At 39.2% G+C, this 144,179-nt stretch overlaps 8 protein-coding genes across 15 annotated transcripts; all 8 read right to left on the bottom strand.

The window, feature by feature from the left end:
- Positions 1-52,332: 52,332 nt before the first annotated feature.
- Positions 52,333-58,827, bottom strand: LOC147631828 (uncharacterized). 5 transcript variants are annotated; one of them, XM_086807891.1, is made up of 7 exons: positions 56,475-58,827; positions 54,644-56,390; positions 54,181-54,569; positions 54,010-54,092; positions 53,227-53,921; positions 52,789-53,144; positions 52,333-52,694 (listed from the first exon to the last, which is right to left on the bottom strand). In XM_086807891.1, exons 1-2 carry the CDS (start codon positions 56,658-56,660, stop codon positions 56,019-56,021), a joined length of 558 nt encoding a protein of 185 aa, XP_086664017.1. In that variant the 5' UTR covers positions 56,661-58,827; the 3' UTR covers positions 52,333-52,694; positions 52,789-53,144; positions 53,227-53,921; positions 54,010-54,092; positions 54,181-54,569; positions 54,644-56,018. The 5 variants fall into 5 exon arrangements, with proteins under 5 accessions (XP_086664017.1, XP_086664014.1, XP_086664016.1 ...); XM_086807888.1 differs by having other exon boundaries at positions 54,010-54,569; XM_086807890.1 differs by having other exon boundaries at positions 53,227-54,569; positions 54,644-54,877; positions 54,964-56,390.
- Positions 58,828-60,282: 1,455 nt separating this feature from the next.
- On the bottom strand, positions 60,283-62,558 carry LOC147631827 (uncharacterized). Its single transcript, XM_086808370.1, has 5 exons — positions 62,361-62,558; positions 62,033-62,200; positions 61,782-61,911; positions 61,442-61,501; positions 60,283-61,209 (listed from the first exon to the last, which is right to left on the bottom strand). Exons 1-5 carry the CDS (start codon positions 62,471-62,473, stop codon positions 60,610-60,612), a joined length of 1,071 nt encoding a protein of 356 aa, XP_086664496.1. The 5' UTR covers positions 62,474-62,558; the 3' UTR covers positions 60,283-60,609.
- A 12,284-nt stretch (positions 62,559-74,842) lies between these two features.
- LOC147631826 (uncharacterized) lies at positions 74,843-78,660 on the bottom strand. Of its 2 annotated transcripts, none has more exons than XM_086808369.1 (7): positions 78,378-78,660; positions 78,060-78,227; positions 77,809-77,938; positions 77,477-77,536; positions 76,425-77,267; positions 75,376-75,843; positions 74,843-75,289 (listed from the first exon to the last, which is right to left on the bottom strand). In XM_086808369.1, exons 1-7 carry the CDS (start codon positions 78,536-78,538, stop codon positions 75,212-75,214), a joined length of 1,908 nt encoding a protein of 635 aa, XP_086664495.1. In that variant the 5' UTR covers positions 78,539-78,660; the 3' UTR covers positions 74,843-75,211. The 2 variants fall into 2 exon arrangements, with proteins under 2 accessions (XP_086664495.1, XP_086664494.1); XM_086808368.1 differs by having other exon boundaries at positions 75,376-75,846; positions 78,378-78,659.
- A 9,965-nt stretch (positions 78,661-88,625) lies between these two features.
- LOC147631825 (putative eukaryotic translation initiation factor 5-1) lies at positions 88,626-89,069 on the bottom strand. Its single transcript, XM_086807964.1, has one exon. The coding sequence runs from the start codon at positions 89,067-89,069 to the stop codon at positions 88,626-88,628; it is 444 nt and encodes a 147-aa protein (XP_086664090.1).
- Positions 89,070-89,230: 161 nt separating this feature from the next.
- LOC147631824 (protein TOPLESS-like) lies at positions 89,231-94,509 on the bottom strand. The gene is made up of 13 exons (XM_086807963.1): positions 94,379-94,509; positions 94,185-94,295; positions 93,943-94,101; positions 93,675-93,849; positions 93,450-93,579; positions 93,222-93,343; positions 92,906-93,056; positions 92,703-92,812; positions 92,499-92,568; positions 91,806-91,879; positions 91,392-91,487; positions 90,567-90,696; positions 89,231-89,313 (listed from the first exon to the last, which is right to left on the bottom strand). Exons 1-13 carry the CDS (start codon positions 94,507-94,509, stop codon positions 89,231-89,233), a joined length of 1,542 nt encoding a protein of 513 aa, XP_086664089.1.
- Positions 94,510-104,325: 9,816 nt separating this feature from the next.
- On the bottom strand, positions 104,326-109,330 carry LOC147631823 (uncharacterized). Of its 2 annotated transcripts, XM_086808366.1 has the most exons (6): positions 109,133-109,330; positions 108,805-108,972; positions 108,554-108,683; positions 108,214-108,273; positions 107,129-107,981; positions 105,551-106,541 (listed from the first exon to the last, which is right to left on the bottom strand). In XM_086808366.1, the coding sequence occupies exons 1-5, from the start codon at positions 109,243-109,245 to the stop codon at positions 107,505-107,507; spliced, it is 948 nt and encodes a 315-aa protein (XP_086664492.1). In that variant the 5' UTR covers positions 109,246-109,330; the 3' UTR covers positions 105,551-106,541; positions 107,129-107,504. The 2 variants fall into 2 exon arrangements, with proteins under 2 accessions (XP_086664493.1, XP_086664492.1); XM_086808367.1 differs by lacking the exons at positions 105,551-106,541; positions 108,214-108,273; positions 108,554-108,683; positions 108,805-108,972; positions 109,133-109,330 and adding an exon at positions 104,326-104,912 and having other exon boundaries at positions 107,129-107,491.
- Positions 109,331-121,599: 12,269 nt separating this feature from the next.
- On the bottom strand, positions 121,600-125,407 carry LOC147631822 (uncharacterized). 2 transcript variants are annotated; one of them, XM_086808365.1, is made up of 7 exons: positions 125,125-125,407; positions 124,807-124,974; positions 124,556-124,685; positions 124,224-124,283; positions 123,172-124,014; positions 122,123-122,590; positions 121,600-122,036 (listed from the first exon to the last, which is right to left on the bottom strand). In XM_086808365.1, exons 1-7 carry the CDS (start codon positions 125,283-125,285, stop codon positions 121,959-121,961), a joined length of 1,908 nt encoding a protein of 635 aa, XP_086664491.1. In that variant the 5' UTR covers positions 125,286-125,407; the 3' UTR covers positions 121,600-121,958. The 2 variants fall into 2 exon arrangements, with proteins under 2 accessions (XP_086664491.1, XP_086664490.1); XM_086808364.1 differs by having other exon boundaries at positions 122,123-122,593; positions 125,125-125,406.
- A 9,963-nt stretch (positions 125,408-135,370) lies between these two features.
- LOC147631821 (protein TOPLESS-like) lies at positions 135,371-141,264 on the bottom strand. Its single transcript, XM_086807962.1, has 14 exons — positions 141,134-141,264; positions 140,940-141,050; positions 140,698-140,856; positions 140,430-140,604; positions 140,205-140,334; positions 139,977-140,098; positions 139,661-139,811; positions 139,458-139,567; positions 139,244-139,313; positions 138,551-138,624; positions 138,137-138,232; positions 137,312-137,441; positions 136,048-136,058; positions 135,371-135,802 (listed from the first exon to the last, which is right to left on the bottom strand). The coding sequence occupies exons 1-14, from the start codon at positions 141,262-141,264 to the stop codon at positions 135,371-135,373; spliced, it is 1,902 nt and encodes a 633-aa protein (XP_086664088.1).
- Positions 141,265-144,179: the final 2,915 nt, after the last annotated feature.

The raw sequence follows: 144,179 nt of genomic DNA, 5'->3' as shown, positions 1-144,179 counted from the left end.
GCTTCTTTCTTTCTCTTGTGTATGCTGCATGCTTAGTGTGTGTGTGTGTGTAGTCTCCATTGATGCAAGCTCTTGCCCACTTCATTGGCAATGAGTTATTCATGGATAGACTCTCTCTATGAGCTTGTGGGTTTGTGAATGTTACATTCTATGCTTGCTTAAGCTTGTGGGTTAGTAGATGCACGCTTATGGATTTGCTGGTATTAGGGAAAGCTAAGATTTAATCAATGTTTAAATGGGATTAAGAGATTGCCATGCATTGCTTGTTCTCTTGATTAGTATAGTGGGTTTAAGGGATTGAGAGATTGATTGAGGTGTTGAATGGTTGAATCATCAAGTGGTGGTTTGATTGAGGTGTTGAATGGTTGAATCATTAAGTGGTGGTTTGTGTATGTGAGCTCTCCCTCATGGGATAAGCCTTCATGCTCTAATCGGGTCGAGTCCTCGGATTGACATTGTGTTTCTTAACACATTTGTTGATCGGTAGTACTCTATGAGCACTATATTGCATGGTAGAGAGAACCGCTCTACAATGGCGCCACTGCCGGGGAGCGAGTGCCTACATTAGTTGAGCACCATACACACACTACCACTCCTTGTTAAGCTCCAATCGGTTGCAAAACTGTTGGATAGGAGAGCAGGATTTGGGACCGCAAAAATTTGGGAGGTTATCTAACTTTTCGAGAGAAGTTAGAAAACACCCATCGTCAAAATTTCGGTCCCGGAACCATTTTCCCATAGTGTCAGTATGGGAAACTAGTAAATTTTAGGCAATTTTTGATCCGAAAAAATGCGCTATTTTTTTGGCCTAATGTGTTCGAGGGGGTTCAAAATGGGTTCTGGAAAAGTTTGAGCCAACTTGAAAATTTGGATTTTTTTTGAAAAAAAAAAACCTTAAAATTTGACCTTATGCACTGGCAGTCGGGACGTCCTATAGACACTGCGGTCTAGGGCACCTTCTAGAGTACCTATGCAACGCAAGAAAGTGGGACCCAATCGGTAGGAAATTTGGCAGATATTGCTGAAACCTTTTCTGAATCCCAATCTGATACCCTTTTCAGGAGGACAACTAGCTCTTTGTCTATGGTGGACAATCTAGGGCCGTCAAATAGTCATTCCTTAGCCCCAAATAGGACACCCACAAGATCTTTTAATCCATTTGAAGCTGACATCATGGGGTTACTACTCAATGTGAGACTTCAATATGTCTACACGAATGCTCAAGGAGCTGAGATCTTTAGGGATCCATAACAACAGTACCTCGTTAAGATCGCAGACTTTTTCTCAGAGCTTGATAGAGCACCTCTAGTCAATGACCAGGGTAACATGTACAGAGGTGGAGATGGTGTTTGCTACGAAGTCACCTATCATCTAGAGAATGTAGACAAATTAGGGGAGATCTCTAAAACTGAGCTCTTAGACTTATCAAAGCCTTCCAGAGCAAGGGAGTCTAGAGATGATTGGCTCATTGAGCCGGACATGCTATCCATAGATGATTTTCTTTTTGTAGATCTAATTTTTTTGTAGATTGGCTCATTGAGCCGGACATGCCTGGACCATCCAATGCCCAGTCCTTAAAGCCATCCATAGATGATTAACTTTTTGTAGATCTAAATTTGGAAAGGGAGAGGAAAGGCAAGAGCAAAATGGATCAGGGGGATGAGAACCAATGGGAGTTTGTACGACAAATTCTAGTGATAAAGGTCTTAAAGTTTCAGGATGACCCACTTCAACAGGTCTATAAGGACTCTTTAGAAGGATATTATGCCACAACTAGATTGCCAGAGCTAGATCTTCCTCTAGCACTTGTGGTGGTAGAGTCGAGAAGCTTGCAAGATACAAGTCTTAGAACCGAATCGTTGATAAATGGACCAATGAATACCGAACCTTAGATTGGAAGGAAATTCGTGAGCTCACGTGGAGAGGACAACCATTATTCATGAAAGTGTTCTCAACTAATATAGCTAAACCAGGAGAGACAGCCTTTCTGGAGAAGCTGTTGCTCCTCCCCTACGAGAATTCACTAGAGAGGGACCCTTGACATCAAAGTGGACCACTGCAAGTAGCCCAACTCTAGCACCAAGATATTATCCTACACCAAAAGTGCGACCACAGATCACACCACAACAACGTTTCTCTCACTATGACAATCGGAGGGTAGGGGAGTCAACTTTGCCTCCCATGAATGCACCTCCTGAAATGCGGGTAACAAGATCTTTGGAGGGGGTTGGTGAGGCAGGTAATAGGGGACCCACACCAATTTGGGATGCATGTGGACCATCTTACCAAAGAGAGGAACAATTCCCACACTGAGAGTGAGAGGCCGTAGGCCCGATGATGAGTATTCAAGACAAGTAAGGCCATCAACTCTTCAGAAACTGGTAAAGAAGTACGAAGGGTCGGGAGATCCATATGACCATGTAGCAGCATTTAGGCAAGCAGTTCAAGCTAAGCAAGTGACTGACAAGCATACGCAAATTGAAGAGTTTGGGCTCAATCTTGAGGGAAAGGCCCTTGCTTGGTTTCAGGCACTAGAGGCTTCAGACAAATCTTCTTTACCAGTTTTGGAAGAGAGATTCATTGCTGCTTTGTCCTTGATGGGGATTCAGCAGCATGACACAGTAGCAAACATCTACTCTTTCAAGCAAGGTGAGACTCAGAGTGTTAGAGACTATGTAAATAGGATGAAGAAGTACATTAATCGTTGCCCAGAAGATGAGAAGCCCACCCAGAGTAGATTAATTTCTCTCTTCTTAAAAGGACTTAAAAATTCAACACTACACACACATCTCTATGCAAAGAAGCATACAAATTTCAATGAGTGTTGCCATGATGCTATGGATTTCACAAATAACTTCAAATTCCGAGATGGTACTGGCCCTGAGTTGCAACCTAGAGATCAGTGGGGTGATGACCAAAGTTCACGGTCTAGCGCACTAGTAAATCCAGAACCACATAGCTAACCTAGTACTAAGGAGATTGGGACAAACCTATCGCCCACCCATGCAGCCATAACAACAGCAGCAACAACGAATGAGGAGTGTACTACCTACAGGTCCTCATCTTTGTGGAGCATGTGGTGGTAACCATAAAACCGAAGAATGTAATACCTTTCTCCGCGCTAGTCACAAACCAACCCACAAAGAAATGGTGCCAGGCCTGTGCTTGGAATTATACCCACACCACACAGAAATGTACTCGCATTGCAAGAATGAGACAGGAGCGTGAGCAGCAAAGGGATGCAGTGGCTACACAAATGCATCAATAGTATACTAATTTTGAACGTAAGCCACCGATGGCACAAGAGCAAGCACGACCTGTACTTGGACCTCAACCTCCTGCTCCTGGGACTACTCTTGTGAGGTTTGTTGACTACGACAATTCAAATATGTGTAGAGACTTGGTAAACCCAAGCTATGTGGAGGAGGAATATGCATCATATTCATCCAAGGAAAATCTCTTTGAAAGTCCCGTATATCCAAGCCAAGCACTGGAGCCCGGGGAACAAAATTCTTTGATATTGCTAGGCGGCTACCAACCTAAGACTCCAGGCCCCTCAGGTCAATGGCAACAAAGGAAAGTAGAAGCCAAACTAATGGGCCCCTGTGCGGAGAACCCCATTGGGCTCGTGATTGTCCACATCGCCCAAGGCAAGCAGCTCGATCCAATACAACAATACCATAGTTTTCACCAATTGAAAGATATTGTCTAGGGTGTTGTGTAGAACACTTTCCAAAAGATTGTTTGCTGAAACCACATGAGGAAGGCACCTCTCAACCAAAGGTCTCCCTCTTTGTAGAGGTAGTTCCATCGCCACCTTCATGAGAGAATGAGGATGTCGTGCCACACTTAGAATCATGACTAGATCACAGAAACAAAATGCTGAAATGCAAACTGATGAGACACCTCAAACTAGGGATGCAAAGGCAAATCTAGTGGACAAGACCCTACATTCCAATAGAAAAAGGACCACTAGAAGGAAAAAGAACCACAACAAGAAAACTAAGAGTGCATCCACTAGAAGGAAAAAGAACCACAACAAGAAAACTAAGAGTGCATCCACTAGTTCTCAAGAAGTCTCTAAACAAAACATGAAGGATCAAGCTTTTACATCCCAAAAAGTGCATGAGGAGCATCAACCTCAACCTGGGCCTAGTGCTAAACAAGATGAGGCTAGTACAACCGAGGATAGTTTTGGGGGTTCTATTTTTGTGGATAAGGTGAATGAGACTCTAGATGCCATCATTGATGCTCATAGAAGTCGCATTGCAACTATATCTGAGCTACCCAAGAAGCTTCAAGAATACCCAAACCTTCGTGAGGAGAAGATCAATCTAGCTGTACATCAGCAACTCATTAGGGAAGCTCAATCAATACTTGAGGGCCCACCTCCACCTATCCCTCGGGGCCCAACCTCTCTTAAGCCAACATTAGAAACCATACTAGAAGTATCATCAAGTTGGGAAATGAAAAGTGAGCTGATCTCACAAGCTCATAGCGAGAAGTCTGCACCAATTGACACCCCATTGAAAGAAGGCATTATTTTGCCACCTAGTCTTGACTTCCCATGTAATGATGAATGTGAGATCCCTGTCCCCACTGTGCAATGGATTCGAGGTGCTAGCAGCGGAAGTAGCACATCATGCGTGGGGCAGGGGTCCCACACTCGAGACCTCGCCCAACGGATATCCGGACAAGAGACTAATCCGTCGGTTTTTCCAAAACCAAACCCGGAAAAACTTTCTTCACCCGGAAAGCACGAGCGATTCCACCAGGATAACTCTTTACTCTAACATAGTCAAGACCATTACTGATCTAGCTGATCCGACAGCACCTATAAAGATACTCGGTCAGATCAAGGAAGAAACTTGTACTTGGATCATTGAGATCAACGCCTTTTTTCCCATCAAGAGACACAATCGTTGATTCCTATCCATAGAATTACTAGTCGGGATTTACTTTATCTATCGTAATAGCAGAATTTGAGTCTCGATTTATGAATCCATCAGTCCAGTCCCCATCCACAGTCCCATGGGTTAGCCAACTACTGTAGTGATGGGATCTAATTAGAAATTTGGTTAGGTTTTGTCTCGGGTACCAGGGAAAAGAATTCCCAGGTCCCCTAGCCGGAAGTTCATGCAAACATAAAATTAGTCACACCACTTACACACCCAATATGAAATTGCCTTTTTCTCAGCATCAGCTAACTTTAAAACAATCCTTTAACGAAACCATTATGTCACTGATGACAATCCTCAAAATCTCTAGTTGAATCCTTATTTCCAATCATTCATTCATCGGTGTACTTATGGCATCATTGGCAACCAGAACGCTCACCACCTGCTCACTCAGGGGCCTTTTCAATAGTTCCTAGCTCATAGTACCCGACAATATTTTCACATATAAAAATCAAGATGGAATCCTTGTTGAAAATCAGCAAGATCAATCAACAGATCCATATAAGAGAGCCATGGACTCATCCGTTGAGGACCAGCAAGGTCAGTCAACCAGATCCATGCTCGGTTTCAGAAAACAACTCTTACTTCTTGTTCCAATATCTTCCACGACGCACGTGTGGGTATCTTTGGTGGTGACCCAGAGCCCGAGCACTGTATGGTCAGCACCCTCTAGGATCCTTCGCACATGACCTCGCGCTTCACTCATAGGCTGCTTCCTTTGTCCCTCATCCACCGTACCGGAAGCTCACCATTTAAATCGAGCCGAGGCTGGTCAAGACCTCGTGCTTCACTCATAGGCTGCTTCCTTTGTCCCTCATCCACCGTACCGGAAGCTCACCATTTAAATCAAACCGAGGCTGGTCAAGACCTCGGTCGACCTTGCTACGCGAGACGTCCTCCATTGACTCTCCGTCAGTAGTTGCAACTTTATCAGTTAGGTCTTCATGACCTTAATCCACAAGACGGTCAAAATGCTTCCCCAGCATTCTTGACATAAAACAGTCATTTATAAACAGTCACAAAATACAATTTCTATATCGAACATTCTTGACATAAAACAGTCACAAAATACAATTTCTATATCGAACATTCTTGACATAAAACAGTCACAAAATGCAATTTCTATATCGAACTCTCATCTTACCACATTATCCCTCCTCAGTCTGTATTACTTATTCCACATTCCATTCAATGTGTACTCATTCTCGTCCATTTACCCATATCGAGACGACACATTATTTCACATACACATTCACATTCATTATTCTACATACATATCCGTGTTCATACATCCACATCATACATCCAATCTCATATCCGCATTCATACATACACATCCATATCCACATCCATACATTCTCATCCATCTCCACATTCATACATACACATCCATATCCACATCCATACATTCTCATCCATCTCCACATTCACATCCATACATCCACATTTACATGCATATATCCATTTTTACATCCTCGTTCATACATCCACATTCACATACATACATCCACATCTGTATCTACATCCATACATCCATATCCACATCCACATCCACATTCATACATCCACATCCGTATCTACATCCATACATCCACATCCACATCCACATTCACATTCACATCTATATATCTACATCTACATGCATACATCCATTATCACGTCCTCATTCATACATCCACATCCACATTCCCATTCACATCTATACATCCACATCTACATCCACATACATACATACATCCACATCCACATCCACATTCCACATTCACATCTACATCCACATACATACATACATACATCCACATCCACATTCCCATTCACATCTATACATGTACATCTATATCCACATCCACATTCCCATTCACATCTATACATCCACATACATACATCCACATCCACATTCCCATTCACATCTATACATCCACATCTATATCCACATTCACATCTATGCATGTACATCTTCATGCATACATCCATTTTCACATTCATACATCCACACTCCCATCTCCACATCCACACATCCACATACATATATCCATTTCCACATTCCCATTCATATAACCCCATATGCCTTCACATCTAATCTTTTACATGACATCCATTCTCGCCCTATCACAACCCATATACATCTTGTCCTATCACATACACTTCTTACCTCATCCCATACACATCTTATCACATCTTAATTCATCTTATCACCTCCTAACTTATTTCATAAGCATCTTATCACCACTTATCACATCCTATCACATCTCATATCTATTTATAGAATACAAGAGAATTCTTATATTTGATATAATATTTCTTTACACATTTATTTATGCATAAATTCCATTTAAGGAGATTAATACTTTCGAAGTAAAAATCAATATTTTATGCATCTTCCTATGCATAAATTCATTTTAAATGAAAATGACACTTTTGAATTAAAATTCAATCTTTTATGCATCTTCCTATGCATAAATTCAATTTAGATGAGAATCACACTTTTGAATTAAGAATCAATCTTTTATGCATCTTCCTATGCATAAATTCAATTTAGATGAGAATGACACTTTTGAATTAAGAATCAATCTTTTATGCATCTTCCTATGCATAAATTCAATTTAGATGAGAATGACACTGTTGAATTAAAAATCAATCTTTTATGCATCTTCTTATGCATAAAATCAATTTGGTAGGAATTATATTTTTAGAATAAAAGAATTTCTCTTATGTATCTAAGTTATGCATAAAATCCATTTATGATGAAAATCACACTTTAGTATAAAAAGAATATCTTTTATGCATACCTCTATGCATGAAATCCAAATATGATAAAAGTCACACTTTTATAATAAAATAATCAAATTTTATGTATACTTCTATGCATGAAATTCAATTGTGACAAAAGTAACACTTTTATAATAAAATAATAATCTTTTATGCATAACTCTATGCATGAAATTCAAATATGATAAAATTAACACGGTTATAATAAAATAATCATCTTTTATGCATACCTCTATGCATGAAATTCAAATATGATAAAAGTAACACTTTTATTAAAAAAAATCATCTTTTATGCATACCTCTATGCATGAAATTCAAATATGATAAAAGTAACACTTTTATAATAAAATAATCAACTTTTATGCATACCTCTATGCATGAATTTCAAATATGATAAAAGTAACACTTTTATAATAAAATAATCAACTTTTATGCATACCTCTATGCATGAAATTCAAATATGATAAAAGTAACACTTTTATAATAAAATAATCATCTTTTATGCACCTCGAATGAAGACCATATCTGCTTCTTTGAATTTTCTGACTGTCCTCTTCTTATCTGCTTACTGCTTCTGTCAATCTTGGGCAGCTTTTATATCTTTATGAATTGCCTGCATCTGTTGCTCTATGTCGTCAAGCATTTGTCTCTGGACATCTTGACCCTAATCAATGGGTTAGACCTAGTTAATGGAGTTAAGCAATCTTGTCCGAGAGACGGACCCTGATTAGATTGGAATGAAGGAATTGGTCTCTGAATTTGGGTTCTTGACTTCCCTATGCCCTTGTCATGGCAGGAGTCGGGCAGTCTTTTAACTGATGAGACCAAAACCTTGGCATCCAAAACACCGATTCTCACTTCTGAACTCATCGTTCTGAATCCTTAAAATAGGTGGGCTCCTGATAAGGTATTTTGGGGAAAGTGTCTTCCCTATTTAAACAAAATCTTTCTTTTATTTTAGAGAGGGAATAATTTTAAGATCAGAAAGGGAGATTCTTACTCCTGTATACCTCGAAGACTGGGGAGGAATCTTACATTCTACCCCACTTAAAAAGTGCGAGATGTCCTCATCTCGCAAAGTAGAGGACAACTCTTTTTCTTAAGATCCAATTTATTCTGGGGTTCCTTATATTCTGGTCAACCCAACAGAATACGGGGATAAATATCCCTTATATAGAACTCATCATTAAATAACAATTCATTCAGATCATATCATTCATATCTTTAATACGATAATGGTCCATTAGACCGAAAAAATTCCTTCTGAACATTCCTCCACGGGAATTTCAGTTAAGTAAGTTCTCAATTTGATATCCCTTAACTTGATCTACCATGTTAAGTATTAATAGTAGCAATATGACAGCATAATCTACTAATCTCATAGTGATTTACTGAAATCATTATCATCATCCTAGTTAAGAACATCATCACAGGGACTCGTCCTAGTTAAGAACATCATCACAGGGACTCATCCCATTCATCACACAGGGACTCGTCCCATTCATCCTCATTGATTTTGCTCAAGTTATTATATTTCAACTAAATTTCAAAAATCATCATTTTTCAATCAGAATCCAATTCAATTCATCAGTTCTCAAACAGAATTAAAAATCATATCAACCACATTTGAATTCAATTCATCAGTTCTCAAACATAATTAAAAATCAGAATCCAATTCAATTCATCAGTTCTCAAACAGAATTAAAAATCATATCAACCACATTTGAATTCATTTATTGGATAGCATTAATGCTTATAATTTCAAGTCTTAGATTTACTCGTATATACTGCCGGTAAAGAGCTGCAGTTATATCCTTGGTATATACGATTAGTCTCATGATACTTGGAACTATAAGATAGATACCATCATGTCTAGGCGTCAAGCAAGTCAGGGTTCCATACAATTGCAGTACTTCCATCTGAAAACCCAATTACGAAATTACAAATTTTTGAGTTTGAATATCAAATTGTATGAATTATATCACACAATTACAACCTTTTTTGTGTTTCTTGATAAATTTTTGACATATTTGGCTTCTCAGTTGATCTTTATTAACCCATTTGCTCTGATACCAACTGTGAGACCCTATCCCCACTACGCAACAGATTCAGGGTGCTAGCAGCAGAAGTAGCATATCATGCACGGGGCAGGGGTCCCACACTCGCCTCGCCCACGGATATCCGGACAAGAGACTAATTCGTCGATTTTTCCAAAACCGAACCCGAAAAAACTTTCTTCACCCGGAAAGCACGGGCGATTCCACCAGGATAACTCTTTATTATAACGTAGTCAAGACCATTACTGATCCAGCTGATCCGACTGCACCTATAAAGATACTCGGTCAGATCAAGGAAGAAACTTGTACTTGGATCATTGGGATCAACGCTTTTTTTCCCATTAAGAGGCACAGCCATTGATTCCTATCCATAGAACAATTACTATCCGAGATTTACTTTATCTATCGTAATAGCAAAATTTGAGTCTCGATTTACGACTTCATCAGTCCAGTCTAACCCCATCCAGTCCCATGGGTTAGCCAACCTCCCAGTAGTGATGGGATCCAATTAGGAATTTGGTTAGGTATTGTCCCGGGTACCAGGGAAAAGAGTTCCCAGGCCCCCTAGCCGGAAGTTCATGCAAACATAAAATTAGTCACACCACTTACACACCCAATATGAAATTGCCTTTTTCTCAGCATTAGCTAACTTTAAAACAATCCTTTAACGAAACCATTATGTCACTGATGACAATTCTCAAAATCTCTAGTTGAATCCTTATTTCCAATCATTCATTCATCGGTGTACTTATGGCATCATTGGCAACCAGAACGCTCATCACCTGTTCACTCGGGGGTCTTTTCAATAGTTCCTAGCTCATAGTACCCGCCGACAATATTTTCACATATAAAAATCAAGATGGAATCCTCGTTGAAGATCAGCAAGATCAATCAAACAGATCCATATAAGAGAGCCATGGACTCATCCATTGAGGACCAACAAGGTCAGTCAACCAGATCCATGCCCGGTTTCAGAAAACAACTCTTACTCCTTGTTCCAATATCTTCCACGACGATGGCACGAGAGCGGTAAAGCTGTTTACACCTTTATAGGGTGCCACACTTCCACACATGTATACAAACACACCAGAACACCAGACCCAAGAGCATGAACAAGACCTATATTTCAAAACACATCCTCATCTTTATAGAATTGGATATCCCCCCAAACACTAGCCACAGATCCTCATCTTTACAGAATTGGATATCCCCCCAAACACTAGCCACAGCTAATCAACAGAAAGCAACACCCTTGGCCTGAAACTCCAGGAGGTAGTAATCCACAAAACACACACACACACACTCTCTCTCTGAATACTCAGTCAGCTCTGCAAAGCTAAACACAGCAAATCTCCTTGTCACATTTCTCATGTTCACATAAGAACAGCAGCCTGATGTCTTTCTCTCCTCATCTCCACGATGGCAGTAGCATGGTTCTTCGATAGTAGAGCAATATTGAGATATTCCCTGTGCTTTGTTATCTTCCCAGCCTTCACAGTCCACACATGCAGTCTACACTTGCTGCTATCAACAGTCACGGTTTCCTTCACTGCTAACTCTCCTCGTAGTAGCAAAGCAGCATGCACTCCACATTCTTTCATGACCTGCCTCCCCTAGCCTCTGCTTGCAGTCTTCAGGCTCCCTTGTACAGTCTCGATGCTCTCTCCTCTTCCCGCAGACTCTATCCAATTCAAGCTTAAAGATTTCATGAGCTCCACTGCTTCATGAACCTCCCTCTTTAAAGAATCCCCCTATTTACGAACAATAGCAGCTTTTCTTCTAGGATGCATACTCTCAATCTCTGGCATCTTCACAAACCTCTTCGGCTCTTCCTGTATTCCCATCTGCCTCCTCAGACGCTTCACCTTCCACTCCTTCTCTCGAGCTACTCTGACAGCCTCCTCAAAGCTATCCAGATTCTTCAGCTCCACTTTCAGACGGAGGGTTGGCTCCAGACTAGCCACAAATCGGTCTCTCTTTATCATCTGCGGGGGTACTTCAGGAATCAAAGCCTCACACCATAGACTCCATAGTCTACCAAACTCAATCAAATACTGATCCACATCCTGACTATCCTTCTGCTGAATGTTACACAACTCCTTCCACACATCATTCGGACTCCTTACACGAGCAAACTGTGCCAAAAATGCAGCTCTGGCTACACTACTCAGGATCCTGTTGATGAACATTCCTGTGTGTAGTCACAAACATTTGTAGCCATGTTTTTGCATCACCCTGCAAGCAATAAGTCAAAATCTGTGAAAGGATCTCCGGAGTTGCCCTGTCCTTCATTAAGGCTGTAAACTCCATCTTTTCCAAAAACCTGATTGCACTCTCCTGTGGCAATCCCTAATACTCCGGAAAATCCTGAGCCATTTCCAAATCTTTCTTCACACAACCTGTCTTCTCTCACAAACCAAAGGAAATTTCTTCCTCTGTGGAGGCACCAAAAAGTCATGACACGGAAGTGGTAAAGCTGTCTATGCCTTTATAGAGTGTCACACTTCCACACACACATACAAACACACCCAGAACACCAGACCCAAGAGCATGAACAAGACTTATATTTCAGAACAGACCTTCCTCTCTACAGAGTTGGATATCCAAGATATTCTCAGAACCATCTTCATCAAGCATCCACTCGCAATCAGCCCACTCTAGCTCCTGGTCGCTCCCAATCCCTTCACTCTTTTGCTTCTCTGGAGAGCAGCCATCCCCTTCGTTCTCCGCACTGTACCTCAATTGAAGACCACTCTCTCCTACACCACTAGCACACTGCGAGTTCTCTAGCCAAACACCTTCTTCCTTGCTCCCCCAGGCGGCTCTCTCAGAAGTCAGCACCACACCTTGCCACAGTAGACATCTTCGGCGGCCAGAAACAAACCAAGGCCCCACTCCCAAACTCTCCCTCTTTTACCTTCGTGCCCCCATGCCAGAGCAGGCACCATAGGCGGCCTTCTTAGTTGACGTATCCAGTCACCAGTCGCTAGCATGTTGACATCCTAGGCGGCTCTCTCAGCAGTGGACGTTTACTTCCTTCACTCCTTCGCTGCTCTCTTCCTTCGCTACCAGCCGAGGTGCTTCACAGCAACACCTCCTCACCTTTTTTGCCTATCAGAGGCGGCTCTTCTCTCTTACCACAACCAAAGGCGGCCCCCCTCTCTCTTCGCTTGCGCTACCACCGACCCAAAAACCTGTCTCTCCAGCCTATCGACGTCCTCCACTTGTCTTCAGCAGAGCAGTAGCTGCTGCAGCCAACACCTTTACGTCCTTGCCTAATGCTCCGCGCACCCAGCCATTATAGCAGCACCTCTTAGGTCCCTCTGTATATCCTCGGCCTGCTGTCGACGTTGTCGTGACGTGAGCGGTGTCGTTGGGAAAGTGCGAGACTTCTGGCTGTGAGAGTAGCTTTCAAATCCAGCAAAGAAACCAAACAGATAGCTCTTCAAGGAGCATCACCAACAGAAGCTGGTACCATCAAAGATCGAGTATCCAACTATACATGTGCATCCTCAAAGCCAATATTAGACACATGATACATATAAAAAACTGACATTAACATGGCTTGTCTCATCTCATATGGCTTTGCACTCCAGAAAATCACCTCATGGTATTCACATGGAAGATACACATGGCTATCATGGAGCATCAGAGGCTCAACATCCAACAAACTATAAAATCAAAGCCAACATAGACACCTCATATACATGACCAAACCAACCTTCTTATGGTTCCAAAGCCCAAGAAAAACCATAACATTGTGACCTCATGATCAGCAGCAAAGAAAAACACACACTCACTTTGGCATCACCAACCTGTGTTCCTCTTTTGTAGATAGCTCTTTAAGCTGAACGAACCCAGAAGCAAAACCAATCAATGCACAAGGTGGCACTAACACAGCTTCCCCCCCAGAAAGCCACCCGCCAAGTAAGAAACTTCCAACCATTCCTCCGTATACATAACCCAAAGCCATCCCAACTGGTATACACATGTAGAAATATAATAGCCAACTTGCTTTCTTGCCATGTGGAGCATTGTCAACAATGAATGGAGACGCCAAACTGTTGAAGGATGTTTCTCCCACACCTATCAACCTTTCTGTTCCAGCTTCTCAAGCTGCGCCCAGCGTTTCTTTGCTCCCTCTCTCATCTTCTCTATCTGCCACTGCCAGCAACCAGAAAACCGAGAGCAACTCCTTTACTTTATCGCCAGCAGCTTTACAAACACGTGCTTGCGTGGCTCCACTAAACTCTTTCACTTGCTTCAGCCACCACTGCTCCACAAACTCTGCTCTGTGGTGGCAGCCCGCTTCTCTACCTTTTTTCCTCAACACCGCCACCTAGGCGTCTTCCACACACCAGCCCTTGCTTTAACACCTGTAGCTGCGCCAGTATCTGCTATCCATCCTCTCCCAGTAGTATCACTAGCTGCGCTTGTCTTCAGAAGTCTCCAGCCAGCTCACATCAGCTCCCAACTCGCTAGTCTCTGTTTCCTTATACACACGACGGCTGCCTTCCCTATCCAGAGCAGCCTCCACACATCAACGTTGCGCCAGCTTGCTTCTCTTGGCTTGGTCTTGCACCTGCGCCTCAGAGCCAAACCAACAGGGTGGCTACTCCACGAAAGACTCTTCTCTCCTATACAGCCTACAATCGGCCTTCTTTTTCTCCTTCGCTGCACTTCCTTCGCTGCACTTTGCAGTTCCCGGCCTCCTCTCCTCTGACGCATGCGCTCTCAATCCCTCTACTCCTGCAGTGGATGTTTATTTCCTTCGCTGCTCTCCTCCTTCGTTACCAGCCGAGGTGCTTCACAGCAACACCTCCTCACCTTTTTCGCCTATCAGATGCAGCTCTTCTCTCTTATGACAAGCAGAGGCGACCCCCCTAGACCCTGTAGGTGGTAGGATTCCCCCACGACTACTGCTCCAGAGGTGGACCTCCCCTTAAACTCTGCTTGCAGCCCTCTTCCCTTCTCAGTCTACGCTCTCTCTCTTTACCCCAGAAGCATCGCCCCTTCTACAAGGCGATCACTCCCTCTGTGTTCCCGCTCTCCTCTCTCACCCGAGAGGTTTCTCCTCTACACGCAGCTCCCTCCCATGTTCAGCAGCCCATCGCTGCTCTTCTCTGCAGCCCTCACACCAGAACACACGGGGCTCTCTTCCCGTCGGCTCCCCGCCGTCTCCCACACACTGCCATGAGGCCGTCTCCTTTTTCCTCTCCTCACCGACTTCGCCAGCTTCTGGAAGAGCTTCGCTGGCGGCCATTCCAATTTCGACGTAGCTGGCCACCAGCTGGCTACGTTTTTTTCTTATTTTATTTATTAAGTTTTGAAGATGGCCACTATAATATCTCCTTTCACACTAATGCCCATATCTCCATACCTTTTTCTGCCCATGCCCGCATACCTCAAATGCAACCTTGAGGGCCCACTCATTTGGACACGCATACAACTCAAGTGGCCGAACAGTTGAGACCATCTCCAGCTACGTTCCGGACAAGCTTGCTTCCAGAATTTCAACTTTGTCCCCCCGCAGATACACTCCCATCAAAACCAAAAGCCTGACTGTCGCATCCACGACGCCCACACTGAGTCAATGGGTGCTCCCATGACTTTACCACAACATGAACAACACTCATGTACACATGTACACTTAATCTCATGCATCTGGATTTGCATTTAATGGCCTCACATGCATGGTTTCACACCATAGATGCGCCATAGCATGACATCCACCCCCTCTAAACCTGCACATCCTCTGGTATGTGCCACACTGGTCCTGAAATTCAGTGTCCATGCATTATTTGCACACCAACATTGGTATATGTACAAGCATCCAACTAGGCATCTTAAACCCTATCAAATCTGACCCAGTTGGTATCACCCTAGTAAACATGAAACAGTAGAAGAATATACATAGTGCCACTCACAAGGGGTTATCCTTTGTTGAAACATAGCATGACATCTTAACCTACCCCCCCTAGCCTGCAAGATATTTATATCTTAGCAATCACATCTGAATGGTTCTGCTTTCCCACCTAGATCAAATACCAATCGCTTTTGGCATATGTGCCATATCCTTTGCTCATATGAAGCCCTATCCTCACTTAGATTCCCTGCATATACATAATTACCCTCATCATTCAAAGTGGGATGCTCTTCAAAATAATTTGCTTCAAAATTTTCCTCAGGCCATGTTTGAAGCCTTTGCACCACATATTGTATGGCCACACCAAATAACAACTGCATTAACAGCATGGAACACACATTTGGTAACATCCCATCCAAATCTACCTTGCCTGGATCCAGCTCTGATAAACATTCATTCTTCTCATCCAAAGACGAAAAAGCATCAACACATACAAAGTCCAACAAGGCATCATCGAGAATAGCCTCCAGATCTGAATCAATCTCATCACAATCATTTGGCTTACATAACACCTGCACATCCTCACTTGCAACCGACAGTTGACTAGCATCAAGCATAGAAGAGCCCAAAGCTGATGGGGATCTATTATATACCATGAAATCATCCAATGCATCATCTAAGATAGCATCCAATCCAGGATCAAGCACATTGAAGCCATTATCATCTTGCAATCCCACATGTTGATTATCATGAACATTCATACCCCCATAGCTATATCCATTTAGTTGCTCATATGCAGCCTCTTGAGGCTCTGTGACCACACTTTGCATATCTTGCATGTTATCTCCCAGTATTTCTTGATACCTGTCTCCAGATGGGCTTAGATTTATGGGTCCCTCACCCGAGTACCCTTGAATCTGTATGTCATTGAACCCTGTATGATCCAAAAAGACAGATTCAATTTCCCTCTCCAAATCATCATCATAAACAGGCTTCCAAGCTCGAGATTGTTGCTCACAAATGTGGTTGCAAGGTAACCCTGACACTGATGACATAGCATCACCCTGTTTATTGTTGGAACACCCTGTTAGCATTCCAGAATAACCCAAATCCAAAGAACCTTGGCAACGAGCTTCAGAAGCAACATCACTGTTGGAATCACCCATATCACTCACCCCCTCTAAATCAATCACACATACTTGTGGCCTGTCTGCATATTCATGTACATCATCCTGCTTATAAGCATCATAACCAGATAAGAATGCAGTAATGATAGCATCTTCTTCTTGTCTTAGATCTTCAAACTCTGCAATCATGCTTTCAGCAAGAAGCATTGGTTCCTGCTGTTCTTCACACATATGAAACGACACCTGAGGAATACCCTTCAAATGAGCACTTTCGTCATGAGAATCCTCAAGTTTACACATCTTCCATGCTTCACAGCCCAAGAGGAAACTATTAGCGATGTCCTCTTCCTCGTGTATTGAGTCTTGAGCACCTGTCCTGAAGCTCTCTGAATCAAGTGTCTCCTCAAGCATAGGCATACACACATCATTTGGTATGATCATAGGACCCTGTATGTCTGCACCCTCAAACAAGGAAGACAGATTATACTTGCAGAGTTCACCCATTGCATCTTTATGAGGCTGTAGCAAAGCATCCCTTTTTGCACTGTGAAGGCCTTGTTGCTCACTAATGGCTTTTTGCAGTCCCAATTTAGCATAAACAGCCTCCACAATCTCTGTATCAGCCTTGAATAGCAATTGATTGTCTTCCATAAGACATGCATCGACAACTGCTTCTAAATTGGCTCGGATTGTTGCTGGAACACTATCACAGCTCACATTATACCTGGAACTCGCATAAATAAGTGCATCTGCAAAATCACTCCATCGTTTGGAGTGATACTCTGCTAGTTCCAGCACTTCATCTTTTAAATCAGGACTTGCAAGGTATGCAAAAGATGCAATCATCATGTTTTCTGGAACCCCTTGATTCTTCATCTCTGTCTCGTAACACCTTAGATAGCTTTCTGGATCGTAACCATCAAATATATTGACCCTGTCATATACCAATTGCACCGCAATTTCCATCGCTTCCTGATTTCGCTTTTCTTCTTCAATCTTCCTGAACCGCTCTTCAAGCTCTTTCATCTCTGCATATAAATGCTCCATTTTGCTAGCCATCTCTACGTACTCTCACCCCAGCGGTTTCACGTCGGGTTCACCAAAAAGATGTCGTGACGTGGCGTGTCGCTGGGAAAGCGCGAGGCTTCTGGCTGTGAGAGTATGTGGTTGAACTTCAAAGGGCATCACATTTATATAAACATCATCACAATAAAAACCATGAGCAAAGAGAGCTCATAATCCCATAAACACCTTAAACCATAGCCAAGAGGCCCACAGAAACCTGTCACCTTTACTACTCACAAGCTTCCTAAAAAGACATAGATGATCATGGTCTTCCTCAGCAACATACACACAGATGACGTGAAAAGATAAGGACAATTGACACTGTGTAAGCCACCCTTAGAACACAACCAATCTTTCTCTACTAAAATTTGTCCATGATTACTTCCAGCTCCCTGGACTACTCCACCTGCAGATTTAAGTGGAAAGCTGCTGCTGCTGCTAGTAACAGAATGCACATAAGGGATTCATCCACGCTCATCATGGCCCCAACATTGTTAAACTCGCTACAATAATTTGGTGCAGAAAAGAAGGTCACCAGATGCCTCTCTGCAAAGAACTCATAGCCTTCCTCTACAACCTGATGTGCCCGGCAAATGAGATGCAGGTCATGCTTCTGTAGGAACTCATTTACTCTATCAGTCCCAAAAGTGTAAGAGACCCCTCTGTCATTCTCACCTTCATCCTCCGCATCTTTCTTCTGATGATGCTCGTGGAAAGCATAACCCCCTGATCCGACGGCTGCCACTACAGCTATCTCCTCCTCCAGCTTGTGCCTGCCTACATGTTCCGGATCCTTCTTGGCTTCGTGTCACTCATACAAAGCATATGCACCAGCAGCAACGGATCCCAATTCTCCCATATGCTCCTTGTGCTTGGAGGCCTTCACCTCTTTTCTTGCCTTCTCCTCACCATCTTCGCCATAGGTGGTCTCACTAGCATAGGCCTCAGTAGTCTGGACAGTGGTATCATCTCCATAGCCGAACTTAGACTTAGCCTTGGGAGCACCATAGTCATCAGTGTTACCATAATCAGAACCAGGGTTGTCGCCACCATAGCCATAGTTTGATGAAGGCTTGTCGGCACCATAGCCATAATCAGACTGTGGAGGAGGGGCATCATCAGAGCAATCCTCCTCTGATTTGTGGCCGTGGTGGTGGCGGCCAAAAAAGCCTCAACAGATCAGAGTATTGTCCATGAATGTCACCACAATCTTGATCGGGGCTTCGAGCTCTAGCAGGTTGGGCTGTTGCATGAAGATGGTCTTGGAGGTAGAGCAGAGCTGCCCCCCTTGCCGGGGCGGGAGCTTCCCCCCCTCCCCTTCTTTCTCTACCCGGCGGTTTTTCCTCTGGGCCGCCACCTTTTGGATTTTTCGCCAGCTTCTAGGCTACGTGCTGGCAGCCACCATATCTTCCACGTGGTCCACAAGTTGGCCACATTATATTGTACATTTTTCATTTATTTTCTTTTTTAAAGCTTCATAATGGCCACAAAATACAATGGCTCCTCCTCTTCCTTGTATTTTTCCTGGACAAACTGCCGCCCATGCTTCCAGTACAAGAGCTGCCCATGCTTCCATACCACTTCAAACACAGCATACGAGTGCCCACTCCATACACCTTCATTCAGCTTCCAATGCCACTGTATCTGAGTGAATACCTTCCATATCTGTCCTTGCTGCTCAAGGCCCAGATTCCACATAAGTTGTTCCATGAACATGCTTTCACTACATAGACATGCCACAGCACGACAACGTGTTCCCTCATGGCTTCACTGCCAGCGTTTCGCCAGCTCTCTGTCTTCCCACTGCACTTGGCGCCACCACCTGCGCACACACAGAGGCCACTCCCTCTTTATTCCCCGGTGGCTGTTGACGTCCCCCAGCTGCCGTCACCACCTGCCTCACGGCTTCCTAGCACAGTCGGCCTCCTTCTTTTGTTTTACCCCCGAGCGACTCCCCTTCCAGCCGTTAATCACCAGCCACCGCAGCAACACCCAACGCAACATCTCCCGTGCGCATCCAGGCCCTCGCGCCAGCAGCTCCAAAGGCGGCCCTTCTCCTTCCTGTCGCCTGCGGCGATCTCCTCTACGTCCCCCTTTCCTGGCAGCCAAAAAAAATCCACGAGCCAAGGCTACCTTCCTTCGCCAGCTATCCCCCCTGCCAGCTGTCTGCCAGCACACGTAACCACCTTGGATGTTTTCTGGAAGAGCCCACCCACCTGCCTTCTCTTTTCTTGCTATTTTTTCGAATTCTCCCTGCACCACCTTTCCCAACCATGCACACGTACATCACCTTCCATATCTGGACCTTAAAGATTAGCTTATACACACATTTTATTTGGCATCCCGACCATCAATTGCCCACATGCTTTCATACTTCTTTCAAATGCAGCCTGTGTCCATTTCCATTTTTTTGGGACGCGTACACAAACAAAGCGACCGAACAGCTGATACCACCTCCAGTAGACCACACTTTGGACAAGCCAATGCTTCCAGGATTTCATCATTTTCCCAGCGTATACACTTCCATCAAAACCTTAAGCCTGCATCCACGACGCCTACACTAAGTCAATGGGTGCTCCCATGACTTTATCACAACACGAATATCACTCATGTACACATGTACAAGTTGAGTTTGAGATTCTCCAAAAACTTCACACAACGCACGTGTGGTATCTTCGTGACCCCCCAGAGCTCGAGCACCGTATGGTCAGCACCCTCTAGGATCCTTCGCAGGTGACCTAGCGCTTCACTCATAGGCCGCTTCCTTGGTCCCTCATCCACCATACCGGAAACTCACCATTTAAATCGAACCGAGGCTGGTCAAGACCTCGGCGACCTTGCTACGTGAGACGTCCTCCATTGACTCTCCATCAGCAGTTGCAACTTTATCAGCTAGGTCTTCATGACCTTAATCCACAAGACGGTCAAAATGCTTTCCCAGCATTCTTGACATAAAACAGTCATTTACAAACAATCACAAAATACAATTTCTATATCGAACTCTCATCTTACCACATTATCCCTCCTCAATCCATATTACTTATTCCACATTCCATTCAATGTGTACTCATTCTCATCCATTTACCCATATCGAGACGACACATTATTTCACATACACATTCACATTCATTATTCTACATACATATCCGTGTTCATACATCCAATCCCATATCCGCATTCATACATCCACATCCATACATTCACATCCATCTCTACATTCACATCCATAAATCCACATCTACATGCATATATCCATTTTCACATCCTCGTTCATACATCCACATTCACATACATACATCCACATCTGTATCTACATCCGTATATCCATATCCACATCCACATTCACATTCATACATCCACATCCATATCTACATCCATACATCCACATCCACATCCACATTCACATTCACAACCATATATCCACATCTACATGCACACATCCATTATCACGTCCTCATTCATACATCCACATCCACATACATACATACATCCACATCCACATTCCCATTCACATCTATACATCCACATCTACATCCACATACATACATACATCCACATACATACATCCACATCTATACATCCACGTCCACATTCCCATTCACATCTATACATCCACATCTACATCCCCATTCACATCTATACATCCACATCCACATTCCCATTCACATCTATACATTCACATCTACATCCACATTCACATCCATGCATGTACATCTTCATGCATACATCCATTTTCACATTCATACATCCACACTCCCATCTCCACATCCACACATCCACATACATACATCCACTTCCACATTTCCATTCATATAACCCCATATGCATTCACATCTAATCTTTTATATCACATCCATTCTCGCCTTATCACAACCCATATACATCTTGTCCTATCACATACACTTCTTACCTCATCCCGTACACATCTTATCACCTCCTAATTTATCTTTTACATCACATCCATTCTCGCCCTATCACAACCCATATACATCTTATCCTATCACATACACTTCTTATCTCATCCCATACACATCTTATCACATCTTAATTCATCTTATCACCTCCTAACTTATTTCATAAGCATCTTATCACCTCTTATCACATCCTATCACATCTCATACACCTCTTATCACATCTTATACACCTCTTATCACATCCTATCACATATCTATTTATAGAATACAAGAGAATTCCTGTATTTGATATAAGATTTCTTTACTTATTTATTTACGCATAAATTCCATTTAAGGAGATTAATACTTTCGAAGTAAAAATCAATCTTTTATGCATCTTCCTATGCATAAATTCATTCTAAATGAAAATGACACTTTTGAATTCAAATTCAATCTTTTATGCATCTTCCTATGCATAAATTCAATTTAGATGAGAATGACACTTTTGAATTAAAAATCAGTCTTTTATGCATCTTCCTATGCATAAATTCAATTTAGATGAGAATGACACTTTTGAATTAAAAATCAATCTTTTATACATCTTCCTATGCAATAAATTCAATTTAGATGAGAATGACACTTTTGAATTAAAAATCAATCTTTTATGCATCTTCTTATGCATAAATTCAATTTAGATGAGAATGACACTTTTGAATTAAAAATCAATCTTTTATGCATCTTCTTATGCATAAATTCAATTTGGTAAGAATTACACTTTTAGAATAAAAGAATTTCTCTTATGCATCTAAGTTATGCATAAAATCCATTTATGATGAAAATCACACTTTAGTATAAAAAGAATATCTTTTATGTATACCTCTATGCATGAAATCCAAATATGATAAAAGTAACACTTTTATAATAAAATAATCAACTTTTATGCATACTTCTATGCATGAAATTCAATTGTGACAAAAGTAACACTTTTATAATAAAATAGTCAACTTTTATGCATACCTCTATGCATGAAATTCAATTATGATAAAAGTAACACTTTTATAATAAAATAATCATCTTTCATGCATATCTCTATGCATGAAATTCAAATATGATAAAAGTAACACTTTTATAATAAAATAATAAACTTTTATGCATACCTCTATGCATGAAATTCAAATATGATAAAAGTAACACTTTTATAATAAAATAATCAACTTTTATGCATACTTCTATGCATGAAATTCAATTGTGACAAAAGTAACACTTTTAAAATAAAATAATCAACTTTTATGCATACCTCTATGCATGAAATTCAAATATGATAAAAGTAACACTTTTATAATAAAATAATCATCTTTTATGCATACTTCTATGCATGAAATTCAAATATGATAAAAGTAACACTTTTATAATAAAATAATAAACTTTTATGCATACCTCTATGCATGAAATTCAAATATGATAAAAGTAATACTTTTATAATAAAATAATCAACTTTTATGCATACCTCAATGCATGAAATTCAAATATGATAAAAGTAACACTTTTATAATAAAATAATCATCTTTTATGCATACCTCTATGCATGAAATTCAAATATGATAAAAGTAACACTTTTATAATAAAATAATCAACTTTTATGCATACCTCTATGCATGAAATTCAAATATGATAAAAGTAACACTTTTATAATAAAATAATCATCTTTTATGCATACCTCTATGCATGAAATTCAAATATGATAAAAGTAACACTTTTATAATAAAATAATCAACTTTTATGCATACCTCTATGCATGAAATTCAAATATGATAAAAGTAACACTTTTATAATAAAATAATCATCTTTTATGCATACCTCTATGCATGAAATTCAAATATGATAAAAGTAACACTTTTATAATAAAATAATCATTATATAAAAAAACTCAATATTAATCAATTAACCATTCACCTAGGATAGAGAATGGTTGGTTTTGTTAGAGAAAAGAGGGGAATGCCTTTTGTAATGAGACCTAACATTATAGAGAAGACATAAAGCATAAAAATCATTTGAAACCATAAACATCCATAGAATAAGTGCAAGAAAAGAAGAATCACCAACTTACTAATGACTTTGATAGCTTTCCTTTGGCTTGATGGTTTGAGGGTTCAACTTTTGTTTGAACAAGAGTGACCACCAATCTTTGGAAGAGGGAAATGTCAAAAACTAATGAGTTATTAATAAATTCATAGTTCTTGGCTTGGGTGGAGTAGAGTAACAATGCATTAAATATTGTTGAGTTTCAACAAAGGGAAAGGCCTCTATTTATAGGAAAAAGTGAGCTCCTAACCAAACAAACTCATTCTAGAATTTTCCAACTCAGTTTGGTCAATTTTTGACCATTTTTAGGTCAGTTGAGCTAACTTTTTGCAACTAGACTTGAATTAGGAGAGAGGAGAGATGAAATATCTCAATTTTTATGAGTTTAAAACTCATTCAAGCATGTGAAATATGCACCTCCTTTAATGGACTCCCCTTCCTTACATATGTGTCAAAATGGAATCATTATACCCAAAATATCTCATATTTTTAATATTGCTTATAGTTTTTTACTAATAAACCTTGTACATTTTCAACTCTTCATCTTATGCGAGCATTTACTCATTTTTGGATACCCAAAATATCTCATATTTTTAATATTGCTCATAGTTTTTTACTAATAAACCTTGTACATTTTCAACTCTTCATCTTATGTGAGCATTTACTTCTTTTATGCATACCTCTATGCATGAAATTCAAATATGATAAAAGTAACACTTTTATAATAAAATAATCAACTTTCATGCATACCTCTATGCATGAAATTCAAATATGATAAAAGTAACACTTTTATAATAAAATAATCATCTTTTATGCATACCTCTATGCATGAAATTTAAATATGATAAAAGTAACACTTTTATAATAAAATAATCATTATATAAAAAAAACTCAATATTAATCAATTAACCATTCACCTAGGCTAGAGAATGGTTGGTTTTGTTAGAGAAAAGAGGGGAATGCCTTTTGTAATGAGACCTAACATTATAGAGAAGACATAAAGCATAAAAATCATTTGAAACCATAAACATCCATAGAATAAGTGCAAAAAAAGAAGAATCACCAACTTACTAATGACTTTGATAGCTTTCCTTTGGCTTGATGGTTTGAGGGTTCAACTTTTGTTTGAACAAGAGTGGCCACCAATCTTTGGAAGAGGGAAATGTCAAAAACTAATGAGTTATTAATAAATTCATAGTTCTTGGCTTGGGTGGAGTAGAGTAATAATGCATTAAATATTGTTGAGTTTCAACAAAGGGAAAGGCCTCTATTTATAGGAAAAAGTGAGCTCCTAACCAAACAAACTCATTCTAGAATTTTCCAACTCAGTTTGGTCAATTTTTGACCATTTTTAGGTCAGTTGAGCTAACTTTTTGCAACTAGACTTGAATTAGGAGAGAGGAGAGATGAAATATCTCAATTTTTATGAGTTTAAAACTCATTCAAGCATGTGAAATATGCACCTCCTTTAATGGACTCCCCTTCCTTACATATGTGTCAAAATGGAATCATTATACCCAAAATATCTCATATTTTTAATATTGCTCATAGTTTTTTACTAATAAACCTTGTACATTTTCAACTCTTCATCTTATGCGAGCATTTACTCATTTTTGGATACCCAAAATATCTCATATTTTTAATATTGCTCATAGTTTTTTACTAATAAACCTTGTACATTTTCAACTCTTCATCTTATGTGAGCATTTACTCATTTTTGGATACCTAAAATATCTCATATTTTTAATATTGCTCATAGTTTACTGCTAATAAACCTTGTACATTTTCAACTCTTCATCTTATGTGAGCATTTACTCATTTTTGGATACCCAAAATATCTCATATTTTTGATATTACTCAGTTTCTTACTAATAAACCTTGTACATAGTCAACTCTTCATCTTGTGTGAGCATTTACTCATTTTTGGGTATCTTCTTTTACAAATTAGATTTATCTTCTCCCTACACATGGATTGATGCTATTGGTCCATAGGAACCTTAATTGGACCATAATCCAAAAATTTCTTAAAATCTAGACCCTTAGGCTAAGGTCCTTTATACCCATTTCCAATAAATTCCAATTGCACATTGAAAAGTTCTTTTTGAGTTTTTGTTGTAGGGGAATTCATTTTAATAATATGAAAAATTTTTCTATCTAAAAATATTCAAAATTTGAATATTCTCTCTCTAGAATATTTTCTCTCTCTATGTCAAAATAGACAGAGACAAGATCTTTTATATTTTTGAAGAGGGGATTGATTACAGGGGAAGATGTTGGACATCTTGAGAGGCTGGGGAGGAATCTTACAATAAAGTTATTGATGTTAACGAGGACATGACATATGAGATGTGGGCAGCAGTTCATGACATATGAGATGTGGGCAGCAGTTCATGAGAAAGTTAATGAGAATATATCCTCTATTATTTCACCTCGATTCTCTGAGGTGGATTTTACCAGGGGCACAGAAAACAACTTTAGATGCCCAAGCATCCAGGAGGAAGTTCAAATAATTGTTTCTCCTAGAAGTAAGCATACAATGAAAACCTTGCCATCTTATTTGGAAGAATATGAGAACTGTTCTCAAACCTTGAGGATACCCTCCATGCATAGAAGGTTGACAAAGGAGATGGATATGGGTATCGTGCAAGCTATTTTGTCAGCATCAATGGCTTGTACCTTACCTTTGCTTGACTTGATAAAGCTTCGACCTGAGTTGTGGAATGATATTGCCACATGTTTGTCAGAGTAGGTATTGCTACAAAAGGGTCACCATCATTGTACTATACACCCTGAGACAAAGCATGTTATGCCAGTTCCTATCAACAAAGTAGGAAAATTTTATGAGGACGATCAGGGAAATGCTACCCTCTCATTAGAAGTGCAAAAAGTAGCTTCAACTACAATACTTGATAGTGGTGCAGGAGTGGGCATTGTGACAAGGTCCATTTGGGAAAAGTGGGGCAAACTAGCTATTAGGAGTACGAGGATGTGCTTGCAGAGCAGCTAGCCGATGGAAGCTTAGAACATCCCATTGGGCTACTAGAGAACATATTGTTCATCACCACATGTGGGATCGAATATGAGCACACATTTGCAGTCGTGGATTTTGGAAAGCATCCAAACTATGAAGTGATATTGGGTAGACCATTCATGTGACAATTTCAAATGATTCAAGATTGGGAATACAATTATTTGTATCTCCGACATGATTCTATCATCACAAGGGTCAACCTAAAGAATCACTCATATTGTGATGTAACAAGGTTTCCAATAGATGAGTTTGATTCTACTTCATGTGAGGGCTCAAGAGTTACATTGTCAGATCGGCGAGAAGATCTGTGGATGTGTGGAGCCTCATGTAAGGATTTCAACACTGAGAGACTTAAGGGTAATCGAAGTGTATCAGATGAGGCATACATTCCACAACCCTTCCCTAAGCACTTAATTGATCCCCTAGAATGAAGTCACGTCCTTGCAACATTATCGACATGTGCTTTACCTAAGTCAATTCAATTTTGTGACTCAGATGGATATGACATTATTCCTATACAAATGGTACAACCATGTGATCTTCTAGATGATTTGTACTATGGGGATCCACAACAGCACTACATGTGTAGAGGAAGTCTTAGTGGAGGATTTAACACTCGAATCTGCTAATGATGCTGATAAGGAAGATGGATGGGACTCTGATTTTGATGATGATGTGATAATCCCTGAGGAAGAGTTAGGAAAGGCACGCCTACTCTTGAGAGGAAGGGAGGTTCAAGTAGAGATCCCTCGAAGCCGACCTAAATGTAAATGCTGACAAGATGAGAGGGAACGATGTGAGAGAATACAAAAAGAAGACGAGGAGTTTAAGAATGAACACTCTCCACCACCACCTCACTTCTCAAGAAAGAATGGATATCTATACTATGTTCAAGCACAAGATAGTATCAAAGACCAAGTAAAATGATCAAATGGATTCCAACCAGGAGAAAAGCTAAAAACTGTTAGCAAAAATCGTTAAAAAAACGAAGAAACCAAAACAAAAACTCAAGTCTCAAACTGATTCAAAAGAGAGTGTCGGAAGTGCAAAGATAATGGTTGAACAAAAAACTCTGATGCAAGATTGCAAAAGAGAGCTCAAAACCGCATGGTCTTCAATTAGTGATGACTCAAGTGGACAAGAACAAGGTCTCAATGTTCCCCCCAACTTCACACAATACACTCTTCAAGATCGGAATATTGTTCTTCAACAGCCCATGCAACAAAAGCCAAGCATGCTAGGGGTTTCATATGATGGTCCAAAAGATGCAAAAAAAATTGACATCTCTAAGCCAGGAGAAGAGCCTCGCTATGTGTGGATTGCCACAGACTTGTCCTTAGATGAGGAGAAGTTATTAATTCAAATAATAAAGGAGTATCGCGATGTTTTTGCTTGGAGTTATAAAGACCTCAAAGGAGTTGATCCAAGCATATGTTAGCATACAATTTCATTTTGCGAGAGGATGCAAAGCCTTCCAAGCAACGTCCTTATAATTTTGCACGAAAGATAAAAGAAGAAATAGACAAGCTCTTAGAGGTAAAATTTATCTATGAGATTGAACACACTGAATGGGTGTCCCCTATTGTAGTGGTGCCCAAGAAAAATGGAAAACTTCGAGAATGTGTAAACCTCAAGAAGGTAAATGCAGCTACTGTACGTGATCATTACCCACTTTCAATCATGGATCATGTTTTGGAACGAGTTGCAGGGAAAAAGGCATATAGTTTCTTGGATAGATTCTCCGGTTACAATCAAGTGTCAACAAATTGATCCAAAGGATCAACACAAGACAGCCTTTGCTACTGAAGATGGCATCTTTGCATATCGTGTTATGCCATTTGGTCTAACAAATGCACCAGCAACCTTCCAGCGGGGTTAATGAGTCATGTATTCAAGGAGTACCTTAGGCTATTTCTTGAGATCTTCATGGATGATTTATATGTTCACTCACAAGAGTGTGATGATCATATAGAACACCTCAGACTTGTGTTTCAAAAGTGTCAAGTTTATCATATATGCTTGAATCCTGACAAGTGCAAATTCATGGTAAGACAAGGGAAAATTTTGGGCCATATTATTTCTCGCAATGGGATTTCAACAGAATTGGATAAAATTGATGTCATTGTCTCATTACCTTGGCCTATCAACCCTAAAGAGGTACAAATATTCATGGGACATTGTGGCTATTATCGTCAATTCATCTACATGTACGCTGTCCTAGCCAGACCATTATATGCTCTTCTTGTAAAGTTTAATTGGACTGACGAGTCAAGCAAGCATTAGTGTCTGCACACATCTTACGGGCACCAGATTGGAACCAAATCTTTCATGTCCATATTGATGCTTCAAACTTTGCAATTGGATGTATTTTGGCTCAATCTCGGGAGAACATAATAAGGATTTCCCAATTTCATATGCTAGTAGACAGTTGAACAATGCTGAGAAGAATTATACCACAATAGAAAGAGAAGGTTTGTTCATGATATATGCAGTGAACAAGTTTCGCCATTACCTTTTGGCAAACAAATTTATATTTTTTGTGGACCATCAAGCATTGCTATATTTGGTGAATAAGCCTTGTGCAATAGGAAGGATTGTGAGGTGGTTTGTTATCCTTCTTGAGTTTGATTTTGAAGTGGCAATCCGAAAAGAAACAACTCATCTTAGGGCAGATCATTTGTCTTGAATCACCTCTGGAGAAGCTCCTGTGGGTGTGGATGATGATATGTTAGATTCAACACTTTTCCTTGTAGAGATAGCTCCTAAATGGTCTGAACCCATCTTAGAAATTTTGACAAGTGGGCAGATACAACTAGCGGGTCCTAATGTGGACCTATGGCGACCATTCAAGTTAATCTCACGGAGATTATATCGTCAGGGTAATGATGGAGTGTTGCGGCTTATACCTAACCCTGACCAATATGAGGAGATCTTGGAATGGGCACATGAGGGTATTGGTGGAGTCCATGCATCAACTACTACTTGTGTGCGATGTATAACTCAGGATGGGCAATGTATAACTCAGGATGGGCAATGGTGGCCTACCATGCATGCGGATGCTGAAAAATTTGTTCGTACTAACTGTGCTTCATGTCAAATTCAACAACCAATTCATAGTGTCACATTATTCCAAATTTCAACTACACCAAGTTTGAGTAAGTATATTGTGGACTATCTTCAGCATGGTCATATATTGATTGGACAATTCCTAAACATCGAAAGCGTTCTATTGAAGTTGAAGCAGCCAAATATATGCTGATAGAGGGCCAAATCTACAAGAGGGGCAAGGATGGCAACTTGCGCATGTGTGTATGTGAAGCTGACTACTTGAAAATCTTGACTCATGCACATGCAGGTGTTGGGGTGGACACTTTTTGGGCAATACCACAGCTAAGTTGATTAGGTGGTCTGGGCTCTGGTGGCCAACCTTACAAATGGATGCCGAAGAATATGTAAAACATTGTGACGATTGTCAAAGGGCCAAACCTCCCATCATCACAAAGGACAATATGTTATTGCGGCCTATGTTAGCACACATGCTTTTGCCAAATGGGGGATTGATTTTGTCGGTCCCATTAAACCTCCAGCTCATCACATGCATGCCAAATATATTATAGTCGCAACAACTGACTATTTGACCAAATGGGTAGAAGCAAAGGCTATAGTAAAAAATGATGCCAGAACCACAACCAAGTTCTTTATGAGTACGTGTTTACATGCTATGGCTTACCTATTGAAATCGTTTTAGTGATCAAGGTGTGCACTTTGTGAATGAGGTCATAGAGTTTTTACTTCAAGAATTTTTGGTAATTCACAAGCGTTCTGCACCCTATCATCCCCAGACTAATGGTCAAGCTGAGAGTACTAACAAGATTCTCTGCACAGCACTCACAAAGATTGTTGAGGGACATAGGACTGATTGGGAGCAAAATTTGGGCATATAGAACAGCCTATAAAACATCTGTGGGGGCACAACCCCATTTGAGCTTGCTTTTGGGCTAGATGCAATTCTTCCCATTGAATTTCTTGTACCTACTCTTCGAGTTGCTAAACAATTGGACTGGACTGGTATGAGCTTTCTCAATGCATTGATGAATTGAAAAATCTTGATGAGACCCGCTTATTGGCGCGGTAATGGGGATGTATGCCGAGAAGAGGAGACAAAAGCAATGGTATGATCGAAATGTAACAACTGGCCGATTCAAAAAGGGGGACCTTGTGCTCTTGTACACACTTAAGAAGCATAAGCAAAAGCCCAAGAAACGTGGCCTAGGACCGTTTGTGATTAATGAGCTTACTCCTAGTAGTGCAGTGCGTTTAGAGACACTAGAAGGTGATCAAATGCCTAACTTCATTAATGGAAGTCATCTCAAGAAATACAATGAACCACTAAACTGAAGAAATGCTTCAACAAATGCATGCTGCCAACACACGAAAAGAAGCACATGACCTACTTAAACGTCAGGCTCAAGAAAAAGCTAAAGCTAGAGTTGCAAAAGCCAAGAAGCATTGCAAGGCTTCTGTGTTGACCTTACAACTACTGATGGAACAATATGTCGATCCTTTCAATATTCACGTGTGTCTTCATCTTCATGAGACTACCTACTTTGTCTCTGCCCCTTAATTGACTCTGGTGCAGATTATAATGTTCTCTCATTTGACACATGGGTAGCTTTGGGACAACCAACACGTGCACATTCCTATTGACTTACGAAGCTTCTCAGTGAAGATAACCCTATAGAGGGAAAATGTGTCATTATGATGTCCATTCAGGATCACCAAATGTCAGTTCCCTTTTATGTGGCTAGTAAGTTCTTGGCAGTGGTAGAGGTTGTTCTTGGTCGATCATGGTTAAGTGCTATCAATTGTTCACATTAGATTGAAAGAATAGACAATACAAATTGCAAATAGATTCTGATTACATCTTGGGATCTGCTGCTCCATGAGTTTTATCATGTCAAAAGGGTGGTAGTTCTACCTTACACAATCCACTTTCAACATCTGCTCTTCAAGCTCCAAGACAAATGATGTGGATAATCGATGAGTCCTCATGTGAGGGCCATGGCTGGCATGTTCCAACTACTCTAGTCACTGCTCAAAGAAGGCCAGGCAAGAAGGAATTGTCAATTTGGCTACCCAAAGATGCGTACCAACTTGTACCATCTAGTCTAATTGCTAAACCTCCTAAAAAGAATATCTTTTCCAAGCCTAAGCCTCAGATTGTTACTCATTGGGTCCCAAAGTATGTTCTTAAAGAACAAGGCTATTATGAGGGTGCAACAGCACTTTGGCTTCCTAGATGCCATGGTTTGCTAGAGCCAGAAGAGTGTATCAATAAGATTCCAAAAGCCACTCTTGGTTTTTCATATCAGTGGGTACAAAGGAAATCAACACAACCTCTTCAAGATAGGATAGGTAGTTGTAATAGCACCTACAAATCTACTTGTGTTGACCTTCTCCAAACATGTATTGAATCACCAGTTGTCCTAATTTCTCCTTGTTACACAATTCCACCATCAACTTGTCGAGAAACAATATGGCCCAAAATCTTCCCTTGTCTTACCATGAATTTGCACTTGTTAGGATTCAAGCATATACGATAAACTTGACACTTTTGAAACACAAGTCTGAGGTGTTCTATATGATCATCATGCTCTTGTGAGTGAACACATAAATCATCCATGAAGATCTCAAGAAATAGCCTAAGGTACTCCTTGAATACATGACTCATTAACCGCGGGTTGCAGGTGCATTTGTTAGACCAAATGGCATAACACGATAGGCAAAGATGCCATCTTCAGTTGCAAAGGCTATCTTGTGTTGATCCTTTGGATCAATTGACACTTGATTGTAACTGAAGAATCCATCCAAGAAACTATATGCATTTTTCTCTGCAACACGTTCCAAAACATGATCTGTGATTTGAAGTGGGTAATGATCACGTACAGTAGCTGCATTTACCTTCTTGAGGTTTACACACACTCGAAGTTTTCCATTTTTCTTGGGCACCACTACAATAGGGGAGACCCATCAGTGTGTTCAATCTCATAGATAAATTTTACCTCTAAGAGCTTGTCTATTTCTTCTTTTATCTTTCGTGCAAAATTCTCATTGTAAGTATAAGGATGTTGCTTGGAAGGCTTTGCATCCTCTCGCAATGGAATTGTATGCTGACATATGCTTGGATCAACTCCTTTGAGGTCTTAAGCAAAAACATCGCGATACTCCTTTATTGTAAGTATAAGGATGTTGCTTGGAAGGCTTTGCATCCTCTCGCGATGGAATTGTATGCTGACATATGCTTGGATCAACTCCTTTGAGGTCTTTATAACTCCAAGCAAAAACATCGCGATACTCCTTTCTTGTTTGAATTAATAACTTCTCCTCATCTAAGGACAAGTCTGTGGCAATCCATACATAGTGAGGCTCTTCTCCTAGCTTAGCGATATCAATTTTTTTTGCATCTTCTGGACCATCATATGAAACCCCTGGCATGCTTGGCTTTTGTCACATGGACTGTTGAAGAACAATCTTTCGATCTTAAAGAGTGTACTGTGTGAAGTTGGGGGGAACATTGAGACCTTGTTCTTGTCCACTTGAGTCATCACTAATTGAAGACCATGTGGTTTTGAGCTCTCTTTTGCAATCTTGCATCAGAGTTTTTTGTTCAACCGTTATCTTTGCACTTCTGACACTCTCTTTTGAATCGGTTTGAGACTTGAGTTTTTGTTTTGGTCTCTTTGTTTTTTTACGATTTTTGCTAACAGTTTTTAGCTTTTCTCCTGATCATTTTACTTGGTCTTTGATACTATCTTGTGCTTGGACATAGTATAGATATCCATTCTTTCCTGAGAAGTGAGGTTGGAATCCATTTGATCGTTTTACTTGGTCTTTGATACTATCTTGTGCTTGGACATAGTATAGATATCCATTCTTGTGCTTGGACATAGTATAGATATCCATTCTTTCCTAAGAAGTGAGGTGGTGGTCAAGCGTGTTCATTCTTAAACTCCTCGTCTTTTTTTTGTATTCTCTCACGTCGTTCCCTCTCATCTTGTTTACGGATTCTCTTATGGCTCTTATAGCATTTACGTTTCGGTCGGCTTCGAGGGATCTCTATTTGAACCTCCCTTCCTCTCAAGAGTAGGCGTGCCTTTCCTAACTCTTCCTCGGGGATTATCACATCATCATCAAAATCAGAGTCCCATCCGTCTTCCTTATCAGCATCATTAGCCGATTTGAGTGTTAAATCCTCCACTGAGACTTCCTCTACATGCAGTGTTGTGGATGCAACCCCATAGTACAAATCATCTAGAAGGTCACGTGGTTGTAACATTCATATAGGAATAATGTCATATCCATCTGAGTCACAAAATAGAATTGGATTAGGTAAAGCACATGTCGATAATATTGCAAGGACATGACTCCATTGTAGGGGATCAATTAAGTGCTCAGGGAAGGATTGTGGAATGTATGCCTCATTTGATACACTTCCATTACCCTTAAGTCTTTCAGTGTTGAAATCCTTACATGAGGCTCCACACATCCACAGATCTTCTCGCCCATCTGACAATTGTTGAAATTTGAGCATAATGATGAGCTATGGTGGATCAAACACTAGAATCAATATTATTAACAAAGTGATTAACAAATAATTAAGATGTAATTAGTATATAATTAACAAATAGATTAATGTAGGCATGGATACTCAAAAACTAGCAAATTCTCATTAGGACTATGCCTCAATTTATAGAGTTTACATCAAGCATCAAATCCCATTGATTTCTCCATGATTCACTCCCAGAATAACTCCACACTCCTAAATTCTCTCATGCTACCCTTTATTATCTCCCAATAGATTCTTCTCACCTTTTCACAAGTTCTTTCACAATTACATCTCCTCTTTTACAGCCTTTAACCAAGGGCTTGTTGCCACACACACCCTGTTCACTTCTATATTTCAACACCTCCCCTCAAGTGAATAATCCTAGCACACCTGGACCCTGTATCAAGTTTTCCTCTTACTTGATAGCCCATGGCCAGTGTCTCAAGTCCCTAAACTCCATAGTCCTTGACACTCTCTCTCCATGTGTCCAAGGCTACTATAAGTGCCCGCGACCTTGACTAAAGTGCTCACACATACATCTACCACTTGGCCTACATCATCGGTGGCTCAGAAATGGTTGGGCATGTTACATTGGGTTGTGGGGTCTCTCTCTCTCTCTCTCTTAGAAAAGATGATCCGACTCCACTTTCTTTGGAGCCTCCATGAAGTTTGCCGATGTTGTTCCTTCTTCACTGGGTTTGCTGTAGCAGTCTCTCACCATGTGTCCTAGCTTTCCAAGTGAAGGTCCTTCCTCCTACTCTGCCTCTTCCTCGTCCTCGTCCTCGTCCTCGAGAGAATCCTCCTTGGGTGAAGAATGCTTTTTCTTCTCCTTCTGTTGAGTCGAGCCCTTTCTTCTCTTTGCCTCTGCTCTCTTGCTCTAATAGAGCTGCTTCTATCTCGTGTAGCTTCAATTCAGGTACATTCTTTAGTGTTGCTACAATAATTTCATAATCTCCTTTGTCCACACTCTTCAGAAGTACAGCTAATGCTTCATCATCTTCTACCTTTTTGCCACCACTGTTGCTGAATGCTTTTATATTTGTTCAAGTGTGTGATTAAAGGTTCACTTTCCTTCATGTCCAATTTCTAGAATTGCATTAACAGATTTATCTTTGAATTTTTTGCTTGTGTACCAAATAATCTATTGAGTTCATCCCATACATCTTTTGCCCATTGTATCCCTATGATGTGATGAATGATTTCATCATTTAAACTGAGTGCAATAAGTCCCAATGCTTTTTTTATTCCTACTCTTCCACTCATTTTTCCCTCTCTCTGGGCATTCATCTCTCCCTTCAACTAATCCCCACAGATTTTTCCTCATCAGCAAATACATGGTTTTTGTCTGCCATCATGTATAAAACTGTTCCCCATTAAATTAGGCTATTTCCTGTGCTGAACTCTGGTGATGTGAAGGGGGTCTTACCTCTTGATCCAATTTCAAGATTCAAGGGCAGTGTCTACCCTTTTACAACTCAATCTGGTGTTGAATAGATGATTACAATAATTTTATCAGCATAAAATCACCAGAAATTACATTAAATTAAGGGTAACCAATTTGTATGGGATGGTTGGAGTATCAATCCAACTCTGATTTGAAATCTGAAGCTATAGAGATCTGTATCAGATACTAATGGTTAATTGGAACCCTCAATTGCACCAAAATATAGTGATTAGCATTGATTAACACTGATTAGCAAATTAATGCTCTGTTTTGTATGCAAAAAACAGAGTATGTGAGGAGCCCAGATCTGGTGCCTTACACTTTAAATGAGCTCAAATGCTTTCAAAGGCATCAATAGCAATGAGTCTAGTAGAGGATTAAGCCAAGAAACAGAAGATTTGACCAAATATTGAAAGCTTAATCTCTGTTTTACCAAAGTCACCTGTTTGATGAAGAGCTTGGATCTCATTGTAGACTTGATGAAATGGAATTCTGTCTTCACCAGCTTTTAGAGCATGCTTGAATACACCTTGGGCTAAGAGGAATTAGAGATCTTTGATCTGTGGAAGTAGAAATCAGCAAATTGCCACGTAGAAGCACAGATTTTCACAGATTGAAGGGCACCGTTTTTCTACAGTTGGCTAGCTTGTGTTAGAAACACACGACCTAATTTAGAGTGTACAAGCTGAATGGAGTCCTTTTCAAACGGAACATCCAGCTTTTTGGTAGAGGATTGATCTATGCATTATCCCATTATTTGGAGCAAGGTATCACAAGCTATTCTTTGAGCTGCTCTCTATGTGACCTTTACATTCAACACTTTCTTATAATGGTGTAGGAAAAAACCTTGAACATTACATACCATATTAAGGTCCCCTGTAATAATGTCAAGTTTTAACTACAACGAGAGTAACCATTCCCAAAACACAAAATTTGGTTTACTACTATTAAAACCATAAACATTGCCAATGCATATAGGACCAAAATCAAAATGGATCTTAACAAAAAGGCATCTCCTAGAACGTGGTTATGAGTAACCATAGGAGACAGAGTAGACTTCACAATAGTAAAGGTGCCTGAGTAATCATTTGGAAGACCCCCGAAGAACATGGAATATCCTTTATAATGCTTTATGGTAGTAGATTTAGCATGCATTTTATGCTTTTTTTTACATAGAAAATATCAAAATCATCTACATAATCCATTGCCATAAGTGAATATAGTTGTTTGGGAAATTAAGACCCTTGACATTAAATGAGGATATTTTCATTAATTAAGAGGTGTATTGGGTACAACCTCATTATCAGCACCTTCTTTAACCTCTACATCATTCAAAATAATCTATAAGGGAATTCCATCTTCTAAGGCCTTAGCATGTCCATCCTGGGTGTATTTTTTTGCGAGTGTTTTTTATTTTTCTCTTTCTCTCTTCCTCTTTACTCAATTCATTCCAAATTCGTAGCATGCGTTTTTAAAAAGACACCATAAAAAGATGAAACTTCCCATATATTCCAATATATTCCAACACCTTTGCATATCATGACCACCACCTATACGAGAAGTTAAGCACAAGAAACAATACAAGAAAACATTTGAGACCTTGTAAAATTATTGGGACTCAACTATTATCTTTCTCTATCTATCTTCTCTCAATTTACTATAATTTCATTACTACAGCCTTTATACATAGACATCATATAAAGATGAAACTTTCATTACATTCCAAAGCAGCATTACAAGACTACAATATATTATGATGACAAACACCAACAAGATGTTGAACACAAGAAACAATACATGAAAGCATGTGAGACCTCCACTATCATCTTTGACTACTCCAACTACCCTAAATTTACAATGAAGGTGGTAACTTCTCCTTGACGAGTAGCCTCTTTTTTCTCTTCAGTGATGCCAAAGGCTCTCCACATCCCTATGTATGTTTTGGTTTCTCCTCTCGCATGTTCTTGTCTACAAGGTCTACCACTTTCTCTATTGTGAGCTTCTTGTAGAGATCCTGCACCCCACCCACTCCTTATAAAAACATTGCAAGGGAACATGAAAATCTCTATTCTATTTATAGGGTCTCAAAAATATAATATGAAAATAAATTTAGAAATCATATAAAAATATCGAATGTATATACATGTGACTTGTGGCATACAAAGACAACAATGGAGTCTCCCTCTCACTCAAACTTTATCTCTTTCACTCTCACATCGTGTGCATATAATGCCCAAGCATTCATCCATTCTCAAGCCAGCTGTCTTTTCAAGGTCATGAAGAAATAAGTATTCTTCACCTTCCACCACAATGGTGCTCAAGAGATTGATCTCAAGCTCTGGCAGCACCTTGCTCTCCTCGTGTGGGGAAGATGGCCCTGCATCTTCTACTATAGTGGGCTGTTCAGCTGCAGATTGTGCACCCTCTGGAAAATGGTGTGATGCAAGCTGCTCTTCTACACCAGCACTCGTTTTCCTACTACCTTCACTTCCTTGTCATCCCTCAAATACCTTGCCAACTGCAATGCAGGCATCTCTACCTCCTCATCCGAATCCTCATCTTGCTGATGAGGAACGCAAAAGTGGGGAGCCACGAGAGGAACCTAGTTCCTAAATTTCCCTTCCCCAACCTCTTCACCTCCTACTTATTAAAGGTACAGTAAGCTCCTGCGGGGATGTAGATGTCGATGAAGCGTTCAAGGCACTGGATATGTAGGGACGGGCATATTGTTGAATGTACTTAAGTAGCTCAACAGGCACCCATCGATCATTGGGACAATGGGGAAAGGAGATGGAGTGGGGAGCCAAGTATTACTCCATGTATGCAATCTGTATCTCATAATGTAGGGATGCAAGGGCGAGCGACTTTTCAAAGTCGACTTCGCGCGAGAGAACATGACAAAGAGCTCGCTCTTGTGCCCACCCACGGGGTGGTGGAGAGGAACTCACAAAAGTTGTCAAAGTGGGTAGCCATGTGAATGCAAAGAGAGTGTATGAGCTCGTTCTTGGTTTCTATCGTGTGAAAATGAGAAAGAAGGCATCTTTGGCTATTTATAGTTAAAATTTAAAGTTTAGCCATTTCACACTTGACCACTAGACTAAAAAATTACAGTTTGTAAAAATATTAAGATTTTAATTAAATAAAGATTGGTTAAAAAAGAGCCTGCTACAAAATTACAAGCATGTCATCTAATCTAAAATTGTTATAATGTCTTCATTTTTTGCCCCTCTTGTGACATTTACTTCATGTTGATCTCCATCTCCTTGTTGACTTGAAAGTTTGTCATTGCCTTTACCGCATGCCTTTCCAGCAAGAATGGCCATTGAGGCAATGAAAACAGCAAGAAAAAGGTTCCCCCATTCTCAAGGAAGCTAAGAGAGAAAATATTATAAAGGCTCAACGATGGGATAGTACTAGAGATAAGTGTGGGATAGTACTTGAGATGTGTGATTATATAGGAAAAATAGGTTATTCACTTCAAATCTCATTGGATTTCCTATCTAAGATTGATTGGATAATTAAGATAAACATAAAGATAAACTATTATCCACTAAAAAATCAATATTATTAATAATATTTATTAACAAGTCTAAATATTTATCATTACTAGATATATAAATATATCTTTAAATTTATCTTTTATTTTATAATTATATAACTGCTTTTTTTTAATAAAGTATTTTTTTAAATTTTATTCAAAGGTTTATTCTACATAAATTTTTTTCAAGAAATATTAAATTAAAAATTTTATTTTTTTTAAATTAAATAATATGAACTTTAATAATAATATTATTGATCTAATTCTAAAATATAATCCTTTAAAATTAGTGATTTTAAATTCTTTTATTTAATAAGTTATATATATTTTATTATTTAAAATTCTATATTCTTTTCCTCTAAATTACTAAATTAACTTTTTCAAAAATATATTTTTGAAAAAAAAAGAGAGATGGGAAGGAGGTGCCACGTGTCACATGCGTGCATGACACGTGGCATTCTCTTGACATGTGGCACTATTATGGTTGATGTGGCATTCCATGATGTGGCATGCCATGTCACCAACCAAGTGCGAGGTGACATGCAAAGGTGGCAAGAAGATGTGGCATTAATGATGACTAGGATGATGAGGTGGGGAGTCAACTAGGTTGACCATGTTGACATGGAGGGTGGAGGTGGCAAGCTGAGGTGGCAAGCTGCTTATGTGGATCCTCTCGAAGCTCATGTGGACATAAAGTGGCATGCATATATAAGATTTGTGCCTACCCAAGCCTCACACATGGAATGAAACCTAAGCTTTGAAGTTTAGCAAGCCTAGATTTCCAAACCTAACTAGGATTGGTTTTAGACTTGAAAAGGGGAGAGTGGACACAATATGGAAATTTTCACTTGGGAGGATTGAAAATGGACCTTCCCATACTCAAATTAAGCTATTTTTTTTTATAAATTCATGGCAACAAGAGTATTGATCCCTAGAGTTTTTAGATTGAAAGATTCAATATTTAATTTTCTAGAATTAAATTACAATTGATTTAATGAGCCTCTAACAATCATAACAAATTTTCTAAAGTAAATCTACAAAAATCCAACCGTTAGATTTGTAATTTTATCTTATACCACATTATACTAATCTTTTCCAATTTAATCATCACTAGATCCATACAATTTGAGCATTTTAAATGGTAGATGTGGTGGGAGGATGAAATAGTATGTTTTTTAACAATTCTAATACCTTTTAAATAATATAGAAAAAAGTAGAACACATCAAAAATTACTCGATAAATCAAGTTAAGCTCTATGTTATTTGTATTTATGATATACAAAGTGGAAACATCATATGAGTAATAATGTAAAAGTTATAGGCAATTTACTCACATTCACTGTACCTGTCTCAGGGCATGTATACAAACTTGGTTCCCAAAGAAAAGGGGATTTGCAATTATTGGATATTCGATCAGATTATAGTTTTAGGTGCCCAACTTTGCATATGATGTTTCATTAGAAGACCTTGAAGTGAAACTCCTTGGCTAACTAGGAGAGATTGGCTATTCTTCTTGAAAAAATGCCTGTTTTACAGCTAAAGCCAAGGGCTCCCACTACATGAAACTAGATAACCTCATCTTGCAACCACCCTCATACTCCTCCTTTGCTGGGTCACGTGCAACAATCTCCCTCTACAAAAAACAGTTAAGAAAATATATAATTATTTCAAGAAAATAATATAGTACAAAATGAAATGAAAGAAGAGAAGAAATGATTACGAAACAAACAAGAAAGGTGCTTTCTCCCCGAGCCGAAGTGCGAAGCCCCTCGCTTCCATAGTCGGGAAGCACTCGCCCCGTCGCTTGTTGAAAAGCGCCTGGGTGCTTTCTCATGAAGCTGCATGCGTGCCTCCACTCCTCCAAGTTATTCTTTGTTGGTCTCTTGATATTTTCTCCATACGTGCCTCCATACGCTAGGATTCTCCAAGTTATTCTTTGTTGCTCTCTTGGTATTTTCTCTCCTTTTAGAGAGCAAAATCTTGATCCCCCTCTTCATCCACTCCTTGGAGAAGAAAATATCCGCATGTGGCATAGGGAACTCCGACTTAAACACATCGATAAGGTATTGCTTAGAAAGTTCATCTTGTGCTTTCCACTTTTTCACAAAGTTCACGAACTCTAGGTTTGGAAGTACATGCATACAGTTCATGAATTGCTTTTCTCGTGCATTCATCATCTCACGAGGGCACCATATGCATCCATGTTGTATGGTAGGAGAGGCATGGATCGAATGGTGGAATGGGTCTACTGGGCGCTGGCTCATAGTGTGTAGATGAAGAGTCCCCCCTGTTGGGAAGACACATCAGGAGACCTAGTGCTGCTTTTATAAAAGCAAAAGCAGCTTGCTCCCCCCCCACGCTATCACATCTACTCTCCTCGAGACTCCCTACTACTTGTTGTCATGGTGAAGGCGCACTTGAGGGAGAGGGGGTGAGTCTAGTAGAGGAAGGTGGTGTAGGCTCATCACAATCATATCATTATGGGCCTGCACCACTCGGCCCTATGCCTATCAAAGGTGTGGTGTACCTCGAATGAGCAAGTGGGATAGATTGCCCCCATAGCATCGACTGGCCAAGTTGAGTAGTCTGCCTCCATGGTGTCGATTGACCCGATTGTAATCCTGCTTGCATATAACATTAAAATATAAGACTTACAGAATTCATAAAAGATTAACTTTGTGTATGTGAAAAGGTTTTATAGAATCATACCTGTGTCTAAGTAAACTGAGACCAAGCTTGCTACCCATATCGTTCATTTATAATGGATAGCAGATTTGCCACATCAGGGTCTTATTAACGGGTTGATCGAGATTGCTACTACATACATGCATGAGGCAACAAAACACGATTGCTCTAACCCAAGACATACTTAAAGATTAGACAAATAATACAACATGTGATATTAGAACATTGTTAAGACCTCCTACAATAGTACTCAAACAAGTAGGGTGGATAGTGCCCCTTTTGGATGATAGCTTCTGAGGACTTTCCACACGCTGCCGACTATTAAAGCCAAAGGCAACTCCTCTTTTACAAGAGAAGGATAGCGATAAGATCGAGGGCTCCCCCTCCACTATAGCCACCTACTCATCGCAAATAACCACTCCTAACCTGACACAAGCAGCATTCTAACTGGCATATAACAATGCCCCATATCTCTATGCATAAGTCCATTTCCCAAACCCGGCACCCCCAAGGGTGCAATTAAACATGAGGTTGAATGAATAAGACGCTTACCTCGACAATGTCAAGCCAACCAAGAGAAAACAATACCACAAGCTTAGATAAAAAATACAATATGTGGTATTAGGACATTGTTAAGACGACCTGCTATAATATAGCTTAGACAAGAAGGGTAGACATTGCCCCTTTCGGATGATAGCTTCTGATGAGGACTTTCCACATGCTCCCCACTATGCATAGCCCTATGCATAATTCATAAGCACTATGCATAGCCTTGTGCATAAGCCTAATGCATAAGGCCTATGCATAAGCCCTATGCATAGCCCTATGCATAATGTATACATAATGTATGCATACCCTATGCATACGGTATGCATACCCTGTGCATACCCTATGCATACGGTATGCATACCCTATGCATAGCGTAGTATAGCCTATGCATAGGCTATGCATAGCCTATCCATAATGTATGCATAGCCTATGCATACCCTATGCATACCCTGTGCATACCCTATGCATACGGTATGCATACCCTATGCATAGCGTAGTATAGCCTATGCATAGGCTATGCATAGCCTATCCATAATGTATGCATAGCCTATGCATAGGAGCCATAGGCTCTTGACCTAAACCTAATCCCCGGAACCCAAGGGAAGGGTGTAAAAACATAAAGGGAAGAAGCATAAACAAAAAGGGCTTACCTCTACTAGCCGAATCCGATATGAACCGCTACGTGGTTGAAACCCTTGGTGGTTGTTGTTCACTTGAATAGACCTACAAAACATTATCATAATAAATCAAAACATTAGTTCATTAGCTCATTAGTTCATAGCCTATGCATAAGGCCTGTGCATATCCCTATTGCATAAGGCCTATGCATAGCCCTATGCATAAGGCCTATTGTATAAGGCCTATTCATAAGCCCTATTGTATAGCCTATATACATAAGGCTATTGCAATAAGCCTATGCGTAAGTCTAGGCATAAGTCCTATTGCTGCATAAGGACTATACATAGCCTTATTGTGCAATAGCTATGCATAGGGCTATGCATAGGCTATGCATAGCCTTATTGCAATAGCTATGTATAGCCCTATGTATAGCCTATGCATAAGGCTATGCAAAAGCCCTATTACATAAGGCCTATGCATAAGGCTATGCATAAACCTATTGCATAGGACTTATGCATGAGCCTTATTGCAATAGGCCTATGCATAGCATATGCATAAGGCTATGCATAAATCTTATTGCCTATTGGTGTAACCCTAATCCCCGGCACCCAAGAGTGCAAAAACACAAAGATAAAAAGCATAAGAAAAAATGAAGAAAGAGGGCTTACCGTATGAGAGGCTATGCCCAAAACCTTGCTCACTTGAAAAAATCTATAAAAAATAAACATAATAAATAAAAAGTTAGTCCTCTAGTAAACAAGAAGAACAAGAGAAAAAAGAGGTGAGTACCCTAAACCCTACTCTTAATGCATAGAATCAAAAAATTAGTTTATATTAAGCCTAAACCTAGCTCTTAATGCATAAGTGAATGAAAAAATTAGTTTATATTAAGCCTAAACCTAGCTCTATGCATAGAATGCTTAATAGAGAGCTTTGATGATGGAGAGCTCTCCATCAAAGCTCTCTATTAGAGCTCTATGCATGAGGCTAGGGTTAGGGTAATGAAGAGGAAGTAGAGGAAAAGGGAGAGAGGGAAAGGGAGAAAAGCTCACATAAAGCTATGTCCAAGCCTTCCATAAAAGCTTGGAAGAAGACAAAGATTGAACAAAATCATGAAAGTTTGAAGAAAGTAATAAAGGGCCGACCTTGGAGAGGGACTTGATTGATACAAAACCCTTGAGAGAAGAGGTGTAGTGGGAGGAATACTTGGGTTGCAGGTGTAGGCTGTGCATGTGTAGGATAGAGGAAGTAGGTAGGTATTGACCCGTTGGTAGCGATTTAGGTGGGAGTCACAGTTCGCAAGTCACTACTCAATAGTAAACTTTTGCTGCTAGATTCGTTGAAACCCTAGGTAACTTTCTGTTTGTTGTACTCGATATTGCTGTGTGTTTCGTATGAACCCTAAATAAGTCTTGGCTAGGTTAAAGTTGTCAGACAATGATCATCAAGGGCCAGAAGTTGGTTCCGAGGCATGGTTGAGAGAAACAAATCGATGTGTGTGTGTGATCGATGCAAGAGCCAGTATATACGACAACGTCGTATAACAATTGAGCATGTTTGGATATATGGTCCTCATGAGGCAATGGCGCGACCAAGTGCGGATGATGACATGGAGGAGAACCATACGAGAGTTCTAGGTTGTAACATGCCACACCATTCGGTGACATCGAGTAGAGTGCGGAAGGTGACAAGGCTTATATGGAACGCATGGCTAAGACTTATCTTCCCCAACTAATGAATGAGGTGCCTCCACCATTTGCCACATGAGGAGAAAGATAATCTCATCATGGATGACATGGTGAATGACTTCTTTGGATGGGAGGTCATAGCTGATAGTGAGCAAGCTCCAATGTCACAAGAGGTGGAAACCTTGCAAAGAGAGGCAAGCACCCCTGTGTATGAGGGATGTTCATACTCCACACTGCGAGCAGACTTGAAGCTATTGGACTTGCAAACAACTTATGGATGGAGTGATGCAAGTGTCACAAGTCTTCTTCGATAAGACCGCCTCATTCTATTCTTTGAAATAGAAAATATCTCATGTTCTATATACTCTCCTTGCTAATATTTTGACATATGATTTCTTATGTTATGTTGTAGGATTCTCAAGAATATTCTTCCCCCTCAAAATCTATTACCAAACTCACAATATGGGTGTCGTAAAATGCTCTCTATGCTAGGTATGAATTACACAAAAATACATGCATGTCCGACCAATGATTGTTTGCTATTTAGAGGGGTTAAAAAAGATGCAACACAGTGTCCACAATGTGGGGAGAGCCACTATAGGGATAATTTGCAAGGAGATAAATTTTCCCAAAAGGTTTTGAGACACTTCCCTATCATTCCTCACATCCAACACATGTTTAAATGTAAGGGGATTGCAAAACTCAAGCAATTGTGAAGAAATATCCAAATGGGTTCTTTGCAATTGTGAAGAAATATCCAAATGGGTTCTTTCAAATTGTGAAGAAATATCCAAATGGGTTCTTTCAAATTGATTCCACCGAGTTTTGGAATGATGAGAAAGATATCTTTGTACTACCTCAACATTGTTAATAGGTTAGAAACCGAACCAATCCCAAATTAAATCTTGATGTAGTATAATAAAAGTGTAACCCCTTTGCTTTGTGATGTTAGGTTGCGTTTCACGCCGATCGAATTGATCCAAAGTAGTGGTATATTATATAATTTTTCCTCATTCACAACAACACAAAGCAACCATAGACGCACTTGATAGACGCAAAAAATAGCGAGCGCGTCTATAGGCATTGCTTGAATAGAGAAATTATGGGCGCATCTAATAGCGCGTGTATTGACACGTCTATTAGGGCGTCTACATTGAGAATCTAACACTACGTCTAACAGCGCGTCCATTTACACGTTGTCGTGACGTGGGCGGTGTCGCTGGGAACACACTGGGTGTCTGGCTGTGAGAGTTGCATCCAGAATCCCGCAAGGAAACAAAACAGTTAGCTCTTCAAGGAACATCACCTCATGGTATTCACATGAAAGATACACATGGCCATCATGGAGCATCAGAGGCTCAACATCAAACAAACTATAAAATCAAAGCCAACATAGACACCTCATATACATGACCAAACCAACCATCATATGGTTCCAAAATCCAAGAAAAATCAAAACCCACAAGATGCAAATGGATCCAAAACTGCAGCAGCTCCCTTCAACATTTCATCTCTTTCAAAGAGTCAGCAAAGTAGAGAAAGGTAGGATCAGTTGCCCCATCCTTGTAGTAGGCGAGAACCAAAGACGCATCATCCTTCATTATTGAAAGACGGTTGTTCTTGGAGCCCTGAAAGTATCAACAATGTCCACCACCTTAATGGCTTCGTCACTCAGCTTTTTCAGGATAAAAGTTGCTGTTGAGAGGTGGCAAAGAGCCTGTTTTCTTCTCCGATCACTGCACTTCTGTACATTATGGGCTCATTTCCCCTAGCTTGTCCCCATCCTCTTTTGCTTGCAGGAGTATTGTGTTCTTATTTTTGACACACAACCAGATTTTCTGTATTCCTCTTCATTTTGCAGTTGTTCTGTGGCGGCTTCTCTCTCGGCTTCTCTCCCTGGCGACTCCACCTTTTCTCTGCGGGGCAGCTGTATATCCTTTGCGCCTCTGGTTATCAACTTCACCTACTCCCAGCTACGCTTGTGGCTGCAGCTAATCACAGCAACACACACGGGCCCCTCTCTAGGCGGCATCTGCTCAGGCTCCCGTCTTTCACACACACTCTTGACTACCCCCCCTTTTCTGTCACAAGGCTCCCGCCTCTGCAGCAAACGGTCCCCTCCACTGTCTTCTACCCGGCGCTCACCTTCTTTTTTCTGCAGCTGCGAACCCCCACACTCTCCTTTCACAAGGCTCCCCACCTCTTCTGTCACAAGGCTCTTTGTCTACAGCTGCGCCCCAGCCTGTCCTTTGGCTTTTTGTCTACAGCTGCGCCTCAGGCTATCAGCGTCTTCCAAGCTCAGCAGCCTGTCGCGCTGCTCCAGTCATACCCGAGAGCCTGCAGCTACCCCTCGCCACAAGTCGCCCCCACTTTTCTCTGGTTTCCTGCAGCGTCCCTCCTCCCTGGTTTTTTTTGCAGAGCCCCCTTAGATAAGCGCCGCCTGCCACTTCCTCTCTTTCCCCGCGAGGACGTCGGCCCATACCACCTTTTGCAGCTATAATCAAGCTTTTTCCATTTTTAATTTTTCCACTGCGCCTATCATCCCACACATTTTACATTTCAAGTAATAACCATATTAAAAAAAATCAACCTTTATCCTTGCTAAGGTTTCCCACACCACATCAAAAGGCTTCATTCGGTATCCTTACTGCATATACAACCTTGCCATCTAAAGCATACGATCAAGACCGCAACCATTATGTACCATAAAATCCTCTGTCTCAGTGTTAATATCAACTCAACCATAATAGGCACAGCTTATGAGCAATTCATCATCTCATGGAATCAATAAAGCAGTCGAACCACAAGCATAATCCAGTCCTATCAAGGCACAAGGTGTCTGCTAGCCCCAAAGTTCTCCATAAGCATAAAAAAAATCCTCCACAATTCACACCACACTGTCAGAAGCTTTGAGACCTGGCTGAGCCTCAGCTCATCTTATTGAATCTCATATACAATATAAACATATATACTCAGGCATCATATAATGACTCGTCATGGCACTTAACTCATGCATCTGGATTTGTATTTGATGGCCTCACATGCATGGTTTCACACCATAGACGTGCCGTGGCACGACATCCACCCCCTCTAAACCTGCACATCCTCTGGTATGTGCCACACTGGTCCTGGAACTCACTGCCCAGGCATTATTTGCACACCAACATTGGTATATGTACAAGCATCAGCAATCACATCTGAATGGTTCTGCTTTCCCACCTGGATCAAATACCAATCGCTTTTGGCATATGTGGCATATTCTTTGCTCATATGAAGCCCTATCCTCACTTAGATTCTCTGCATATGCATAATTATCCTCATCATTCAAAGTGGGATGCTCTTCAAAATGATTTGCTTCAAAATTTTCCTCAGGCCATGTTTGAAGCCTTTGCACCACATATTGTATGGCTACACCAAGTAACAACTGCATTAATAGCTACACCAAGTAACAACTGCATTAATAGCATGGAACACACACTTTGTAACATCCCATCCAAATCTACCTTGCCTGGATCCAGCTCACCCACTGACAAACATTCATTCTTCTCATCCAAAGACGGAAAAGCATCAACACATACAAAATCCAACAAGGCATCATCGAGAATAGCCTCCAGATCTGAATCAATCTCATCACAATCATTTGGCTCACATAACACCTGCTCATCCTCACTTGCAACCAACAGTTGACTAGCATCAAGCATAGAAGAGCCCAAAGCTGATGGGGATCTATTATATACCATGAAATCATCCAATGCATCATCTAAGATAGCATCCAATCCAGGATCAATCACATTGAAGCCATTATCATCTTACAATCCCACATGTTGATTATCATGAACATTCATACCCCCATAGCTATATCCATTTGGTTGCTCATATGCAGCCTCATGAGGCTCTGTGACCACACTTTGCATATCATGCATGTTATCTCCCAGTATTTCTTGATACATGTCTGCAGATGGGCTTAGAACTATGGGTCCCTCACCCAAGTACCCTTGAATCTGTATATCATTGAACCCTGCATGATCCAAAAAGACAGATTCAATTTCCCTCTCCAAATCATCATCATAAACAGGCTTCCAAGCTCGAGATTGTTGCTCACAAATGTGGTTGCAAGGTAACCCTGACACTGATGACATAGCATCACCCTGTTTATTGTTGGAACACCCTGTTAGCATTCCAGAATAACCCAAATCCAAAGAACCTTGGCAACCAGCCTCAGAAACAACATCACTGTTGGAATCACCCATATCACTCACCCCCTCTAAATCAATCACACATACTTGTGGCCCGTCTGCATATTCATGTACATCATCCTGCTTATAAGCATCATAACCAGATAAGAATGCAGTAATGATAGCATCTTCTTCTTGTCTTAGATCTTCAAACTCTGCAATCATGCTTTCAGCAAGAAGCATTGGTTCCTGCTCTTCTTCACACATATGATACGACACCTGAGGAATACCCTTCGAAACACCTGTCCTGAAGCTCTCTGAATCAAGTGTTTCCTCAAGCATAGGCATACATACATCATGTGGTATGATCATAGGACCCTGTATGTCTGCACCCTCAAACAAGGAAGACAGATTATACTTGCAGAGTTCACCCATTGCATCTTTATGAGGCTGTAGCAAAGCATCCCTTTTTGCACTGTGAAGGCCTTGTTGCTCACTAATGGCTTTTTGCAGTCCCAATTTAGCATAAACAGCCTCCACAATCTCTGTATCAGCCTTGAATAGCAGTTGCTTGTCCTCCATAAGACATGCATTGACAACCGCTTCTAAATTGACTCGGATTGTTGCTGGAACACTATCACAGCTCACATTATACCTGGAACTCGCATAAATAAGTGCATCTGCAAAATCACTCCATCGTTTGGAGTGATACTCTGCTAGTTCCAGCACTTCATCTTTTAAATCAGGACTTACAAGGTATGCAAAAGATGCAATCATCATACTCTCTGGAACCCCTTGATTCTTCATCTCTGTCTCGTAACACCTTAGATAGCTTTCTGGATCGTAACCATCAAATATATTGACCCTGTCATATACCAATTGCACTGCAATTTCCACTGCTTCCTGGATTCCCTTTTCTTCTTCAATCTTCCTGAACCGCTCTTCAAGCTCTTTCATCTCTGCATATAAATGCTCCATTTTGTACTCTCACCCCAGCGGTTTCACGTCGGGTTCACCAAAGCTGTCGTGACGTGGGCGGTGTCGCTGGGAACACACTGGGTGTCTGGCTGTGAGAGTTGCATCCAGAATCCCGCAAGGAAACAAAATAGTTAGCTCTTCAAGGAACATCACCTCATGGTATTCACATGAAAGATACACATGGCCATCATGGAGCATCAGAGGCTCAACATCAAACAAACTATAAAATCAAAGCCAACATAGACACCTCATATACATGACCAAACCAACCATCATATGGTTCCAAAATCCAAGAAAAATCAAAACCCACAAGATGCAAATGGATCCAAAACTGCAGCAGCTCCCTTCAACATTTCATCTCTTTCAAAGAGTCAGCAAAGTAGAGAAAGGTAGGATCAGTTGCCCCATCCTTGTAGTAGGCGAGAACCAAAGACGCATCATCCTTCATTATTGAAAGACGGTTGTTCTTGGAGCCCTGAAAGTATCAACAATGTCCACCACCTTAATGGCTTCGTCACTCAGCTTTTTCAGGATAAAAGTTGCTGTTGAGAGGTGGCAAAGAGCCTGTTTTCTTCTCCGATCACTGCACTTCTGTACATTATGGGCTCATTTCCCCTAGCTTGTCCCCATCCTCTTTTGCTTGCAGGAGTATTGTGTTCTTATTTTTGACACACAACCAGATTTTCTGTATTCCTCTTCATTTTGCAGTTGTTCTGTGGCGGCTTCTCTCTCGGCTTCTCTCCCTGGCGACTCCACCTTTTCTCTGCGGGGCAGCTGTATATCCTTTGCGCCTCTGGTTATCAACTTCACCTACTCCCAGCTACGCTTGTGGCTGCAGCTAATCACAGCAACACACACGGGCCCCTCTCTAGGCGGCATCTGCTCAGGCTCCCGTCTTTCACACACACTCTTGACTACCCCCCCTTTTCTGTCACAAGGCTCCCGCCTCTGCAGCAAACGGTCCCCTCCACTGTCTTCTACCCGGCGCTCACCTTCTTTTTTCTGCAGAGCTGCGAACCCCCACACTCTCCTTTCACAAGGCTCCCCACCTCTTCTGTCACAAGGCTCTTTGTCTACAGCTGCGCCCCAGCCTGTCCTTTGGCTTTTTGTCTACAGCTGCGCCTCAGGCTGTCAGCGTCCTCCAAGCTCAGCAGCCCGTCGCTGGTCCAGTCATACCCGAGAGCCTGCAGCTACCCCTCGCCACAAGTCGCCCCCACTTTTCTCTGGTTTCCTGCAGCGTCCCTCCTCCCTGGTTTTTTTTGCAGAGCCCCCTTAGATAAGCGCCGCCTGCCACTTCCTCTCTTTCCCCACGAGGACGTCGGCCCATACCACCTTTTGCAGCTATAATCAAGCTTTTTCCATTTTTAATTTTTCCACTGCGCCGATCATCCCACACATTTTACATTTCAAGTAATAACCATATTAAAAAAAATCAACCTTTATCCTTGCTAAGGTTTCCCACACCACATCAAAAGGCTTCATTCGGTATCCTTACTGCATATACAACCATGCCATCTAAAGCATACGATCAAGACCGCAACCATTATGTACCATAAAATCCTCTGTCTCAGTGTTAATATCAACTCAACCATAATAGGCACAGCTTATGAGCAATTCATCATCTCATGGAATCAATAAAGCAGTCGAACCACAAGCATAATCCAGTCCTATCAAGGCACAAGGTGTCTGCTAGCCCCAAAGTTCTCCATAAGCATAAAAAAAATCCTCCACAATTCACACCACACTGTCAGAAGCTTTGAGACCTGGCTGAGCCTCAGCTCATCTTATTGAATCTCATATACAATATAAACATATATACTCAGGCATCATATAATGACTCGTCATGGCACTTAACTCATGCATCTGGATTTGTATTTGATGGCCTCACATGCATGGTTTCACACCATAGACGTGCCGTGGCACGACAACATGTATTAGTGCGTCTATTTATGCGTGTATTAGGGCGCCTATTAGTGCATCTACACTGAGAATTAGACGCATATTTAGACGCAAAACAAAGAGTATAAAAAGTGAGATTTTGGTGTAGGCTGGTAAATGCACATCACTGCTTTCCAAAAATTACCCATGATTACCAAAGCACATAATTTTAACAAAAACATCAATGCTTTTTTGCAAACCCACAGATACAAAAAATAAGTGAGGTGAGGAGAATGAGACAATATGTAAAATAGTTTAGCCAATATCAATGATGGGCTACGGTTCATCAACCCTTGCCAAACTATCTACTTCAAAATCCAAACAAGTGTTTAGATCTACAAATACATTTAACCCACTACTACTTGTGCTACTCATGTGCTCATCGAAATCAGCATCACCAATAGTAGGCTCGTCTCCTCACGGCGGGTAATGGCCTCAATATCTGTATCTCCTATCTCATGATCATCCTCCTCTCTTGTATCACGGTCATCATCACCTCCATGGCCATGATCATCCTCCATACGCTCCATATTCGTAGATGTAAGTACTATACATCACTTTGGAACGTGGCATAATAGGTATGGCATGCCACCATCTGTTATTATCCACCATTGGTTGATAGACAATCTAATTCAAACACAAATACAATCATGTTATTTTCCTTGCATATCGAAGGTATCAAATATTTAAAAGTGAGTACTTTTATATGTGTGTACAGTACCTGTTCACATTGTTGCGGTAGTACTAGTGTGTCCTTACTTTGCCAAAACTTTGTGGAGTCAATAGTTACAAAGCCACTTGCATGGCGTTTGATTGTTGCATTAGGGCCTCTTTCCACCACGTCCTTAAACCACTTTACATCCAAAACATACACAAAGAAGCATTGAAAGTCAAGCTTAATAATATCTTGGATTATGCCACAATAATATCTTGGATTATGCCACAATAATCATCCATGGCTCCATTGGCTCCCTCAAAGCTAGCAATGACGCTGCAATCTTGTGTGTTCCTCTTATCATCAATCCGTTGTGTTCAAAAATGCTTGCCCTGACACCATATAGCATTGAACATAGTGCACTACACCAAGACAAAATCAATTAAATAAGCAATCTAAATCATTGAAAGCTCCTAACTTATGCATAACATTCTATATACCAACCTTGCTCATGCATCCCCTAGCATACTCCCATTCTTCCATTGTGATATGCATCCCCTCGTCTTTCTCTGCTTTTTCCATTTCCTCAAGTAGCCAATCCACATGAATATCCTTTGGAAGTGCTCTTAGATACTAAGGGTATGGCACACGAGATCCGTGGTGTGTACGAAAGAGGGCCCTTTCTTCTTGTCTTCTTGCCTTCGCATCCTCGTATCTTGTCACCCATCTTTTCATCACATCACTATTAAGCACGCAATAGAGGTTGATATTATTAAGAAACTCCGTGTCTATTACTTTGTTGCGTCCTTTTCCTTGAGGCACAATAGAGGTCATCCTTAGGTCTTCATCATCTCTCCATAGTCATGGGAGAGAGCTATCCACATCAACAGGAAACTCAGAAATATATACAAGTGACTATTGTATCAACCAACCCTCGGCAACCCTCGGCCATGCTACCTTTGGGTCTTGCATTTTGTCCATGAAACCCTTCAAGGTCTTCATGAAGCGCTCGAGGAAGAACAACCATCGTGCATGCATAGTACTGCATATAGCAATCTCCTCCACCAAATGCACTATGAGATGTAGTTGGCTTGTGAATAGAACGTGGAAATGTCTCCTCCACTAAACAAACCACCTCCACTGACATAACTCGAGCATTCTCAAGTGTGGTGGGATCTATTTCCTTTGAGCTCACATACCTAGAAATGAAAAAGTATACCATATTAGCAATATGAACACCTTGCATGGAGCATTGATACGCATCACATTTTGTATCATGTAAAGTACCTCACAAGCTCACCCATCTTGTAAATACAATCTTTCATGTCCTTCGATGCACTACTACGAGAAATGCTAGTAGGTAGTATGAACTAAACACACGAGAAATGGTTAATTAGTTGCTTCTAATTCACTCACAAATTTGAAAGGAAAAAGATATTATGTACATAAAATACTTACTTGAAGCATCTTGTGCCAATCATGAGATTTCAAGCCATATAATTACACCTCTTTTCTTTCTCTTTGTAAAGGCCCCCTTCAAACACCTCATGCACCCACTGGGAGTACGAATTGTAGTAATAGCACGCTTCACTGCCGCGACCATCTCTAGCTTTGATAACCTCCATGGTGCACGAGATAAAAAAACATGCCCATTTGGTCTCTCTTGTGGCAAAGCTTCACGCATCCTCCCTGTGGTACGTAGATCCTCCCTTATGCCTGCGGAATCTCGTGTCCCATTCAAATGTTCCCAAATGGTAGATGCCACATTCTTGAAGATATGCATGGGATCAAGCAGGTGATTGATCTTGAGGTGGGACCAATACGGTAAACGATAAAAGATGGAGTATCTAAACAAAAGCTGGTGTTAGCGGGCAATCTTTATTTCTTGCCAATATACCACACAATAGTTACAAACCCTTACCGGCTCATGCCAAGTGGTGGAGGAGTCGTGGAACCGTCCCAAATTCTCATCCAATCTCCCGCTATGAGTGATTGTGGGAGGACTTCATTCCAAGGGGCAACATATCTAGGATGATCAGGTGTGGGAGAAATCGATGGTGATTCTCATAGATGACATTATTCAATGCGTCTGCCCGTGAGGAAACAAGCGAAGGACCACAAACAGGACATGCATGGTAACCCGATGTAGTGAGACCTGAACAATAGATGCAATTAAGAGTTGAAGGTGGGTTTAGGGTGCCACATCCTTTGCCTGCTCATAGTTAGAAGTGCAATGCTTACCTGAACACTCGCCATAGCCTGCGAAGTCATGCATCATCCACATCAAGATTGCTTTGCACATTGAAGTCTCGTGTGACGAGGGAAGCCAGCTCACATCATGCACCTCGATACCTCTCCAAAGTATCTCTAGCAAGTCAATCAAAGGCTCCAAATAAACATCAGGAGTTGGGTTTAGGGTGCCACATCCTTTGCCTGCTCATAATTAGAAGTGCAATGCTTACCTGAACACTCGCCATAGCCTGGGAAGTCATGCATTATCCACATCAAGATTGCTTTGCAGGTTGAAGTCTCGTGACGAGGGAAGCCAGCTCACATCATGCACCTCGATACCTCTCCAAAGTATCTCTAGCAAGTCAATCAAAGGCTCCAAATAAACATCAGGATTTTTGACTTTATGTTTCCCTGGAATTAGAAGGGATAACATAACATGTCCTTTGTTAATTGCCATAGAGGGTGGAAGATTATAATTCACCAATATCACTGGCCATAAGAGGTGCTTTTGAGACCAAATGGGTTCACACCATCCATACCCAATCCAAGTCTCAAGCTCCTAGGTTCTTCCTTGAAGCTTGGCCATGTATCTTCAATATGCTTCCACGCAAGAGTGTCTGCAGGAGTTCTCCACTTGCCATCGGTTGATCGATGGGAGGAATGCCATGACGTGGGCTTTACAATGGATTTGCACTTGAACATATATTGGATCCGAGGGATTATGGAAAAATGTCGCAGAACCTTACGAGGCACGTCCAAGGCATGTCCAAAGTTTTGAGATCTGCTCTATATCTTGCCTCTCCACAAGTAGGACACTCTCTTGCATCCTTATGTAGTCCACGAAACAAAACGCAATCGTTGACGCATGCATGGATGCACTTGTAATGTAATCCTCCAAGTGAGGTTACATGTTGCCTTGCCATATCTCTTGAGGTCGGTAATTTATTCTCCCTTGGAAGCATTTTACGCAATAGTTTGCACGTGAAGACCATAAATGAGAAAAAGCATTCGAGTAATTGACCCACTAGCATAATTCACCATGTTTGCAAAATAGACTTTAAAGCTTACTTGAGTAATGCATTCAAACTTGCATTGCTCCATCCATAGATGGTTTGCAAGTTTAGTAACTCAAGGGAGGCACGTAGAACAGAGAATGTGCACCCCTCAGCAAATAGTGGAGTCGATGCTGCAGTAAAAAGATCGTCCTGCTCCATGCTATCATCCCTCCCTTCGGATTGATGGACATATAAATCCCGCACAATATCAGCAAACACCTCCTTCTCCACGGCTTCATGAGGTAATGGCGGAGGGCTACTATCACCATCACTCCATGCATCCGTAATGATCCCTCCTAAAGATCCCACCACCACATATCGCCGACGCTTTGCCTCCTCATGACGAGCATAAGGCAACATATGCGGGTGTGGCATAGCATCCTGTATCAAATTAAAACGAGATCATAACTCAAACATATGAACACCCATAGGTATCTCAATCAACCTTAACTCTTTAACACTTACCATGTTTACGGTCGCATCCCATTCTCCATACTTTGAGATGTGATTGAGTGTAATCCTGCGTGCACGATACATGTTTCCTCGACATCGATCACACATACATTTGATTTTTTGCTCCAACCACATTTCGTGATGGTGGATATGGAGGGATTCATCCTCACTGGAGCTACTTGTTGAAGATGAAGACATCCTACAAATAAACAACCCAAAAAAATTGCTCTTGTATCAAATATTTAATCTTAAAGCTCTGTGGCGCGTCTATTTGCGCATCTAAAACCACGTCTGTTCTGTGTGGTACGCGTCTATAGATGCAAAATTACACACGGTTTTAGACGCGACATTAGACGCTCCTTTAGACACGATTTTCATTTTCAAACCTACTTTTAGCGTGCTTGCTTATCTTCACATACTTTTAACGTGCTTTCTTTGCTATTAATAGATCCATAGCCTAGCATCCACACTTATCTTGAAGCACCCACACTTATCTACAGGCTTACACAATCATCTCCAAGCACACAAGAGAAGAGGGTGAACAAGGAAGAGAAGAAAGAGAAGCAAAGGGTGAACAAGAAATAGAAGCAGCTTTGAAGAAGGACAAGAAGCTTCCATACCCCTATCCAAGGTAAGTCTCTTTAGGGTTGATCTTCTTTGAAAGTTGCTCTCGTTTGATTCGTCCTATTCTCTCTTTGAAACGAAAGTTTTTGGTACAACAACTGTGTTTTTGTGTCGGGCGCGTCGGGCGCATGTCCTTTTCGTCTTTTTAGAATAGTATGTCTGTCAGAGTGCGTCTATAGACGCATCTGAGAACGTGTCTAAAAGCACGTCTATAGATGCATCTACTCTGTGCTGAAAACAAGTAGCCGCGTCTATAGACGCGCTGTTAAACGCGCAGATAGATGCTGTGTTTTTTCCTGTCCTTTCTCCTCTCTTTTCCTATCCTTTCTCCTCTCTTTTATCCCCACTTTTTCTACTCTCCTTTCTCCTCTCTTTTCCTCTCCTTTCTCCTCTCTTTTATCCCCACTTTTTCTCTCTTTTTCTCCTCTCTTTTCCTCTCCTTTCATGGAAATAAGTGATTGCATGAATGAAGAAAGGGATTGCATGAATGATGGAAAGGGATTGCATGATTGAAGAAGGGGATTGCATTAATGATGGAAAGGAAAAGCATGATTGAAAAAATAGATTGCACTCTATATTTTCCTCTCTTTTTCCTTCTCTCTTTTATCCTCTCTTTCCTTCTCTTTTCGTCTCTCTTTTTCTCTCTTATCTACTCTCTTTTTCTCTCTTTTTTCCTCCTCTCTTTTCCTCTATTCTCCTCTCTTTTTCTCTCTTTTTTTCTCCTCTCTTTTCCTCTCCTTTATCCCCCTCTTTTTTCCTCTATTCTCCTCTCTTTTTCTCTCTTTTATTCTCTCTTTTTCTCCTCTCTTTTCCTCTCCTTTCTCCTCTCTTTTATCCCTGCTGTGCATGCCTTTTCTACTCTCTTTCCTTCTCTCTTTTTCTCTCTTTTTCTCTTGTTTTTCTCTTCTCAGTTCATCACAGTAATCTTCTTTTTTTCTTTTTTCCAGTTCATCATGTGGCCAGGAAGCGCTTCAGGCTCACCTGATCCTCGGGAATCCATCTTTTGGGACTTATATAACCTTTTGGGGCACCCTCCCAGTCTTGTGGAGTTATACGGCTACATGATGGGTACTCTAAACACCCCCAGGAGAGTCGACACTGTACTCCAAACCACCTCAACCCCACACCTTTTGAGATTACCCCAGTGGAGTCAACACAGCCGACGAGCCGGCTACATAGCCGAGACCCTTCCCCCACGTCGTTAGGAGACCCTTCTACCTCGTAGAGCCGTTGGCGTACTCCCGTGCAGTCGAGACTTGGTTCTCCAACAGCTTCAGGTGGCCAGCGTACTAGCTCGACACGACATAGTAGCAGGTGTAGTAGCAGGGAGAGCGGTGGGGGATGCATGGCATAGTGCTTTGGGAGGGGTGGTGGTAGAGACGAGAATGATTCAGATGATTTAGACATGCCTCCGAGTGATGGTATGATCTACTATGACATCACTCAGACAGGAGTCATCTTGATGGATGCACGGGGGAAGGACATCATGGCCTTCATGCGCTCTGTATTGCTAACAATTACAGAGATTGCTTTATTCACTCTACAAAGATCAACCAAAGAGGTTAGCTGATGAGACCCTCGCTCTGCTATTCGCTCTAGGTATCCTAACCCCCCCAATGTTCAGTTCATAGATAAATGGGCCAAGTCAAATATTGTTTCGATACTTAGCAATAAAAGATCTTCGCGTAAGAGGCATGCACTAGCGGAGCTTGCCATGCTCCAAGGAGGTCAACCACCAAGAGGCCCGCCCCACACCGCTCACAAGCGTGAGTGGAAGAAAGCAATGAAGTCAGCGAAGGAGGAACCCAGTCTAAAAGATACTTAGCAATAAAAGATCTTCGCTTAAGAGGCATGCACTAGCGGAGCTTGCCATGCTCCAAGGAGGTCAACCACCAAGAGGCCCGCCCCACACCGCTCACAAGCGTGAGTGGAAGAAAGCAATGAAGTCAGCGAAGGAGGAACCCAGTCTAAAGCACGTGGAGGCACGAAGGATCCAAATGGAGCAATATGGAAGCATGCATTTTGAAGCAAGGGGTGTTGAATCATGGGAGGCCCAGTTTGTAAGTATCGATCTCAAATTATATTGTTTATGTAGTTTATTAGGAGGATGTTTCTTTGTACTAACCCCTCCGCAAATTGTGTCATTTTGCAGCTTGATATCGTGGGCAGGTACCCTACTCCTGTCGAGACAACCTACCACCGCCACCATTGCAGAGGAGATACATGGAGGCACTTCTATAATGACGCATTGATTTTTTATACATTGATATATGTTGTCCCTTGTTTACAGGACCCTGCACAAGAAGATGAGGAAGAAGAAGGCGGAGAAGGGAGCACAGAAGGGAGTAAGGAGTAGTGCTAGCTACTCTTTTTTGTACTTAGCCACTGGCTTGGCTTGGCTTCATGCCTCTTGTATATACACTCCTCTTATTTTTGGTACTTGAAGCTAGAGGACATGGCTTAGCTTTGTGCTATATGTACATACAAGCACTTTTTGAGCTATCAATTAATACCTTGTAACTAAACGTTTCGGAGTTGTAATGTTTTATTTGGAATTCTAATTAATGTCGGCTAATAGACGTGCTTACAAGAGTGCTAATTAAAATGTGATTGGCTGTAAGAATTGAATTACACAATGTGAAAATGGGATTTCTGTTACTACATTGCATACACAACATACACAGCATTCTGTTAAAGCACATAAAATTTAAAAAATATTCTGTAGCACGTCTATAAACGCATCTATATACGCGTTTGTTTGTTCAAGAAGCGTCTATTTGAGCGTCTATAAATACGTCTATGCATGCGTCTATTTGAGAGTCTATAAACGCGTCTATACATACGTCTGTCTGTTCGTGTGTATAAACGTATCTACACATGCGTCTATCTTTTTCTAAATTTCTCCCCGACCATCTATATGCGCGTCTGTGTGCGCGTCTATAAGCGCGTCTGTTTGCTACCTTTTAAACGCGCCTTTAGACGTGGGTCTGTAGACGCGCTAATAGACGTGCAAATAGACGCACTCGTAAGTTTTTTTTTAGTTGAGTAAACACGTCTGTGTGCGCGTCTGTAGGTGCTTTGTCTTGTTGTGATTCAAAACAGATCTTTCAATATTAAGATGTGGAGGCCGAATCTCTAGATGAGGTGCAAGTACTATCTCAAATCGGCTCATTGGAAGAAGACGATGAAGAAAACATTTTGGATGGGGCCGATGAAGATCGTGAGGAACATCAATCAAAAGTAGACACCTATCAATCATGACAACTATCATTTTACTTACAGCGTAGCTATTGATTAGTGTGTACCTTGTGGGTACAGTTTCGCAGTACCAGAGTTCTGAGAGCTTTGAAGCTATCACTTTGTCTTCGCCTCCGCTCGCGTTCTACGATCATATGTTTCCTAGCCACTTCATTTTGCTGCAGTGCAGTGGCTGGCCAGTTCCCTCTGGCACCACCAGGCGCTGAGCATAGTATTGCTCTTGACTCACTACCCAGCTTCGGAAGAAAACAGAAGAGACATCTCTTTAGAAGGGAGTTAGACCTTGGAGTATAATTAACCTGCATTGTACTGGTGTCCAAGGTTTGAATCCAGCACGACTTGATACGGTTGAGCCACGGTTGCAGGCCATCAAGAGATCATCGTTAGGAGAAGTATAATCAATAAAAGTAGCTCCGCTTATAATTTGTGTTGATAAATGGCTGGCATAAATATTGGAGAGAGAGGTTTGGGGAGGAGAGATAGATAGACTTGACGTAGAGTAGCTGCGAGCTGACACATGTTGATCAGAAATGATGGCTGCTGGGTGATCAAGGCTGGCTAGTGCAGTTGTGCTCGCTGTATTCATGTCTATATTGTGCATTTGCTTAAGAATATCTGCAATCTCAAGATCAACCATAGTTGAGTGCAGCCATGATACGTCACCAGTGGTACTACCACTGTTGGCCTTCATATAAGAGCTGAGTGAAGAGCTACAGGAAGTAGAGTAGTAAGAATCTGAAATATTCCGTCCTCTGTATAGCTGCTGCAACTGTGTATCTGGCTCCTTCAAAAAAAAGAGGTCTCTAGTAGGCCCATTAACGATCACGTGAAGTATTTGAGCCAGCAATTCATCATTTTCTGGCACCTGCGGCCATCACAATGCAATTAGCAAGCTTCAACAAGGTGATGCAAGCTTCAACAAGGTGATAATATAAGTGATATTTACGACTCTGAGATGCATATGGGATGCGAAAAAGTGCATTATTCTCACAGATTAGATCAATTTGATAATAAGGAGGAGTCAAGAGCTGGCCCTTGCGGGATAATCGATCTTATCTGACAATTTTAACATTGGAATTCCAACAAATACTAATTACCAAGTCTGTGGTGCCCAGCTCCAGCACTCCTGCCTCGTGTAAGGGTATGCAAACCACAGTCTGAGAAAACAAGAGAAAAGGGTAATTAACACCTGTATTTGATAACTAGCTGATGCTTAGTTTGGGAAGTGTGATCAATTACGTGATGAGTCCATCCGTTGTGATGATGATAACGTGGTATTGATGAGCGCGCGCAAAGGCGCCGGCCCAAAGAAGTTTGGATTAAATGTTAGCACATTAACCGTAACACATCTCAAAAAGAACCTAAAAACGCTAAGCACTAGCTCGGGTGCAATAGCTAGATAGACTATAAGCCTTATAATATATTGAAGGTAATCACCTCGAAAATCTGTATTTGTAAATCAGGAGGAGATGGGTTCTGCACATTTCTCATTGATGCGATTTGTAGCAAGAGTTCCTCCCCAGACGCCCATCGATGCCTCTTGGTTAGCATTGATAGTCCAGCTATTCTGCAGATCAACAGAAAATAATAAACGCGATTTAGGAGCGCACACAAAGTGGATATTTGGCTGGAAGGTACTTGAATTAATGAAGCGGTTCCGTTACTATGGTATATATGATCTGTCTTACCCCACGCCCAAAGGAAGGAAGCACTGTCTGTAATATCGCTGCAAGAGGAGTCCAATGCGAGCTTTGTAATTATTGTCTGGATCCGAACTACAGCTTACTTGGCCGGCTCCACTGGCAATATAACAATTGGCTGCTGATCTGTTGACATCACCGCTGCTCCAAACCAGCCTGCAATATTACAATTTACACTGCTGTGTGATTAGCGATATTCAATCGAAGTCCACTATATAATTACTGCATCTCGGCACTAGCTCGCCGCGAATTAATTTTAATTATTGCACTAGGAAAACAAGAATGGGAGACTTCTTTCCAAAGCGTGTAGTAAGACCAGCCTAAGCGTTGCAGGAGCTGCTGAGCTTGAAGAGCCGATAATGTGAAACGCTGGGGTTCGAAAGGATGAATTGGCCAGTCATGATTGTGTGCAGGCTGATCATCATCCATATTAGGTTGCAGGGCGCAGGAATATTGGGCTTAATAATTTAATTGTGTGGATTATCTCTCACAGCAATAGGGCGGGCCGCTGTGGAATCAGTGAAGGACAGAGAGAGAGAAGGGCGAAGCGGCGGCTTTTATACCGCCTGCTGAATTCCCAACCGGGTTGACGGAGTCGTGACATCGCAATGATCGCATCCCACGCGCTCCCTTGACCAGGCACGTGTATATTTTCACCAACCACAGACCGCCATGTCAGCAAAGCAGCCAGGTCACGGGACCAAGCGATCATTGCTGGCTCATGAGGTCCGGCCCGGGATACGAAGCGATGATGCCAGCAGCTTTTTTGCGACAAATGCAAATGTCAGATAGTCAAATTCATGCTACCCACCCGCTCGCATGACGGAGTGGCTTGCAACCTGCCCAAGACTCTGGCGATGGTCATTTTCTTATGTTATAGAGCTGCCATGTGGCGTCTCTTATACTTGCCCACCCCTCCTGCCTCTCTCTCTCTTTGTAACATGCCAGGTCATCACCAATTTGAGAACTTCTTCAATATTCAAAATTGCTTATCATGCTATATATCATCAATTTGTTAGGGTCAAATAAATTTATCATAACTGGTATTTTTAAAACATGTCTTTTATGCATGCATGTAGGCATCTTTTGTGTAGCAAAGTTCTATGAAAAATAAATGTATGCATTGGTAGCTTTACTATAAAATATAATGAACTAATACAATCATAATTATTCGAACATTTCCATGCACAAGTTGAAGAAAGGAAAAATGCTTACAAGACCATATTAGAGATTTTGGAAAAATTCTAGTTCCCATTTTGCAAGATAAAAAATGGGGGCATAGTAAACCCTTTTAAGATTTCGTCAAAACCCCCTTATGTGACATATCATTGGAAAGCTCTTGGAAGAGTAGGTACAAAATCCACATTCTCTAACAATTTCGGAATTGGTATACTCATCAAGATACAACAAAAAGTAGATTGAAAAGAGAATTCCCAAGGTAATGGGATTTTTTCAAACTCCCTAATATGGTCTTTTATAAGTAAATCAATATAGTTTGATGATGATTACTAATGTGCATTACACTCAACACCAATGTAAATTAGTTTTCTTTAATGTTACGATAACATTTATATGGATTGATGTTCAACCTATCCTTCCTATTCTTTACTTGTTTCTTGTAAAATTTCTAAGAAGACAAGAGTCCCATGGTATCCATTGGAAATACTTAGTAATGAAAGTATGCATATATGTTCTCTCATCAAATAAATAGTCCCAAGATAAGGATTGAGACTAGGAGTACTAATAAATATAAGTCAATCTTCAAGAGCTAGTAGTACAAAAAATTTGATATTGAAATAAACACATAAGTAAGACATATTCTATCATTTTTAAATCTCAAAATTTTGTCAAAAAATGAATCTCTATGAAAACAAACTAGTAAAAGGAAGTGTTGAAATTATTAAATAATATTAATGATATTAATAATTGATGATTTACTATATTCTTGCTACAAAATTAAGACTATTGTTTATTTCTCTACCAAAATACAAAGAAAAGTTATGTAGTTACAACACTATAAGCTTGTGGAATATAAGTTTAAAACGTCTATAGCACCTTAACTTCATCTTGGGTAATTTCCTTACCATTGTTTTCCTTCAACTTAACCTTATTGTTTGCAAGTGCCCATTGAATCAAGATATCCAATGTCTCGTCTTCCTTAACTGATATGTTAAATTCAAAAAATTATCCATTCTTTGTCTTTTGTAAAATTTTCACAAATTCTTGCAGCTTTTCATACATGGCCGAATCTATGTCATACTCTCCCATTAACTTCAAAGCTATAGCCTCTTTCTCAAGCACTTTTAGCTGTTGAACCTACAACCAAATCCGATAAAGAAATATGAATTAAAAATTTTATATTTCTAGTTATCCTGAGTATTTATAATATAGTTTTTGAAATTTATCATGTTAGGATAAGAATGCAAAATAACACTCGGGAGAATAGAACAGAGCTCAATCTTTTCAATTATTTTTGGAAGCAAGTGAGACAAAGCCTTTTTCGGGGGGGGGGGGGGGGGGAGTTATCTGTTAAAAAAAGATAAGCACACTAAATATTGTCATGCTTCCACTCATGAAAAAGCTTACAAACCAAGAAGCCCTATGGTATGATGAATTTACTTGATTCTCGATTGCTTCCTTGTACTTAGCTGGCACTTTAACAAGTCTCTTGGAGTTTGATTTTGTTTTAACTTCTTGCATATCTATTGAAATTTCTTTTTATGTGATCTGATTGTTTATATCCAGAAACCATAGGGTGTAAAACTTCTCAAAGTGGGAATTTCTAAAGATAATCAAGTTTACTACTCTAAACCCATCATGTTTAGACTTAGGAATGAATATAAGCATATTATAAGCTTAAGAAATGCAAGAAAAGTTATTTGAAATATTTATTATTATAAAATCTAAAGTCTGCCAACTACCAAGAAAAGAAGCCCATTTGTGTATTAATATTAGCCCACTACAACATAAGCATGACTTGTGTCTATATATTTATCAATAAACCCACTTGCTTTGAGAAATCTTATGCCTTAAACTTTCTCACTATAAGTCTATCCTTATTCTTTTTTAGTATAATTATTAAACGTACATTATACTCTTTGTCAGATATATTGTAATATGTATTTTAATATTTCAAGGTAAATGTTTTCTCTCTTTTAAATGAAAAAGGAGAAAATGTAGTTCCATACCTACATGCCTTCTATGCTTTCAGTGGAAGCAGCGTTGTTTGAGATATCTTTTAAGGCCTACATAGAAAATACAATGGATGGCTTCAATATGTACATTACAATGTTAGCATAGTCATTTATAAGGATTATAATTACACCTTCTTTTTTGTAGACTTCATCTTCCTTATTGTAGAAACTGTGTTTTCTCCCTTTGTTTGATCAAGCACACATGATGTACAAGTAAGTAAAATTGAAGGAAACCAAAGGTTTTAATGCAAATTATCATGTTATTCTCAATAGATTCCTTAACATGAGTTTACACAATGGCATAACCTTATGTTTTCTCAAGTTGAATCCTTTGCCATCCTTTAAAAAAAATTATTTAAAAATGAATTACTAAAAATTGCGTGTATTAACGCGGCTATTTCCTAAAAATCGCGTATATTAACGCAGGTAATTCCTGCAAAACGCGTGTATAAACGTAGCTAAATTATCATACACGCGAACATACATGCGTTTATAAACGCGACGATATGTTTAAACTAAAAATAGCCCGCCTTCCCCAAATAAAGATTTTGAACTAACATATCTGTTCTCTTTTGTTTTCGCCTCTTCCAACAGAAACAAAACCTAAGTGCAAGGAGGGAGCAGAGAAGGAGCACACACGGGAGGAAACCGACCAAGAAAGAAGACTCACTTTTTCAAAGGTGAGTCAGTTTGTCCTTTGCCTTGTCTCCTTCCTCAGATTTGTTTATGCTATTTTCTCTTTGCTTTTTGGGTTTGTCTCCATCCTTTTGCTTTTGTGGTTGCGATTTTGGGTGAACGATTCTGACAGGGGTGATAGTGGGCCTTTTATAAGGACACATTGTCGGAGGTCGGTCGCTTTAATTTTTTTTTTTGCATAGGTCGCGTGTAGACACGCGTGTATAAACGCGTGTATCCTGTCTGCACAGACTGTTCACGCGGATATACACGCGTTTTTGGACGCGTGTATACACGCATTTTTTGACGGGTGTATACACGAGACTGCGTTCCTATTTCTACACGCGTTTCTGGATGGGTGTATACACGAGACTGCGTTTCTATTTCTATGGTTTGCAGGCTGATAGGTGACTTGAATGATGATATTTGTGTGAGTCAAGAGAGCCCATGATGTACATGAGGATTATTTTTGCAGATTCTTTATGGATATTCTAGGTTCTTCATCCGATCCATTTGCGTACAGCAATTGGCTGATGGAGATGCTAAATCATTTTGGGCACCATCCAGGGCGTCGAGTCATGGGAGGCAGAGTTCGTAAGTATCTTGTCACTTTATTTGATTGTTTACTTAATTCATTGATTCTATGATTGTTTTAATCTTACAAATTGTGTTGATTTTGATACAGCGACGACGGGTTACGGGGAGGAAGCCCACAACCCACGATACTGCGTATGCTCGCCGGCATAGCAGACGTGACACGTGGGCCATCTTCAGAGCCGAGGGACGTATTACCGACGTGCAGTTTGAGATGGCCATAAGACCATACGGTCGATAGATACTTGAAAACTCTAAACGAATGATTTTGGTTTCTTGAATTACACATATATATACTTATATACTATATATTACTTGAACAGGCACAAGCTGCTGATGATCCACCCGCCGCCACTGCAGAGGGTGGACGTGAGCACTACTCATCGGACATTCCGACCGATGTAAGCTCATCTGAGCACGGAGGGAGCACCGAGTCATCATCTGGTCTGAGTAGTACTCAGACTTATAGTATCACATTCCATATTGAGGATGTGGTTGTATATATTTTTTTGTAAACTGAAGCCATGGGCTCCTTCGAGATATGGACTCCCTTATATATATGTGTGAAATTTTGATAGTAATATTGAATTGTGAATCAATAGTATTACATTCATGTCTGTCTTGAATCGTGTATTGACAATGTATGCATTCATGTCATTCTTGTCTTAATCTTCCTCATGGATATGTTCTTCGTGGATGGTCTAATGCACCAAAAAAAAAATCCAGAGAGTGTTATTGGGTGCTGGAATGCTGGAATAGCATTCAGGCACCATATAGCACTCTCTGGATTTTTTTTTTTGCTCTCTATTCGCATGTATAAACGCGCCAGAACTGCAAAAAGTTGCGTGTATATACGCAAAAAATCTGTAAAACACGCGTGTATAAACGCATCAAATCTGAGAAATACGCGTGTATAAGCGCATCTAAAGTGACAAAACGCGTGTATAGACGCTTGTATCAACGCATCTAAATGCATTTGAACTGACATAACGCGTGTATACGCTCGTGTATGAGCACGTATGAGCACTCCTATACACGCGCTTTTACACGCATGTCTTTGGCCGTGTTGATACATGCGTTGATACATGGGCCCGCTACTTTTTTTCACAAAGTCATTTTTAGCGGCTAGGAGCGCGGGTATGAGCCCGATCCCTTGTAGTGTGATGAAAATATGAAAATCTATTCTTAAATGTTTTCATATAGGAAAATATTGAATACCTATAAAGAGGCACTAGAATAAATTCAAGACAAGGAGAGAAAAAAAGTTTATTCTTTAAATACTTTGAATAGAGCAAATACATTTTCTTTATCTTCTTTAATCAAATCCACTACATAATAATATGTTGGAGCCTTAGAGTACATGCCAAGCGCTTTATTAGGAACACTTCCATCCTTGTGAAATGTATCTTAAACTTTATATTGTTTGATTGTAAAAGGTACTTTAATAGGAAATTTTAACAACTTATACTCTAATTAAATAGCGTTTTACATCAAAATCTTCAAGTCCTTTTGCTAGCTTGCATGTTTGTTCTCCCCAAAGTGTAGGCTTGACTAATATTACTTTCAAGAAAATAAGATGTCACAAAAAGACCTTATCATACTCACCACATGTATTTGAACTACTAGAGAAAAAGTAGAACTTACCAAGCATTCCCCATTTGAAGTGTACTGTGACATTTGAAGATAAACATTTGGCACTTCAATCACTTGCCAAAAAAAATTTCAACAAAGTGAATCTTTAGTGATATGTAATTTTTTTTGGCTTTATAAGAAGTTGATCTAATAGTTGTAAATCCTTTGGCAATAGTATATTCTAGAACCATAGTCTTGATGTCTAAACCATCAATGTTAAGAGTATATACTTTATTTAATCTAAATTTTATTTTTTATTTTTTATTTAAAAGAAGAAGACACTCTTGTATATGTTCCAGGAATTAACAAGTTGTCTACCTCAATGCCTTCTCTCATGTTTACAATCTAAACCCCCCATATTTCATATACATCATGATCCATTATCTTAGAGACAACACTTCACATGCCCACTTGTAGTGTTATTTCGTCAACCATTGGAATGAAATGAAATTCAAGTCATACACCTTGTTGAGACATTCCATATCTGAACTTCACAACATCCACGTTTAGGCAGACAGGTAGCTCAATGTCCTGGCATTGGCTTATTGCATTGGGCACAGCTACATTAGTCGCTGCCACTTTGACGCTAACTAGGTGGTCTAGAACCACGTAAGTGTTGGGTCTAGGCCAGACTCTAACATGAGACATAAAATCATGTGTGATAGGCAACTAGAACTACTTGATTTAGGTAAAAAAATGCATGATTTTTATCATTTTTGAGAGACAAGTGAACTAGTTATACTTCTATAAATTCCCAATACTAATGTTTTAATACAATTAGATCATCATCAACATGTGGTACGACTGATGGAGCTGGTATGATCATCCATCTGTAGAGTGGGCTCAGGGCTATCTAGAATATCTCTTATAAGAGATTGCAATTAGGTCTCCTATGTGAACCACAATTGATTCGATTTAATATTTGGAATTTGTGATACATAAGCTAGTGAAAGTGTAAAGGGTAAATGATGTATTTGATTTGAAGAGAGATGCCGCATGTTGTACTTGGTTTTGTTTACTTAGTACCCCCCCTGAAACTTTTTGCTACTACTAATAGAAATGCACTCTTGATTTGACGAATTACAATGTTGACGCTTCATCCTAAAGTTTTAGAATCTTGTATAAGAGTTTCCAAAGTTCCCTATAGGAGTTGAAAAGACATTTCTCTTAAGGATTAGTGTTTGTGGTACGTAAGGTCATGCACTTTGGTACATGTAGAGTACACAATGATTTTTTTCACTTTAAAAAAATGCTCTAAAGTAGTACTTAATATTGATACATGTCTCAAAGGATATTTTATTGTAAAGAATTTAGAAATAAAATTACTCATTATATACGGGAGTAAAATTCATCTTTCGATCTATATTACCGAGATGATTAGGTCTTTACATTGCTAGGATCAATGTATTTCACTTTTTACCTCAAAGAGATTGTACTTAAAGTTGTTGTGATGGTCTTGAGCATGTGATGGTTTTGATTATATGACACCACTTGTAGGACAACAGCTATTTATATCTAATAATATATTGCTACGTGGATGATGGACTATCCCAAGTAATCTTGAGTGCTCAATTTTTGAAAAAAACTAAAAGAGCTCTTTTTTGCATAGCGAGAACTTATTGATATCAAGTGTGGCTCAAGGTACATGCATTAAAGAAAGTTTTGAGCTCATAATTAATCTAAAAATCATTTTTGACACCAATTATTTAATAAAATTTATAAAAAGAAAATTTAATGCCACTAATAAGGTATTATAAAAAAATCATTTGATTTTATTGGATTGTACAAGTACTCTTATTTTTTAGTTTTCCAATAATTTTGATCATTTAGAAAGTATTGGTTTTCAAGTTTTGAAATAGTTTGCTTTCTTCAAGTCCAAATTTTGCATAATTTATTACCGTGATATTTAATAAAGATTTCAAAATGATTGTTTCATTGAAACTTTCTAAGTCTAAGAACCATACTCTATCTTTATGTATACATAACATTGCATTAGCAACAAAATATTAATATCTTAAAAAACATAACCTCCATTGATGCTTTAAAATTTAATATGGATAGAAAGAAGTTTGAGAAAATCAAGGTGTACATTATGAGAAAGTAGAAGTTATCATTTTATGTCTTATCTTTCATTCCTAGATTTAAAAAACACCTTCTTCACAAACCCATTAAGATATTTTTAGATAGAATTTTAAAAGCTCTTCCATTAAGATACAATTAAGATACAATAAAATTTAACTAGGCACACTAGAGAAAAGTGTTATGCTAGATCTAGTATTTATCTAAGAAGAAAAGAATGACCTTTTGTATTGAAAAATCAAGCTACTTTCAAGAATTCACCAAAAATCTTTTAGCCATGATTAAAGTTTCAACTATCAAAGACTTGTATTAAGTATTCCAGTATTCCTCTAGGAACATGAGTAGGAAATAACACCCATGTTTTTTAACTTTGCCAGCATATCATTCTTTATTTTTTTTAGTATTTCAGTGCTGCTAATATTTCACTTTACAACTCTAGTCTTCTCTATTTTCATCTTTGAACAAGTCTTCTCTATTTTTTACTTTAAAGATTGGAGATACTTATTTCTTTGCCTAGTGAATATTGGGTTTTTTAGACTACTGATCAGGTTGGAATGCGCTGATAGTTGTGAATCTGTAGATTTGACCTAGAGAAGAATAGAGGCAAATACTAGATCAGGTATGTTGCAATCATGGTAATATGGTACAAAAACATAACTAGGAGGAAATAACACCCATGTTTTTCAACTTCCCCTCATTTTTTGCACTTTTTTATAGTTTTTTGTGTTGCTATTATTTCACTCTACAAATCTAGTCTTCTCTATTTTCATCTTTAAAGAAGACATCTCTATTTTTGATTTTGAAGATTGGAGCATCAAGTTTCCTACTTGTTTATTTGCTTAGTGAAGATTAGTGTTTGGAGACCATTGAGGCTGGGAACCTGTGCAGAGTTGTGAATCTATAGATCGCTCCTAGATAAGAATAAAGGCAAATATTAGATCAAGTATGCTGCAATCATTGTAATATTATACACAAACATAAGGCCCAGGAAAGAGAACCCATGTTTTTCAACATCCCCCACATTTTTATGCACTTTTGGTAGTCTTGTGTGCTGTTAATATTTCACATACAAATCTAGTCTTCTCTATTTTTGACTTCTTTATTTTCATCTTTGAAGTAGACATCTCTATTTTCAACTTTGAACATTGTCAAGTGTCCTACTTGTTTCTTTTCATAGTGAAGATTGGGTTTTGTATACCGTTGAGGTTGGGGATGTATAGATAGTAATCTACAGATTTTTCCCAGAAGAACAAATGCAAGTACTAAATCGGGTATGTTGTAGTGATTGTAATATTATATGACTTCGTTTATTATTCTAGAAAAGTTTATATGATACAAACTTAGTGTTGATAAATATATTAACAAGAATGTAATTTGTTTTTGGACCACTGAACTTAATAAGAACAAATGCAAGTACTAAATCAGGTATGCTGTAGTGATTGTAATATTATATGACTTCGTTTATTATTCTAGAAAAGTTTATATGATACTAACTTAGTGTTGATAAATATATTAACAAGAATGTAATTTGTTTTTGGACCACTTAACTTGATAAGAATCAAGGTATCTGTTTATTATCTTCATATTTGTCTTTTGTATTTAGATTCAACACCATGGAATTTGAATCATTGGACAAAGTCCTATCAAGGGATGTTTCTCAAGTTGTATAGTTTATGAAAGAGTTCATTGGGTTTGATAACTACTCCACAAGCAAAAAATGCATTAAATAAATGGAAGAAGTTTACTTTACATGTCACAAGTAGCTTGGAAAGACTTGGGAATAACCATAAGTGGTCATAGGCATGCTCTCTATATTTGGGCACAAGGAAGCTTAATTAAGAAAAATACTATTTTGTGTGCTCAGAGGAGGGTTTCTCTTCAGTCGATGAGCAATAAGATGACTTATAACAGTGATGAGGATGATCATAGTGTTGATGTGTTAAAAGAAAGAAAAGACACTTGCAAATCTATCCTTCCATAGTGCCAGGAAAAGAAAAGGAAAACTAAATTTGGTTGGGAAAGCTTATCTAAAAGAAAACTATGGTGGGCAACATCGAGCCTTCAATAATAGAAACCTCGAACATACTAGAAAATGATTTGATGACGACATTGGTTCAGACACAAAAAAAGAGTTTGCATCCACAAACCTAAAAGTGGATGTAACTTTAAAAGATCAAATTGTCAAATTAATTTAAGATCAAAAAAAGGAATTAGAGCCATTACACATATTGCATGAAACACATTATATGGGTGTGTAGAAGATCAACGACAAGGTGGTTCATTATAGACATTATTTACCGTCTTCAAAGATTAAAACATTATCAAAACAAATATCACAATGCAAAAGTAGCAGTTACAAAACATTGCAAAAAAAATTTGAAGTCATGCTAGGGGCTGAAGGTGTGTCAGAAGAGGCAAGACAAATAGCACAAGACAACCGCAACAATAGATAGAATCTATATTTTTTTCAAGTGATAACAATCATGTTCTAAGAGATCAGATGTTCATAGAGAGACTGGAAATAATGGGTCCATCCAAATATATTTCTCTAAGGATATTGATTGTGAATGCTAAGCAGGTTAGTTCCTAAGTCTATCCTAAATCCAAAAACTCATCTGCATCTAGACATCACTACACTTAACACAAGATTGAATAATGAATAGATATAGATATGTAGAATAAAAAAAAGTAAGACAAAGACTAGCCCATGTTAGCAAGAGCTCTACTCATGATTTAGTCATGCAACTCTCTTGTCTTCCTATTAAGTATTGTTCCTCCTCTTTGGGCCCAAGTAGACCCAATATGGTTTTTGAACTATCCAGACGATAATGCACTCCTTCCCTACAATATTGGCCGGGTACACCAAGTCTAATCTAACCCCTTTTCTGACTAACTCCTCCCATTTTCCTTTACACGTACATGGGTACTACTCATTCTTCAAGAAGCTGTTATAACTTTGTTAAAAAACAAGAAGGCTCAGTTTGTTAGTCCCAACAGAAATCTCGATGGCCAAACGGGCTGATTGGATCAACGTCTGGCGATCACGGTGGATATTGTGCCAGTAGAGCGAGCCCACAATTGCTGTTATGAAAACATTTGTGTGGTGGGATTGCCTCTGAGTCTGGATCCTCAAGTCCAGACGCCTTATGGCCTTATCCAACCACCTTTGGTACCTCCTATGTTTATATACCCCTTGAGAAAAACTTGATGGGGCTATCCTAGGCATATCTTGGCTCATAAGCCCTCTTCCTACTACTTACCCATGCATGCCCAATGCTTGTTCTCTCATCGGCCCCTCAAAACTACACATCAATGGGCCATGCCTCAAGATACCTTGCCCTTGCCCTCTTCATTGTCATGCTTGCTGTGAAGGCATGGGGCTCTGTTTGCTCTGGGGTGATGATTCCTTCTTTGAAGAGAGTTTGCTAATGTTCCTTAGGCCTTCTTTCCTTGCCCCGAACACATTTCCACCCATATGGAGGCATTCCTATAGGTTTTGCCTTAATCAACCCCCTTCCCCTTTCTTATTGGTGACTCCATTAGCGATGGGCATTAGCGGATTCACTCTTTGAATGAGTTGTTGCCTACTAACACGGATCTGTGACTCATAAGAGCACGGTGATTCCACGCACTACTCTACATCTGAGGGAGGGGCTTCTTCCCTGTCCTAATGCTCCTTCCTGAGAGCTGCTTTGACCCTGTCCCTTTGTCTTAGACGCTGTCCTGATGCTGAAACACTGTTAGAAAACACTGTTGTTCCCTCGACGTGTTGTAGTGGGTGGGCGAGGGCGATCAGGCTCAATAACAGCATGTGCAAGGGAGAGAAATGGTTGGCTTGCCGTCATGTCACATCTAGTATTGATGATGGCATGTTGTGTAGCTTGCATGCTTAATAGTAGACCCTTCTCTTGCTCAAGTTCATTTACATAGTCCTCGAGATTTTTGAGGTGTTGATGGGTGTGCTCAAGGATAGTCACCTTATAGACCTTCTGCCAAGCATCAAAGGAACACAAAATCAACGATAGAACGGCATGAAGAAAAAGTACTTGTAGTAGTGTGCATGCATTAGTAAAGACACTTCTCTTGAATGAATAGAGAGTTCAAAGTGCACAATAGATTGATCATCTTAAGTGGGTTCATTGATAACGAGTCCCTTCTTCGTGGTATCTATAATGAGTTGCCAGTTTTATACTTGGGAATCATCACATCTTTATTCTCTTTATTCACCAATACATACACACATTCCTTTAAACATTATTTATTTTTTTAACTATATATACACCAATTCAAAATTATCGAAACCGCAAAATACCTCATTTTGCATTCTAGTGTTGAACATGTGTCAACATTTATGCATTATATACAAGTAAATTCCTTTTCATTTCCTTTTATGTGATGAAACTCCCTAATTTGTGACTATTTTGGTCTTACAAGCTACAATATCACTATTTTTAAAATAAGTTTATAGGGTTCTCTCATTGAATAGATTTCTGTTGTGAATTTCCAATTTTTCTATAGTTTATGCCATTGCAACTATCATTTTACTAACAGCGTATATGATGTAGCCCTTGTACCACTCATCCATATTTGTACATATTAGAAAACTTAATTTTAAAAAGATAACTCCAAAAACAAAGCACAAGTGCTTTTGAGTTTTTAAGCGTAAAAGCTCTTACAAAAAATATAGCAAGCTACTGAAAGAATATGGAATTCTCAGAGCTCTCTCTCTCCGCTAACTATGACATAACGTTAGAGTGAATTGAAAGAAGCCTGTTGCCTAAAGGGCTGACTCTGATCTTTTTAAATTTATTTTCAAGAAGGCACAAGAGATAAATGCATCATGATTAGTAGTTGGCTCAATCTTTTATTAGTGATGGTGGCTTATACCGTAAACTAGTAATTGTCCAACATAAGGAGAATGTGCATGATTGCATGGAGCTCTTCGATAGGGGCCATAGGGCCAATACTTTCACGGCTTTTCCCTTTCTCTCGATCAAGTTAGGCTTAAATGTCTCCACCACTCCTCGATTTCTAATATCTCATCAAAACTTGGTGTGACATTTTCCCTATCCTGCGTTTCCAAAGCCAATTAGAGTTATTTCAAATAATCATCTTAAAGACGAGAGACCAATATCCATCATCTTAGAAAGCACCTACCTTATATTTTGCCAAGAGCTTGGCATTGAGGTTACCACTGTTCTCAGAAAACTCGGACTCCATGTGAATGCAGTGAAGCTTCTTTTGTTTAAGGGCATTAAGAACCTTGATGATCGTATCATTAGCTGCTGCTAATTGGATTGTTATGCTCAAGTTGAGCTGAAAAAGAGGTGGTTGGCCATTGGCAGCATGATGGCAAGTCACAATTTTTTCTGTTAGGGGATCCGTAGAAGGCAGTAACCAGCAAGTGAAGGTGTTTGGTGGGCAAGGGGGATCAGGGTCAACAAGAGCATGTGCAGGGGAGAGAAACGGTTGGCTTGTTGCCGTGTCACAGCTAGTATTGACGATGGCATGTTGTGTAGCTTGCATGCTTATTAGTAGACCCTTCTTTTGCTCGAGTTCATCTACATGGTCCTGGAGCTTTTTGAGGTGTTGACGGGTGTGCTCAAGGATAGCCACCTTATCGACCTTCTGCCAGACATCCAAGGAACACAAAATGAACGCCATGCATAGAAAGGCAGGAAGAAAAAGTACTTGTCATAGTGTGGATGCATTAGTAAAGACACTAGTCTTGAAGAATGGAGAGCTAAGAGTGGCCAACAGGTTGATCATTTTCAGTGGGTTCACTAATAACGAGTCCCTTCATCATGGTATCTATAATGAGTTGTCAGCTTTATATGTGGGAATCCTTGCATCTTTCTTCACTAGTACATACACAAGGTCCTTTTAACATTATTTGTTTTTTTTAAATGTATATACACCAATTCCAAATGCAAACCCCAAAGTACCTCATATTGTGCATTCAACTGTTGTAGACTTGTCAACATTCGTGCATTATATACGAGTAGATTCCTTTTTATTTTTTATATACGAGTAGATTCCTTTTTATTTCCTTTTATATTTCACACGTGATATATCACTTTTTAAAAACCAACCTTACAGGATTCTCCCATTTGAATAGATTTCTGCTGTGAATTTCCAGTTTTTCTGTGTTTTATGCCATTAGTACTATCATTTTACTTACAGCGTAGCTATTGATTAGTGTGTACCTTGTGGGTACAGTTTCGCAGTACCAGAGTTCTGAGAGCTTTGAAGCTGTCACTTTGTCTTCGCCTCCGCTCGCGTTCTACGATCATATGTTTCCTAGCCACTTCATTTTGCTGCAGTGCAGTGGCTGGCGAGTTTCCTCTGGCACCACCAGGCGCTGAGCATAGTATTGCTCTTGACTCACTACCCAGCTTCGGAAGAAAACAGAAGAGACATCTCTTTAGAAGGGAATTAGACCTTGGAGTATAATTGGCCTGCATTTGTGTATCTCTGTCATGTGATTGTACTGGTGTCCAAGGCTTGAATCCAGCACGACTTGATACGGTTGAGCCACGGTTGCAGGCCATCAAGAGATCATCGTTAGGAGAAGTATAATCAATAAAAGTAGCTCCGCTTATAATTTGTGTTGATAAATGGCTGGCATAAATATTGGAGAGAGAGGTTTGGGGAGGAGAGATAGATAGACTTGACGTAGAGTAGCTGCGAGGTGAAACATGTTGATCAGAAATGATGGCTGCTGGGTGATCAAGGCTGGCTAGTGCAGTTGTGCTCGCTGTATTCATGTCTATATTGTGCATTTGCTTAAGAATATCTGCAATCTCAAGATCAACCATAGTTGAGCTAATTGATGTCATGTTATGCAGCCACGATACGTCACCAGTGGTACTACCACTGTTGGCGTTCATATAAGAGCTGAGTGAAGAGCTACAGGAGGTAGAGTAGTAAGAATCTGCAATATTCCGCTGCAACTGTGTATCTGGCTCCTTCAAAAAAAAGAGGTCTCTAGTAGGCCCATTAACGATCACGTGAAGTATTTGAGCCAGCAATTCATCATTTTCTGGCACCTGCGGCCATCACAATGCAATTAGCAAGCTTCAACAAGGTGATAATATAAGTGATATTTACGACTCTAAGATGCATATGGGATGCGAAAAGGTGCATTATTCTCACAGATTAGATCAATTTGACAAGGAGGAGTCAAGAGCTGCCCCTTGCGGGATAATCGATCTTATCTGACAATTTTAACATTGAAATTCTAACAAATACTAATTACCAAGTCTGTGGTGCCCAGCTCCAGCACTCCTGCCTCGTGTAAGGGTATGCAAACCACAGTCTGAGAAAACAAGAGAAAAGGGTAATTAACACCTGTATTTGCTGATGCTTAGTTTGGGAAGTGTGATCAATTACGTGATGAGTTCATCCGTTGTGATGATGATAACGTGGTATTGATGAGCGCGCGCAAAGGCGCCGGCCCAAAGAAGTTTGGATTAAATGTTAGCACATTAACCGTAACACATCTCAAAAAGAACCTAAAAACGCTAAGCACTAGCTCGGGTGCAATAGCTAGATAGACTATAAGCCTTCTGATATATTGAAGGTAATCACCTCGAAAATCTGTATTTGTAAATCAGGAGGAGATGGGTTCTGCACATTACTCATTGATGCGATTTGCAGCAAGAGTTCCTCCCCAGACGCCCATCGATGCCTCTTGGTTAGCATTGATAGTCCAGCTATTCTGCATATCAACAGAAAATAATAAACGCGATTTAGGAGCGCACACAAAGTGGATATTTGGCTGAAAGGTACTTGAATTAATGAAGCGGTTCCGTTACTATGGTATATATGATCTGTCTTACCCCACGCCCAAAGGAAGGAAGCACTGTCTGTAATATCGCTGCAAGAGGAGTCCAATGCGAGCTTTGTAATTATTGTCTGGATCCGAACTACAGCTTAATTGGCCGGCTCCACTGGCAATATAACAATTGGCTGCTGATCTGTTGACATCACCGCTGCTCCAAACCAGTCTGCAATATTACAATTTACACTGCTGTGTGATTAGCGATATTCAATCGAAGTCCACTATATAATTACTGCATCTCGGCACTAGCTCGCCGCGAATTAATTTTAATTATTGCACTAGGAAAACAATAATGGGAGAAATCAGTGTATCTAACCCTGGCGAGTTGGGCACGGAGACTTCTCTCCAAAGCGTGTAGTAAGACCAGCCTAAGCGTTGCAGGAGCTGCTGAGCTTGAAAAGCCGATAATGTGAAACGCTGGGGTTCGAAAGGATTAATTGGCCAGTCATGATTGTGTGCAGGCTGATCATCATCCATATTAGGTTGCCGGGCGCAGGAATATTGGGCTTAATAATTTAATTGTGTCGATTATCTCTCACAGCAATAGGGCGGGCGGCTGTGGAATCAGTGAAGGACAGAGAGAGAGAAGGGGGAAGCAGCGGCTTTTATACCGCCTGCTGAATTCCCAACCGGGTTGACGGAGTCGTGACATCGCAATGATCGCATCCCAGCAAAAGCGTACTTTACTACTACGCGCTCCCTTGACCAGGCACGTGTATATTTCCACCAACCACAGACCGCCATGTCAGCAAAGCTAGCCAGGTCACGGGACCAAGCGATCATTGCTGGCTCATGAGGTCCGGCCCGGGATACGAAGCGATGATGCCAGCAGGTTTTTTGCGACAAATGCAAATGTCAGATAGTCAAATTCATGCTACCCACAAGCGAGTGGCTTGCAACCTGCCCAAGACTCTAGCGATGGTCATTTTCTTATGTTATAGAGCTGCCATGTGGAGTCTCTTATACTTGGCCACCCCTCCTTTCTTCTAGTACCTCTCTCTCTTTGTAACATGCCATGTCATCACCAATTTGAGAACTTCTTGAATATTCAAAATTGCTTATCATGCTATATATCATCAATTTGTTAGGGTCAAATAAATTTATCATAACTGGCATTTTTAAAACATGTCTTTTAACACTAGTTCTGTAATTGGACACCAAAGTGTCCTGAGGACACTAAAGTGTTCTGAAAGTTAGCATTTTTCTTGAATTTTTGTGGGCAATCTATTAAGAGTTTTGAAATGCTTAACATCCACAGATGTTCCTCAAGACCCAAAAAAAATTTGAGATTTTTTAAATTGCACTTTTCTTAGCTTTTGCAAGGCAATATTTTATTTTTCTTAGACGCATGCTGATAAAACGCATGATTTTTGCTGTTTTCAAAATAGTAGTAATTTGTACATAACTTTTAGAAGGGACATAGTTTGATCATGAAACTTGGCTTGATGGAAAGCCCATGATGTAAACTAAATCTTGGAATCATCAAACGATAATTATTGGATAAATTTTTGACTCGCTAATATTGAAATGATGTTTTTTATACAGGTGGAGCATGAATTTTTCTCCTTCCATATGCAAGCTAATAATGTAAAACTTGAGGTGCACCCATGTTATATAGGGTAAATACTACTTTGTTTTGAATTTTCCAAAACTTTAGAGCCACTTTTTGGGCCTCTTCTCATACATGGCCTTTTGCGCAACCTGTTTTTAATACGTAAAATGTCTAATTATGAGCCTAATTTTGATTTTCATCAAAGGGAAAAGCTGTGCAAGTGCATTATTTGTTGTAACTATAGGTGTAGACTACTTGTGCAAGCATAGTTATGATTAGTTTTTGAAAAAAGATGATCAAATTTTGTATTTTTATTTTTTCTAGTTTTTTTAGAACTAGGCGATAAGAACCTACTTAAGTGGAGGCTAAGTTAGTGTCATACACATCAAATTATGGCTTATTTATCTCATCTCAAGCATGAAAACCAATAGTCAAGCATAGGGTTATGTTCTACATGCCCAATGAAGCATTTTGGTTTTTAAAGCCTACATTAGGAGTTTGATTTTTTTTTGCAACCCCCAAAAAAGGACACTCAAGTGTCCTGTTTTGGTACCAAACTAGTGTTAAGCATGCATGTAAGCATCTTTTGTGTAGCAAAGTTCTATGAAAAATAAATGACATATGCATTGGTAGCTTTACTATAAAATATAATCAACTAATACAATCATAATTATTTGAACATTTCCATGCACAAGTTGAAGAAAGAAAAAATACTTACAAGACCATATTAGAGATTTTGAAAAAATTCTAGTTCCATTTTTGATAAAAAATGGGGGCATAGTAAACCCTTTTAAGATTTCATCAAAACCCCCTTATGTGATATATCATTGGAAAGCTCTTGGAAGAGTAGGTACAAAATCCACATTCTCTAACAATTTCGGAATTGGTATACTCAAGATACAAAAAAAAAAGTAGATTAAAAAGAGAATTCCCAAGGTAATGGGATTTTTTCAAACTCTCTAATATGGTCTTTTATAAGTACATCAATATAGTTTGATGATGATTACTATTGTGCATTACACTCCACCAATGTAAATTAGTTTTCTTTAATGTTACTATAACATTTATATGTATTGATGTTCAACCTATCCTTCCTAATCTTTACTTGTTTCTTGTAAAATTTCTAAGAAGACAAGAGTCCCATGGTATCCATTGGAAATAATTAGTAATGAAAGTATGCATATATGTTCTCATCAAATAAATAGTCCCAAGATAAGGATTGAGACTAGGAGTACTAATAAATATAAGTCAATCTTGAAGAGCTAGTAGTACAAAAAATCTGATATTGAAATAAACACATAAGTAAGACATAATCTATCATTTTTTTAATCTCAAAATTTTGTCAAAAAATGAATCTCTATGAAAACAAACCAATAAAAGAAAGTGTTGAAATTATTAAATAATATTAATGCTATTAATAATTGATGATTTTCTATATTCTTGCTACAAAATTAAGACTATTTTTTATTTCTCCAAAATACAAAGAAAAGTTATGTAGTTACAACACTATAAGCTCGTGGAATATAAGTTTCAAACGTATTTATGCTGAAATCTATAGCACCTTAACTTCATCTTGAGTAATTTTCTTACCATTGTTTTCGTTCAACTTAACCTTATTGTTTGCAAGTGCCCATTGAATCAAGATATCAAATGTCTCGTCTTCCTTAACTGATATGTTAAATTCAAAAAATTATCCATTCTTTGTCTTTTGTAAAATTTTCACAAATTCTTGCAGCTTTCCATACTTCAAAGCTATAGCCTCTTTCTCAAGCACTTTTAGCTGTTGAACCTACAACCAAATCCAATAAAGAAATATGGATTAAAAATTTTATATTTCTAGTTATCCTGAGTATTTATAATATGGTTTCTGAAATTTATCATGTTAGGATAAGAATGCAAAATAACACTCGGGAGAATAGAGCAGAGCTCAATCTTTTTAATTATTTTTGGAAGCAAGTGAGACAAAGCCTTTTTCGGGGGGGGGGGGGGGGGAGGGGGGGAGTTATCTGTTAAAAAAAGATAAGCACACTAAATATTGTCATGCTTCCACTCATGAAAAACTTACAAACCAACAAGCCCTATGGTATGATGAATTTACTTGATTCTCGATTGCTTCCTTATACTTAGCTGGCACTTTAACAAGTCTCTTGGAGTTTGATTTTGTTTTAACTTCTTGCATATTTATTGAAATTTCTTTTTATGTGATTTGATTGTTTATATCCAAGAACCATAGGGTGTAAAACTTCTCAAAGTGGAAATTTCTAAAGATAATCAAGTTTCTAAAGATAATCAAGTTTACTACTCTAAACTCATCATGTTTAGACTTAGGAATGAATATAAGCATGTTATAAGCTTAAGAAATGCAAGAAAAGATATTTAAAATATTTATTATTATAAAATCTAAAGTCTGCCAACTACCAAGAAAAGAAGCCCATTTGTGTATTAATATTAGCCCACTACAACAACATAAGCATGACTTGTGTCTATATATTTATCATTGTTAACCTATACTTGGATCCCAATGTTGATAAACCCACTTGCTTTGAGAAATCTTATGCCTTAAACTTTCTCACTATAAGTCTACCCTTATTCTTTTTTAGTATAATTATTAAATGTATATTATACTCTTTGTCAGATATATTGTAATATGTATTTTAATATTTCAAGGTAAATGTTTTCCCTCTTTTAAATGAAAAAGGAGAAAATGTAGTTCCATACCTACATGCCTTCTATGCTTTCAATGGAAGCAGCGTTGTTTGAGATATCTTTTAAGGCCTACACAGAAAATACAATGGATGGCTTCAATATGTACATTACAATGTTAGCATAGTCATTTATAAGGATTATAATTACACCTTCTTTTTTGTAGACTTCATCTTCCTTATTGTAGAAATCGTGTTTTCTCCCTTTGTTTGATCAAGCACACATGATGTACAAGTAAATAAAATTGAAGGAAAACAAAGGTTTTAATGCAAATTTTCATGTTATTCAATAGATTCCTTAACATGAGTTTACACAATGGCATAATTTTATGTTTTTTCAAGTTGAATCCTTTGCCATCCTTTAAAAAAAATTATTTAAAAATGAATATTTAATAAATAGAGGTAGTTTATATTAGTAAAAATATAAATTATGGTTGCTTTTCAAGGTTTACTTTAGGAAAGTTTACTTTTTCATTGAGTCTTTCGTCGTATTCTTCCCCTTCTTCATACATATACTTGGATACCTACATGATTTTTCAACAATATTAAAGTATGTTATCTTTAATGATTTCATAATTGGAAAATGCAGTATGCTTACAAAGTCTTGTATTAGTTGAACACCGCTATCGTGGTTTAATCTCGCATTGAGGTCCCACATCTGCCATGTACACTAGACACAAAAAACATAATAATTTTCAGTTTACAAGAACAACACATCAATATGTGGTTCTCTTGTCTTTTTTATAAGCAACATAAATACAACCATTTGCTTTTCTTCATTTGATTTCAGGTCTGTGTAATATAACTCCAGCATTTGAGGAGGAGAAGTATCTATAGGCAGCTAAAAAACACAATGAATACCTAGACTGACCATTTGATACTATAATACAAAAAACAAAACTAAAGGTAATTAACTTTACTTTTTTCTATTGAGTAAAGAAAGTTCAGAGACTTTAAACACAAAAAGAATACCAACCTCTTGTTTACCTTCATCTGCATCCAGAGTTACATAATAGTTTTGTATTAGAGGATGCGTCTTTGTTTTATGCTATATGAATTGAAGAGACATGAAAATATGAAAACCTATTCTTAAATGTTTTCATATAAGAAAAGCTTGAATACCTATAAAGAGGCACTAGAATAAATTCAACACAAGGAGAGAACAAAAGTTTCTTTTTTAAATACCTTGAATAGAGCACAAACATTTTCTTTATCTTCTTTAATCAAATCCGCTACATAATAATATGTTGGAGCCTTAGAGTACATGCCAAGCGCTTTATTAGGAACACTTCCATCCTTGTGAAATGTATCTTAAACTTTATATTGTTTGATTGTAAAAGGTACTTTAATAGGAAATTTTAACAACTTATACTACTCTAATTAAATAGCGTTTTACATCAAAATCTTCAAGTCCTTTTGCTAGCTTGCATGTTTGTTCTCCCCAAAGTGTAGGCTTGACTAATATTACTTTCAAGAAAATAAGATGTCACAAAAAGACCTTACCATATTCACCACATGTATTTGAACTACTAGAGAAAAAGTAGAACTTACCAAGCATTCCCCATTTGAAGTGTATTGTGACATTTGAAGATAAACATTTGGCACTTCAATCACTTGCCCCTAAAAATTTCAACAAAGTGAATCTTTAGTGATATGTAATTTTTTTTGGCTTTATAAGAAGTTGCTGTAAATTCTTTGGCAATAGTATATTCTAGAACCATAGTCTTGATGTCTAAACCATCAATGTTAAGAGCATATACTTTATTTAATCTAAATTTTATTTTTTATTTTTTTTAAAAGAAGAAGACACTCTTGTATATGTTTTAGGAATTAACAAGTTGTCTACCTCGATGCCTTTTGTCATGTTTACAATCTAAACCCCCCATATTTCATATAAATCATGATCCATTATCTTAGAGACAACAATTCACGTGCCCACTTGTAGTGTTATTTCGCCAACCATTGGAATGAAATGAAATTCAAGTCGTACACCTTGTTGAGACATTCCATATCTGAACTTCACAACATCCACGTTTGGGCAGACAGGTAGCTCAATGTCCTAGCGTTGGCTTATTGCATTGGGCACAGCTACATTAGTTGCTACCACTCTGACGCTAACTAGGTGGTCTAGAACCACGTAAGTGTTGGGTCTAGGCTAGACTCTAACATGAGACATAAAATCATGTGTGATAGGCAACTAGAACTACTTGATTTAGGTAAAAAAATGCATGATTTTTGTCATTTTTGAGAGATAGGTGAACTAGTAATACTTCTATAAATTCCCAATACTAATGTTTCATGTTTTGAATTGAATGTTGAATACAATTAGATCATCATCAACATGTGGTACAACTGATGGAGCTGGTATGATCATCCATCTGTGCAGAGTGAGCTCAGGGCTATATAGAATATCTCTTATAAGAGATTGCAATTAGGTCTCCTATGTGAACCACAATTGATTCGATTTGATATTTGGAATTTGTGATACATAAGCTAGTGAAAGTTTCTGTAAAGGGTAAATGATGTATTTGATTTGAAGAGAGATGCCGCATGTTGTACTTGGTTTTGTTTACTCAGTACCCCCCCTAAAACTTTTGCTACTAATAGAAATGCACTCTTGATTTGATGAATTACAATGTTGACGCTTCATCTTAAAGTTTTAGAATCTTGTTTAAGAGTTTCCAAAGTTCCCTATAGGACTTGAAAAGACATTTCTCTTAAGGATTAGTGTTTGTGGTACGTAAGGTCATGCACTTTGGTACATGTAGAGTACACAATGATTTTTTTCACTTTTAAAAAATGCTCTAAAGTAGTACTTAATATTGATACATGTCTCAAAGGATATTTTATTGTAAAGAATTTAGAAATAAAATTACTCATTATATACGGGAGTAAAATTCATCTTTCGATCTATATTACCGAGATGATTAGGTCTTTACATTGCTAGGATCAATGTATTTCACTTTTTACCTCAAAGAGATTGTACTTAAAGTTGTTGTGATGGTCTTGAGCATGTGATGGTTTTGATTATATGACACCACTTGTAGGACAAAAGCTATTTATATCTAATAATATATTGCTACGTGGATGATGGACTATCCCAAGTAATCTTGAGCGCTCAATTTTTGAAAAAAACTAAAAGAGCTCTTTTTTGCATAGCGAGAACTTATTGATATCAAGTGTGGCTCAAGGTAAATGCATTAAATAAAGTTTTGAGCTCATAATTAATGTAAAAATCATTTTTGACACCAATTATTTAATAAAATTTACAAAAAGAAAATTTAATGCCACTAATAAGGTATTATAAAAAAATCATTTGATTTTATTGGATTGTACAAGTACTCTTATTTTTTAGTCCTCCAATAATTTTGATCATTTAGAAAGTATTGGTTTTCAAGTTTTGAAATAGTTTCCTTTCTTCAAGTCCAAATTTTGCATAATTTATTACACTAATATTTAGTAAAGACTTCAAAATGATTGTTTCATTGAAACTTTCTAAGTTGAAGAACCATACTCTATCTTTATGTATACATAACATTGCATTAGCAACAAAATATTAATTTCTTAAAAAACATAACCTCCATTGATGCTTTAAAATTTAATATGGATGGAAAGAAGTTTGAGAAAATCTAGGTGTACATTATGAGAAAGTAGAAGTTATCATTTTATGTCTTATCTTTCATTCCTAGATTTAAAAAACACCTTCTTCACAAACCCATTAAGATATTTTTAGATAGAATTTTAAAAGCTCTTCCATTAAGATACAATAAAATTTAACTAGGCACACTAGATAAAAGTGTTATGCTAGATCTAGTATTTATCTAAGAAGAAAAGAATGACCTTTTGTATTGAAAAATCAAGCTACTTTTAAGAATTCACCAAAAATCTTATAGCCATGATTAAAGTTTCAACTATCAAAGACTTGTATTAAGTATTCCAGTATTCCTCTAAGAACATGAGTAGGAAATAACACCCATGTTTTTTTAACTTTGCCAGCATATCTTTCTACATTTTTTGTAGTATTTCTGTGCTGGTAATATTTCACTTTGCAACTCTAGTCTTCTCTATTTTCATCTTTGAACAAGTCTTCTCTATTTTTTACTTTAAAGATTGGAGATACTTATTTCTTTGCCTAGTGAATATTGGGTTTTTTAGACTACTGATTAGGTTGGAATGCGCAGACAATTGTGAATCTGCAGATTTGACCTAGAGAAGAATAGAGGCAAATACTAGATCAGGTATGTTGCAATCATGGTAATATGGTACACAAACATAACTAGGAGAAAATAACACCCATGTTTTTCAACTTCCTCTCATTTTTTGCACTTTTTTATAGTTTTTTGTGTTGCTATTATTTCACCCTATCTTTATATAGCCCTTGAGAAAATCTTGATGGGGCGATCCTAGGCATATCTTGGCTCATAAGCCCTCTTCCTACTACTTACCCATGCATGCCCAATGCTTGTTCTCTCATCGGCCCTTCGAAACTACACATCAATGGGCCATGCCTCAAGATACCTTTCCCTTGCCCTCTTCATTGTTTCCACAGTCGCGCTTGCTGTGAAGGCATGGGGCTCTGTTTGCTCTGGGGTGATGATTCCTTCTTTGAAGAGAGTTTGCTCATGTTCTTTGGGCCTTCTTTCCTTGCCCCCCGAATCCATTTTCCACCCATATGGAGGCATTCCTATAGGTTTTGCCTTAATCACCCCCCTTCCCCTTTCTTATTGGTGACTCCATCAGCGAGGGGCATTAGCGGATTCACTCTTTGAATGAGTTGTTGCCTGTAACACGGATCCGCGACTCATAACAGCACGGTGATTCCACGGTAATTCCTATAGGTTTTGCCTTAATCACCCCCTTCCCCTTTCTTATTGGTGACTCCATCAGCGAGGGGCATTAGCGGATTCACTCTTTGAATGAGTTGTTGCCTGCTAACACGGATCCGTGACTCATAAGAGCATGGTGATTCCACGCACTACTCTACATCTAAGGGAGGGGCTTCTTCCATGTCCTAATGCTCCTTCCTGAGAGCTTTCCTAAGAGCTGCTTTGACCCTATCCCTTTGTTTTAGATTCTTCCAAGTGGTTCATGAATTTTGTGATTTTGTCCCAGTTGGAAGGTCTTAGGGCACCTACTAGGAGAGCTGTCTGAATTAAATTTTGCATAATGCCCGTGCTCCTTTGGTCCCTTTCATCCTAGATTCTTTTTTGCGTGTCTTGTTTTGCACCTAGAGGGTATTCTATCATTTGTCATTTGCTCGCACTTCCTCCACATGTACCCTCCTCATGGGATCCATCTACTCTTATCTTTTCCTGAGGTTAGCGTGGGCTACTCGAACTTCCTCTTCATGTACCCTTCTCATGGCCCCGGGGCCTCCACCTTCCAAAAAAGTTTGTATCACGTGCGTTCAAAGGCATATTTTAAAACCCCTCTGTAGCTTGATTTTCCCTATTTTATGCATACCTCCTATTACTTTTGCAATATATTATTATAACCCTCCTGTACTTTTAAAATTTCCAGCTCATAGAATTTTTTTCCCCCTCTAGTAAATTTAAATTTAAAGATATCACGTCCCTTACAATTATTGAAAAAGGTGATCACAAGAATAATCGATAAGCCTTTGTCAACTTGCATATACTACTACATCTAGAAGGATGCCGTCATGTTGTACACATTCTCACCTTGACCTTATCTTTGAATTTGTGCATTCCAAGAGAAAACAAGGGAGATCCTCACGTCCCTTACAATTATTGAAAAAGGTGATCACAAGAATAATCGATAAGCCTTTGTCAACTTGCATATACTACTACATCTAGAAGGATGCCGTCATGTTGTACACATTCTCACCTTGACCTTATCTTTGAATTTGTGCATTCCAAGAGAAAACAAGGGAGATCCTTAAGAACATGTCCTTTCTAAATGCCTTGAAAGAAGGCCAGCATGCAGACTTAGTGAGATTATCAAGGTCTTCCTAGAAAGTAAGAATGCAAGTTTATTGAAACAAAGAATTGAATACTGATGTCGGGAGTGGAGAGTTGACGGGAGAGTAGGAGACGAGAGTCAACAATGTGTGGGTGTGAAGAATGGATAATGGGCACACGACAACCCATGAGTTTTATTCATGTGTTAGAGTTAGGGTGGAACCGGTTCAACGAACCGGTTTCACATTGTATACAAACTACAAATGTTACATAGGGCCTTTACACCCCAACAACCTCCCACTTAAAGGCAATATGCCCGTAGGAGAGTGAGAAAAAAAAAAAGCAAGTATACAATGATATACAAGACCAACACAAATCTGTAAATGGCCTCATCCAACACCCATGAGTGATCTGCAGTGTGCAAACTGCTCGGCATGTAAACTCTTCGTCAGAAGATCTGCAGGATTATCATCCGTGTGAATCTGACTTTTTGTGATGACTATCTCTGTCTCTGGGTTCCCACATCCATAACACTGGACATATTTCTTAATGAAATTTTCCAAAAGCCCTGCAAGTTTTGCTGTATCATGTGCTCCATTCACAATAGCAGTGCCAGCTTTCTCATCAAATTTTGACTGTGCACCAAGTTCACATCCAAAGTACTTAGTAGTGTAGGCTGGAGCCCTAGCCAAGGCCTTTGCAACATCGATCATGTTCACAAGATTGGTCTTGATTCCATTTCCTCTGCCTTCAATCTTAGTGATCAGCTTAGGCATTTTATACCCGTAGAAGGCATCATCACGGTTGCTGGCCCCGATGTTCTGAAGAGCCATTTCAAAAGGAGCACTGGCACTTATACAAACTCAAAAAGGCCCTTCGTCTAGTAAGAAGAGATGAATTTCTTGCCGTCCAGACCGGATGTGGAGCAAAGATGAGCTCTCTCCTGATGAAGCCATATCAGCAAATAGAACCAAGAAATAAAGTGTATGACTCCCTACAAGCACTTAGAAGTGCTCAGCAAAGTATCTCCAAAGCGCGGAAACACTCCCAGATAAATAACACTTGCCTGCTCAATGTCTGTCAAGCATCCAAAGATGCTCCCACTGGCACAAAAGCTGTATGTACGAGCTCAAAAGCTCAACCAATGAGTAAGAAGCAATGTCGAACTCTTTTCCAATCCCCGATGGTCAATACCTCAAAGCATGTACCCAAGACATAACCCGAATAGCATAGGCATAAGCATACATGAGTAAAATAGCTTCAGCCCACTGTATGTCAGCAGTGATTCACTGCTCAAAACTGAGTATTCTCAGTCCTAAATCAGGGCCAAAATGATGGAAAACCATTAACATAGCATCTCCATACATGTAGACATCATACGGGCATCAATATGCATCAAGTGATCAATCCCGGTTTAGTACAGGGTTTAGTCCTTTCATGCTTATGTATGGTTTTCAACCAAGATCACCTGTTACAATAGGATTCTCAAGACTTCAGCATGATGCAGCACGTAATTTTTTGCAAGATATGCAGGAAATGTTACAAGTTGCAAAGGAATCTACTAGAAGTGCTCAAGACCGAGACAGGTTTTATTCTAATAGACATCGTTCACCCAGAGAGTTCTCTGAAGGAACGATGGTATATTTGCGAGTTCCGAAAGATTTCGAGACTTTACGGACAGGTAGATCTCTGAAATTATCCCCTAGATATTGTGGACCATTTCGTGTTACACGACGGATTGGTTCATTTGCATATGAATTGGATTTGCCTTCTCATGTGAAATTTCATCCTGTATTTCATGTCAGTAGACTTAAGGAAGTACTGGGTGGAGCAGATCAGTTAGTTACTCCTCAAGAAATTATAGATGTCGAGGACATGACATTTGTTCCGCACGAACCTGAAAAGATTCTTGGATTTCGTGAATGAAGATTGCATAATACGCTTATCATGGAATACGAGATCAAGTGGAAGGATCGTGTTGAGGAGGACACTACATGGGAGACATTGACTACTCTTCAGAGAGATTACCCTAGCTTTTTAGTGAGCTCAAGAGTGAGCTCTTAGAGGAAGGGGAGTAGCTCGTGCCACAAAGAAATCAATGATGGATCTCTTGGCAACATCTTATGTGGGCTGGCCTTGCCTCTCAAGGCTTGTCCTCTCAATCCTCCGTCCCTATGTCATCTGAGCTCTATCACGTACCTCCCGAGACATCTGGTTCATCATACATCGCCCATGGCAGTGGCCCAAACCCCTCGTAAGAGGCAGTGAAATCTCCCCTGTATCTCATAATACGCTAGGCATCTAGACATATAGTGGGCCTCGTCCTTTACCTCCCCATGGAGCATACTCTCCATATCCCCTCCACTCGTAAGATGCCTCAGCTCTCCCAATCTCTACTCGAAAGCGGTGGGAGGATACTATGAGCTGACCAATCGCGATACGCATATGTGACATGTGCATCTGCATGTACCTCGGGATATCAAAGAATCCATCCCCAATGAGTCTCAAAAAATGCTCTATGAAGAACTCAATTTGCATCCCTATCTCTGATGAGATGACACCCAAATCTAGCATATGTGTCAGCAGAGTAGATCAATCGGATAATCCGGTTGATCTCCTGTCATGAGACGTCGAGGTGTGGAGAGTATAGATTGTACTGAAATGGAGGGAGATGATCCATCTGCAATCCATGTGCATGAAACCATTCAACTTGCCTCCGAGTACCATACCTGCGAAGACAAGCAGTTGGGGATAGGTGTAATGATGCAAACTCAACAATCAAGAACTGCCATGCAATCAAGAATCTCTTTCTGGTTGGCTTTCAGTAGACTTGATAGTAGTCCTTGGGGGAAATGCAAGTGATCAGGCACAACCCTACCGCCCCCATACCCTAGAGGCTAGAGTAGATTAGGGACATGGGACCCTACCCCTTTCAGGGAATGCACCTAAGGTAAGCCTCATAAAAGGCCTTGCTCGTTAAATTGAAGTTATCTTATAAGACAAAAGGAAAGATAGTGACTAGACTAGGGTAGGACAATCATCAATCATAACAAGATTGCAAGTTTCATTTCTCTAATGTGTTTTGCTACACAAACATGCTGCTTAAGCCTTCGTTTTGCAAAGGCAGACCAGAAAACATGAGGTGAACTACAAACCTTAATAGACTTGTCATCCCCACATGTGATGATGCAGAGCTGTTTATTGGGATGAGAGAAGGCCACGTCATTCACGCCACCCACATGTGCATCGATCTGCAAGAACAGACAGGTTGAAGTATGTGATCTCAGTCAAATATGTATCAATGTTACTTCATTCAACTCCCAGAATAATAACTGTATATGCATTTAACCCCATATGCAAGCATGCCAAAGAAGGGTGCACGGTCTTTGAGAGGGAAACAGCTACTTGTTAGCCACATAACACCACTAACCCCATAGATTTTTCATTGTAAATACTAATCGCAAACCTCACCTTCCACTCAGTGAGCATGGTATGAACAAACATCACATCTTGTAATTATTGATGCGCCATGACCCTACTTATAAAAAACAATCAAGCTTCAAACACACCTCAAGATGTGGGCGAAGATCAGTACCCCCCGTATAGGAATAAACATGAACAACATGTTTTGAAAATGCAACACCTGCAAGATTGATTTAGATGAATAGGGCATCCTTTGGAACCAGTTTTAGGACTGCTGTGGCACAAGGGCACATACTACCACCACCAGTAAAACAAACACAACTATACAATACTTGCTTCTTTGATGCATTAGGGGAAGGTTGAGGTCTATAGGGGCCCTTTAAGATGCCATGTGATTAAAAGGTTATTAAGGAAAAGAGCCAATCGTGTGATGCCATGTATACAAAAATGTTGGGTGATTAAAGGTGGTCAAAAGATTCTCTAGAAGATGCCTTTTTGTACTTTTCATTTCCAAAAAGGGGGGGGGGGAGTTTTTGAAATTTCGGACGTCCATAACTTCTACATATGAGCTCAAAATTTGTCGGAGATTACAGATCCAGAATCTACTCGTCGAGCTCTTTCCATAGATATGTCACATGATATAGTTTTGCTCGCTCGATTTCAAATTTAATTTTGGCGGGAAACTTTGAAATTCAAACTTCTAGCCCTTTGAAGAACAAGAAGGTATCTAAAGTCAAAGAAACTTAACGTTTTAACAAAAAGACATTAAAATCATAATATGGCAGCTTAAAGGGCCCCTATAGATCTCAACCTTCCCCTAATGATAAAGGATTCCTTACCCAGCAAATTCCCATCTGGACTCCACATGCATCTGTTCACAGAAACTGCAGGGTCCTCGACCATTGTAGCCTGTCATACAACACATTATATTAGAACCTTCCCAGCATCTCATGCAACTAGTTGAATTCAAATCAATATTTGGGTTATGGCTTAGCAAGCATCCGGGCTGTGGCACAGCTATAAATGGCGAGAGTGACTCGTACCTGCATGGGCATTGAGCACACAGTGAGATCCCAGACTTTGAAGGTTCTATGAGCTAGCCGATCTCTTGTGCCAACATCCCAAACGGCAATGTCACCCACATTCGTACCGACTGTTGTGAGAATACATGAAAACGTTTAGTTGTAAACAATGGTCGGAATCACCTTTAAACCCCCTCACAAATGTGAGATGATGAAAACCATACCAAGCAGTACTGTCTGCTGCACTGGGTGAAAATCCATGCTCATCACACATGAGCCTTGATTCAAAGTTCTAACAGCTGTCTTTGGCAGATCTTCAGAAGAATACATGCTAGTAGACTGATGCATCAATACTGGTCCAATAGGATAGTTGACCTGTGAGGACAGTTAGAAACTCACTGAGCCCGATTAGACTACAGGCTAAGCCTGAAACATTGTTTATATGATCCTCTCAAGAGACATTCTAGCCACACTTTTTTACGGCCTACTCAAGGTGCTATCATATATCCAGCACAAATAGAAAGTAGCAGTAAATCAGACCTCCTCCATTGCTTGACCAACAGGGCGTGATCTCTTCATAATGTGCTCAGAATCCCCAGATTGGTAATCAACAGCAGTCGAATTGTTTGGCGGGGTCCTGGGTCGTTTCAAAAGAGCAGCAGCTGCTGCTGCTGCAGAGAGTAGGCAAAAACCACAAGTCAAGTATATCACAGTCCTATGTGATGAAAACAATTTCATTTACTATTACTAATGACTTCCTCCTATTACCTCCTAGGTTGGGAAGAGCTCCAAGGGCAGCAGGTCCCGCACCCACAGCAACATTAGGAGCTGGAGCGTTGCTGTTTGCCATCCAGCCAGTCAAGGCACTTGCAGCAGGAGATGCAGTTGGAGGGAATGGCTGCATATCAAAAAAGAACAAAATGCATCTGCTAAAAATGCAAGTTCTTGAACCCAAAGCAAGTGTGTGCATAAATGGACCTTCAAAACACTTACATTGTGCGTGAGGGGAGGAAAAGCTCCAGCTTTTGGTAGTGCTCCAACGAGCGGGTTATTTGCAGGAGGCGGTGCACGAGCCCCGTTTGGAGGCCCACAGCTATGGTCTACAAAAAGGGTCTTGATGTCTGGATTAGGCCGACGATTCTTGCACAATTGATGTTGCCAGTTCAGGCTGCAACAAGTAACATACCGTGCAATCTGAAATAAGCAACAGGCATTCTAACAGGCTTTCCACAGTGCCTATATGAGGGGGTTGAATGATTACCTCTGGTTAATTAAGGTCCTCAGGCGCGAAGCCTTCAGGGCAGGAAATGCAAGTTTGTCGCGAAATAAGGGATTGGCCTCAATAAGCTTCTTAAGCTCTAGAAGCATGATGCCTCGTGCAGACTTGGTATCTCCGTATTTGGAGAGCTGCTCATTCTCCCTGTGAGCTATCGAAAAGTCAGAACTTGAGGACAAAGGCACAAATACCTGTGCAGACATTAAACTGAAACAGAGTCTTATCACCTGAAATTTTCCAAGGTCATTAGAGTGATCTCCTTGTACAATTCCTCATTGAAGGATGCAAAAATCTTGAGGTCTTTCACAAGAATGTCAACAGCCTTTCCCCTATCTTGTCTGAGACGGAAAACAGGGGTATGTAAGTGCAGGCACGTAAGTCTTCATCTTTTCTATGAAATCTTTAGTAAGAAAAAACCGACAAATTGTTGAATCTGAGCAAATTAAATCTACCAGGTTCTATGTTTGGTGCAACGGCGTATGCGCATGTCTCAGAAATCTTCCGCTTAATCAACACCAATAACCACACCCTAACCACAGGCCCCGCTGCCATTATATTATTAACCTTGGCCAATAATGTAAAAACCTAAACTAAGGAGCTTTATTAAGCTTAGTTAGCCAGCTTTATTAAGCTGCACAAAGATAGAGAAAGGGGGAAGCGGCGTCCAAAAAGGAAGGAGGGAGAGCATCATTAAGTGAGATGTTTCTTTATTGCTTCTCTCTTTTACAGCAACTAATTTAAAACACTTCACTTCAAATTTAAAAAACGTTAAATAGAGTGTGGAGCAAAAAAAGAACTTTAAAGTGTGGGGCCAAAAAACACTACTAGATTTGAACCCTCTACCTAGACCCCAACAAAATTATGTCATACCACTAGAATAGTACCCTACTTCTAAAGTTTTGTGAATAAAAACACTCCTTATTTTATTTCTCCCAGGCACAATTGTAATACCCCTCCTTTCTTTTTAAAACTGTAAGTGAGATTTATATTAAAACCCATCCTTTTGAACGCATGTGCTACACCTACACGTCTATAAGGTGGAGGCCCCGGGCTCATGGCGTCTATCTGTTCTTTTCTTTTCCTGAGGTCAGCATGGGTTGTTGTGAAGGCAACATTCAACTCATTCACTGTCAGTTTTCCCCTTGTTGCTCTTGTCACCCTTGTAGGCGTAGCTGCCTCTACCTCCTTCTTGAGGATCTTTATTGTATGTTCGTCCTCTTTGAATTCTTGGAGACTAGTACCTCTTCAATCTGGGCTCTTAGCATGGGCTCATCGTTTTCCTTCTCCTCTAGTTTCTTTGTAGTTGCCCACGTGTGTTTTGTCAACTCCTCATTGAATTAGGTCCATTGATGACCCTTTCTAAATAACAAGTTCATTTTCCTTCCCTTCTGATTACACGACTAGATTCTTTCCATCTCCCTTTAGGAGAGTGAACCTCCTTTTCTAGATTTCCATTTCATTCACGAGTTGCTCATTTTTCGTTTGTAGCTTTTTTTCTTTGCTGGCGCCTCCCCCACTGGTGTCATACTCCTTGCCCACTTGGTTGGATGTAGGTGCTTCCATGGCATTTGTTTGGTTCCGCGCCTATTAGCTAGGCTAGATTTTTATTTCGGGATCCTCCCTTGGGATTTTCATCCTCTGAATGGTAGGGCACCATCTGTTTGCATGAAGGTGTGGGGGCTTGCATTACTGCTATCAATTTGTTTAGATATTCTCCCCACACCTCCTATAGGTCCTCAATTGTGTTCCCTTCCTATTGCTTTATCTTTTTCACCTTAAACTGGTAGACCTCTAGAAAATCCTCTACATCCAGGAACCCCAACTTGGCTTTTTCCTTGAGAAGCTCTATCTTGTGCTTGTTGGCCTTGGCCTGCACTTCCTTTATGACTTTGAGGTGCTCCTCTCCGATCAAGGCAACTTGGTCCTCTGTTAAAGCTTGGCTTTCCTTGGCCCTACCCAATTCAAATTCTTTCCGGGCCATTGCCTCCATATTCTCCATTTTTCTTTGAATCTCTTCGTTGGCCTTGTAGAGCTCTTGGATTTGCTTTTGCATTTCATCCAAGCGGCTCAATTTTGTCCTCCTCCCACGCAGCTCCTCTTGCAGGGGTTCCAACTGGCTCCACACCATCTGGACGACAACATCCTTTTCCCTAATTATAGCCTATGGCTTGGTTGTTTCTTTCAATCCATCTATCATGCAGCGTTGGAGATAGTTGAAAGCTCCTAGTACCTATTTTGTGCCAATGGAATCTGGAAAATTCAGAAAACTAGTTGGAGAGAGATTAGACTATGTTTGTTCAAGATGCAAGGTTGTGGTGGTTATAGCCTCCTACTGCCTATTGCTCTAGCTTCAAATAGCTCAACAAACTATATGGCCTGCCCGCCATTGCAGATATAGTGTTGGATAGAGATAGAAAGTCTAGTAGTCATCTTGAAGGTGTTGGCTATATATAGAGACATCATCCCCAAAGGTGTGTGGAATACACACAATAGATGAGTATATATAGAGGAGATCCTAGGGCTATATATAGAGACATTCTATATATAGCCAACACCCCCGCTCAAAGAAGGGTCTCTAACTGTGGATGAAAAAACCCTTTGGGGACTCAAGGGAAAAACCCACAGCTCTATATACACCTACCGCTATATTAAATTATTTTATAGTTACAAAGTATTAGTCAAAGGAGCTACATCACTCCCATATATACAATAGCCATCAGGGCTACGAAGGTGCTACATCACTCCCATATATACAATATCCATGAAGGAGCTACATCACTCCCATATATACAATAGCCATGAAGGAGCTACATCATTCCCATATATACTTCATCACTCTTATGTGTACAATAGCCATGAAGGCTTTGAAGGTCATCCATCTTCATGTTGTCTTGATCCATTCATGTAGGTTGGGTGCGAGTCTATCTTCGTGACGATGCCAAATAATATTTTTGTAGTCTCTTCTCTATATTGAAGCTCAACAATATCCAAATACAATCCTGATCCATAAACCCTGTAATATGGAAGAAGTCTCCATAACAAATATGAGATGTACACGAAAAGATGTGCATAAAGAAATAGACATAAAGGTATCTATTATATGGTTGATTAGGAATATAGTCCATCTGCAAGAAAAGATGTGCATAAAGAAATAGACATAAAGGTATCTATTATATGGTTGCTTAGGAATATAGTCCATCTGCAAGGACATGCATGGCAATGTCAACTTGTGGAAGATCATCCAATCAATGGCAAATGAACTAGATTTGGTAAGAGAATCTGGTTACTTGGAGAAGTTGACTTGGAAGATTGACCTGTCAATAAACACTAAAATAGAAAATGACACTAGTTAGTAAGGATATCATGGAAAGCTAGAATCATATCTTTGCCATGGGAAAAATCTATGACATAAGATCAAACCTCCAATATTATGAGTCAAGATAATAAGACAACTATAACTTGGATCAAACCTCCAAGATGACATGATATGAAAGTAAACCTCATAAGATGATAGGACGAGAAATCAAACCTCTGACGTCCATAGGTAAGATGACCAGACATGACGAAAAAGTGAACCTCTGACATGAAACAACAATTAGGATGTAGACACCTCTAACAGGACGAAAAAGCAAACCTCTGACATGATGTACTTGAAAGTAAACCACATAAGATGATAGGCCGAGAAATCAAAGGTGTGACATTCACAATCAGGATAGTAAACCTCATAAGATGACGGAACGAGAATTCAAACCTTTAACATCCCTAGGTAGAATGTAGCCAGGATGACATGATGTGAACATAAACCTCATAAGCTGATAGGATGAGAAATCAAACCTCTTGGGAAATATGCTCGACAGAATTTCTTGCTAGTTGCCATAGATTGAATTCCAAGACTTGACCACCATTATAGCCATTTAGACCTGCATGGTTGCATTGTCGACCACAAAAGACATTGATAGACTTAAATAAACCTAGTCAATCTGATGAGCCAAAGCCAAGGCACGGTGCATCCACCCAATGACCATGGCATCATGGTAACAATCCATGGAAACGTAGTCAACCATCATTCACGAAACATGTAACCATCATCACGGAACAACACCATGGCATCATGGATACAATCCATGGAAACATAGTCAACCATCATCGATGAAACATGTAACCATCATCACGGAACACGAAACATGTAACCATCATCATGGAACAACACCATGGCATCATGGATTATAGTGAGTGAATCACATCAATGCAATGAACACATATACATATATTGATAAAATGTGTAACCATCACCACCATGGCATCATACCAAGGCACCAAAATTACAAACTCACCAAACTTGTCAGAATCACCGAGGCTTGCATGCTTAAAATAATAATTGTCAAGTCCGTGAGACCCGTTGTAATGTAACAAGCAAAGGTAGAACGCATGGCACCTTTAACTATTTCTTGCAAAGGCTCCCAAGAAATAGTCGCATGCTTACAAAGCCTCTCGAGTAGTAACAGCATGCTAAGCATCAATAAAGTCCTCTTTACGCACAAGACAAACTTCCTCGAAGCCATAGAAAGAACAAATACACAACTTCCTTGTGAGAACAATCAAACGAGAGATCAACATCACCGCCGAGATAAAAGGATAATGAGATCATCACCGAGATGACCATGAGCAAGTAACTGTAACGATTCTGAAGTCATGATATAAAACAATCAGATCATCACCGAGATGACCATGAGCAAGTAACTATAACGATTCCTAAGTCATGAGTTAAGACGATCAGATCATCACCGAGATGACCATGAGCAAGTAACTGTAATGATTCTGAAGTCATGATATAAAACAATCAGATCATCACCGAGATGACCACGAGCAAGTAACTATAACAATTCCTAAGTCATGAGTTAAAACGATCAAATCATCACCGAGATGACCACGAGCAAGTAGCAGTAACGATTCTGAAGTCATGAGATAAAAGGGTCTTCATTGAATTTATCACAAGCATTTCTTGCTCACACGCACAAGGCTACGAATTGATATTGAGAGAAGGAGTAACCATTCAAAAAGTAAGATCCAACATCAGATATGTAAGCAATATCAAGCAGACATACACCAAAAGGATAGCAAGCCAAAACCATGACATCATGGATAAAGTCCATGGAAACGTCATCAACGAATATAAAGAAATCATCATAATGAGCATCACAAAATAAAACCATGGCAGGATGAACAAAATCCATATACATATCATCAGCAGTCGATCGAAAAGAAAAGCATAATTACCATCATGTGATAATACCTTGGAGTCAATAAATACATTATGAAAGTCCAAGCTTAATCATGTGATTCCTGTAGCTAGCACAGACCATGGCATAAGTCACGATCAATGTGAGTTGCATAAGGTACGAAAGATCTTCTTCTACTTACATCATGAAAGTAAGAATCAAATATGTTGATTATCATGGACAAACAACTCTAAGGAATATGCATCTCATCAATATCAAATACCATGGCATAAGTCACGATCAATGTGAGTTGCATAAGGTACGAAAGATCTTCTTCTACTTACATCATGAAAGTAAGAATCAAATATGTTGATTTTCCCCTATGTCTACTCCTGAGAGGTGAAAAAGGTGCCACAGGAAACAAGTGCTCCTCTCGTGACCACAACTACCGGGCCCAAGCGCCTATTTCACCCTCAAAAGGCCATCTAATGGTCATGCTTGGATAAGATGAAAAGGGTTTCTTCTGCTACTACAATGGCATAATAAAATGCTTGCTGATTCTGGATGTTCAGGAAAGTAAAAGGGGAAATCGCATAAAAAACTTGCATCAAATAAAATTGCATGAACGCGTTCCATGTACAAAAATCGAAGTGCGAATCTGCTCCCCATAGTTGTCCCACACCGATACTCGTAAGAGTCTCTGTTATGGTTCATTGTAAGAGATATGCGTCGATAAGGTGCTGTGTGTTTTTCTGCTTTAATAAAAAATCTGCGCACAGACCCAAACCTGTGCATGCCCTGCTTCTGTGCGCCAACTTCACCCCAAGCACCCCTTCTGCAGGCCGCGTACTTCTGCTGGCCACTCTGATCTGAGCTCCTGACTCTCTATTGTGCATCATGCATATCCCCAACTGCCCTACAAAAGGCTGGCGGGTTTGCTTTTTTCCAAGCTTCCCCTTCTGCCACCTACAAGCAGCCTTTTGGTCTATATACAGGCTGTAAGACAGCCCTTCTACACACTAAACTGAGGCTATCCCTTGCTCACTCTCCTCCACCCCTATGCCTACATGCATATCACATGTATTGAGGGTAGGTACATGAGCGTAATCACAGCCAACTAGGAGGAAAACCAGAGAAGGATTAGGGTTTCCCATGAAATTTGCTTCTACACCTTCGACCCAAAAAAAAAACGATCATGGATGTTCAATAAAGCACAATTCGAGCCAGGCACCCTAAATTCTCCCGCATACCGTAGAAACGATCAAAGAAACACACACAAGATAAAGAAAAGAGAGAAAATAGTTTCAGGAGGAAGGCATACGTGGGAAGCTCGCTTTCATCTTCATGTTAAGGAAGGAGTAAACACATCCTTCAGAGAGCATATACCTGGGAAGCTCGCTTTCATCTTCAAAGAGACACATCCTTTAGAGAGCATCAATTTTTTCCTCTATTAACACTGCCGCTTATATTCAGCGAAGTATAATCTCTTTCCGTCTTGGGATCGATACCCAAACGCCTGGTTTTTTCCTCTATTAACACTGCCGCTTATATTCAGCGAAGTATAATCTCTTTCCGTCTTGGGATCGATACCCAAACGCCTGGTTCTATGCCTACGTTGTCCTCAATAATTGAAGGAAGCAAAGCTTTCCATAGAGAGAAGAGGGAAGCAACAATTGATGCATAGCTCGCTCTGATACCATGTTGAACCAACGTGTGAGAGAGAGAGAGACACGTCATATGCATCCCCAAAGGTGTGTGGAATACACACAATAGATGAGTATATATAGAGGAGATCCTAGGGCTATATATAGAGACATTCTATACAACAGAAGGAATGTCTTCAAAGGTTAAATATCACTCTAAGTAAGAGTGAGGTAAACCAGCCGAAGATTGATGGTGTGGTCAAACTAAAAACCCAACGAGGTTCTAGAGCATATTCTTGTGCATAGATAAATAATGGAGTGGAGAGGAGTACCTCTCACCTTTGGAATCTATTTTTTGTTATTCTTGAGACTAGATTTTCTCCATTTACATTATTTTATGGCCTCTAGTCTAGATCTCCTATAGCTATAGAGGTATGGAAGGAGAAGAGTAGCATAGTCTATAAATATTCAGTAGCGTAGTCTACAAATGGTTGGTATAAACTTGAGCTCCCAAAGAGATCTCAAGTAGCGTACTCTACAATTGGTTGTTGGTAGTGCAGTCTATAAACTTTAGCTCCTTAAGTATATCTAACTTTTGTGCTAGTGGCAAGCAAAAACCAAGGCACGTAGTTTTCCTTGAAGTTATAGTTGAGAGATCAGAACATGAGGTTTATTCTGTATATTGATATTCATTTTTTAAGTCAAAGAATAAACTATAAAAGGTCTCAAGTGACAACTACTACATATGCTTTACCCACAACTTTCCCCAATTTATTTTCGCAGACAAAAACTCTTTAGAAGGGGGCTAATGTCACGTAGCCTATAAAGGCATGCGTTAGTTGCCTATAGTGGTGGTAGAACTCAATCAAACATGGAGTCCACACGTCGGATCTCGTGTGGTGAGTGTGTCTGGGAGTTTAGGGGTGAGGCACCTAGGTCAGAGGACCGTGGGTGTAGCTGAGCTAGTGTGGGAATAATAATCTCAACTATCCCATGAGTGAAGTAGCCTCGAATATAACCACCAATAGGACATACTACAAAATACAATATTAAGGGAGTTATATTTAGAGTATCACACATACACTATAACAAACAAAGATTATAGCCATGTGAAGAGTCGCATAAATTTTAAAGGATCTAAAAATGGAAAAATACATTTCCTTGGCTATATGTGCGGCTATATACGTAGTTACCAGCATGTGGTTATAGGAAAAATATATTTGCTTGGGCTCTCTGGATGAGGACCTGATTGTGGGAAGCTGAGTAAAGTCCTCAAATACCACAAATACACTCCTCTAGGAATTCTAGGTGTGCATGCTGCCCGCCAGAAATCTCCAATCAACCATAAGCTTTCTCAAAGTTTAGGAGGAGTACTATGAGTTCCTTCTCTGCCCCCGCAACCTAGTCAAAGCTATCGCCTCCCATAAAGTGAAGATGTTGTCTAGATTGCTCCAATCTTGAACAAAACCTATCCTGAACAAAACCTATCTAAGTGTCATGGATAACATTTGGGAGGAAAGGCTAAAGTCTCTGGCTAATGGCCTTTGCCAAGGTCTTATAGGCGGTCCCAAGGAGGCTCATGGGTCTCCATTGCCGGATCTTCAATCTATCACCACCTTCCTTGGAAGTAATAATTAAAAAAATACTTTAAGAGACTCTTTGGCATTATAACCTCATTGAAGGCTACTTAAAAGCCACCTTTAATGAGTCTCCATTGCCAAATCTCCAATCTATCACTACCTTCCTTGTTGCGAATCAAATGAATCAAACCCTTTGAGAGCCTCTCTGGCATGGCATCTATATTTATAACCTCATTGAAGGCTCATCGAAGTCCACCTTCCATGACATCCCAATGGAAAAGGAGGAAGGAAACTTGAAGCCCACCATCTACCCTTGGGAATTTTCCCATAGAGGAGAGCCATCAAGGCCTCCGCTAGCTCTTCTACTATGAAGGGGGTCAATAAGAAGGTCCAAAGAGTGGAGGGAACCACCTCTCATGTGTTGCCAGACTCTCTCATGTGTTGCCAGACTCTCTCATGTGCTCGCATGCCTGATCTACCTCTAGGGGTCTTCAAAGGACACAATAACCGGAGCATGATCAGAGAAGGCGGTTCTCGTCAAGATACCAACCATACCTCCACGATTGCAAGCACACTTATCCAAATAGAATCTATAAAGTTGAGAGAGGTTGGGGGAAATACTCCTCCTATCAGAATGTGGAAAGTGCAAGCTCCCAGGGCTTCACCCAAACTGTAGCAACTACCAACAAGGGTCTTGCCCCCAAAGTACTAGGACCAACTCCTCCCAACAGAGTACTATGTGCCTGAAACTATAGCCGTGCCTCCTTCTAGCTTGTCCTCTATTGACTCAATCATGTTAAAGTCTCCACCCCATGAGGAAGGGGCTGACAGATCACACTCTAGATGGTGGCTCTACCTACGAGTTTGGGGCATAAATATTAAGGAAGCCCACAGAGTCCTTGCTGCCAATCCTAATGGTGACCCACTAAGCATGCCCAGTGACTATGACACCTGAGTAATCTCATTGTTGGCAAGGTTTGCTTCACTGATAGAGATACAAAGTCCTCGTGTCCTAGAGGGGCCGAAAGAGGGAGACCAAAAAGTGTTACTCTTGCTTGGTAAAATCTTCCCACAACAACAGGTATGCCCCTTTGAAAAGATGGTGCTGTTGGAGAAAGAGAATGTCAATGGGTCCCCCAACTATAGCTCTCCTCTAAGGATGCCTCACCTCTGAAAGCTCTAAGGCCCCCCCAAACCCTGAATGTGCCATGAGGCTATCTACATATCAATATTTGTGGGACATGGAACTATCAAAAGTGCCCTCCACTCAAAGAGTCTTGGGCATGGGTTTGGATGGGGAATAGTCATAGTTGTCCTGGGGTAAAGGCGCGCTAGGTGGGCGTGGATCCTATCCTCATTGTGTCTCCACTCTATCCGAGCATGAGAGTAGAAATACTTTTGACTCCATCTTCGTACTACCTCAACATTGTCAACAAGTTAGAAACCCAACCAATCCCAAATCAAATCTTGATGTGGTATAATAAAAGTGTAACCCTTTGCTTTGTGATGTTAGGTTGTGTTTCACGCCGATCGAATTGATCCAAAGTGGTGGTATGTTATATAAGTTTTTCCTCATTCAAAACAGATCTTTCAATATCAAGATGTGGAGGCCGAATCTCTAAGATGAGGTGCAAGTACTACCTCAAATAGGCTCATTGGAAGAAGACGACGAAGAAAACATTTTGGATAGGGCCGATGAAGATCATGAGGAACATCAATCGAAAGTAGATGATGAGTCACCTATTAATCATGACAATGCCTCATTGGATCATGATAGTAATATTAATATTGATATGCAACCCCATCTTTTCATTGAGGTTCCATTAGATATAGACATTAATGAAGCAACACATATGGATTTATTACAAGATGGGATAGATTCATGATCTTGATATTGTTTCGCTTTTCAACTATGTTTATTTCTGCTCGAAACATGGCTCCAAGGGTTTTAATGGATGTTTTTTAAAAACTATATATCATTTTCTAGGTGTATGTGACATGTATTTTTAAAATTCAGCATCCAACAACTCTCTAGAATTTCATGCAACAAAAATAGCAGCGTAATTTCGCAGTTCAGCAGCAAAATCATAGTATAGCAGCGAAATTTTGTTGCTAAACGCGCTGCCCAGCATCGAAATTTTGTTGCTATAAACGTTGTGGAGTAGCGAAATTTCATTGTTAACAGCGCTGTTCAGCGAAATTTTATTGTGGAGCAGCGAACGGAATCCTTGACATCCTAACATAAAAAGTGATGCTGAAACACTGTTAGAAAACACTGTTGTTCCCTCGACGTGTTGTAGTGGGTGGGCGAGGGCGATCAGGCTCAATAACAGCATGTGCAGGGGGGAGAGAAATGGTTGGCTTGCCATCATGTCACATCTAGTATTGATGATGGCATGTTGTGTAGCTTGCATGCTTAATAGTAGACCCTTCTCTTGCTCAAGTTCATTTACACAGTCCTCGAGATTTTTGAGGTGTTGATGGGTGTGCTCAAGGATAGTCACCTTATAGACCTTCTGCCAAGCATCAAAGGAACACAAAATCAACGACAGAACGGCATGAAGAAAAAGTACTTGTAGTAGTGTGCATGCATTAGGAAAGACACTTATCTTGAATGAATAGAGAGTTCAAAGTGCACAATAGATTGATCATCTTAAGTGGGTTCATTGATAACGAGTCCCTTCTTCGTGGTATCTATAATGAGTTGCCAGTTTTATACTTGGGAATCATCACATCTTTATTCTCTTTATTCACCAATACATACACAAATTCCTTTAAACATTATTTGTTTTTTTAACTATATATACACCAATTCAAAATTATCGAAACCGCAAAATACCTCATTTTGCATTCTAGTGTTGAACATGTGTCAACATTTATGCATTATATACAAGCAAATTCCTTTTCATTTCCTTTTATGTGATGAAACCCCCTAATTTGTGACTATTTTGGTCTTACAAGCTACAATATCACTATTTTTTAAATAAGTTTATAGAGTTCTCTCATTGAATAGATTTCTATTGTGAATTTCTAATTTTTCTATAGTTTATGCCATTGCAACTATCATTTTACTAACAGCATATATGATGTGGCCCTTGTACCACTCATCCATATTTGTACATATTAGAAAACTTACTTTTAAAAAGATAACTCCAAAAACAAAGCACAAGTACTTTTGAGTTTTTAAGCGTAAAAGCTCTTACAGAAAATATAGCAAGCTACTGAAAGAATATGGAATTCTCAGAGCTCTCCCTCTCCCCTAACTATGACATAACGTTAGAGTGAATTGAAAGAAGCCTATTGCCTAAAGGGCTGACTCTGATCTTTTTTATTTTATTTTCAAAAAGGCACAAGAGATAAATGCATCATGATTAGTAGTTGGCTCAATCTTTTATTAGTGATGGTGGCTTATACCGTAAACTAGTAATTGTCCAACATAAGGAGAATGTGCATGATTGCATGGAGCTCTTCGATAGGGGCCATAGGGCCAATACTTTCACGGCTCTTCCCTTTCTGTCGATCAAGTTAGGCTTAAATGTCTCCAGCACTCCTCGATTTCTAATATCTCATCAAAACTTGGTGTGACATTTTCCCTATCCTGCGTTTCCAAAGCCAATTAGAGTTATTTCAAATAATCATCTTAAAGACGAGAGCCCAATATCCATCATCTTAGAAAGCACCTACCTTATATTTTGCCAAGAGCTTGGCATTGAGGTTACCACTGTTCTCAGAAAACTCGGACTCCATGTGAATGCAGTGAAGCTTCTTTTGTTTAAGGGCATTAAGAACCTTGATGATCGTATCATTAGCTGCTGCTAATTGGATTGTTATGCTCAAGTTGAGCTGAAAAAGAGGTGGTTGGCCATTGGCAGCATGATGGCAAGTCACAATTTTTTCTATTAGGGGATCCGTAGAAGGCAGTAACCAGCAAGTGAAGGTGTTTGGTGGGCAAGGGGGATCAGGGTCAACAAGAGCATGTGCAGGGGAGAGAAACGGTTGGCTTGTTGCCGTGTCACAGCTAGTATTGACGATGGCATGTTGTGGAGCTTGCATGCTTATTAGTAGACCCTTCTTTTGCTCAAGTTCATCTACATGGTCCTGGAGCTTTTTGAGGTGTTGACGGGTGTGCTCAAGGATACCTTCTGCCAGACATCCAAGAAACAAAAAATGAACACCATGCATAGAAAGGCACGAAGAAAAAGTACTTGTCATAGTGTGGATGCATTAGTAAAGACACTAGTCTTGAAGAATAGAGAGCTAAGAGTGGCCAACAGGTGGTCATTTTCAGTGGGTTCACTAATAACGAGTCCCTTCATCATGGTATCTATAATGAGTTGTCAGCTTTATATTTGGGAATCCTTACATCTTTCTTTCTTCACTAGTACATACACAAGGTCCTTTTAACATGATTTGTTTTTTTAAAATGTATATACACCAATTCCAAATGCAAACCCCAAAGTACCTCATATTGTGCAGTCAACTGTTGTAGACTTGTCAACATTCGTGCATTATATACGAGTAGATTCCTTTTTATTTCCTTTTATATTTCACACGTGATCAAACCCCCTAATTTGTCACTATTTCGGTCTTACAATATCACTTTTTAAAAACCAAGCTTACAGGATTCTCCCATTTGAATAGATTTCTGCTGTGAATTTCCAGTTTTTCTGTGTTTTATGCCATAACAACTATCATTTTACTTACAGCGTAGCTATTGATTAGTGTGTACCTTCTTGTGGGTACAGTTTCGCAGTACCAGAGTTCTGAGAGCTTTGAAGCTGTCACTTTGTCTTTGCCTCCGCTCGCGTTCTACGATCATATGTTTCCTAGCCACTTCATTTTGCTGCAGTGCAGTGGCTGGCCAGTTCCCTCTGGCACCACCAGGCGCCGAGCATAGTATTGCTCTTGACTCACTACCCAGCTTCGGAAGAAAACAGAAGAGACATCTCTTTAGAAGGGAATTAGACCTTGGAGTATAATTAACCTGCATTTGTGTATCTCTGTCATGTGATTGTACTGGTGTCCAAGGTTTGAATCCAGCACGACTTGATACGGTTGAGCCACGGTTGCAGGCCATCAAGAGATCATCGTTAGGAGAAGTATAATCAATAAAAGTAGCTCCGCTTATAATTTGTGTTGATAAATGGCTGGCATAAATATTGGAGAGAGAGGTTTGGGGAGGAGAGAGAGATAGACTTGACGTAGAGTAGCTGCGCACGTTGATCAGAAATGATGGCTGCTGGGTGATCAAGGCTGGCTAGTGCAGTTGTGCTCGCTGTATTCATGTCTATATTGTGCATTTGCTTAAGAATATCTGCAATCTCAAGATCAACCATAGTTGAGCTAATTGATGTCATGTTATGCAGCCATGATACGTCACCAGTGGTACTACCACTGTTGGCCTTCATATAAGAGCTGAGTGAAGAGCTACAGGAAGTAGAGTAGTAAGAATCTGAAATATTCCGTCCTCTGTATAGCTGCTGCAACTGTGTATCTGGCTCCTTCAAAAAAAAGAGGTCTCTAGTAGGCCCATTAACGATCACGTGAAGTATTTGAGCCAGCAATTCATCATTTTCTGGCACCTGCGGCCATCACAATGCAATTAGCAAGCTTCAACAAGGTGATGCAAGCTTCAACAAGGTGATAATATAAGTGATATTTACGACTCTGAGATGCATATGGGATGCGAAAAAGTGCATTATTCTCACAGATTAGATCAATTTGATAATAAGGAGGAGTCAAGAGCTGGTTCTTGCGGGATAATCGATCTTATCTGACAATTTTAACATTGGAATTCCAACAAATACTAATTACCAAGTCTGTGGTGCCCAGCTCCAGCACTCCTGCCTCGTGTAAGGGTATGCAAAACACAGTCTGAGAAAACAAGAGAAAAGGGTAATTAACACCTGTATTTGATAACTAGCTGATGCTTAGTTTGGGAAGTGTGATCAATTACGTGATGAGTTCATCCGTTGTGATGATGATAACGTGGTATTGATGAGCGCGCGCAAAGGCGCCGGCCCAAAGAAGTTTGGATTAAATGTTAGCACATTAACCGTAACACATCTCAAAAAGAACCTAAAAACGCTAAGCACTAGCTCGGGTGCAATAGCTAGATAGACTATAAGCCTTATAATATATTGAAGGTAATCACCTCGAAAATCTGTATTTGTAAATCAGGAGGAGATGGGTTCTGCACATTACTCATTGATGCGATTTGTAGCAAGAGTTCCTCCCCAGACGCCCATCGATGCCTCTTGGTTAGCATTGATAGTCCAGCTATTCTGCAGATCAACAGAAAATAATAAACGCGATTTAGGAGCGCACACAAAGTGGATATTTGGCTGGAAGGTACTTGAATTAATGAAGCGGTTCCGTTACTATGGTATATATGATCTGTCTTACCCCACGCCCAAAGGAAGGAAGCACTGTCTGTAATATCGCTGCAAGAGGAGTCCAATGCGAGCTTTGTAATTATTGTCTGGATCCGAACTACAGCTTACTTGGCCGGCTCCACTGGCAATATAACAATTGGCTGCTGATCTGTTGACATCACCGCTGCTCCAAACCAGCCTGCAATATTACAATTTACACTGCTGTGTGATTAGCGATATTCAATCGAAGTCCACTATATAATTACTGCATCTCGGCACTAGCTCGCCGCGAATTAATTTTAATTATTGCACTAGGAAAACAAGAATGGGAGACTTCTTTCCAAAGCGTGTAGTAAGACCAGCCTAAGCGTTGCAGGAGCTGCTGAGCTTGAAGAGCCGATAATGTGAAACGCTGGGGTTCGAAAGGATGAATTGGCCAGTCATGATTGTGTGCAGGCTGATCATCATCCATATTAGGTTGCAGGGCGCAGGAATATTGGGCTTAATAATTTAATTGTGTGGATTATCTCTCACAGCAATAGGGCGGGCCGCTGTGGAATCAGTGAAGGACAGAGAGAGAGAAGGGCGAAGCGGCGGCTTTTATACCGCCTGCTGAATTCCCAACCGGGTTGACGGAGTCGTGACATCGCAATGATCGCATCCCACGCGCTCCCTTGACCAGGCACGTGTATATTTTCACCAACCACAGACCGCCATGTCAGCAAAGCAGCCAGGTCACGGGACCAAGCGATCATTGCTGGCTCATGAGGTCCGGCCCGGGATACGAAGCGATGATGCCAGCAGCTTTTTTGCGACAAATGCAAATGTCAGATAGTCAAATTCATGCTACCCACCCGCTCGCATGACGGAGTGGCTTGCAACCTGCCCAAGACTCTGGCGATGGTCATTTTCTTATGTTATAGAGCTGCCATGTGGCGTCTCTTATACTTGCCCACCCCTCCTGCCTCTCTCTCTTTGTAACATGCCAGGTCATCACCAATTTGAGAACTTCTTCAATATTCAAAATTGCTTATCATGCTATATATCATCAATTTGTTAGGGTCAAATAAATTTATCATAACTGGTATTTTTAAAACATGTCTTTTATGCATGCATGTAGGCATCTTTTGTGTAGCAAAGTTCTATGAAAAATAAATGTATGCATTGGTAGCTTTACTATAAAATATAATGAACTAATACAATCATAATTATTCGAACATTTCCATGCACAAGTTGAAGAAAGGAAAAATGCTTACAAGACCATATTAGAGATTTTGGAAAAATTCTAGTTTCCATTTTGCAAGATAAAAAATGGGGGCATAGTAACCCCTTTTAAGATTTCGTCAAAACCCCCTTATGTGACATATCATTGGAAAGCTCTTGGAAGAGTAGGTACAAAATCCACATTCTCTAACAATTTCGGAATTGGTATACTCATCAAGATACAACAAAAAGTAGATTGAAAAGAGAATTCCCAAGGTAATGGGATTTTTTCAAACTCCCTAATATGGTCTTTTATAAGTAAATCAATATAGTTTGATGATGATTACTAATGTGCATTACACTCAACACCAATGTAAATTAGTTTTCTTTAATGTTACTATAACATTTATATGGATTGATGTTCAACCTATCCTTCCTATTCTTTACTTGTTTCTTGTAAAATTTCTAAGAAGACAAGAGTCCCATGGTATCCATTGGAAATACTTAGTAATGAAAGTATGCATATATGTTCTCTCATCAAATAAATAGTCCCAAGATAAGGATTGAGACTAGGAGTACTAATAAATATAAGTCAATCTTCAAGAGCTAGTAGTACAAAAAATCTGATATTGAAATAAACACATAAGTAAGACATATTCTATCATTTTTAAATCTCAAAATTTTGTCAAAAAATGAATCTCTATGAAAACAAACTAGTAAAAGGAAGTGTTGAAATTATTAAATAATATTAATGCTATTAATAATTGATGATTTACTATATTCTTGCTACAAAATTAAGACTATTGTTTATTTCTCCACCAAAATACAAAGAAAAGTTATGTAGTTACAACACTATAAGCTTGTGGAATATAAGTTTAAAACGTCTATAGCACCTTAACTTCATCTTGGGTAATTTCCTTACCATTGTTTTCCTTCAACTTAACCTTATTGTTTGCAAGTGCCCATTGAATCAAGATATCCAATGTCTCGTCTTCCTTAACTGATATGTTAAATTCAAAAAATTATCCATTCTTTGTCTTTTGTAAAATTTTCACAAATTCTTGCAGCTTTTCATACATGGCCGAATCTATGTCATACTCTCCCATTAACTTCAAAGCTATAGCCTCTTTCTCAAGCACTTTTAGCTGTTGAACCTACAACCAAATCCGATAAAGAAATATGAATTAAAAATTTTATATTTCTAGTTATCCTGAGTATTTATAATATAGTTTTTGAAATTTATCATGTTAGGATAAGAATGCAAAATAACACTCGGGAGAATAGAACAGAGCTCAATCTTTTCAATTATTTTTGGAAGCAAGTGAGACAAAGCCTTTTTCGGGGGGGGGGGAGTTATCTGTTAAAAAAAGATAAGCACACTAAATATTGTCATGCTTCCACTCATGAAAAAGCTTACAAACCAAGAAGCCCTATGGTATGATGAATTTACTTGATTCTCGATTGCTTCCTTGTACTTAGCTGGCACTTTAACAAGTCTCTTGGAGTTTGATTTTGTTTTAACTTCTTGCATATCTATTGAAATTTCTTTTTATGTGATCTGATTGTTTATATCCAGAAACCATAGGGTGTAAAACTTCTCAAAGTGGGAATTTCTAAAGATAATCAAGTTTACTACTCTAAACCCATCATGTTTAGACTTAGGAATGAATATAAGCATATTATAAGCTTAAGAAATGCAAGAAAAGTTATTTGAAATATTTATTATTATAAAATCTAAAGTCTGCCAACTACCAAGAAAAGAAGCCCATTTGTGTATTAATATTAGCCCACTACAACATAAGCATGACTTGTGTCTATATATTTATCAATAAACCCACTTGCTTTGAGAAATCTTATGCCTTAAACTTTCTCACTATAAGTCTATCCTTATTCTTTTTTAGTATAATTATTAAACGTACATTATACTCTTTGTCAGATATATTGTAATATGTATTTTAATATTTCAAGGTAAATGTTTTCTCTCTTTTAAATGAAAAAGGAGAAAATGTAGTTCCATACCTACATGCCTTCTATGCTTTCAGTGGAAGCAGCGTTGTTTGAGATATCTTTTAAGGCCTACATAGAAAATACAATGGATGGCTTCAATATGTACATTACAATGTTAGCATAGTCATTTATAAGGATTATAATTACACCTTCTTTTTTGTAGACTTCATCTTCCTTATTGTAGAAACTGTGTTTTCTCCCTTTGTTTGATCAAGCACACATGATGTACAAGTAAGTAAAATTGAAGGAAACCAAAGGTTTTAATGCAAATTATCATGTTATTCTCAATAGATTCCTTAACATGAGTTTACACAATGGCATAACCTTATGTTTTCTCAAGTTGAATCCTTTGCCATCCTTTAAAAAAAATTATTTAAAAATGAATTACTAAAAATTGCGTGTATTAACGCGGCTATTTCCTAAAAATCGCGTATATTAACGCAGGTAATTCCTGCAAAACGCGTGTATAAACGTAGCTAAATTATCATACACGCGAACATACATGCGTTTATAAACGCGACGATATGTTTAAACTAAAAATAGCCCGCCTTCCCCAAATAAAGATTTTGAACTAACATATCTGTTCTCTTTTGTTTTCGCCTCTTCCAACAGAAACAAAACCTAAGTGCAAGGAGGGAGCAGAGAAGGAGCACACACGGGAGGAAACCGACCAAGAAAGAAGACTCACTTTTTCAGAGGTGAGTCAGTTTGTCCTTTGCCTTGTCTCCTTCCTCAGATTTGTTTATGCTATTTTCTCTTTGCTTTTTGGGTTTGTCTCCATCCTTTTGCTTTTGTGGTTGCGATTTTGGGTGAACGATTCTGACAGGGGTGATAGTGGGCCTTTTATAAGGACACATTGTCGGAGGTCGGTCGCTTTAATTTTTTTTTTTGCATAGGTCGCGTGTAGACACGCGTGTATAAACGCGTGTATCCTGTCTGCACAGACTGTTCACGCAGATATACACGCGTTTTTGGACGCGTGTATACACGCATTTTTTGACGGGTGTATACACGAGACTGCGTTCCTATTTCTACACGCGTTTCTGGATGGGTGTATACACGAGACTGCGTTTCTATTTCTATGGTTTGCAGGCTGATAGGTGACTTGAATGATGATATTTGTGTGAGTCAAGAGAGCCCATGATGTACATGAGGATTATTTTTACAGATTCTTTATGGATATTCTAGGTTCTTCATCCGATCCATTTGCGTACAGCAATTGGCTGATGGAGATGCTAAATCATTTTGGGCACCATCCAGGGCGTCGAGTCATGGGAGGCAGAGTTCGTAAGTATCTTGTCACTTTATTTGATTGTTTACTTAATTCATTGATTCTATGATTGTTTTAATCTTACAAATTGTGTTGATTTTGATACAGCGACGACGGGTTACGGGGAGGAAGCCCACAACCCACGATACTGCGTATGCTCGCCGGCATAGCAGACGTGACACGTGGGCCATCTTCAGAGCCGAGGGACGTATTACCGACGTGCAGTTTGAGATGGCCATAAGACCATACGGTCGATAGATACTTGAAAACTCTAAACGAATGATTTTGGTTTCTTGAATTACACATATATATACTTATATACTATATATTACTTGAACAGGCACAAGCTGCTGATGATCCACCCGCCGCCACTGCAGAGGGTGGACGTGAGCACTACTCATCGGACATTCCGACCGATGTAAGCTCATCTGAGCACGGAGGGAGCACCGAGTCATCATCTGGTCTGAGTAGTACTCAGACTTATAGTATCACATTCCATATTGAGGATGTGGTTGTATATATTTTTTTGTAAACTGAAGCCATGGGCTCCTTCGAGATATGGACTCCCTTATATATATGTGTGAAATTTTGATAGTAATATTGAATTGTGAATCAATAGTATTACATTCATGTCTGTCTTGAATCGTGTATTGACAATGTATGCATTCATGTCATTCTTGTCTTAATCTTCCTCATGGATATGTTCTTCGTGGATGGTCTAATGCACCAAAAAAAAAATCCAGAGAGTGTTATTGGGTGCTGGAATGCTGGAATAGCATTCAGGCACCATATAGCACTCTCTGGATTTTTTTTTTTGCTCTCTATTCGCATGTATAAACGCGCCAGAACTGCAAAAAGTTGCGTGTATATACGCAAAAAATCTGTAAAACACGCGTGTATAAACGCATCAAATCTGAGAAATACGCGTGTATAAGCGCATCTAAAGTGACAAAACGCGTGTATAGACGCTTGTATCAACGCATCTAAATGCATTTGAACTGACATAACGCGTGTATACGCTCGTGTATGAGCACGTATGAGCACTCCTATACACGCGCTTTTACACGCATGTCTTTGGCCGTGTTGATACATGCGTTGATACATGGGCCCGCTACTTTTTTTCACAAAGTCATTTTTAGCGGCTAGGAGCGCGGGTATGAGCCCGATCCCTTGTAGTGTGATGAAAATATGAAAATCTATTCTTAAATGTTTTCATATAGGAAAATATTGAATACCTATAAAGAGGCACTAGAATAAATTCAAGACAAGGAGAGAAAAAAAGTTTATTCTTTAAATACTTTGAATAGAGCAAATACATTTTCTTTATCTTCTTTAATCAAATCCACTACATAATAATATGTTGGAGCCTTAGAGTACATGCCAAGCGCTTTATTAGGAACACTTCCATCCTTGTGAAATGTATCTTAAACTTTATATTGTTTGATTGTAAAAGGTACTTTAATAGGAAATTTTAACAACTTATACTCTAATTAAATAGCGTTTTACATCAAAATCTTCAAGTCCTTTTGCTAGCTTGCATGTTTGTTCTCCCCAAAGTGTAGGCTTGACTAATATTACTTTCAAGAAAATAAGATGTCACAAAAAGACCTTATCATACTCACCACATGTATTTGAACTACTAGAGAAAAAGTAGAACTTACCAAGCATTCCCCATTTGAAGTGTACTGTGACATTTGAAGATAAACATTTGGCACTTCAATCACTTGCCAAAAAAAATTTCAACAAAGTGAATCTTTAGTGATATGTAATTTTTTTTGGCTTTATAAGAAGTTGATCTAATAGTTGTAAATCCTTTGGCAATAGTATATTCTAGAACCATAGTCTTGATGTCTAAACCATCAATGTTAAGAGTATATACTTTATTTAATCTAAATTTTATTTTTTATTTTTTATTTAAAAGAAGAAGACACTCTTGTATATGTTCCAGGAATTAACAAGTTGTCTACCTCAATGCCTTCTCTCATGTTTACAATCTAAACCCCCCATATTTCATATACATCATGATCCATTATCTTAGAGACAACACTTCACATGCCCACTTGTAGTGTTATTTCGTCAACCATTGGAATGAAATGAAATTCAAGTCATACACCTTGTTGAGACATTCCATATCTGAACTTCACAACATCCACGTTTAGGCAGACAGGTAGCTCAATGTCCTGGCATTGGCTTATTGCATTGGGCACAGCTACATTAGTCGCTGCCACTTTGACGCTAACTAGGTGGTCTAGAACCACGTAAGTGTTGGGTCTAGGCCAGACTCTAACATGAGACATAAAATCATGTGTGATAGGCAACTAGAACTACTTGATTTAGGTAAAAAAATGCATGATTTTTATCATTTTTGAGAGACAAGTGAACTAGTTATACTTCTATAAATTCCCAATACTAATGTTTTAATACAATTAGATCATCATCAACATGTGGTACGACTGATGGAGCTGGTATGATCATCCATCTGTAGAGTGGGCTCAGGGCTATCTAGAATATCTCTTATAAGAGATTGCAATTAGGTCTCCTATGTGAACCACAATTGATTCGATTTAATATTTGGAATTTGTGATACATAAGCTAGTGAAAGTGTAAAGGGTAAATGATGTATTTGATTTGAAGAGAGATGCCGCATGTTGTACTTGGTTTTGTTTACTTAGTACCCCCCCTAAAACTTTTGCTACTACTAATAGAAATGCACTCTTGATTTGACGAATTACAATGTTGACGCTTCATCCTAAAGTTTTAGAATCTTGTATAAGAGTTTCCAAAGTTCCCTATAGGAGTTGAAAAGACATTTCTCTTAAGGATTAGTGTTTGTGGTACGTAAGGTCATGCACTTTGGTACATGTAGAGTACACAATGATTTTTTTCACTTTAAAAAAATGCTCTAAAGTAGTACTTAATATTGATACATGTCTCAAAGGATATTTTATTGTAAAGAATTTAGAAATAAAATTACTCATTATATACGGGAGTAAAATTCATCTTTCGATCTATATTACCGAGATGATTAGGTCTTTACATTGCTAGGATCAATGTATTTCACTTTTTACCTCAAAGAGATTGTACTTAAAGTTGTTGTGATGGTCTTGAGCATGTGATGGTTTTGATTATATGACACCACTTGTAGGACAACAGCTATTTATATCTAATAATATATTGCTACGTGGATGATGGACTATCCCAAGTAATCTTGAGTGCTCAATTTTTGAAAAAAACTAAAAGAGCTCTTTTTTGCATAGCGAGAACTTATTGATATCAAGTGTGGCTCAAGGTACATGCATTAAAGAAAGTTTTGAGCTCATAATTAATCTAAAAATCATTTTTGACACCAATTATTTAATAAAATTTAATGCCACTAATAAGGTATTATAAAAAAATCATTTGATTTTATTGGATTGTACAAGTACTCTTATTTTTTAGTTTTCCAATAATTTTGATCATTTAGAAAGTATTGGTTTTCAAGTTTTGAAATAGTTTGCTTTCTTCAAGTCCAAATTTTGCATAATTTATTACCGTGATATTTAATAAAGATTTCAAAATGATTGTTTCATTGAAACTTTCTAAGTCTAAGAACCATACTCTATCTTTATGTATACATAACATTGCATTAGCAACAAAATATTAATATCTTAAAAAACATAACCTCCATTGATGCTTTAAAATTTAATATGGATAGAAAGAAGTTTGAGAAAATCAAGGTGTACATTATGAGAAAGTAGAAGTTATCATTTTATGTCTTATCTTTCATTCCTAGATTTAAAAAACACCTTCTTCACAAACCCATTAAGATATTTTTAGATAGAATTTTAAAAGCTCTTCCATTAAGATACAATTAAGATACAATAAAATTTAACTAGGCACACTAGAGAAAAGTGTTATGCTAGATCTAGTATTTATCTAAGAAGAAAAGAATGACCTTTTGTATTGAAAAATCAAGCTACTTTCAAGAATTCACCAAAAATCTTTTAGCCATGATTAAAGTTTCAACTATCAAAGACTTGTATTAAGTATTCCAGTATTCCTCTAGGAACATGAGTAGGAAATAACACCCATGTTTTTTAACTTTGCCAGCATATCATTCTTTATTTTTTTTAGTATTTCAGTGCTGCTAATATTTCACTTTACAACTCTAGTCTTCTCTATTTTCATCTTTGAACAAGTCTTCTCTATTTTTTACTTTAAAGATTGGAGATACTTATTTCTTTGCCTAGTGAATATTGGGTTTTTTAGACTACTGATCAGGTTGGAATGCGCTGATAGTTGTGAATCTGTAGATTTGACCTAGAGAAGAATAGAGGCAAATACTAGATCAGGTATGTTGCAATCATGGTAATATGGTACAAAAACATAACTAGGAGGAAATAACACCCATGTTTTTCAACTTCCCCTCATTTTTTGCACTTTTTTATAGTTTTTTGTGTTGCTATTATTTCACTCTACAAATCTAGTCTTCTCTATTTTCATCTTTAAAGAAGACATCTCTATTTTTGATTTTGAAGATTGGAGCATCAAGTTTCCTACTTGTTTATTTGCTTAGTGAAGATTAGTGTTTGGAGACCATTGAGGCTGGGAACCTGTGCAGAGTTGTGAATCTATAGATCGCTCCTAGATAAGAATAAAGGCAAATATTAGATCAAGTATGCTGCAATCATTGTAATATTATACACAAACATAAGGCCCAGGAAAGAGAACCCATGTTTTTCAACATCCCCCACATTTTTATGCACTTTTGGTAGTCTTGTGTGCTGTTAATATTTCACATACAAATCTAGTCTTCTCTATTTTTGACTTCTTTATTTTCATCTTTGAAGTAGACATCTCTATTTTCAACTTTGAACATTGTCAAGTGTCCTACTTGTTTCTTTTCATAGTGAAGATTGGGTTTTGTATACCGTTGAGGTTGGGGATGTATAGATAGTAATCTACAGATTTTTCCCAGAAGAACAAATGCAAGTACTAAATCGGGTATGTTGTAGTGATTGTAATATTATATGACTTCGTTTATTATTCTAGAAAAGTTTATATGATACAAACTTAGTGTTGATAAATATATTAACAAGAATGTAATTTGTTTTTGGACCACTGAACTTAATAAGAACAAATGCAAGTACTAAATCAGGTATGCTGTAGTGATTGTAATATTATATGACTTCGTTTATTATTCTAGAAAAGTTTATATGATACTAACTTAGTGTTGATAAATATATTAACAAGAATGTAATTTGTTTTTGGACCACTTAACTTGATAAGAATCAAGGTATCTGTTTATTATCTTCATATTTGTCTTTTGTATTTAGATTCAACACCATGGAATTTGAATCATTGGACAAAGTCCTATCAAGGGATGTTTCTCAAGTTGTATAGTTTATGAAAGAGTTCATTGGGTTTGATAACTACTCCACAAGCAAAAAATGCATTAAATAAATGGAAGAAGTTTACTTTACATGTCACAAGTAGCTTGGAAAGACTTGGGAATAACCATAAGTGGTCATAGGCATGCTCTCTATATTTGGGCACAAGGAAGCTTAATTAAGAAAAATACTATTTTGTGTGCTCAGAGGAGGGTTTCTCTTCAGTCGATGAGCAATAAGATGACTTATAACAGTGATGAGGATGATCATAGTGTTGATGTGTTAAAAGAAAGAAAAGACACTTGCAAATCTATCCTTCCATAGTGCCAGGAAAAGAAAAGGAAAACTAAATTTGGTTGGGAAAGCTTATCTAAAAGAAAACTATGGTGGGCAACATCGAGCCTTCAATAATAGAAACCTCGAACATACTAGAAAATGATTTGATGACGACATTGGTTCAGACACAAAAAAAGAGTTTGCATCCACAAACCTAAAAGTGGATGTAACTTTAAAAGATCAAATTGTCAAATTAATTTAAGATCAAAAAAAGGAATTAGAGCCATTACACATATTGCATGAAACACATTATATGGGTGTGTAGAAGATCAACGACAAGGTGGTTCATTATAGACATTATTTACCGTCTTCAAAGATTAAAACATTATCAAAACAAATATCACAATGCAAAAGTAGCAGTTACAAAACATTGCAAAAAAAATTTGAAGTCATGCTAGGGGCTGAAGGTGTGTCAGAAGAGGCAAGACAAATAGCACAAGACAACCGCAACAATAGATAGAATCTATATTTTTTTCAAGTGATAACAATCATGTTCTAAGAGATCAGATGTTCATAGAGAGACTGGAAATAATGGGTCCATCCAAATATATTTCTCTAAGGATATTGATTGTGAATGCTAAGCAGGTTAGTTCCTAAGTCTATCCTAAATCCAAAAACTCATCTGCATCTAGACATCACTACACTTAACACAAGATTGAATAATGAATAGATATAGATATGTAGAATAAAAAAAAGTAAGACAAAGACTAGCCCATGTTAGCAAGAGCTCTACTCATGATTTAGTCATGCAACTCTCTTGTCTTCCTATTAAGTATTGTTCCTCCTCTTTGGGCCCAAGTAGACCCAATATGGTTTTTGAACTATCCAGACGATAATGCACTCCTTCCCTACAATATTGGCCGGGTACACCAAGTCTAATCTAACCCCTTTTCTGACTAACTCCTCCCATTTTCCTTTACACATACATGGGTACTACTCATTCTTCAAGAAGCTGTTATAACTTTGTTAAAAAACAAGAAGGCTCAGTTTGTTAGTCCCAACAGAAATCTCGATGGCCAAACGGGCTGATTGGATCAACGTCTGGCGATCACGGTGGATATTGTGCCAGTAGAGCGAGCCCACAATTGCTGTTATGAAAACATTTGTGTGGTGGGATTGCCTCTGAGTCTGGATCCTCAAGTCCAGACGCCTTATGGCCTTATCCAACCACCTTTGGTACCTCCTATGTTTATATACCCCTTGAGAAAAACTTGATGGGGCTATCCTAGGCATATCTTGGCTCATAAGCCCTCTTCCTACTACTTACCCATGCATGCCCAATGCTTGTTCTCTCATCGGCCCCTCAAAACTACACATCAATGGGCCATGCCTCAAGATACCTTGCCCTTGCCCTCTTCATTGTCATGCTTGCTGTGAAGGCATGGGGCTCTGTTTGCTCTGGGGTGATGATTCCTTCTTTGAAGAGAGTTTGCTAATGTTCCTTAGGCCTTCTTTCCTTGCCCCGAACACATTTCCACCCATATGGAGGCATTCCTATAGGTTTTGCCTTAATCAACCCCCTTCCCCTTTCTTATTGGTGACTCCATTAGCGATGGGCATTAGCGGATTCACTCTTTGAATGAGTTGTTGCCTACTAACACGGATCTGTGACTCATAAGAGCACGGTGATTCCACGCACTACTCTACATCTGAGGGAGGGGCTTCTTCCCTGTCCTAATGCTCCTTCCTGAGAGCTGCTTTGACCCTGTCCCTTTGTCTTAGACGCTGTCCTGATGCTGAAACACTGTTAGAAAACACTGTTGTTCCCTCGACGTGTTGTAGTGGGTGGGCGAGGGCGATCAGGCTCAATAACAGCATGTGCAAGGGAGAGAAATGGTTGGCTTGCCGTCATGTCACATCTAGTATTGATGATGGCATGTTGTGTAGCTTGCATGCTTAATAGTAGACCCTTCTCTTGCTCAAGTTCATTTACATAGTCCTCGAGATTTTTGAGGTGTTGATGGGTGTGCTCAAGGATAGTCACCTTATAGACCTTCTGCCAAGCATCAAAGGAACACAAAATCAACGATAGAACGGCATGAAGAAAAAGTACTTGTAGTAGTGTGCATGCATTAGTAAAGACACTTCTCTTGAATGAATAGAGAGTTCAAAGTGCACAATAGATTGATCATCTTAAGTGGGTTCATTGATAACGAGTCCCTTCTTCGTGGTATCTATAATGAGTTGCCAGTTTTATACTTGGGAATCATCACATCTTTATTCTCTTTATTCACCAATACATACACACATTCCTTTAAACATTATTTATTTTTTTAACTATATATACACCAATTCAAAATTATCGAAACCGCAAAATACCTCATTTTGCATTCTAGTGTTGAACATGTGTCAACATTTATGCATTATATACAAGTAAATTCCTTTTCATTTCCTTTTATGTGATGAAACTCCCTAATTTGTGACTATTTTGGTCTTACAAGCTACAATATCACTATTTTTAAAATAAGTTTATAGGGTTCTCTCATTGAATAGATTTCTGTTGTGAATTTCCAATTTTTCTATAGTTTATGCCATTGCAACTATCATTTTACTAACAGCGTATATGATGTAGCCCTTGTACCACTCATCCATATTTGTACATATTAGAAAACTTAATTTTAAAAAGATAACTCCAAAAACAAAGCACAAGTGCTTTTGAGTTTTTAAGCGTAAAAGCTCTTACAAAAAATATAGCAAGCTACTGAAAGAATATGGAATTCTCAGAGCTCTCTCTCTCCGCTAACTATGACATAACGTTAGAGTGAATTGAAAGAAGCCTGTTGCCTAAAGGGCTGACTCTGATCTTTTTAAATTTATTTTCAAGAAGGCACAAGAGATAAATGCATCATGATTAGTAGTTGGCTCAATCTTTTATTAGTGATGGTGGCTTATACCGTAAACTAGTAATTGTCCAACATAAGGAGAATGTGCATGATTGCATGGAGCTCTTCGATAGGGGCCATAGGGCCAATACTTTCACGGCTTTTCCCTTTCTCTCGATCAAGTTAGGCTTAAATGTCTCCACCACTCCTCGATTTCTAATATCTCGTCAAAACTTGGTGTGACATTTTCCCTATCCTGCGTTTCCAAAGCCAATTAGAGTTATTTCAAATAATCATCTTAAAGACGAGAGACCAATATCCATCATCTTAGAAAGCACCTACCTTATATTTTGCCAAGAGCTTGGCATTGAGGTTACCACTGTTCTCAGAAAACTCGGACTCCATGTGAATGCAGTGAAGCTTCTTTTGTTTAAGGGCATTAAGAACCTTGATGATCGTATCATTAGCTGCTGCTAATTGGATTGTTATGCTCAAGTTGAGCTGAAAAAGAGGTGGTTGGCCATTGGCAGCATGATGGCAAGTCACAATTTTTTCTGTTAGGGGATCCGTAGAAGGCAGTAACCAGCAAGTGAAGGTGTTTGGTGGGCAAGGGGGATCAGGGTCAACAAGAGCATGTGCAGGGGAGAGAAACGGTTGGCTTGTTGCCGTGTCACAGCTAGTATTGACGATGGCATGTTGTGTAGCTTGCATGCTTATTAGTAGACCCTTCTTTTGCTCGAGTTCATCTACATGGTCCTGGAGCTTTTTGAGGTGTTGACGGGTGTGCTCAAGGATAGCCACCTTATCGACCTTCTGCCAGACATCCAAGGAACACAAAATGAACGCCATGCATAGAAAGGCAGGAAGAAAAAGTACTTGTCATAGTGTGGATGCATTAGTAAAGACACTAGTCTTGAAGAATGGAGAGCTAAGAGTGGCCAACAGGTTGATCATTTTCAGTGGGTTCACTAATAACGAGTCCCTTCATCATGGTATCTATAATGAGTTGTCAGCTTTATATGTGGGAATCCTTGCATCTTTCTTCACTAGTACATACACAAGGTCCTTTTAACATTATTTGTTTTTTTTAAATGTATATACACCAATTCCAAATGCAAACCCCAAAGTACCTCATATTGTGCATTCAACTGTTGTAGACTTGTCAACATTCGTGCATTATATACGAGTAGATTCCTTTTTATTTTTTATATACGAGTAGATTCCTTTTTATTTCCTTTTATATTTCACACGTGATATATCACTTTTTAAAAACCAACCTTACAGGATTCTCCCATTTGAATAGATTTCTGCTGTGAATTTCCAGTTTTTCTGTGTTTTATGCCATTAGTACTATCATTTTACTTACAGCGTAGCTATTGATTAGTGTGTACCTTGTGGGTACAGTTTCGCAGTACCAGAGTTCTGAGAGCTTTGAAGCTGTCACTTTGTCTTCGCCTCCGCTCGCGTTCTACGATCATATGTTTCCTAGCCACTTCATTTTGCTGCAGTGCAGTGGCTGGCGAGTTTCCTCTGGCACCACCAGGCGCTGAGCATAGTATTGCTCTTGACTCACTACCCAGCTTCGGAAGAAAACAGAAGAGACATCTCTTTAGAAGGGAATTAGACCTTGGAGTATAATTGGCCTGCATTTGTGTATCTCTGTCATGTGATTGTACTGGTGTCCAAGGCTTGAATCCAGCACGACTTGATACGGTTGAGCCACGGTTGCAGGCCATCAAGAGATCATCGTTAGGAGAAGTATAATCAATAAAAGTAGCTCCGCTTATAATTTGTGTTGATAAATGGCTGGCATAAATATTGGAGAGAGAGGTTTGGGGAGGAGAGATAGATAGACTTGACGTAGAGTAGCTGCGAGGTGAAACATGTTGATCAGAAATGATGGCTGCTGGGTGATCAAGGCTGGCTAGTGCAGTTGTGCTCGCTGTATTCATGTCTATATTGTGCATTTGCTTAAGAATATCTGCAATCTCAAGATCAACCATAGTTGAGCTAATTGATGTCATGTTATGCAGCCACGATACGTCACCAGTGGTACTACCACTGTTGGCGTTCATATAAGAGCTGAGTGAAGAGCTACAGGAGGTAGAGTAGTAAGAATCTGCAATATTCCGCTGCAACTGTGTATCTGGCTCCTTCAAAAAAAAGAGGTCTCTAGTAGGCCCATTAACGATCACGTGAAGTATTTGAGCCAGCAATTCATCATTTTCTGGCACCTGCGGCCATCACAATGCAATTAGCAAGCTTCAACAAGGTGATAATATAAGTGATATTTACGACTCTAAGATGCATATGGGATGCGAAAAGGTGCATTATTCTCACAGATTAGATCAATTTGACAAGGAGGAGTCAAGAGCTGCCCCTTGCGGGATAATCGATCTTATCTGACAATTTTAACATTGAAATTCTAACAAATACTAATTACCAAGTCTGTGGTGCCCAGCTCCAGCACTCCTGCCTCGTGTAAGGGTATGCAAACCACAGTCTGAGAAAACAAGAGAAAAGGGTAATTAACACCTGTATTTGCTGATGCTTAGTTTGGGAAGTGTGATCAATTACGTGATGAGTTCATCCGTTGTGATGATGATAACGTGGTATTGATGAGCGCGCGCAAAGGCGCCGGCCCAAAGAAGTTTGGATTAAATGTTAGCACATTAACCGTAACACATCTCAAAAAGAACCTAAAAACGCTAAGCACTAGCTCGGGTGCAATAGCTAGATAGACTATAAGCCTTCTGATATATTGAAGGTAATCACCTCGAAAATCTGTATTTGTAAATCAGGAGGAGATGGGTTCTGCACATTACTCATTGATGCGATTTGCAGCAAGAGTTCCTCCCCAGACGCCCATCGATGCCTCTTGGTTAGCATTGATAGTCCAGCTATTCTGCATATCAACAGAAAATAATAAACGCGATTTAGGAGCGCACACAAAGTGGATATTTGGCTGAAAGGTACTTGAATTAATGAAGCGGTTCCGTTACTATGGTATATATGATCTGTCTTACCCCACGCCCAAAGGAAGGAAGCACTGTCTGTAATATCGCTGCAAGAGGAGTCCAATGCGAGCTTTGTAATTATTGTCTGGATCCGAACTACAGCTTAATTGGCCGGCTCCACTGGCAATATAACAATTGGCTGCTGATCTGTTGACATCACCGCTGCTCCAAACCAGTCTGCAATATTACAATTTACACTGCTGTGTGATTAGCGATATTCAATCGAAGTCCACTATATAATTACTGCATCTCGGCACTAGCTCGCCGCGAATTAATTTTAATTATTGCACTAGGAAAACAATAATGGGAGAAATCAGTGTATCTAACCCTGGCGAGTTGGGCACGGAGACTTCTCTCCAAAGCGTGTAGTAAGACCAGCCTAAGCGTTGCAGGAGCTGCTGAGCTTGAAAAGCCGATAATGTGAAACGCTGGGGTTCGAAAGGATTAATTGGCCAGTCATGATTGTGTGCAGGCTGATCATCATCCATATTAGGTTGCCGGGCGCAGGAATATTGGGCTTAATAATTTAATTGTGTCGATTATCTCTCACAGCAATAGGGCGGGCGGCTGTGGAATCAGTGAAGGACAGAGAGAGAGAAGGGGGAAGCAGCGGCTTTTATACCGCCTGCTGAATTCCCAACCGGGTTGACGGAGTCGTGACATCGCAATGATCGCATCCCAGCAAAAGCGTACTTTACTACTACGCGCTCCCTTGACCAGGCACGTGTATATTTCCACCAACCACAGACCGCCATGTCAGCAAAGCTAGCCAGGTCACGGGACCAAGCGATCATTGCTGGCTCATGAGGTCCGGCCCGGGATACGAAGCGATGATGCCAGCAGCTTTTTTGCGACAAATGCAAATGTCAGATAGTCAAATTCATGCTACCCACAAGCGAGTGGCTTGCAACCTGCCCAAGACTCTAGCGATGGTCATTTTCTTATGTTATAGAGCTGCCATGTGGAGTCTCTTATACTTGGCCACCCCTCCTTTCTTCTAGTACCTCTCTCTCTTTGTAACATGCCATGTCATCACCAATTTGAGAACTTCTTGAATATTCAAAATTGCTTATCATGCTATATATCATCAATTTGTTAGGGTCAAATAAATTTATCATAACTGGCATTTTTAAAACATGTCTTTTAACACTAGTTCTGTAATTGGACACCAAAGTGTCCTGAGGACACTAAAGTGTTCTGAAAGTTAGCATTTTTCTTGAATTTTTGTGGGCAATCTATTAAGAGTTTTGAAATGCTTAACATCCACAGATGTTCCTCAAGACCCAAAAAAAATTTGAGATTTTTTAAATTGCACTTTTCTTAGCTTTTGCAAGGCAATATTTTAATTTTCTTAGACGCATGCTGATAAAACGCATGATTTTTGCTGTTTTCAAAATAGTAGTAATTTGTACATAACTTTTAGAAGGGACATAGTTTGATCATGAAACTTGGCTTGATGGAAAGCCCATGATGTAAACTAAATCTTGGAATCATCAAACGATAATTATTGGATAAATTTTTGACTCGCTAATATTGAAATGATGTTTTTTATACAGGTGGAGCATGAATTTTTCTCCTTCCATATGCAAGCTAATAATGTAAAACTTGAGGTGCACCCATGTTATATAGGGTAAATACTACTTTGTTTTGAATTTTCCAAAACTTTAGAGCCACTTTTTGGGCCTCTTCTCATACATGGCCTTTTGCGCAACCTGTTTTTAATACGTAAAATGTCTAATTATGAGCCTAATTTTGATTTTCATCAAAGGGAAAAGCTGTGCAAGTGCATTATTTGTTGTAACTATAGGTGTAGACTACTTGTGCAAGCATAGTTATGATTAGTTTTTGAAAAAAGATGATCAAATTTTGTATTTTTATTTTTTCTAGTTTTTTTAGAACTAGGCGATAAGAACCTACTTAAGTGGAGGCTAAGTTAGTGTCATACACATCAAATTATGGCTTATTTATCTCATCTCAAGCATGAAAACCAATAGTCAAGCATAGGGTTATGTTCTACATGCCCAATGAAGCATTTTGGTTTTTAAAGCCTACATTAGGAGTTTGATTTTTTTTTGCAACCCCCAAAAAAGGACACTCAAGTGTCCTGTTTTGGTACCAAACTAGTGTTAAGCATGCATGTAAGCATCTTTTGTGTAGCAAAGTTCTATGAAAAATAAATGACATATGCATTGGTAGCTTTACTATAAAATATAATCAACTAATACAATCATAATTATTTGAACATTTCCATGCACAAGTTGAAGAAAGAAAAAATACTTACAAGACCATATTAGAGATTTTGAAAAAATTCTAGTTCCATTTTTGATAAAAAATGGGGGCATAGTAAACCCTTTTAAGATTTCATCAAAACCCCCTTATGTGACATATCATTGGAAAGCTCTTGGAAGAGTAGGTACAAAATCCACATTCTCTAACAATTTCGGAATTGGTATACTCAAGATACAAAAAAAAAAGTAGATTAAAAAGAGAATTCCCAAGGTAATGGGATTTTTTCAAACTCTCTAATATGGTCTTTTATAAGTACATCAATATAGTTTGATGATGATTACTATTGTGCATTACACTCCACCAATGTAAATTAGTTTTCTTTAATGTTACTATAACATTTATATGTATTGATGTTCAACCTATCCTTCCTAATCTTTACTTGTTTCTTGTAAAATTTCTAAGAAGACAAGAGTCCCATGGTATCCATTGGAAATAATTAGTAATGAAAGTATGCATATATGTTCTCATCAAATAAATAGTCCCAAGATAAGGATTGAGACTAGGAGTACTAATAAATATAAGTCAATCTTGAAGAGCTAGTAGTACAAAAAATCTGATATTGAAATAAACACATAAGTAAGACATAATCTATCATTTTTTTAATCTCAAAATTTTGTCAAAAAATGAATCTCTATGAAAACAAACCAATAAAAGAAAGTGTTGAAATTATTAAATAATATTAATGCTATTAATAATTGATGATTTTCTATATTCTTGCTACAAAATTAAGACTATTTTTTATTTCTCCAAAATACAAAGAAAAGTTATGTAGTTACAACACTATAAGCTCGTGGAATATAAGTTTCAAACGTATTTATGCTGAAATCTATAGCACCTTAACTTCATCTTGAGTAATTTTCTTACCATTGTTTTCGTTCAACTTAACCTTATTGTTTGCAAGTGCCCATTGAATCAAGATATCAAATGTCTCGTCTTCCTTAACTGATATGTTAAATTCAAAAAATTATCCATTCTTTGTCTTTTGTAAAATTTTCACAAATTCTTGCAGCTTTCCATACTTCAAAGCTATAGCCTCTTTCTCAAGCACTTTTAGCTGTTGAACCTACAACCAAATCCAATAAAGAAATATGGATTAAAAATTTTATATTTCTAGTTATCCTGAGTATTTATAATATGGTTTCTGAAATTTATCATGTTAGGATAAGAATGCAAAATAACACTCGGGAGAATAGAGCAGAGCTCAATCTTTTTAATTATTTTTGGAAGCAAGTGAGACAAAGCCTTTTTCGGGGGGGGGGGGGGGGAGGGGGGGAGTTATCTGTTAAAAAAAGATAAGCACACTAAATATTGTCATGCTTCCACTCATGAAAAACTTACAAACCAACAAGCCCTATGGTATGATGAATTTACTTGATTCTCGATTGCTTCCTTATACTTAGCTGGCACTTTAACAAGTCTCTTGGAGTTTGATTTTGTTTTAACTTCTTGCATATTTATTGAAATTTCTTTTTATGTGATTTGATTGTTTATATCCAAGAACCATAGGGTGTAAAACTTCTCAAAGTGGAAATTTCTAAAGATAATCAAGTTTCTAAAGATAATCAAGTTTACTACTCTAAACCCATCATGTTTAGACTTAGGAATGAATATAAGCATGTTATAAGCTTAAGAAATGCAAGAAAAGATATTTAAAATATTTATTATTATAAAATCTAAAGTCTGCCAACTACCAAGAAAAGAAGCCCATTTGTGTATTAATATTAGCCCACTACAACAACATAAGCATGACTTGTGTCTATATATTTATCATTGTTAACCTATACTTGGATCCCAATGTTGATAAACCCACTTGCTTTGAGAAATCTTATGCCTTAAACTTTCTCACTATAAGTCTACCCTTATTCTTTTTTAGTATAATTATTAAATGTATATTATACTCTTTGTCAGATATATTGTAATATGTATTTTAATATTTCAAGGTAAATGTTTTCCCTCTTTTAAATGAAAAAGGAGAAAATGTAGTTCCATACCTACATGCCTTCTATGCTTTCAATGGAAGCAGCGTTGTTTGAGATATCTTTTAAGGCCTACACAGAAAATACAATGGATGGCTTCAATATGTACATTACAATGTTAGCATAGTCATTTATAAGGATTATAATTACACCTTCTTTTTTGTAGACTTCATCTTCCTTATTGTAGAAATCGTGTTTTCTCCCTTTGTTTGATCAAGCACACATGATGTACAAGTAAATAAAATTGAAGGAAAACAAAGGTTTTAATGCAAATTTTCATGTTATTCAATAGATTCCTTAACATGAGTTTACACAATGGCATAATTTTATGTTTTTTCAAGTTGAATCCTTTGCCATCCTTTAAAAAAAATTATTTAAAAATGAATATTTAATAAATAGAGGTAGTTTATATTAGTAAAAATATAAATTATGGTTGCTTTTCAAGGTTTACTTTAGGAAAGTTTACTTTTTCATTGAGTCTTTCGTCGTATTCTTCCCCTTCTTCATACATATACTTGGATACCTACATGATTTTTCAACAATATTAAAGTATGTTATCTTTAATGATTTCATAATTGGAAAATGCAGTATGCTTACAAAGTCTTGTATTAGTTGAACACCGCTATCGTGGTTTAATCTCGCATTGAGGTCCCACATCTGCCATGTACACTAGACACAAAAAACATAATAATTTTCAGTTTACAAGAACAACACATCAATATGTGGTTCTCTTGTCTTTTTTATAAGCAACATAAATACAACCATTTGCTTTTCTTCATTTGATTTCAGGTCTGTGTAATATAACTCCAGCATTTGAGGAGGAGAAGTATCTATAGGCAGCTAAAAAACACAATGAATACCTAGACTGACCATTTGATACTATAATACAAAAAACAAAACTAAAGGTAATTAACTTTACTTTTTTCTATTGAGTAAAGAAAGTTCAGAGACTTTAAACACAAAAAGAATACCAACCTCTTGTTTACCTTCATCTGCATCCAGAGTTACATAATAGTTTTGTATTAGAGGATGCGTCTTTGTTTTATGCTATATGAATTGAAGAGACATGAAAATATGAAAACCTATTCTTAAATGTTTTCATATAAGAAAAGCTTGAATACCTATAAAGAGGCACTAGAATAAATTCAACACAAGGAGAGAACAAAAGTTTCTTTTTTAAATACCTTGAATAGAGCACAAACATTTTCTTTATCTTCTTTAATCAAATCCGCTACATAATAATATGTTGGAGCCTTAGAGTACATGCCAAGCGCTTTATTAGGAACACTTCCATCCTTGTGAAATGTATCTTAAACTTTATATTGTTTGATTGTAAAAGGTACTTTAATAGGAAATTTTAACAACTTATACTACTCTAATTAAATAGCGTTTTACATCAAAATCTTCAAGTCCTTTTGCTAGCTTGCATGTTTGTTCTCCCCAAAGTGTAGGCTTGACTAATATTACTTTCAAGAAAATAAGATGTCACAAAAAGACCTTACCATATTCACCACATGTATTTGAACTACTAGAGAAAAAGTAGAACTTACCAAGCATTCCCCATTTGAAGTGTATTGTGACATTTGAAGATAAACATTTGGCACTTCAATCACTTGCCCCTAAAAATTTCAACAAAGTGAATCTTTAGTGATATGTAATTTTTTTTGGCTTTATAAGAAGTTGCTGTAAATTCTTTGGCAATAGTATATTCTAGAACCATAGTCTTGATGTCTAAACCATCAATGTTAAGAGCATATACTTTATTTAATCTAAATTTTATTTTTTATTTTTTTTAAAAGAAGAAGACACTCTTGTATATGTTTTAGGAATTAACAAGTTGTCTACCTCGATGCCTTTTGTCATGTTTACAATCTAAACCCCCCATATTTCATATAAATCATGATCCATTATCTTAGAGACAACAATTCACGTGCCCACTTGTAGTGTTATTTCGCCAACCATTGGAATGAAATGAAATTCAAGTCGTACACCTTGTTGAGACATTCCATATCTGAACTTCACAACATCCACGTTTGGGCAGACAGGTAGCTCAATGTCCTAGCGTTGGCTTATTGCATTGGGCACAGCTACATTAGTTGCTACCACTCTGACGCTAACTAGGTGGTCTAGAACCACGTAAGTGTTGGGTCTAGGCTAGACTCTAACATGAGACATAAAATCATGTGTGATAGGCAACTAGAACTACTTGATTTAGGTAAAAAAATGCATGATTTTTGTCATTTTTGAGAGATAGGTGAACTAGTAATACTTCTATAAATTCCCAATACTAATGTTTCATGTTTTGAATTGAATGTTGAATACAATTAGATCATCATCAACATGTGGTACAACTGATGGAGCTGGTATGATCATCCATCTGTGCAGAGTGAGCTCAGGGCTATATAGAATATCTCTTATAAGAGATTGCAATTAGGTCTCCTATGTGAACCACAATTGATTCGATTTGATATTTGGAATTTGTGATACATAAGCTAGTGAAAGTTTCTGTAAAGGGTAAATGATGTATTTGATTTGAAGAGAGATGCCGCATGTTGTACTTGGTTTTGTTTACTCAGTACCCCCCCTAAAACTTTTGCTACTAATAGAAATGCACTCTTGATTTGATGAATTACAATGTTGACGCTTCATCTTAAAGTTTTAGAATCTTGTTTAAGAGTTTCCAAAGTTCCCTATAGGACTTGAAAAGACATTTCTCTTAAGGATTAGTGTTTGTGGTACGTAAGGTCATGCACTTTGGTACATGTAGAGTACACAATGATTTTTTTCACTTTTAAAAAATGCTCTAAAGTAGTACTTAATATTGATACATGTCTCAAAGGATATTTTATTGTAAAGAATTTAGAAATAAAATTACTCATTATATACGGGAGTAAAATTCATCTTTCGATCTATATTACCGAGATGATTAGGTCTTTACATTGCTAGGATCAATGTATTTCACTTTTTACCTCAAAGAGATTGTACTTAAAGTTGTTGTGATGGTCTTGAGCATGTGATGGTTTTGATTATATGACACCACTTGTAGGACAAAAGCTATTTATATCTAATAATATATTGCTACGTGGATGATGGACTATCCCAAGTAATCTTGAGCGCTCAATTTTTGAAAAAAACTAAAAGAGCTCTTTTTTGCATAGCGAGAACTTATTGATATCAAGTGTGGCTCAAGGTAAATGCATTAAATAAAGTTTTGAGCTCATAATTAATGTAAAAATCATTTTTGACACCAATTATTTAATAAAATTTACAAAAAGAAAATTTAATGCCACTAATAAGGTATTATAAAAAAATCATTTGATTTTATTGGATTGTACAAGTACTCTTATTTTTTAGTCCTCCAATAATTTTGATCATTTAGAAAGTATTGGTTTTCAAGTTTTGAAATAGTTTCCTTTCTTCAAGTCCAAATTTTGCATAATTTATTACACTAATATTTAGTAAAGACTTCAAAATGATTGTTTCATTGAAACTTTCTAAGTTGAAGAACCATACTCTATCTTTATGTATACATAACATTGCATTAGCAACAAAATATTAATTTCTTAAAAAACATAACCTCCATTGATGCTTTAAAATTTAATATGGATGGAAAGAAGTTTGAGAAAATCTAGGTGTACATTATGAGAAAGTAGAAGTTATCATTTTATGTCTTATCTTTCATTCCTAGATTTAAAAAACACCTTCTTCACAAACCCATTAAGATATTTTTAGATAGAATTTTAAAAGCTCTTCCATTAAGATACAATAAAATTTAACTAGGCACACTAGATAAAAGTGTTATGCTAGATCTAGTATTTATCTAAGAAGAAAAGAATGACCTTTTGTATTGAAAAATCAAGCTACTTTTAAGAATTCACCAAAAATCTTATAGCCATGATTAAAGTTTCAACTATCAAAGACTTGTATTAAGTATTCCAGTATTCCTCTAAGAACATGAGTAGGAAATAACACCCATGTTTTTTTAACTTTGCCAGCATATCTTTCTACATTTTTTGTAGTATTTCTGTGCTGGTAATATTTCACTTTGCAACTCTAGTCTTCTCTATTTTCATCTTTGAACAAGTCTTCTCTATTTTTTACTTTAAAGATTGGAGATACTTATTTCTTTGCCTAGTGAATATTGGGTTTTTTAGACTACTGATTAGGTTGGAATGCGCAGACAATTGTGAATCTGCAGATTTGACCTAGAGAAGAATAGAGGCAAATACTAGATCAGGTATGTTGCAATCATGGTAATATGGTACACAAACATAACTAGGAGAAAATAACACCCATGTTTTTCAACTTCCTCTCATTTTTTGCACTTTTTTATAGTTTTTTGTGTTGCTATTATTTCACCCTATCTTTATATAGCCCTTGAGAAAATCTTGATGGGGCGATCCTAGGCATATCTTGGCTCATAAGCCCTCTTCCTACTACTTACCCATGCATGCCCAATGCTTGTTCTCTCATCGGCCCTTCGAAACTACACATCAATGGGCCATGCCTCAAGATACCTTTCCCTTGCCCTCTTCATTGTTTCCACAGTCGCGCTTGCTGTGAAGGCATGGGGCTCTGTTTGCTCTGGGGTGATGATTCCTTCTTTGAAGAGAGTTTGCTCATGTTCTTTGGGCCTTCTTTCCTTGCCCCCCGAATCCATTTTCCACCCATATGGAGGCATTCCTATAGGTTTTGCCTTAATCACCCCCCTTCCCCTTTCTTATTGGTGACTCCATCAGCGAGGGGCATTAGCGGATTCACTCTTTGAATGAGTTGTTGCCTGTAACACGGATCCGCGACTCATAACAGCACGGTGATTCCACGGTAATTCCTATAGGTTTTGCCTTAATCACCCCCTTCCCCTTTCTTATTGGTGACTCCATCAGCGAGGGGCATTAGCGGATTCACTCTTTGAATGAGTTGTTGCCTGCTAACACGGATCCGTGACTCATAAGAGCACGGTGATTCCACGCACTACTCTACATCTAAGGGAGGGGCTTCTTCCATGTCCTAATGCTCCTTCCTGAGAGCTTTCCTAAGAGCTGCTTTGACCCTATCCCTTTGTTTTAGATTCTTCCAAGTGGTTCATGAATTTTGTGATTTTGTCCCAGTTGGAAGGTCTTAGGGCACCTACTAGGAGAGCTGTCTGAATTAAATTTTGCATAATGCCCGTGCTCCTTTGGTCCCTTTCATCCTAGATTCTTTTTTGCGTGTCTTGTTTTGCACCTAGAGGGTATTCTATCATTTGTCATTTGCTCGCACTTCCTCCACATGTACCCTCCTCATGGGATCCATCTACTCTTATCTTTTCCTGAGGTTAGCGTGGGCTACTCGAACTTCCTCTTCATGTACCCTTCTCATGGCCCCGGGGCCTCCACCTTCCAAAAAAGTTTGTATCACGTGCGTTCAAAGGCATATTTTAAAACCCCTCTGTAGCTTGATTTTCCCTATTTTATGCATACCTCCTATTACTTTTGCAATATATTATTATAACCCTCCTGTACTTTTAAAATTTCCAGCTCATAGAATTTTTTTCCCCCTCTAGTAAATTTAAATTTAAAGATATCACGTCCCTTACAATTATTGAAAAAGGTGATCACAAGAATAATCGATAAGCCTTTGTCAACTTGCATATACTACTACATCTAGAAGGATGCCGTCATGTTGTACACATTCTCACCTTGACCTTATCTTTGAATTTGTGCATTCCAAGAGAAAACAAGGGAGATCCTCACGTCCCTTACAATTATTGAAAAAGGTGATCACAAGAATAATCGATAAGCCTTTGTCAACTTGCATATACTACTACATCTAGAAGGATGCCGTCATGTTGTACACATTCTCACCTTGACCTTATCTTTGAATTTGTGCATTCCAAGAGAAAACAAGGGAGATCCTTAAGAACATGTCCTTTCTAAATGCCTTGAAAGAAGGCCAGCATGCAGACTTAGTGAGATTATCAAGGTCTTCCTAGAAAGTAAGAATGCAAGTTTATTGAAACAAAGAATTGAATACTGATGTCGGGAGTGGAGAGTTGACGGGAGAGTAGGAGACGAGAGTCAACAATGTGTGGGTGTGAAGAATGGATAATGGGCACACGACAACCCATGAGTTTTATTCATGTGTTAGAGTTAGGGTGGAACCGGTTCAACGAACCGGTTTCACATTGTATACAAACTACAAATGTTACATAGGGCCTTTACACCCCAACAACCTCCCACTTAAAGGCAATATGCCCGTAGGAGAGTGAGAAAAAAAAAAGCAAGTATACAATGATATACAAGACCAACACAAATCTGTAAATGGCCTCATCCAACACCCATGAGTGATCTGCAGTGTGCAAACTGCTCGGCATGTAAACTCTTCGTCAGAAGATCTGCAGGATTATCATCCGTGTGAATCTGACTTTTTGTGATGACTATCTCTGTCTCTGGGTTCCCACATCCATAACACTGGACATATTTCTTAATGAAATTTTCCAAAAGCCCTGCAAGTTTTGCTGTATCATGTGCTCCATTCACAATAGCAGTGCCAGCTTTCTCATCAAATTTTGACTGTGCACCAAGTTCACATCCAAAGTACTTAGTAGTGTAGGCTGGAGCCCTAGCCAAGGCCTTTGCAACATCGATCATGTTCACAAGATTGGTCTTGATTCCATTTCCTCTGCCTTCAATCTTAGTGATCAGCTTAGGCATTTTATACCCGTAGAAGGCATCATCACGGTTGCTGGCCCCGATGTTCTGAAGAGCCATTTCAAAAGGAGCACTGGCACTTATACAAACTCAAAAAGGCCCTTCGTCTAGTAAGAAGAGATGAATTTCTTGCCGTCCAGACCGGATGTGGAGCAAAGATGAGCTCTCTCCTGATGAAGCCATATCAGCAAATAGAACCAAGAAATAAAGTGTATGACTCCCTGCAAGCACTTAGAAGTGCTCAGCAAAGTATCTCCAAAGCGCGGAAACACTCCCAGATAAATAACACTTGCCTGCTCAATGTCTGTCAAGCATCCAAAGATGCTCCCACTGGCACAAAAGCTGTATGTACGAGCTCAAAAGCTCAACCAATGAGTAAGAAGCAATGTCGAACTCTTTTCCAATCCCCGATGGTCAATACCTCAAAGCATGTACCCAAGACATAACCCGAATAGCATAGGCATAAGCATACATGAGTAAAATAGCTTCAGCCCACTGTATGTCAGCAGTGATTCACTGCTCAAAACTGAGTATTCTCAGTCCTAAATCAGGGCCAAAATGATGGAAAACCATTAACATAGCATCTCCATACATGTAGACATCATACGGGCATCAATATGCATCAAGTGATCAATCCCGGTTTAGTACAGGGTTTAGTCCTTTCATGCTTATGTATGGTTTTCAACCAAGATCACCTGTTACAATAGGATTCTCAAGACTTCAGCATGATGCAGCACGTAATTTTTTGCAAGATATGCAGGAAATGTTACAAGTTGCAAAGGAATCTACTAGAAGTGCTCAAGACCGAGACAGGTTTTATTCTAATAGACATCGTTCACCCAGAGAGTTCTCTGAAGGAACGATGGTATATTTGCGAGTTCCGAAAGATTTCGAGACTTTACGGACAGGTAGATCTCTGAAATTATCCCCTAGATATTGTGGACCATTTCGTGTTACACGACGGATTGGTTCATTTGCATATGAATTGGATTTGCCTTCTCATGTGAAATTTCATCCTGTATTTCATGTCAGTAGACTTAAGGAAGTACTGGGTGGAGCAGATCAGTTAGTTACTCCTCAAGAAATTATAGATGTCGAGGACATGACATTTGTTCCGCACGAACCTGAAAAGATTCTTGGATTTCGTGAATGAAGATTGCATAATACGCTTATCATGGAATACGAGATCAAGTGGAAGGATCGTGTTGAGGAGGACACTACATGGGAGACATTGACTACTCTTCAGAGAGATTACCCTAGCTTTTTAGTGAGCTCAAGAGTGAGCTCTTAGAGGAAGGGGAGTAACTCGTGCCACAAAGAAATCAATGATGGATCTCTTGGCAACATCTTATGTGGGCTGGCCTTGCCTCTCAAGGCTTGTCCTCTCAATCCTCCGTCCCTATGTCATCTGAGCTCTATCACGTACCTCCCGAGACATCTGGTTCATCATACATCGCCCATGGCAGTGGCCCAAACCCCTCGTAAGAGGCAGTGAAATCTCCCCTGTATCTCATAATACGCTAGGCATCTAGACATATAGTGGGCCTCGTCCTTTACCTCCCCATGGAGCATACTCTCCATATCCCCTCCACTCGTAAGATGCCTCAGCTCTCCCAATCTCTACTCGGAAGCGGTGGGAGGATACTATGAGCTGACCAATCGCGATACGCATATGTGACATGTGCATCTGCATGTACCTCGGGATATCAAAGAATCCATCCCCAATGAGTCTCAAAAAATGCTCTATGAAGAACTCAATTTGCATCCCTATCTCTGATGAGATGACACCCAAATCTAGCATATGTGTCAGCAGAGTAGATCAATCGGATAATCCGGTTGATCTCCTGTCATGAGACGTCGAGGTGTGGAGAGTATAGATTGTACTGAAATGGAGGGAGATGATCCATCTGCAATCCATGTGCATGAAACCATTCAACTTGCCTCCGAGTACCATACCTGCGAAGACAAGCAGTTGGGGATAGGTGTAATGATGCAAACTCAACAATCAAGAACTGCCATGCAATCAAGAATCTCTTTCTGGTTGGCTTTCAGTAGACTTGATAGTAGTCCTTGGGGGAAATGCAAGTGATCAGGCACAACCCTACCGCCCCCATACCCTAGAGGCTAGAGTAGATTAGGGACATGGGACCCTACCCCTTTCAGGGAATGCACCTAAGGTAAGCCTCATAAAAGGCCTTGCTCGTTAAATTGAAGTTATCTTATAAGACAAAAGGAAAGATAGTGACTAGACTAGGGTAGGACAATCATCAATCATAACAAGATTGCAAGTTTCATTTCTCTAATGTGCTTTGCTACACAAACATGCTGCTTAAGCCTTCGTTTTGCAAAGGCAGACCAGAAAACATGAGGTGAACTACAAACCTTAATAGACTTGTCATCCCCACATGTGATGATGCAGAGCTGTTTATTGGGATGAGAGAAGGCCACGTCATTCACGCCACCCACATGTGCATCGATCTGCAAGAACAGACAGGTTGAAGTATGTGATCTCAGTCAAATATGTATCAATGTTACTTCATTCAACTCCCAGAATAATAACTGTATATGCATTTAACCCCATATGCAAGCATGCCAAAGAAGGGTGCACGGTCTTTGAGAGGGAAACAGCTACTTGTTAGCCACATAACACCACTAACCCCATAGATTTTTCATTGTAAATACTAATCGCAAACCTCACCTTCCACTCAGTGAGCATGGTATGAACAAACATCACATCTTGTAATTATTGATGCGCCATGACCCTACTTATAAAAAACAATCAAGCTTCAAACACACCTCAAGATGTGGGCGAAGATCAGTACCCCCCGTATAGGAATAAACATGAACAACATGTTTTGAAAATGCAACACCTGCAAGATTGATTTAGATGAATAGGGCATCCTTTGGAACCAGTTTTAGGACTGCTGTGGCACAAGGGCACATACTACCACCACCAGTAAAACAAACACGACTATACAATACTTGCTTCTTTGATGCATTAGGGGAAGGTTGAGGTCTATAGGGGCCCTTTAAGATGCCATGTGATTAAAAGGTTATTAAGGAAAAGAGCCAATCGTGTGATGCCATGTATACAAAAATGTTGGGTGATTAAAGGTGGTCAAAAGATTCTCTAGAAGATGCCTTTTTGTACTTTTCATTTCCAAAAAGGGGGGGGGGGAGTTTTTGAAATTTCGGACGTCCATAACTTCTACATATGAGCTCAAAATTTGTCGGAGATTACAGATCCAGAATCTACTCGTCGAGCTCTTTCCATAGATATGTCACATGATATAGTTTTGCTCGCTCGATTTCAAATTTAATTTTGGCGGGAAACTTTGAAATTCAAACTTCTAGCCCTTTGAAGAACAAGAAGGTATCTAAAGTCAAAGAAACTTAACGTTTTAACAAAAAGACATTAAAATCATAATATGGCAGCTTAAAGGGCCCCTATAGATCTCAACCTTCCCCTAATGATAAAGGATTCCTTACCCAGCAAATTCCCATCTGGACTCCACATGCATCTGTTCACAGAAACTGCAGGGTCCTCGACCATTGTAGCCTGTTGTAGCCTGTCATACAACACATTATATTAGAACCTTCCCAGCATCTCATGCAACTAGTTGAATTCAAATCAATATTTGGGTTATGGCTTAGCAAGCATCCGGGCTGTGGCACAGCTATAAATGGCGAGAGTGACTCGTACCTGCATGGGCATTGAGCACACAGTGAGATCCCAGACTTTGAAGGTTCTATGAGCTAGCCGATCTCTTGTGCCAACATCCCAAACGGCAATGTCACCCACATTCGTACCGACTGTTGTGAGAATACATGAAAACGTTTAGTTGTAAACAATGGTCGGAATCACCTTTAAACCCCCTCACAAATGTGAGATGATGAAAACCATACCAAGCAGTACTGTCTGCTGCACTGGGTGAAAATCCATGCTCATCACACATGAGCCTTGATTCAAAGTTCTAACAGCTGTCTTTGGCAGATCTTCAGAAGAATACATGCTAGTAGACTGATGCATCAATACTGGTCCAATAGGATAGTTGACCTGTGAGGACAGTTAGAAACTCACTGAGCCCGATTAGACTACAGGCTAAGCCTGAAACATTGTTTATATGATCCTCTCAAGAGACATTCTAGCCACACTTTTTTACGGCCTACTCAAGGTGCTATCATATATCCAGCACAAATAGAAAGTAGCAGTAAATCAGACCTCCTCCATTGCTTGACCAACAGGGCGTGATCTCTTCATAATGTGCTCAGAATCCCCAGATTGGTAATCAACAGCAGTCGAATTGTTTGGCGGGGTCCTGGGTCGTTTCAAAAGAGCAGCAGCTGCTGCTGCTGCAGAGAGTAGGCAAAAACCACAAGTCAAGTATATCACAGTCCTATGTGATGAAAACAATTTCATTTACTATTACTAATGACTTCCTCCTATTACCTCCTAGGTTGGGAAGAGCTCCAAGGGCAGCAGGTCCCGCACCCACAGCAACATTAGGAGCTGGAGCGTTGCTGTTTGCCATCCAGCCAGTCAAGGCACTTGCAGCAGGAGATGCAGTTGGAGGGAATGGCTGCATATCAAAAAAGAACAAAATGCATCTGCTAAAAATGCAAGTTCTTGAACCCAAAGCAAGTGTGTGCATAAATGGACCTTCAAAACACTTACATTGTGCGTGAGGGGAGGAAAAGCTCCAGCTTTTGGTAGTGCTCCAACGAGCGGGTTATTTGCAGGAGGCGGTGCACGAGCCCCGTTTGGAGGCCCACAGCTATGGTCTACAAAAAGGGTCTTGATGTCTGGATTAGGCCGAGGATTCTTGCACAATTGATGTTGCCAGTTCAGGCTGCAACAAGTAACATACCGTGCAATCTGAAATAAGCAACAGGCATTCTAACAGGCTTTCCACAGTGCCTATATGAGGGGGTTGAATGATTACCTCTGGTTAATTAAGGTCCTCAGGCGCGAAGCCTTCAGGGCAGGAAATGCAAGTTTGTCGCGAAATAAGGGATTGGCCTCAATAAGCTTCTTAAGCTCTAGAAGCATGATGCCTCGTGCAGACTTGGTATCTCCGTATTTGGAGAGCTGCTCATTCTCCCTGTGAGCTATCGAAAAGTCAGAACTTGAGGACAAAGGCACAAATACCTGTGCAGACATTAAACTGAAACAGAGTCTTATCACCTGAAATTTTCCAAGGTCATTAGAGTGATCTCCTTGTACAATTCCTCATTGAAGGATGCAAAAATCTTGAGGCCTTTCACAAGAATGTCAACAGCCTTTCCCCTATCTTGTCTGAGACGGAAAACAGGGGTATGTAAGTGCAGGCACGTAAGTCTTCATCTTTTCTATGAAATCTTTAGTAAGAAAAAACCGACAAATTGTTGAATCTGAGCAAATTAAATCTACCAGGTTCTATGTTTGGTGCAACGGCGTATGCGCATGTCTCAGAAATCTTCCGCTTAATCAACACCAATAACCACACCCTAACCACAGGCCCCGCTGCCATTATATTATTAACCTTGGCCAATAATGTAAAAACCTAAACTAAGGAGCTTTATTAAGCTTAGTTAGCCAGCTTTATTAAGCTGCACAAAGATAGAGAAAGGGGGAAGCGGCGTCCAAAAAGGAAGGAGGGAGAGCATCATTAAGTGAGATGTTTCTTTATTGCTTCTCTCTTTTACAGCAACTAATTTAAAACACTTCACTTCAAATTTAAAAAACGTTAAATAGAGTGTGGAGCAAAAAAAGAACTTTAAAGTGTGGGGCCAAAAAACACTACTAGATTTGAACCCTCTACCTAGACCCCAACAAAATTATGTCATACCACTAGAATAGTACCCTACTTCTAAAGTTTTGTGAATAAAAACACTCCTTATTTTATTTCTCCCAGGCACAATTGTAATACCCCTCCTTTCTTTTTAAAACTGTAAGTGAGATTTATATTAAAACCCATCCTTTTGAACGCATGTGCTACACCTACACGTCTATAAGGTGGAGGCCCCGGGCTCATGGCGTCTATCTGTTCTTTTCTTTTCCTGAGGTCAGCATGGGTTGTTGTGAAGGCAACATTCAAGTCATTCACTGTCAGTTTTCCCCTTGTTGCTCTTGTCACCCTTGTAGGCGTAGCTGCCTCTACCTCCTTCTTGAGGATCTTTATTGTATGTTCGTCCTCTTTGAATTCTTGGAGACTAGTACCTCTTCAATCTGGGCTCTTAGCATGGGCTCATCGTTTTCCTTCTCCTCTAGTTTCTTTGTAGTTGCCCACGTGTGTTTTGTCAACTCCTCATTGAATTAGGTCCATTGATGACCCTTTCTAAATAACAAGTTCATTTTCCTTCCCTTCTGATTGCACGACTAGATTCTTTCCATCTCCCTTTAGGAGAGTGAACCTCCTTTTCTAGATTTCCATTTCATTCACGAGTTGCTCATTTTTCGTTTGTAGCTTTTTTTCTTTGCTGGCGCCTCCCCCACTGGTGTCATACTCCTTGCCCACTTGGTTGGATGTAGGTGCTTCCATGGCATTTGTTTGGTTCCGCGCCTATTAGCTAGGCTAGATTTTTATTTCGGGATCCTCCCTTGGGATTTTCATCCTCTGAATGGTAGGGCACCATCTGTTTGCATGAAGGTGTGGGGGCTTGCATTACTGCTATCAATTTGTTTAGATATTCTCCCCACACCTCCCATAGGTCCTCAATTGTGTTCCCTTCCTATTGCTTTATCTTTTTCACCTTAAACTGGTAGACCTCTAGAAAATCCTCTACATCCAGGAACCCCAACTTGGCTTTTTCCTTGAGAAGCTCTATCTTGTGCTTGTTGGCCTTGGCCTGCACTTCCTTTATGACTTTGAGGTGCTCCTCTCCGATCAAGGCAACTTGGTCCTCTGTTAAAGCTTGGCTTTCCTTGGCCCTACCCAATTCAAATTCTTTTCGGGCCATTGCCTCCATATTCTCCATTTTTCTTTGAATCTCTTCGTTGGCCTTGTAGAGCTCTTGGATTTGCTTTTGCATTTCATCCAAGCGGCTCAATTTTATCCTCCTCCCACGCAGCTCCTCTTGCAGGGGTTCCAACTGGCTCCACACCATCTGGACGACAACATCCTTTTCCCTAATTATAGCCTATGGCTTGGTTGTTTCTTTCAATCCATCTATCATGCAGCGTTGGAGATAGTTGAGAGCTCCTAGTACCTATTTTGTGCCAATGGAATCTGGAAAATTCAGAAAACTAGTTGGAGAGAGATTAGACTATGTTTGTTCAAGATGCAAGGTTGTGGTGGTTATAGCCTCCTACTGCCTATTGCTCTAGCTTCAAATAGCTCAACAAACTATATGGCCTGCCCGCCATTGCAGATATAGTGTTGGATAGAGATAGAAAGTCTAGTAGTCATCTTGAAGGTGTTGGCTATATATAGAGACATCATCCCCAAAGGTGTGTGGAATACACACAATAGATGAGTATATATAGAGGAGATCCTAGGGCTATATATAGAGACATTCTATATATAGCCAACACCCCCGCTCAAAGAAGGGTCTCTAACTGTGGATGAAAAAACCCTTTGGGGACTCAAGGGAAAAACCCACAGCTCTATATACACCTACCGCTATATTAAATTATTTTATAGTTACAAAGTATTAGTCAAAGGAGCTACATCACTCCCATATATACAATAGCCATCAGGGCTACGAAGGAGCTACATCACTCCCATATATACAATATCCATGAAGGAGCTACATCACTCCCATATATACAATAGCCATGAAGGAGCTACATCATTCCCATATATACTTCATCACTCTTATGTGTACAATAGCCATGAAGGCTTTGAAGGTCATCCATCTTCATGTTGTCTTGATCCATTCATGTAGGTTGGGTGCGAGTCTATCTTCGTGACGATGCCAAATAATATTTTTGTAGTCTCTTCTCTATATTGAAGCTCAACAATATCCAAATACAATCCTGATCCATAAACCCTGTAATATGGAAGAAGTCTCCATAACAAATATGAGATGTACACGAAAAGATGTGCATAAAGAAATAGACATAAAGGTATCTATTATATGGTTGATTAGGAATATAGTCCATCTGCAAGAAAAGATGTGCATAAAGAAATAGACATAAAGGTATCTATTATATGGTTGCTTAGGAATATAGTCCATCTGTAAGGACATGCATGGCAATGTCAACTTGTGGAAGATCATCCAATCAATGGCAAATGAACTAGATTTGGTAAGAGAATCTGGTTACTTGGAGAAGTTGACTTGGAAGATTGACCTGTCAATAAACACTAAAATAGAAAATGACACTAGTTAGTAAGGATATCATGGAAAGCTAGAATCATATCTTTGCCATGGGAAAAATCTATGACATAAGATCAAACCTCCAATATTATGAGTCAAGATAATAAGACAACTATAACTTGGATCA

This window comes from Cibotium barometz, chromosome 14 (assembly GCF_041138505.1).
Source record: "Cibotium barometz isolate CiBa-2024 chromosome 14, ASM4113850v1, whole genome shotgun sequence".
Classification (NCBI taxonomy): domain Eukaryota; kingdom Viridiplantae; phylum Streptophyta; class Polypodiopsida; order Cyatheales; family Cibotiaceae; genus Cibotium; species Cibotium barometz.
Note: the sequence above shows the minus strand (reverse complement) of the source record. Positions and strands in the feature narration are given on the sequence as shown.

Bases quoted from the DNA above. Each gene is read 5' to 3' on its own strand.
- LOC147631827 (XM_086808370.1), bottom strand. From the start codon at position 62,473: ATGGATGATGATCAGCCTGCACACAATCATGACTGGCCAATTCATCCT. The intron at 62,201-62,360 runs GTCTTACTACAC...GTAATATTGCAG, and splicing joins CTCCTGCAACGCTTAGGCTG to GCTGGTTTGGAGCAGCGGTG. The intron at 61,502-61,781 runs GTGATTACCTTC...TTGTTTTCTCAG, and splicing joins TACAAATACAGATTTTCGAG to ACTGTGGTTTGCATACCCTT.
- LOC147631828 (XM_086807887.1), bottom strand. From the start codon at position 56,660: ATGTCTTCATCTTCAACAAGTAGCTCCAGTGAGGATGAATCCCTCCAT. The intron at 56,391-56,474 runs GTAAGTGTTAAA...AATTTGATACAG, and splicing joins GGGATGCGACCGTAAACATG to GATGCTATGCCACACCCGCA.
- LOC147631821 (XM_086807962.1), bottom strand. From the start codon at position 141,264: ATGGCAGCGGGGCCTGTGGTTAGGGTGTGGTTATTGGTGTTGATTAAG. The intron at 141,051-141,133 runs GTCGGTTTTTTC...TTTCCGTCTCAG, and splicing joins TTGCTCAGATTCAACAATTT to ACAAGATAGGGGAAAGGCTG. The intron at 140,605-140,697 runs GTAATCATTCAA...TACTTGTTGCAG, and splicing joins AGGACCTTAATTAACCAGAG to CCTGAACTGGCAACATCAAT.
- LOC147631824 (XM_086807963.1), bottom strand. From the start codon at position 94,509: ATGGCAGCGGGGCCTGTGGTTAGGGTGTGGTTATTGGTGTTGATTAAG. The intron at 94,102-94,184 runs GTGATAAGACTC...GATAGCTCACAG, and splicing joins ATGACCTTGGAAAATTTCAG to GGAGAATGAGCAGCTCTCCA. The intron at 92,813-92,905 runs GTATGGTTTTCA...TTCTCACAACAG, and splicing joins GCAGCAGACAGTACTGCTTG to TCGGTACGAATGTGGGTGAC.
- LOC147631823 (XM_086808366.1), bottom strand. From the start codon at position 109,245: ATGGATGATGATCAGCCTGCACACAATCATGACTGGCCAATTCATCCT. The intron at 108,973-109,132 runs GTCTTACTACAC...GTAATATTGCAG, and splicing joins CTCCTGCAACGCTTAGGCTG to GCTGGTTTGGAGCAGCGGTG. The intron at 108,274-108,553 runs GTGATTACCTTC...TTGTTTTCTCAG, and splicing joins TACAAATACAGATTTTCGAG to ACTGTGTTTTGCATACCCTT.
- LOC147631822 (XM_086808364.1), bottom strand. From the start codon at position 125,285: ATGGATGATGATCAGCCTGCACACAATCATGACTGGCCAATTAATCCT. The intron at 124,284-124,555 runs GTGATTACCTTC...TTGTTTTCTCAG, and splicing joins TACAAATACAGATTTTCGAG to ACTGTGGTTTGCATACCCTT. The intron at 122,037-122,122 runs GTAGGTGCTTTC...TTGGAAACGCAG, and splicing joins AGCTCTTGGCAAAATATAAG to GATAGGGAAAATGTCACACC.
- LOC147631825 (XM_086807964.1), bottom strand. From the start codon at position 89,069: ATGGCTCTTCAGAACATCGGGGCCAGCAACCGTGATGATGCCTTCTAC.
- LOC147631826 (XM_086808368.1), bottom strand. From the start codon at position 78,538: ATGGATGATGATCAGCCTGCACACAATCATGACTGGCCAATTAATCCT. The intron at 77,939-78,059 runs GTAAGACAGATC...GTTGATATGCAG, and splicing joins TTCCTTCCTTTGGGCGTGGG to AATAGCTGGACTATCAATGC. The intron at 75,290-75,375 runs GTAGGTGCTTTC...TTGGAAACGCAG, and splicing joins AGCTCTTGGCAAAATATAAG to GATAGGGAAAATGTCACACC.